General features: G+C 38.0%; 2 protein-coding genes across 6 annotated transcripts; both read left to right on the top strand.

The window, feature by feature from the left end:
• The first annotated feature begins 56,368 nt into the window (after positions 1–56,368).
• IL1RL1 (interleukin 1 receptor like 1) lies at positions 56,369–82,637 on the top strand. 2 transcript variants are annotated; one of them, XM_016120781.2, is made up of 11 exons: positions 56,369–56,744; positions 69,067–69,264; positions 69,827–70,040; positions 71,060–71,234; positions 71,330–71,492; positions 72,824–72,895; positions 74,353–74,494; positions 74,777–74,919; positions 77,688–77,834; positions 78,837–79,004; positions 81,633–82,637. In XM_016120781.2, exons 2-11 carry the CDS (start codon positions 69,213–69,215, stop codon positions 82,070–82,072), a joined length of 1,716 nt encoding a protein of 571 aa, XP_015976267.2. In that variant the 5' UTR covers positions 56,369–56,744; positions 69,067–69,212; the 3' UTR covers positions 82,073–82,637. The 2 variants fall into 2 exon arrangements, with proteins under 2 accessions (XP_015976267.2, XP_015976268.2); XM_016120782.2 differs by lacking the exon at positions 56,369–56,744 and adding an exon at positions 57,903–68,272.
• A 3,100-nt stretch (positions 82,638–85,737) lies between these two features.
• On the top strand, positions 85,738–120,695 carry IL18R1 (interleukin 18 receptor 1). 4 transcript variants are annotated; one of them, XM_016120784.2, is made up of 12 exons: positions 85,746–86,233; positions 91,838–91,922; positions 94,647–94,890; positions 98,070–98,235; positions 100,226–100,376; positions 103,473–103,535; positions 105,962–106,082; positions 108,651–108,790; positions 111,487–111,648; positions 116,072–116,230; positions 118,581–118,668; positions 120,080–120,695. In XM_016120784.2, the coding sequence occupies exons 2-12, from the start codon at positions 91,865–91,867 to the stop codon at positions 120,219–120,221; spliced, it is 1,494 nt and encodes a 497-aa protein (XP_015976270.2). In that variant the 5' UTR covers positions 85,746–86,233; positions 91,838–91,864; the 3' UTR covers positions 120,222–120,695. The 4 variants fall into 4 exon arrangements, with proteins under 4 accessions (XP_036080604.1, XP_015976269.1, XP_015976270.2 ...); XM_016120785.2 differs by having other exon boundaries at positions 120,083–120,695; XM_016120783.2 differs by having other exon boundaries at positions 85,745–86,233; positions 118,581–120,197.
• The last annotated feature ends 1,201 nt before the right edge of the window (positions 120,696–121,896 follow it).

The following is a 121,896-nucleotide window of genomic DNA, read 5'->3' on the forward strand; positions in this document are numbered from 1 at the left end:
AATATGACAAATATAAGCCTCCTCAATATTTCCATCTTTCACTTCAGACTTACTTTCTGGTGCATATCAATCATAGGCAGTGTGAATTTTTCTTCAAAATAATGTTCTAAGTTTCTCCCCTTGGAAAAGAGATAAAAGATAAAAAATATTAGGTTTGGAGCTTCTAAGATAGGAATTATAAAATGACTCGATAGCTTAGAAGCAACTTTTTATGTCTCTATTTGATGTAACCCAGCCCAAATAAATGCTTTCCATGGACTGTACAATAAAATTAAAGTGGAAATAATAATGGAGTGCTTCTTGCCCCTCTCTCCCTATTATCTCTTCACACAAGTCTTAGGAGTAAATGACTGAATGAAGGCTGATCACTGCTTCTGATGTAGCAGCTGGGAGCAGATGGGCCAGTTAGTTATTGGTGGATCTTTCCTGGGATGGATGGGCGGGGGGCAGGGTAGGAGGGTTGGCGTGGCAGTGGGGAATGGGCTGGCAAGTGAAAACATACCCTGGAGAGGAATGGCATATTTGGATTGTAGAAAAATTTAAAAAATTCTTCTGGTAATGTGAACTTGTTTCTTCTGGCCAGGAAGCCCTGATTTGCTTACCACTTTGCCACCATTACCAGGTGTGAATTCACATGTGAAAATGCAAGTTTGTTTATTTCTAAGCGTTCCTCAACAAGAGTTCATTTTTTCCTCAACGAAATAGTTGATTGTTTTTCTTCTCCCTTGGGTGAGCTCACTAATATGGTACCTTCCTTAAAAAAAGGACAGTAGAAAAATAAAACCAAATTGAAAATATTGCAGAGGGAAAAGAATCACGAGCTGCCCATGGGGTGGGGGGAGTTCAAAAGGAAATGGTTGAAGGTCAGAAAGGTCACAAAGAGATTTGGATCATTGATATTGAAGATAGGCAGAACAGGCTAGGTGTTTATTTGAACAATAAACCAAAAAAATTCAGTGAAGGCCACTATAGAAACTCATTCTGCCTTAGAGACTTCAGCAGAGTGCCTACTTATAAAGATATTAAATATCTATGTAGTTTAAGGTTTTTTAATGCCTATTTTCAAACAGGCTATTGAAATATGACTGAAGAACAGAACTATAATCACCCCTCATAACATAACCAATTTGTGTTGAAAAGGTGTTTTGAGTTGGGAGCAATAAACTGGTTTTAAACCTAAGGAGTGAAGGGCAACAGAATATGCCACTCCAAAAATATGCCTCTTTGGCATAAGATTATTTTGAGCTAATCGTTTCTAAGAAGCAGCAAACAGGAGAAGCTCTGAAAATAGAGTTGGAGTTATCCTTTTGTAAGGGATATTTACATTTATAAACAAGTTTCCATTTGTAAGTCTCCCTCTTTGTACCAGGAAGAGAAGGATGAGCTAAATCACAAGAAACTTTCATCAATGGAGAAGGTGCCACCTTAACTCTGCATAAGAACCTTTCCCTTATTTCCTGGCTTTATATATATATATATATATATATATATATATATATATATATATATAGCCTTCCATAATTGACCTCCCCTTACCTTCCAACATCTTTGTTTTTAGCTGGAGATGGTTTTCAAGGTGGTGGATTGGCCCATTTCAGGGAGTTTTACTCAGTTGAAGATACCTGGGTATCTCCCCTGTGTACGTAAGGTATGCATATCATAAAACTTCCATCTTTTCTTACAAGGGGTTCTCCACTACAGAACTTAGGAGAGTTGAGGGAAAATTATTTTTCCTCTTCTTTAGGTTTAAATCATGAGTAAGACATAGATCTTGAAAATAATCTGATTAAGAAATAAAGTAATTTCAGCACGAGATAAAATATATCTCCCTCCGCCAGTGAAATACCATCTTCAATCGAAGTATGTTCTTGTTTCATCAGTCTTCTTCATCAATAACATAATGGTGTAGGTAGAGCCATAAGGACAGTGCACAATAGTTTAGGGAGAACATTCTAGAAAACATGACTTATAAGCAAGCTAGACTTGAATGAAGATGGTAGATGTGGATCAGAGGATGGAGTGAGAGGCAATGGGATGAGGAGAGAAGCACTGAATCATGGGAATTGTTTGGAGCCCCACGAGTCCTTTGGTTTAGCCAGGACATGAAGTCTAGGATGAGGGTATGTAAAGGGTCAAGGAAGAGAAAAGAGGTATGTGTGTATGAGGGGCCCCTGAGTGGGGCACAGCTAAAGACTTGGGATTTTATGTATGTATTGCCTTTTAAAAGGTATTTCTGATTACAAATACTTGAATAAAATTTTGAAAAAGCAAAAAGCAAATGGAAAAAATATTCACAATGCTAGCACACAAACACTGTTAATGTATTTTTATGCTTTACAATATGTTTTAAAAATCTAGAAATGCAAACCATTCCTTATTATTATGCTTTTTTCCAACATTTTCCTGATTTGTCTTGTTTAGTCATTAGTTTTTTGAGTTTCAACAGGTTTCTAAAGATATTTCGATTTGAGTTGCTTTGGATTTATACGTTAATTTACAATATTATACCTCTCAGGAAATATGATATCTCTCAATGTATCTTTTATAATTTAATTTATTTTTTCTATAAATATCTTTGCCTAAACTCCTTAAAGAGTTCCTTCTCATGTATTATTTTGTTTCCGTTGTAATTGCAATTGTTATCAGAATATGTTTTCTTCTCCAATTTCTTCTAACAGTTTTTTGACTGTTTTTTGCATTTTAATTTTATAACTTGCCAATTGCTATTACTTTCAGTATTTTTTAGCAGATTCAATTATTTGCCCATATAGATGATCATAATGTAAAATTTGTCTTTTTCTTCCCACTATTTACGGCATTTATTTCTTTTTCCTCTCTAAAGTTTAGAATGCCTAGAATTTTGTTTAATAATAGGAATGAAAGTGGTTATGTCTCTATGGTTTTACCTTTAGCTATGATGTTGGCTGTTGTGAAAAAAAATTTTAACTATTTTAGGTTTAAATTGTTTCGAATTAAATTATCTTTTAGGTCTAACTTACTAAAATTTGTATGAGAATGTACATTGAATTTCGTCACATGAGTCCTTGGCACTTGCATTTTTAAAAAAGACGACTTACCCTGGTAATCTTGGCTCTTTCTAATATCGCCCCATTGTTCTTTATTTTGTTCAAAATTTTACAGTTTACCATGAGTTCTACTGCTTGTCACAGTGCTAGTAAGAGCGTGGATGACCTGGGTTCACATCCCAACCCGATGACCTTAATACTGCTTAGCTTTTATTTTCTGATCTGGAAAATGCAGTAATGCCTACTGTGGATATGATCTGGGATAAAAAGAAGAGCTTGGGACACTGCAGGCTCTCTCACTGTAGCTGCTGCTGTTAAGATCATTATCAGCCAGCCTGGGCTCCTCGTAGTTCTGCTGACAGCACGCGGCTTCTCCAGTTGGCACCTGTGCACAGGTCCCCATCGCTGATGCCTTCCTTATCTGCCTGTACATCTCTTCTCCAGAGCAGAGCTCAGTCCTCCAACAGTAGTTCTGGAACTCTGCTTTTCAACGTGTGTGTGTGTGTGTGTGTGTGTGTGTGTGTGTGTGAGAGAGAGAGAGAGAGAGAGAGAGAGAGAGAGAGAGAGAGAGAGAGAGAGAGAGAGAGAGAAAGAGAGAGAGAGAGAGAGAGAGAGAGAGAGAGAGAGAGACTGACTGACTATATACCCCAGGGGACTTTTGGCAACATCTGGAGACATTTATCTTGGTCACAGAGGTCAGGGCTACTCCTGAATCCCCTAAAGTATATAGGACCAGCACCCCAGATGCAGAATAACCTGCTGCCGGGGAGAAACCCTGCTCTACCGGAGAGGGCAGTAGACACCATGGAATCACCTGGAGAGTTTCATCCAGGTTTGGCCACCTGGTGACTCTGGTCTGCACTACCGAAATAGGGCAGAACAAACCAGATTTCACATAGCTGTCTTAGAGCAGGGTCAGCTCATGTTCTCATGAAGCTGCTCTGTTTTTTCCAGACACTATCAGCTGCTCTGCCCTTTGGGCGAATTGTTCCCACAAGCAGAATGGCTTTTAGGATTGTCACAATTCTTTGATTGTCTCCCATGTGAAGGTTAAGTGAAGTGAGAATCTCGCCTGGAGTATGAGATGCCCCAAGAAAGTGGCCATGCCTGGTACTTCTCCCAGCAATGCGGGGGCTCATTTACAGAGATGTTCTCCAATTGACAAATAGTAAAGAAATAATTCCTTTTATCTCACCAGTGGGAGTGGTAAGGTGGTTCAGCGACAGGCAATTCAAGCTTTAAAAACCACGGGTGGCATATCTCCTGAGAGCAGCATAACAAAGCAAAAAATCCCTTTTCTTTCTTTTCTGAGAATGTTTCCTTTCTCAGAAAAAAAGGTGCTAGAATCACTTTTTCTTGTAAAGTGGTAACTGGAAGCGACCACTGGTTGCACTTGCTAATTCAGCTGGTCTCTAAAAGACTTTCTCAGCTTCTCTAGTGCTCCTCACAACACACACACACGCATGCACGCACGCACGCACACATAATTCTTTGTGTTTAAGTCTCAGGCGATGACACGTCACACAATTTACAGTTTTTCTTAAACTTGAGTTGAATGTAATCTAAAATAATTACAACATCCAGTTGTGTCCTACAGCCATTGATTAAAGATTCTTAAAGCCACAGTTACAATATTTTGCTGCTGCTGAGAAACATTTTAATTTGCAAGTGCACATTTTTCCCCACAAAGAAACAGTTACTTGATTTATACCATCAGAGATGATTTTTGTTTAAAAATGTATTTTTATATCTTTTACTTATATTTAAATTTGTGTCAAGACAAATTTACTTCTCAAAGTAAATTTTACTTGTTTATAAAAATAAACTCATGCACAGTTCATCCTTCCTTTAAAGATAGACTTAAAAAAAATACAAATTTTAAAATGAACATGTAGTTATGAATTGATTCCCTAAGACTGGTTTCTCCAGTGAATGGAAAGAAAATTAGCATTCTTTCTATTCTGCATTCTTAGTCTGCAGGATGAGATTTCAAATGTAAACACCTAAGGACTAACGGTTCTCTTATCAATAATTAGCTATAATCACTACTTAACTTTCCACCTGAATACATCGTTTTCTTTTTCTTTGTCTTTTGGTTACATTTTCATTTTTGTTCCTTCCATGCGCCAACTTAAACAAGTTACACACCTTCTCTGGTCCTTAGTTTCCACAAACCTAGCAAGTGGGCGTGGCCCACTCATAAATGTGGTTCTCAAACCTGGCTGCACAGAAGAATCACCTAAGGGGCTTAAAAAAATACAAGTGCCTCGCCCCCATTCAAGTCCCAGCTGAATTTAATGGCTGTCAGGTATAGATCCTTGCTGCCAATTATCTCTTAGATTATTTCTGGCTTTAAAATTCTGTGATATGACAACAGCCATTTGGGCGAGAGGTGAAATTGGGGAGTCATTGATCTCAGATGGGTTGGTTAGGTTGGTATGGTTATTCTCAGAACCAGTTTAGTTGTAGATACTTAAAATGTACCTAAAAATCCTTAAAAATGTACCTAATCTTTGACCCAGTAGTTCTATTTCTAGATATTTATTCTTGAGAAAATTGATCTTGTACCAAATATTTAGTTATAAGATGTTCACTTCATTATTAAATAAAATAGAGAAAAATGAAAATCAACCTAATTGGGGAATGTTTAAATAAATTACGGTATAACCATCCAGTGGAATCTTATGCAGATATTAAATCTAATAATTCTGCAGAAAAATATTTTATATCATTGAGAAATGCTCATGATATGATAAGTTAAAAAGTAGGTAATTAATACTTTAATTTTGGGGGTAAATAATATATATAAAAACATTTGTAAGGTTATAGAGCAAAATGATAGCAACGATTAACTCTGGGTGAAGGGATTAGGAGTAATTCTGATTTCTCCTTTTGGTCTTGATTTCTATTTTACGTATCTGTAGTTTACTAATTTACCTATGGCCATTGCCTATTATTGCTTCGATTTAAAAAGCTTTAAAAAATCATTCTCTATTTTGGCTTCTTCGAGATAGGCTTACTCTTTAAACTCTGTTCTAGCCTTTTATTTTCCAGTTGCAACTGGATAGGGCTTAGCCACAAAACCAGCTGTGCCAGGAATACTGAGCTCAAATCAGCAAGCGTTAGTGGGCTCCACTCTGCATCTTGCTGTCAGATCACTCAAAAACAAATGGAGGAGATAGACCCCTAATCCAAAGCACAATCCAGTCTGTAGTGATGCAAGTACCCAACAAACATGTAGCCGGGATATGGGACTAATGAAAGAGGGAGTTACAGCTGGGAAGGATGCACAGCACTTTCTCAGACCAAGGACTGCTGGAGAATGAGGTTTCCCTAGGTGGACTATGCGAGGACCGACGGCTGTAGAGATGAGGGAAACATACATGCTCGGTGTTCCACTATGTGCCATATTAGGGAGATTTAGGAGATTTGGACCTGAATGACAAGTAGAGGGAGGACTATACATGTGTTAGAGAAGAAATCTGGGGAGGTCCTAGTCCTTATTGTACCTTTGGGGAAATTAGGAAAGATGTTTTCTCCTCTGACTAGACTCAGACTCACCTTACACCAGGGAATGCATTTGGTAACTGTGGCATGAGTTGGGTTTTGTGTTCACTTGCTTCATCAAAGGACATACGTGTGCAGTGTGCAACATGAGGAACTGTTCCTACGACAACACAATGAAGGAAGGATACAGCAGATCAAAGTAGGTAAATAATTTCTCCAAAGTCCCACAGGTCATTTGAAGCAGGAATGTGCATCTAGAGTGAAGACTCTTAAGCAACGAATCTGGAGCTTGTTCTGTGGACTATATGAACCATCACTGGGTTTTTGAGGAGGAAACTCAGTTGGGTGCAGTAAGAGTAGGGAAAACATGGATGATAGTTAAAAAGTCACTGGGATAGTCCTGGTGAGATGATGGAGGTCCAAATCAGGACCATGTCAGTGAGTAATGAAAAGTGGATGTACACAGTGTGTATTTTGTAGGTAGCATGAAGGAATTTTCAAGTAGGGTAGAGTGAGGAGGGGCAAGAAGGACCACCTTGGTATGGGCCTTGAGGCCATCAGTATTTGCTGATGTTCAAGTTGTGGGAATCCATGAGGGTCCCTGGAGAGAGAAATAAGGGCAGATTTTTTGAGAATGTCTGCATTTAAGCTGTGGGGCTGGAGAGAGAATCTATCGGCAAAGGAATCATAAAGGAGCACTCAGAATGATAGGTGGAAGACCAAGAAGGTAGTGGGGGATCATGGAGACAAATGGTAGAGTTTCAAAGAAGAAGTGGTCACAGTGTCAAATGGTCCCAGTGGAAAAGAGATAGAAATTGAGAGGATTCAGATGCCAATCAGATCTTTACTTTTCACGAGCAGTTCAAGTAGTAGTGCAGAAATCAGACTGGAAGAGTCTGGGGGGTAGGTGTGTAGTAGGGGCAGTGAAGGCTGGTCCAGAGCCCATTCGTAAGAACTTGGGCAGGAGAAGGAAGAAGTGAGTGAGGGCAGCAGTTTCATAAGAAAGTAAATACAAGGGAGGTCTTTAATTACGGTAGGGGGAGACTAGGACATCTTTGGAGACTAAGGGGAGGACGTCTGTAGAGACAAATGTAAGGACAAGACAAGACAAAATCCTTTAAGAGGTAAGACTGTGTCCAGACTGGGGGTGAAGGGATTGAGAGATCAAATCCAGTGCACAAGTGCCAACCATGGAAAAAGAGGCAACTTTCTTGGGGAGAAAGAATAGGGTGGAGGGAGACTATGGGGAAAGATCCTGGGAAATTTTGAGTTGGTAAAGAGAGGGAGTGCTAGTATGTCAGATGATGTCTATTTTCTCCTTGGCTGGGAAACGAGACCAATGGCTCATAGATTTGATGATGGATGTTTTGAGCCAAAGAGAAGGCCTGAAAAGGTGCTATGAGAAGAGAAGGAAAATAAGCTTTGAATAAAAGGATCAGTCAGCAAGCAGTATGACGGTCTCCTGACTGTAACTGGTTAACATGAATTTGTTAGTTTTGTGAAGAGAGAAACTTTGTTCATCGTGTTGATAAGGAGAAACTTATGTTTATCTTGTCATTTCATTTTCCATGCAATAACACAGTGCCTGGCCAGAGCAGATGCTCAAATATCTGTTTAAGGAATTAATTCTGTAATTGTGCTGATAAGCAAAATTAGGTGAGTGCCACTAGCATTTATTGCTGAGCCAGCTGGCTAAAGTTGATCAGTACCCGAAAGCAGGGGATGAAGCCTAAGAAAAAAGAAGAAGATAGGAAAGCGCTTCGGGAGGGCATACAGTCAATGCTGCAGCCCTGAGTTTATTTAGCACAGCCTTTATATAAGTTTTTGGATACAACAGTAGAGTAGGATAGCAAAGCACAGAGTACAATAGCTAAGTACAGAGTACAATGGCAAAGCACAATGTACATTACCATAGAAATGCTGACATTTACATAAGTTCCTATCTATCCTTCCCTCAGGGTACAAACGTCCTTTTCTGGGCTGTAAAACATTCCACTATCTTAAAAGGATTTCTTTGGGAGGCAAACCTCCCTTCCAGGGTCAGTAACGCTTAACTCCACACCCTGCTTCCTAGAACCATTGTTTAAGCAGTCTCAGCAGCTGCTCCATGGCTCTCAGCTACGTGACTTCTTCAGTGCCTCAAAATGGCTCCCAACAATTTATCTAGTAACCAGTGGAGAAAATAAGATTAGCGAACAGGAAGACACGTGACCAAATGGGAACCCCACCCTGGGTCCACTGCCAAACACAAGGTCTCTTTGCTGTTGTGCCTGTTGGCTTCCCCCTTGTCACTGTCAAATGATTAAAGAGGGAGATATTGTCGCTTGGGTTCACAGAAATTTTCCACTTTCTCCTTTTAATACATTTCTTCTCAGAACCGCCCACCTAGAACAACATAATCTATCCTATGCATAGACGATTCTTATCACTGAGGGTGGTGTGTGACCAGTGCAGATGACCTGTGCTTGGATGGATCAGGGCCACAGGGCCTCCTCTAGCTACCCCGTAGCATGAAGCCACTTATCACCCTCAGATTATTCTTCATTAGAGGCTGCAGATGCCCCCTCTAGACTACTCTTTAAGTTCCCCTTTAATTTCTATTCTCCAAGTTCCAACGAATCTATTCTTTTTGGCCTCGTCACTACTCCCTTCACCCCACTCCCATTTCTCCTCTGGTCTCTGAAACATGATGACCTTTTCCCTGCCTGAGATCTCTGTCTTTTCCCTTCTTTGGTATCTGGTTGAAACATGTGTCCTGTGAAACTGTGACCTCATCAACGTGGCTGCTGTTCCTTTGAGCTCTTCTTACATGAATTTTTATGCGTCTCACTTTTAATAATGGGTATTCTCACTCTTACTCACTTTCCCTGTGTTGGGTTACACATTTCCAAGACCACTTTTGGGGTGTTATCCTCCTAACTGGGTTTCCTGGGAGGCCCCAACTGAAATTCTTCCAGCAGTTGTTCGGTTCTCTCACCCCCTCTCCAAATAAGGTCTCGGATTTACTCCCCGGCTCTCTGAACCCGCACTTTCAGCCTAGCCTCCTCCACCCTTCTGAACACCTCTCAGTCTTTGGCTTCTCTGGCCCATTTGGAGGCTGCATTTTAGCATTTATGATGTCTTAAAATGGAAAAAAAAAAAAGACTTTTTCTATTCATTTTGCTGATAAAATTTGCACATAAATTATGGCAATAGAAAGTGGTATTTTAAACGCAGAATATTGAGAAACAGGAGAATTACTCTGAGATGAGGCCAAAGAATCTTGCTATGTTAGTAACAAGGCCGGTGGCTTTCCTTACAGCAGGTGGAGGCTCATTTAGTAGGCCATGTCACTTGCTCTGTGAGCTCTGTTCTTCTCTTAGTGCCAAAGAGTAGCAGCCTGGAGAATTAGTCACACAGTTGGAGAAGCCATGATATCTCTGTGGTGCAGCTGACCATGAGAATGTGCATAGCTTTGTGAAAATAAGGCGAGCTAGGCCAGTGAGACCAGCTGCAGTCCTGTCTTAATGGAAACTCAAAGCTTTGAAAGGTCATCTGTTGCTGCCCCCCGAACAGACTCAGAAACCACATCCCTCTCTGTATGAAACCACATGACTAGAGGAAATGACGAAGCTATAGTGTTTGGAAAGCCCTTGTCACACAACAAGCATTCAGCCATGATAGCTAACAGCAGTGACGATAGCAAAATAGAACAGTAGTTCAAGAGCATGGTGGCCTGTACTTTTGAGTCATCCATTTCCGGATAGTGTCACAGTGACCTAGCACTTTGCCTGGGCTCAGAGAACTAAGAGGGTTTCTGATCACATCTGGGGCCTCTGTGACTGGGAGACTCCCCAAAAAGTTCCAGGGAGTCATTTTTTCAGCACTCTCAAGAATGAGTCACTTTATCACGTGCTCAATAAAGTCAGGCATTGCTGGGATAATAAGCCAGACTCACATGGAACACTGCTGCCTTGTTCTCAGCTTCTGGCTTTCAGGGATGCTCAGCTGGGTCCTTGCCAGCCCTGTCCTAGCTCTGAGCCTTGCTGGCTTCCTGGCCAGTCTTGAAGCTGGAAGTGCACGGAGACCCTGGCCTCATGCCCAGACAGTGTCCTGCCAGCCCACCTGGGCCTTCTAAGGCACCCTGCCCTCCAGACCTGGGCCCAATGAAGCTCCAAAGCCCTGCCTCTGTGCCCCCTGCCCTGTGGTGGCTACTTCCCAAGGCTTGAACTGCTTCATTGTCCCAGGCCTTGGCTGATTCTGTTATTGTCACCCTATCCACAGGTTTCTTCCTATAAGCTATCCCAGGGTCTAGACATAATTCACCCAATAAAAATATTTATTGGGATATAAAGAAATATAATTGCTCTTAATAAGAATACAACCCAGAGCCTCCACTTGGTACCAGAGGAGTAGTTTCCAAACGTGGGTCTTTTTTATCCTTCCCATGTTCCTGATATTAGGGGTCTGGTGAATCCTGGTCTCCCCCAAACTTAAGGATTATTGTTTCCAAGGAAGAGCTTCCAGGGGAAAGAGGTGGGTTTGCAGAGCCGGGTGGGTTTGCAGAGCCGGGCCATTCTGAGATCCGTAGTCCTGTGGGGTGTCTTGACTGAGGCACCTCTGTGAGAAGTCTGGCTGAGCACTGGCCCCTGACCCTGTGGTCAGGCCTCCAACCTCCCCTTCAGGACACCTTCAGCTTTGAAGAGGCTGCAGCTCCATTCCCGAGCATGCTGTGCCCAGCCCATTAGTTGCGAATTGCTCCAGGAAAACTTCAATTTTCTCCTTTCCACTGGCTGCATCCCTCACTTTATCGATCTCTTTATGCCTCCTGACACTGCTGGGTTCACAGCTTAACTCACATTTTCCTTATTATCTTTTGGGACTGTGTAACCTGGCTGGGACTGCTAATAGCGTCACTGATTTGGGGATATTATAGGAGGCTGTGCTTGGGACTGATCCCCAAATCCCCTGTGGCCCCGAAAGTCCCCAAACACCTTGAAGAGTAGCCGCTGCCGGCCTCCCAGACCCCTGAACTGCCTGGGTCAGGAGTGATGCAATACCTCAAGGTAAAAACACCTTCCCAGGTGTACTGATCTCTGTGGCCAGGGGTGAGGATGGTGCCCCTGTTAGTGGAGCAAGATGGTCTCGCCTCCTGCCTCCATGCTTCCTGTGAGGCCCGACTCCCTCCTTTGCCATGCTCCTATTCTTAAGGTCTCAGCACCATCGTCTCTCTTGGGGTCTGTCAGCCATTGGATTCCACGTATCCCAGATCACCCTCGTCTCTCACGTATGTAACCCATGCTCCTCAAACCTTCATAACCCCTCAATTCTGTTTCTATCTCCCACACCTCCCTAACTCTTGAAAACCTTTCCTGGAACATACCCTCCTTCTTCAGTAGAGAAAAAAAAATAGAACGACTTGTCAAAGAAGTGAGGCAGGCTTTACTCAGGGCCATCGCAGTGGATAACAGGGCTGCTGCAATGGTGTTTTTCAGTGGGAACGGGAATCAGGCTTAACTCTGAATATAGCCTGGGCAAGGGGGCATTTATGGCCAAGAAGAGGGTGGGGGTCAGTGGGTGGAAAGTTACTAAGAAAAACATCAGGGGTGAGGAATTTCTGCCTAAACTAACCTAAGAGTTTCTTGTTGACCAGACATCTCACCTGGGGGCTGGTGGGGAATGAGGCACCTGGTCATATATGAATGGTGATTAGATATTGAGGGTGTGGGTCCTGGATAAATTAACTTAGCTGGGTTTTTGCTAAAACTGAATTTTACAAGGAAATTCAAAGGTGGGCCTAGGAGAAGGTTTGGGAGACTGACTCAAGTTTAGTCAGGCAAAGAACCTTCCTTGTGAAGAAAAGCACCTGGGTCTGAAATTCTTCTGCCTGCGTCCCCTGGTCTGGAGCTTTTCTCCCACAGCCCTCATTTCACTGGGCCTGGGGGTGTGTCTGGAGCCCTCCTCGCTTATCTCGGTCCATTCTGGACCATTCTCTTTCTCCTTCCTGGAGTCTGCAGCTCTGAGCTAATGACATCAGGCGATGCTTCCCTTTCCCCACTCTGCCCCACTGTGGGGTCACTGTCCCTCATCTCAGCAAGGTTCTGCTTCCTGGGTCATGGACACTCCACTTAACACTGGACCTGTCTCATTCATTTCAGGAGCCACACTGATGACCTCCCTCACTCTGGCTTTGCTGTGGCTTTGCTGTGGCTTTGCTGTGGTTCTCATATGTCCTTCCTCAGGGATCTTTCCCTCTAATAACTGCAACTTGTCCCTAATCTCAATTTCAAGTCTCGCTCTCTTTCACCTTGTGCCTTTTTCCTTCCCTGCTCTTTCCTCCAGTACCTTGACTCCAACAGTCAAAATAAAATCCATTGATCTGCACATCTAATCTGTCTCTACCCTCTAGATATCTCCAGCTGAAATTCTACCTTTCCAAATCTCCTTTTGCACACTCCTCACCCCCACCCCAACTCCTTCACTCTTTCCTTGTTTTGCTGCTCACACTTGGCTAGATCTAAGCCTGGTCATGTCCAACACTTGCCTCTGTGTCTACAGCTCCATAGCTGATGCACGCAGAGGAAAACACACACCGAGACGACTGCATTCACACAGACCTCCAGCAGGTCCCTATGATGCCCAACTGTCTTACTCCACTTCCTGAGTCCTTTCTCTTTCCCACTGTCCTGGAGGATAATTTCACTACCACTCTCTCCAAACCACCTCCTGTTAGCCTTAATCAGCCGAAGACTTTCTTCCTATTCCTTTGAGAAAAATGAAGACAGTAGACCTAAGCTTCTGCAGATGCCCACCACCATACACACCCACCCCTAGCATCTGTGCACCCTTGCTCTCCCTTCCTTCTGTTACCATGGATGGACCATCGATGCTGTCTATCGAAGGCGGACTCTTCCTTAAGCATTAGATTGAACGCTGGCTCCCTGGCTCATGGACATTTCTTCAGCAATTCTCTCCTTGCTACTGGAGAATCCGTATGAGTATACACACATATGCCATTTCTTCCATAAAAAACAAACACTTGTCTTCTGTCTCTATTTCCCTTCCAGTTTTTGCTCCACTTCTTTCTTCTTTCTCATGTCAAGATTCCCTGAAATAGTTGTCTATACTCATTGTCATTCATTTCTTCTCTTTCATTCTTCTTTTTTTTTTGCAATCATAAAGTATATTTAAAAATATATACATATATCAAAAATTTAATCCAGATTTTACGTAGTTTAGTCAGTTATGTATTTATTTTTATTTTTATTAAGTTTATTGGGGGTAACGTTGGTTAATACAATTATATTATTTTCAGGTGTACATTATAATTTCACATGTATATATTCTATTGTGTATTTGCCACCTAAAGTCCAGTTTCCTTCAGCTGCCATATATTTGATCTTCTTTATCCACTTTACCCTTCCTCTATCCCCTATATTTGACCTCCTTTACCCCTTCAAATTCCCCCTCTTCCCCCATTCACTACCCTCTGGTAACCACTAGTTCACTGTCCATGTCCATGAGTCTCTGTTTGTTTGTCCTGTTCATTTGGTGCATTTAGGTTTATATCCCACATAGAAGTGATATGTGATTTTCAACTTTTTCTATCTGGCTTATTTTACTTAGTATGATTATTTCAAGATCCATCCTGTTGTCACAAATGGCAGTATTTCATCTCTTCTTATGGCTGAGTAATATTCATTGTACATATGTACCACAGCTTCTTTAGCCAATCATATATTGTAGGACACTTTGGTTGCTTCCATGTCCTGGCCACTGTGAATAATGCTGCTATGAACATCGGTGTGCAAATATCTTTATTGATATGAGTTTTCGAGTCCTTAGGGTAAATACCCAGTAGGAGGATTGCTGGGTTATATGGTAGATCAATTCTTAGTTTTATGAGGAACCTCCATACTGTTTTCCATAGTGGCTGTACTAATTCGGAGTCCCACTAGCAGTGTATGAGGGTTCCTTTTTCTCCACATCCTCTCCAACATTTGTTATTATTTGTTCTGTTGATTGTAGCTATTCTAACAGGTATGAGATGATATCTCATTGTGGTTTTGATTTGTGGCTTTGACCTCCAACATTTTGTTATTACTTGTTCTGTTGATTATAGCCATTCTTACAGGTGCGAGATGGTATCTCATTGTGGTTTTGATTTGCATTTTCTAACAGCTAGCGATGTTGAGCATTGTTTCAAATATTTGTTGGCCATTTGTATGTCCTCTACGGAGCAGTGTCTGTTCAAATCCTCTGCCCATTTTTTGATTAGATCGCTTGTTGCTTGTTGTTATTGAGTCGTATGAGTTCTTTGTATATTTTGGATATTAGGCCCTTATCAGAGGCATTGCTTGCAAATATATTTTCCCATTCGGATGGTTGTCTCTTTACCTTGTTGATGATTTATCTTGCTGAGCAGAAGCTTTTTAGTTTAATGTAGTCCCATTCATTTATTTTAGCTTTTACTTCCCTTTCCTTTGAGGTGAAATTCATAAAATCCTCTTTAAGTCTAAGATCCTCGAGTTTAGTTCCTAAAATTTTCTTCTATGCATTTTACTGTTTCAGGTCTTACATTCAGGTCTTAATCCATTTTGAATTAATTTTGGTGTGTGGTGATAGACAGCAGTCTAATTTCATTCTTTTGCAGGTGGTTTTCCAGTTTTCCCAGTACCATTTATTGAAGAGGCTTTTTTTTCACCACTGTATGCATTTGGTTTTTTTGTCAAAAATTATTTGCCCATATAAATATTGGTTTACTTCTGGACTCTTGATTCTGTTCTACTGGTCTGTGTGTCTGTTTTGCTGCCAATACCATGCTGTTTTGATTACTATCGCTTTGCAGTATAATTTGAAGTCAGACAGAGTGATGCTTCCAGCCTCATTCTTTTTTCTCAGGATGGCTTTGTTAATTTGGGATATTTTTGTGCTTCCATACAAATCTTCTATTTCTTTTTTTTTTTTTTTTTAAAAAGGTGATTGGATATTGATGAGGATTGCATTAAATCTGTATATTACTTTAGGTAACATGGTCATTTTAACTATGTTGATTCTTCCGATCCAATAACATAGAATATCTTTCCATTTCTTTGCATCTTTTTTGATTTATTTTAGTAGGGTCTTGTAGTTTTCATTATATAGGTTCTTCACATTTCATTAAATTTATTCATAGGTATTTTATTCTTTTTGTTGCAATTGTAAAAGTGGAGTTATTTTTTCCAATTCTTTTTCTGACACTTCATTTTTAGAATATAGGAATACTATGGATTTTCGAACGTTGATTTTGTATCCAGAGACTTTACTGTCTTTGCTTATTGTTTCTAGTAGTTTCTTGTGGAGTCTTTAGGGTTTTCTATGTAGAGAATCATGTCATCTGCAAATAGTGACAGTTTGACTTCTTAGTTTCCTGTTTGGATACTTTTATATCTTTCTTTTGTCTGATTGCACTTGCTAGCACCTCCAATGTTATATTGAATAATAGTGGCGATAGTGGACAGCCTTGCCTTGTTCCTGATCTTAGAGGGAAAGTTTTTAGTTTTTCACCATTACATATAATGTTGGCTGAGGGTTTGTCATATATGGCCTTTATTATGTTAAGATACTTTCCTGCTATACCGATTTTGTTGTGTTTTGATCATAAATGGATGCTGTATCTTGTTGAAGGCTTTTTCTGCATCTATTGATATGATCATATGATTCTTATTTTTAAATTTATGTGGTGTATTACATTAATTGATTTGTGTATGTTCAGCCAGCCCTCTGCCCCTCTAATGAAGCCCACATGATCGTGGTGTATAATCTTTTTAATATGTTTTTGTATTCAGTTTGCTAGTATCTTATTTAGGATTTTTGCATCTGTGTTCATGAGAGATATAGGTCTATAGTTTTCTTTTTTTGTATTATCCTTACCAGATTTTGGTATCAGAGTAATATTTGCCTCATAAAATGAGTTTGGCAGTATTGCCTCTTTGATTTTCTGCAAGAGTTTGAGGAGAATAGATATTAAATCTTTGAATGTTAGGTAGAATTCACTGGTGAAGCCATCTGGTCCTGAAGGTTTACTGTTTGGTAGGTTTTTGATGATTGTTTTAATTTCCATACTACTGATTGGTCTATTTATATTTTCCAGATCTTCTTGATTCAGTCTAGGAAGATTGTATTTTTCTAAGTACTGATCTATTTCTTCTAGGTTATTAAATTTGGTATTATACAGTTTTTCATAGTATTCGTGTATGATCCTTTGTATTTCTGTGATGTCAGTCATAATTTCCCCTCTTTCATCCCTAATTTTGTTTATTTGTGTCTTTTCTCTTTTGCTTTAGTGAGTTTAGCCAGGGGTTTGTGAATTTTATTAATCTTCTCAAAGAACCAGCTCTTCATTGCATTTATTTTTTCTATTTTTTGTTCAATTTCATTGATTTCTGCTCTAATTTTGATTATTTCTTTCCTTCTGCTGATTTTACACTTCATTTGTTCTTCCTTTTCTAGTTTTTTAAAGATGAAGCATTAGGTTGTTTATTTGGGCTCATTCTTGTTTTTGGAGATAGGCCTGTAATGATACGAACTTCCTTCTTATGACCACTTTTGCTGTGTCCTGAAAGTTTTGATATGTTGTACTATCATTATCATTGGTTTCTATGTATCTCTTGATATCCTTTTTTATTTCTTCTCTGACCCAGTTATTCTTCAATAGCATGTTATTTAATCTCCATGTATTTGTTTCTTTCTGCTTTATTTTTGTAACTGATCTCTAGTTTCAAAGCATTATGATCAGAGAATATGGCTGGTATGATTTCAACCCTCTTATATTTGTTAAGGCTGTCTCCATGTCCCAGTATGTGGTCGATTCTTGAGAATGTTCCATGTACACTAGAGAAGAATGTATAAGCAGCTGTTTTGGGATGGAAGGCTATGTAAATGTCAATTATGTCCAGTTGATCTAATGTGTCATTTAAGGATGTTATTTCCTTATTGACTTTCTGTTTGAATGATCTGTCCATATCCGACTGTGGGGTATTTAGGTCCCCTACTAGGATAGTGTTTTGGTCTGTTTCTCCCTTTAGTTCTGTTAGTAATTGCTTTACATATTTCGGGGCTCCCTGATTGGGAGCATAGATATTAATAAGTGTTATTTCTTCTTGGTGCATGATTCCCTTTACCATTATGAAATGTCTCTCAGTATTTTTCTTTACCTTTTTTATTTTGAAGTCTGTTTCACCTGATATTAGTACCACTACTCCTGCTTTTTTCTGAATACCCTTTGCTTGAAGTATCATTTTCCATGCTTTCACTTTAAGTCCATATTTGTCTTTGAACCTGAGATGTGTCTCCTGGATGCAGCATATGGTTGGGTTCTGTTTTTTGATCCATTCTGCAACTCTGTGCTTTTTTCTTCGTGAGTTCCGTCCATTTTCATTTAGGGTGATTATTGAAATATGAGGTCTTCTTATAGCCATTTTATCTTTTGCTTTCTGGTAGCTCGGTGTTTCCATTGCTTTCTTGTCCTTGTGTTTCTGTTTCCTTTGTATTGGTTGGCTTTTGTGGGTTTTGCCTCTGGTTCTTTTTGTTTTATGTTACATACTTCAGTTCTGAATCTTCTGTGTGTGGTTACCATTATGAATATGTAAAGGATAGTTATATATATACAGTCGTCCATTTTCTTCTCTGTGTGCGTTATCTCCATTCCACTTCGCAAATTTGGATCTTTGAATCCTCCCCTTTTCAGTTATTGCTATCTTAATTTGTCCCTGTGTATGCTGAATGTTCATTATTATCTTGTTATAACAATTCTCTTCTTATTTAAGCTTATAATACCCTATTCTCAGTAAGGATTGCACTCCTCTGCTTCTATTTGCTTGATAGTCACTTTATGGTTTTTTGTTTGTTTGTTTTTGTTTTTGTTTTGTCATTTTGTTTTAGGTAAGCTGACTCCTTTCAGTATTTCCTAAAGTACAGGTGGTGTAGTCGAGAATTCCCTTATTTTTTGTATGTCTGGAAAGGTCTTAATTTCTCCTTCATATCTAAAGGAGAGCTTAGCTGGATACATTATTCTAGGCTGGTAATTCCTTTCACTTAATAGTTTAAATATTTGATTCTATTCCTTTCTGGCTGGTAAGGTTTGTGCTGAGAAGTCCAATGATAATCTAATGGGTTTTCCTTTATAAGTTACCATTTCCTTCTCCCTTACTGCCCTGAGAATTCTGTCTTCGTTGTTGATTTTTGATAATTTTACTACAATGTGTCTTGGTGAAGGCCTTTTTGGGTTGAGATAATTGGATGTTCTGTTGACTTCTTGAATTCCAAGCTCCAGCTCATTCCTTAGATTTGAGAAATTCTCTTCCACTGTTTGTCTGAAAATGTTTTCTAGTTCCTGGTCCTTTTCCTTGCTTTTGATAATGCCCATTATTCTTATGATCCCTCTCCTGATGGTATCAGCTAGTTCTTGTATTTCTCTTTCATTATTTTTCATTCTTCAGTTTCTTCTTCCTTTTGATTTATTTCTAGATTTCTGTCTGGTATCACTGATCCTTTCCTCCATTTGTCGACTCTATTTCCCAAGCTTGCTATTTCATTTTTCAACTCTTGCAGTGTGGGTTTTTTTTTTTTTTTTTTAATTCTCAGAAGGTCTATTCAGTTCTTTTTGAGGGGTTCGATCCCTTTTCCTTGCTCATCTAGCTGTTTTTTCAATTCCTGAAATTGTTGATATCACTCATTTCGAAACTCACTGAGTTTTTTCAGAAGTACCATCCTGAATTCTTTATCATTTAAGTCACATATTTCTATGTCTGTAAGTTTACTTTCTGGAGATTTTTCTCTTTCTTTCTGAGATGCCTTGTCACCTTGGTTGTTCATGGTATTTAGTGAACTATCTCTCCACCCGGGCATTAATGGAAGTGTATACTGCTGTTTTTCCAGAAAGATTTATTATATAAAGGTCTCTCTTTAGCTTGCTGCAAAGAAGACACTTTTATTTTGTTTTCCAGTAGGTGGTGTCTAAGCCTCTTGGATCCCTGCTTTATATAAAGCCTTAAAAATGTTTTCTTGATTTCTTATTGGTATTTCATCATGTTCCAACCCTCAGTTTCAGTCCCTGTCAGTGTCAGCATTGGTCTTTGCAGAGTATGCTCAGATTCCCCTGGGGCTCCGCAGTGATGGATCTTGGAGGGCATGGGGGGAGGGGCCCTCTGGATTGGGAGTTGGGGGCTGTGGCTCAGCCTCAGTTTTGCAACTGCAGCTGGTAAAAATCAACTGTTGTTTCTCTGTGGTCCCATTCCGCTTCTCTGCTTTCTTCCTTGATGACAAAGCCCTGCTACCGACTGCATGGAAGTCACAGCATTCCCAGGTAGGGCTGTTCAGGGAAGTCACTGCACCTTCTCTCCTCTCCCTTCTCCTACAGGGAGCTCCAGTGGCTGCGAGAGGCAGCTTCTTTATTCATCCCAGTCAAACGCCTGACACCCGGGGTCTAACCTGTGGTGGCTCTTATGCACAGATCCCACACTCAGATGTGCTAGTGTGCAGTTTGGGTGTTTTTTGTTCAGTTTTAGATGTTCGGCTTATTGTTTTTTCAAGGGGGGAGATGTCTGAGGACATCTCTCACTCTGCCATGTTTTTCCAACTCTCCTTTAGCTCTTTATTAAAGCTATAACAACAGGCTTTTATTACTACTGTTCCACCAATATCAGGTTCTTGTGATGTCCATGTTACAACATCCAGCGATTTATTCCTAGTCCGCATCCTATCTGAACTCCCAGCAGCATTGATGTGGTTAATCACTCCTTTGAAAAGTTTCTTACTTGGCTTCCAGACTTTGCTCACTCTTAGTTTCTTTCCTGTCTAACTGGTCTCTCTTTCTCTGTCTTCATTGCTACTTCCTCTTCTACCTAAGTTATCAATAGATAAGGCCTCAGGGTTCATTCTGCCTTTTTCTCTATCTTAGTGGTCTCAGCTTTCTTTTTTCTTCTTTCTTCTTCTCTTTTTTGTGGTAATAATACTTAGCAAGAGATCTACCCTCTTAATAAAATTTTAAGTGCACACTACAGCTTTGTTATTGATAAACACAATGTTATATAGCAATTTCTAGAACTGAATCATCTTGTGTAATAGAAATTTTATACCCATTGAACAGCAACTCCCTATGTCCCCTTCTCTTTAGCCCCTGGCAACCACCATTTTACTTTTTGTTTCCATGACTTTGACTATATTAGATATGTCATATAAGTGGGATCATGCAGTATTTGTCATGTGATTGGTTTATTTCACTTAGTATAATGTCTTCCAGGTCCATCCATGTTATCATATATGGCAGGATTTCCTTCTTTTTTGACACTGAATAATATTCCATTGTATGCATATGCCACAGTTTTTTATCCATTCATTTGTCGATGTAATTTAGATTGTTTCCATATCTTGGCTATTATATGTAATGCTGCGATGAACATAGGATTTCAGCTATCTCTTTGAGATTCTTATTTTAATTCTTTTGGATATATGCCCAGAAGTGGAATTGCTGGATCATATAGTAGACCAGTAGAACTACGTTAAACTAAAAAGCTTCTGCACAGCAAAAAGAATGATCAACAGAGAGAAAAGGCAACTCGTGAAGTGAGAGAAATATATTTGCAACTATATGTATAATAAAGAGTTAACATCCAAAATATAGAAGGAACTCTTACAACTCCATAGCAAAACAAACAAAAAACCTATTTTAAAAAATGGGCAAAGGACTTGAGTAGACATTTCTCCAAAGATATACAAATGGCCAACAAGTATATGAAAATCTCATTAATCATCAGGCAAATGCAAATCAAAACCACACTGAGATATTACCTCACTCTTATTCGGCTGGCAACCATCAAGAACCAAAACAAAAACAAATAATAAGTATTGGCAAAGATGTGGAGAAATTAGAACTTCGTAGGCTGTTGGGGGGAAGGTAAAATGGTGCAGCCACTATGAAATATGGTATGGAAGCTCCTCAAAAAAATTAAAAGTTTTCATGACTTTAAGTAAAATCAGTATGCCGATATAATCCCAGATTTATATCTCTGGCCTAGATCTCTCTCTTGAGTTTCTGACTTAATATCTCAGACTTAAATATCTTGATCTCAGACTTAGTATCTCAGACTTTAAACAGAATTCCTCCCCAAACTCCCCTATCTACTGGCTGTGTTATCTCAGTTAATGTCTGTTCCATCCTATCAGATGACCAGGCTGAACACTTGGGGTCATGCCTTCACACTCAAATTCAGTCCAATGGCAAATTCGGTTGACTTTACTTTCAAATAATATCCAGAAAAAAAATCACTTCTCATGGCCTACCACTACTATTCAGATCCCAATCTGGCATTTAGATGTCCCCAACTGCTCTCCTTGCTTTCATCTTTGATCCCTTCTCCCATGTATAAGCCAGAGGAACCTTTTTGAGGTTCTAGATCACACTCCTTGAGCCTCTTAAAGTTTACTATTTCGATTAGAATAAAGCTGAATAAAGTCCTTAATGATAGCCAACAAGAGGCCTCTCCATTGTGCCGCCATCATTATGGTTTTCCTCTTCCTCCCTCTCTAACTTCTCTGCACCAGTCTTAGTGGATTCCTCTCCGTGACCTGAACATTCCAGGTACTCAGGTGTTAAGGCTTTTGCACTGGCTGTTTCTTCTGTCTGGAGTGCTTGTCCCTTAGCTATTCCCATGGCTCACTCCCTTGTTTTTGGTTCTACTCAAATGTCACCTCAGTGAGACCTTCTCTGGCTCTTTTATCTAAAATATATTGCCCCGGTCCACCCCCCTCCACACACACACACAGGCTCAGCACCCACACACACACACTCCCCTCATCATTTTCTATTGTTAATTGTCCCTCTTAGTGTTCATCGCTGCATCCACATTCCATTACCTTTGCACCAACCCTTGAGGGCAGGGTTTTGTTTTGTATTTTTTTTCTCTTTTGTTCACTATTATGCCTCTAGCTCCTAGAATAGTGTCTGACCTTAATACGTTTTGACGAATGGATAGGTAGAAAGATGGATGGATAAATGCAAAGATGAATGGCCTTTAACTTGCCACCCTTTCATCCAAGTCTGAACATAATCACCCACATTCTGTTTGGACAACTGAACAAAGGCCTACGATACTGCCTGCATCATGATTAGTGAATGTCACTCCTCCTTGGGTACTACTCGGGAAATGTTAAAACAGAAATTTCTCTAGACTGGAATGACAGATAGAGTTTCAAAACTAGTTAACACCTTCATGCCTCTCAGTCACATCCCCCTTCACAAGCTAAACTCCAAGTCCCTTCAAGCCGTCTGCTTTCTCCCACTCATTCATTCTAATACTACCTTATTTTAAGTCTCTACTCGCATATTCTTTTGCTGGTGCCCTCTGGACCAACTCTTTTCACTGTGACCTCTGGAATCTCTGTAGATTGATTGACTCATTCATTCATTTCATAAATTATTTATTGAGCTCTTTTTATGTGGGGATACAATAGCGAACATTGTAAATGCATTTCTTGGTATCTTGGAGCTCAGTTTAGAAGAAAATAGATATTGGACAAATTACATATGTGGAGAATGGCACAACAGGGACAAAATCCTGAGCCATAGGAACATACATAAGGGAAAATACTTTGAGTCTAGAATTCTTGAGAAAATCACTTCAGGTGAATCCTGAGGATCAGAGGAAATAACTAGGCATAGGACACTGGGGAAGTGGGAGAGAAGACAGAAAGGATGGTCACTGTTTTATTATTAATAGATTTACTTTACCTCTAAAGACTTCATAGCTCCTGAACATACCTGAGAGCTGGATTTCCTCTAAGGACCCCATGTTTCCTGTAGGGGCTGCTTCACGTCTCCCTTTTCATGTCTCTGAAGCATGAGAGGAACAGGCAGGGGTCTTCTGCATCCCATTGTCATCTCCAAATGACCATGCTTGTTGAACTTACCTCAGTGTTCTCACTTCTTCTAGTGTATATTTCATTTCAACACCCTGTGTCCTGCCTGAGCCACCCTCAACATCTCTACAAGCACTTTCAGTGAGGTCATGCACTGCTTGCTGATGAAATTTCTCTGTCCTTCCCTACATGACTCTGTGGTAGCATTTATTGTCACCATCACTTCTCTGTCAAAGCTCTTTGCCCTTGGGTTTTGTCAGCACTCTTTCTCCCTTTCCTTCCTACCATACTTGCAATGCTTTTACTTTCCTGTGGGTGCCTCTTGCTTGTCTCCAGAGTGCAAACCTCCAGAGCTCCACTCTTGCCCCTTGCAGCTCTTGCTCTTTTTTCTTCCAGAGTGAGCTCAATCATCCCTGTGACTTGACTACAATTTGTTGCCAACCAAACCCAAATTAGGTCTAGCCCATAACTTGCTGACATGTTTCTAAAAGCTTGATGTCAAAACAGCACCTCCAAATCACTGCATCCAAAGATAAACCCACTATATTTTCCCACTAATTGTTCCTCCTTCAGGATTTAGAATCTCTGTGAATGGTTGCCTGTCATTTTACCTTGCTTGACAGGTGTCCCCTAAACTCCTTCCCATCTTTTTTTTTCAATGCATAATAATTTAATAAATCTAATTAATTCTTACTCTTAAACTTAGAAATACAATTTGTTCTTCCTCCCTTCTCCATTCTAACACATGTTTTCTAAATGTAGCCCTTACTACTTGTTGGCAGGAATACCGCAGGAGCCTCTAAATTGGTGTCCGACCTTCTGGTTGTTTGCCTCTGATCCTCTCTGCTGCTACCATAAAAATTTAGAGCCTAAACTGACTCTTGTCTTTAATTACAATGAAGTTTGGGTTCCATAGAGCTGTGGGATAAAATGAAGCTCATGCTTATTTCTCCTTTCTTTATCTATATTTTTTCTCCCTACATGACTCTTTCTCATGAATCATAATTCCTTGGATCACTATTATTTCTCAGATATTCTTCTAAGTTCTGCCATGAACAAATAAACAACAAACAAACAATGCTACAGATATGCACCCTCTCAAATATATTTAAAATAAAATTTTTAAAAGTTTTAAATTTATATTTTTTTCTTATTTTAGGTAATCTACCTTTAAAAAATGGCGAGCCACCCTGACTATGCTAGGATTTGATATGAAGTATCCTGTCATGCATGAATGCTCAGATTTCTATCTTCCCATTTCTCAACATATTGTTTCCTTTCATGCATATTTTTAGTTTAAATTCCATGGATTCTGTTGCATTCCTTATTTTGCAATTCCACATGTAGTTGTGATATTTTGTTCTTTTAACAAAAATAGAACAATCCATCTAATTAAAAATATTATTATAAAGGAAAGACTATAAATTTATTTTTTAGCTTGTCTTACAGTAATTAATTTATCTGCAGCATCATCTTTGCTTGGTACTAGATCTATTCAGGGCTACCAGGCATTGATTACAAACACGAGGCAAAGCAAGGTGCAGCAATAGCATTTTGTTGCTGTGAACATTACTAATTAGCTTACACCCAACTTCATTCCCCAAAGGCACCCACCAAAAACACTAATGAGAAATGGACAATAAACTCAAAGACTTGGAAGACAGGTCACCATAAGAGCAAGTGTTGGGGCCAACTTGATTGAACCTTAGTTCCTGCCTTTCTCATTTATTATGTGACCGCCGCCTCTCTAAACCTCAATTTCCTATACCATAAGGATGCTAATAATACCTTAATCTCAAAAGTTATTTTTAGCATGAAGTGGGCTAATATATGTAAATAACTTAGCTTAGGTCCTGACATATAGAAATAAATGGTAGCTATCATGATTTGAACCACAGTATTCCCTGCCAAGTATAATACTCTTCTTCCTCTTTCTTTCTTTCTTTTTCTTTTTTTTTTTTTTTTGTAAAAGGTTGTGGAGCTACTTTGTGTTAAACTCATGTGTGGGGGAATATTGAGTGTATTGATTTCAGTAGTTGCTCTGATTGCAGAAGAAATTTAGTTCCTTCCTTGGGGCTCTGCTGAATATTCAGGTGTAGCCTAAGAGACAACATCTTTGGTTCAATAGGAGATGCTCCCAATGATTGTGGGTCTTTTCAGATTTTTACTAAAGGAACATGTCATGGTCATACATGTGCTTGTGTCCAGTATATCAACTGAACACCTGTCCTCATATGACAGGCTTTCTGACCCTAAAGAAAGTAGCAGGAAGCCACTCATACAATTCCCCGGTTCCTAGAAAGACTACTTGCCAGGGTACAATGATTAAAAAATGGACATGAAAGAAATCTACTCTGTTACTTTTCCTCTTTATAAGTTCTCTGTTGAGTTTTAATCAGTTGAAAGACTGATCTACTAATAAGTCTCTGAAATTGATTCATTTTGTTAAAAATGAAGCAACATGTTGAAAATGAGAAATTTGGGAAAGTCTTGTGGTGTGTTTCCTAAGCTTCAGGGATCCTGTAGTGGTTTGTCTGTTGCTTTCAGCCTGAGGGGTCTCTCTGAGGCCTGTGAGAAAGAGTAACTTGGCTCAAGTCAGAGGCCTGTCTGCATACTCCAATATGCAAACTACAGGCCATTGTCAACAATTCTTGCTTCAGTAATCTGACAATAGGTACAAGACTATGACTGCTGAATAAAGATTTGAGAGCATAATGAGCCATTCTGAGAGGGAATTCTTAATGGACTTCCCATTGAATGACCCTACAAAATCAGTATGGGTTTTTGCTTTTGGTCAGAATTAGGTTCTTAAATGACAATATATTTTTCTCCACTAAAAAAAAAAAAGTCTTTTCCAATTACTGCAGATACTACCTGCTTCATCAGTTCAGGGGGATCTGGAGTCTGATGTCACTGTGCTCCTTTACCACATGGTCATTTTTGGGAATGGTCACTGCTGCCAGGATGTACCCATGGGCCTCAGAGGCGCCCTTCTTGATTTGCACTTCCAGGCCCTGGCATTCGTTGTTTTCCATTGGACAAGCACCATGCCTCTCTGTATCCTGGAGTCCCTGGGAATAGTCTCTCTCCTCCTAGAAACACGTAGGTTTCTGTGTGGCAAAGTCCACTCCCCCATAGAGGCAGCTTTGCTAAGCCCATCAAAACATAAGTTTCTATTATATTCTTCTCTGAGGACAGTCATTGCCAACTCACCTACACTGTACATCAAAGAGAGAACACAAAGACCTTACTAAAAAAAAAAAAGTCTGTTCCAAGATTAATCATTTGTCTTCCAAGAGAGGTGATGCTGGAAACTTCTCTGTATTAAAAAAAAAAAAAAAAAAAAGACATTACATATAAAAAAAGGACACTATTTTTGGTAATTTTATTACAGGCCACACACTTTACATACCTTTTTTCATGTATCATTATAACAATATTGGAAGCTGTAACAGTTACCTCCATTTTCAAATAAAAAAACTGAGGTTTATAGACGCCTAATAATTTGCTCAAGGTTACATTGCTGGCAAGCAACGGAGGAGGTTCACACACAGGTAGTTTGGTCTAAAAGGTCCTGTTCTTAATGACTGGCTTGTCTCACTTCTGGGTCCTTATGTAACTGGCCACAGCCGTGAGTTCCTTGAGACATTTCTTGTTAGATTCTGTGGGGGATTTTGTCATTTGAGGTTACTAATGAGCTAGGTCATTAGGTTGCTGAATGTGCAGGGCTTTTTATGTAATATAATTTGCATAGGTGGTGGATAGATTAAAGAGAAAAAGCTGAAAAGGAAAGGAAATTTTTTAAAAAGAGTTCTAAAAGAAGCTTTGATCTGAGTATTTAAAACAGCTACCCTGGCATGTCTTGGTCCTCAAATAATAACGGAATTATGATTTTAAGCCCAATACCTGGTACCACATCTAGTGTCTTGGCCCTTTGAGGTGAGCGGTGGCTCTAGCCCTGCAAGAGGACATATCAGCGATGAGAGGGTCTTTATATCATTCCCATGGTCAGTGACAGTGTAAGTCTCTATTAGAAGTCAACTCAAAGTGCCTTTCCTATAGGGACAGAAAAACTTCTCCTCATAAAAAAAATATACATATATACATATACGCACACATTTAAAATTTATATTAATGTATTTTATTAATTTTTATATTTAAAATATAAATATAAATATAAAAGTATAAGTATAAATATAAATATAAATATAAATATAAATATAAATATAAATATAAATATAAATATAAATATAAATATATAAATATATGTACGATCTCCTAACAGGGTTGAAGTTCTTGTTTTATTTTTGGAGTGCATTCATTATGGAATTCATCTACTTGAAGGAGCTGATAATGTAACTTAAGTAATTCCTGGTTACATTTTCTGCTTCTTTCCATAAATACACATTGTATCAAAATATATCTGCATTCCTGGAGTGAGTTTGTAGTTAGACAGTTTCAGGGACAGCAATGTCATTTGTGTGTTATGCTGGGAACTTTCGCCTATTGCTCCACTTTCATCATTTCCGGGTCCTCCTTTGCAAACTTGGCCCCACAATCCCTTGCCACGTTCCCTCAGGCCACATGCCATGACCGTGTTTTGCATTCTCTGCTTTGGCGAAACCCATCCAAGGGCATTTAAAAGATCCCACCCTGTACCCATACATCTGACTGTTCATAAACCGCCTCATCTATCTCTAAGTGAAGATTTTTCAAATACAGTATGGTCCCCACCTTGAGTTTAAGAAAGAGAGCACCTTCTGGCACTCTTTAACTCTGGGATTCATCAGGGCAGTCGCCCCAGTCACCCTGTCTTCCATTCCTCCCTTTCTTCATTGTCTCTGGGCCAAGAGCCCACCCTTGACCTTCAGAAATGTTAGGTCCAGTGGTCTCTTTCCCTTTTGTGTAGGCCTTTCTCATCCTTCAAGATCACTACCTTTTTCCTAACAAAATGCCTTTCTTTTCCAATCAATATTCATGAGTCTGCTTCATTTCAAAAAACAAAAGTTCTAACACTCTACCAGCCTGATTACAGGACCAGCCCTTGTTTTGTTTTCAATTTATATTTTTAGATGAAAAGCATTTCTTCTTTAGTGTCCACGTCCACAGTATTCTTAGAGACAGCGTAAGTCTTTTGGAATTTCCTTTAAAAAAAAAAATCTTGACCCAAAAAGACCATTCATCCTCTTTGTAAAGATCCTCTGATAACCCTAGCAGTTGGAGTCAATAGGCTAGGGTTTTTGAAATCCACAAACTTTATCAGAAATTATATAATTACTGATGCAGAATTACCATAAAGCTTCAGAGCAAAGAGTAATTCTCTGTGCTTGAGGGCTTGCATGCAGGCCTCCTGGACCTGAGAGTTGGTCCTGCCAATACTAAGTTCCTTCTGTATCTATAAAGAGGAATAGAATGTGGGCAGCCCTGCCCTGCCCTGCCCTGGTAATGACACCAGAACCAAAAGTCTCACGCACTTGTGTCCTGGAGCTTTTACAATTTATACTCCTAGATGAGAAACAGAATGAAGAAAAGAAAAACGAATGGGTTTCTACCTGAAATCTCACACTCTCTAGTGATCCCCAAGTCCTTGCCTTCCAGTGCCTGAGGGACTAGTCTTTAGGGCAGGCAAAGACCCACTCATCTTCATTGGTTTTGAAGACTGTAGATTTCACACTCTGAAATTTAGGAATGAAGCTTACTATACAGGATTCGATTCCAGGCATCTGCTTACCCAGAGCACTAAGCAGAGCTCAGCTGAGTCCTGAAGCCAATAGATGCCACCAAGATAAGTCACAGGGTTTGGTTTCTTCATGTTGGACATCGCCTCTCAGATGTCACTGTTGTAGCCAGCCTGGTGGCACTCTGAATAACAGAGTGTGCATTGCACATTTGGGAATGTTACCCAATAGCCCTTCTCCTAGGTTGGTTGTACGAGATTGATAAAAATTTCCTGAACCCAGAGCCCCCTGAGTCAGAAGGTATTGTATAGAGCAACATTCTTCCCTTCTCCCCACCCCAACCTCAGGACATGGTGAGCACAGCCACAATTACCATTTAGAGGAAAGATTCCATGCAAATGTGAGGGAGTTCAGAGGCCGAGGGCGCTGAGAAGGAGTCAAAAACAAGTGGGCATCACGGAAAGGCTGACAAAATGTTTCCCCTCTTGCTTTGCGTTTCCTTGTCTGTGCTCCTTCTTCCAGGAAAAGTTAGCATCTCCTGTGGTTTTGGAAGGGCAGCATAATGTGGGTCTAGAATGTGCTACATCCGAGCTTCTGGGAACACACAATTTATCCTTTTTATTCACTGATTCCATTTGTGAATTTGCCTACTTGCTAAAATTTATTTGTAAACCCCCAAATCAACAGTCATAGTGCTTTTGCAGTCATTTACAGACATGCACAGAGACTGTTATGCCCCGACTCGTATCTCCACGAACCACCAAGAAGCCGACACTGATGCAAGAGCAAGAGGGAGTTTATTTCAGACTCGAGTCCGGACTGCAGTCTGCACACCAACACAGCAGTGAGTAGGAGGCGGTCCTGAACATGGGGCTTCAGAGGTATTTGAAGGGAAAAATCGTAAGCATGGGGAGCGATGTCTTGGTGTTACAGGATTGGTACAACGAGCTTGTCGCTTAGCAGGATTGGCTGGGTGATGGCGCCAAGGAACAAGGCGGGGAATTTGGAGAGTTACTTTCCATAGTTGCTCTGATTGGCTGAGTCCAGGGTGGGGTGATTGTCTTGCTATCTGCAGCTTTTCCGGGAACTGGCCTGTGCTTAAGATGGAGTCTTATACCTAAGATGGAGTCACTTTGGCTGTTCAAGACACAAAAAATCAGAGTCACCCAATGAGCACCTTCCAAGTTGTCATGAAATGAGGCAATGCTGTCTTCCTATTGTAGTTCTCATATTGTAAACAGGGTCCTTTTCACGGTCTGTTTAGTGCCACATTTTGCATTTTTGTGCTTTTGTTTTTGGTGATTTTGCTGTTTAAATTGGCCCCCAAATTAATGTTGAGGTGCTGTTTAGTATTCCTAAGTGCAGGAAGGCTGTGATGTGCTTTATGGAGAAAATACATGTGTTAGAGAAGCTTTGTTTAGATATGAGATTTTGTGCTGTTGGCTGTAAGTTTGATGTTATCGAGTCAACAATATATATTAAATAAGGTATATTTAAATAGAAACACACATAAAACAAGATATGTATTTATTGGTTCATGAAAATGTCATGATCAGTGGCTCACAGGAGATACATGACCTATATCCCTCCTGGAGCAATGGCTCAGTGTTTGCAAATCAGTGTTGCAGTGACTTTATAGAACAGAACTACTGTGAATGAGAGTCAGCTGTATTTGATTGGAATGAGAGTTGTAAAGGATGGGATTTGTTTTCTAAATTTTATGGGTATCAGTGGGGCTGGTTATGTGATAATGTTATGGGCTTGGGCATTTGAAAAAATAGTATGCATGAAGGATATGATTGTATGAAATAAACTTTGGAGGGGTTTCTAGTAGAAAAGGAACAAACCAGTGTTAAAGGGATCCAGGACTCCTTGGGCAGAGAACCAGAATGAGAAAGTAAAGTAGGAAATGGTTTGGATTTTTGGTTTTTAATTCACAGTGAATTAACCCAAGACTTCAATTTTTCTTTGAGTTTTAATAATGAAGGACAATTTAAATTAGGGACATTTTTGTTGCTGATATTGTCCTTTGGATTTATTGTTCAATTTATGTTGGTCTCTATGGATATTTCATTTGGGCGTAACTTAAGACTAGAGGAAGATTAAGCCATAATTTTCACACTCGGTTGCAGAAATGTATTCCAGGTCTTGTGCTGACCCATTGCAGAGCCAACTGGGGACAAAAGCTGAATTCTTCTCTCCTGGGAACAGAGAAGTTCTAAAGAACAGCCTCAAAGAATGATAGGGCTTTCCCTATCAACCACTAATCGCTTCTCCCAAAGAGGATAGTTACACCCAACTACATCATATCATAGTCTTGAGGGCTAAGTTTAAAGAATAAAGAGAACTAACAGTTGAAGAATGCGAGGAAGTACCTCATTCACCCTTCTTCCTGTTTCCCTGAGGGGGCTTTTGTTACTGATAAAACTGGGTGGGGTCTAACTTTCAAGCAGCACCTTTTTGGGGAGATAGAATCATTGCTCTAAAATTCTGTCAGGGTGGGCCGCTCCTCATCTTCCTGTCCCTTCCCTTTTATCCCTATTCTCCCTCCCCCTTTTTTATATAGTAAACTCAGGCTTACCTTGTTCATATAATCAGGAGGGTAAATCAGGGTCTCATGGTTCCAACAGTATGCTCAAAGAAGGATGTAAATGGTTCCACTTTATTTCCCCCAGTTCAGACTTATTGTTAGTTAATTGTATATCTTGGTCCATAGCATATGTTTTGTATGTATTCATCAAGAGCTGGAACTCAGAGGGGATTAGTGCCCTCGAACCCCCATCAAGAAGGAACACAGGGTTTAGCTGGAGCTAGCATCAGGGGAATGACTGTGAAGGTTGTGGAGGAGTCCAACATCACTAGCCAGAGGAGTGGAGGGAAAACTAAATTCAATCTGCCAGTGATTTAATTCACAAAGCATCTGACTTGCAAAAGGGATAGGAGACTTCAAATTGTCTTCTTGCCACTCTATCTTCTGTAAGTGAGCATCTGGCTTAGTGCTTAATAGATGTCTGAGAACTAGGACCTGACACTGGAGAAGGAGGAAACTCCGATTCCTTGGCCTAATAGGTGGGGTGGAGGGTTCAGTCTGAGGCAGTCAGGAGGCCCTAATTCTGACAGTGTGGTAAAGAATGAAGTCTTGCAGGGTTGCAGCCTGACACATGTGTGCTTGGGGAGCTGCTACCACTGGCAAGTTCACTGTGAATGGTGCAGAGGAGATTTCTAGATCCTCCTTGTTGGAGGAAAGAGGCTTTTCAAAGACCAAAGCCTAACCCTCTCGGTTCCTCTTCAGGGCTGAGACCACAAGGTGACGAACTCCTGTCTCTTAGCAGGGCTGAGTTGGGCAGAGAGACTATAATTTTACAAGCAAGCTCTTCTCAAACATTTGTTAACATGGGGCAGGATGGTAGATAATTTTGATTTCTTCTTTGTATTTTCCATGAACATATATTTGATTTGTTATAGTAGATATTATAGATATCATATATAATAATATGCATTACATATTATATTATGTATTATGAGATTTATGATTTATATTTAATTTTATTATATATCAACTTATATTCAGAAAAAAATGCATTTAATTTTTAACTAAGTAGAAGATAACACCTAGGATCCTGTAAAAGTTAGCGTTTCCATGAAATTCTGAAACATTTCAAGAGCAATAGAAATTTAAAATTAATGAGCTAAAGTTTTCAGAGAGTGATGAATATTTGGTCTCTGCCCAACTCCCCTGAAATCAGACTAGAACTGAGTGAAGTCTTGTTCTCCAGAGTATAGGCATTACTTATTGTCATCACTTGAGTTCACACAGATGAACTCCCTCATTTAACTTTAAGTTGAACCTTGGCTCTCCAAACCAATAACTTTGTCCCTGCAGCTGTAGAACACCCTGAACACCTGTCATTCCCACCCAAATGAAGTTACGAAATTTTAATTTCTATGTAACTGGCTTTCATTGAAATGCTCCCTAGGTATGTATCACACTGGTAACAACAAACATTTCCTTCATATATAAAGTAGTTTCATAACTTTTTCATTCTAGATCACACTGGAACATATCAGAACTTTCTAGGGAAATGGCATCATCAAAAGGACAGAATGAGAGTTTTCTACTGTCCTTTCCTCAAACATTGATTTGACAATCACTCATGGATGAAAGTCCCTTTGTGAAGTCTGAGTTTGCTGGAGAAATTCTAACACACACACACACACACACACACACACACACACAATCTGAGACCGGACACATTTAACAGAGTAAAAGGAACAGCACCACTTTTCCCACATCACCCCTCCCCTAGGGCATCATGGCTCAGTGCCAAGAGAGAATTTTTTGACCCATGATTTCTCCTATGGGAGAAAATCAGAGCTTGCAATTGAGTACCTTGCTTCCCCTGCTATATAGGATGCTGCCCAAGAGTCCTCCTTCTTTACCCTCTTGCACGGATTACTGGGGTGTATGGCATGACAGGGGAGGAGGGAGCAGGAAGAAGCTGGGAGAACAGCAGGCAGGGCTCCCAGAGGGCATCAAAGAGACACAGATCCTACTGACCACTTTGCAGATGCTATCAGGAAGCTCACCCAAGAGCTGCTGGTAACAGCTCACCAACAGATCCCCCCAACTGGTCCATGGGCACCCCTAATGCTCTGTGCACTTCACCTACATACAATCTGCTCCCCACCCCCCGTGCTTCCTGTGCATCTCCTTGAGGGTGATGTGAGTGATCCTGTAATCATGTGCAGATAGCCGGTAAGCACACACAGAAAGCTGATTTGACTCTGCAGGATTGGGAGAAAGCACACAAACTTGATCATTTAGCATCAGCCTAGGAAGAGCAAATGGGAGGCTGCCAGGACCTACTCTGGCTTTGGAGGATGAAGAGAAGGGACACAATCTTAAAAATTCCCCCTGAAGAGGGAACAAGAAGTGGAGCAAGCATATCCATAGAAGGTAAGAGAAAGCCTCAGAATCTCTAAGAGGGCTGGTAGAAGTATTTCTCTTCAGAATTCAGTTGGTAAAGACTGGAAGAGGTGACCACTTCTTCAAATGTGAAGACAACAATGTAAAACTTCAAAAACATGAAAAAAAATCAAGGAAATGTGATGTTATAGAAGGAAAACAATAACTTTTCAGGAACTGACACCAAAGAAATGGAGATCTGCAATTTCCCTGGTAAAGAATTCAAAATTGTTTTAAGGAAGCTCAGTGAGCTACAAGAAGACACAGAAAGACAATTTAACAACATCAGGAAAAAATACATGAACACAGTAAAAAGTTTAACAGAGAGATAGAAATTATGAAAAAGAACCAAACAATTTTGGGAACTGAACAATACAATGAATAATAATAATTTAAAAAAAAATGGTGATAGAGAAAGCATCACAGCTTTAATCCAGCAGAAGAGAAAAATCTGCAAAGCATAAGATAGATCATTTGAAAGTATCCAGTGAGAGATGAAAAAAGAAAAAAAGAATGAAGAAAGCCTATGTGAAGTATAAAATACCATAAGGGGTAAAGAGGGAGAAAGGGAAAGAAAGCTTATTAAAGAAATAATGACTGAGAACTTTGCAAATCTGGGGAGAGATTCGGACGTCCAAGTTCATGAAACTCACAAACTCCCCCTCCCTAATTTTGCCCCCAAAAGATTTTCTCAAGATTCGTTAAAATAACTGTCTAAAGTCACAGACAAAGAGAAAAATTTTAAAGCAGCAACAGAAAATTTCCTCACAAGGATTTCTCAGCAGAAACCTTATAGGCCAGGAGAGAGTAAGATGACATATCCAAATTGATGAGAGGAAAAGAAAACTGCCAGGCAAAAATTTTATACCTGACAAAGGTGTTGTTCAGAAATGAAGGAGAGATAAAGGATTTCCCTGGCAAACAAAAGCTGAGGGAGATTATCACCACTAGACCTGCCTTACAAGAAATGTGAAAGAAATTCTTCAAGCTGAAATGAAAGGATGCTAATTAGTAATATGAAAACAAATGGAAATATAAAATGCACTGGTAAAGGCAAGTACATAGTTAAATTCAGAATATTCTAATATAGTGGTGTGTTGCTCACTTAACTCTAGTATAAAGGTGAAAAGACAAAAGTATTAAAGAGAGCTATGGCTACAACAATTTGTTAATATATACACAATATAAAAAGTATAAATGTGACATCAAAAATATAAAACGTGTATGTAGAGAATTAAAGGGTAGGGCTTTTGTATGTGATCAAATTTAATTTGTTATTGGCTTTAAATAGATTGTTTTATCTATAAGATGATTTGTGTAAGCCTCATGATAACCACAAAGCAAAAATCTATAGTAAATATACAAAAGATAAAGGGATTAAAGCATACCACTGTGGCAAATCATCATTTCACAAAGACAGATGGTGAATTAGGAAGAAAGGAACAAAGGAAATACAAAACAGCTAAAAAACAATAAGTGCTTACCTAGCAATTAATGGAAATGTAAATGGATTAAATTATCCAATCAAAATCCATAGGAACTGAACAATTAAAAAAACAAGACTCAACTATAGGCTACCTACAAGCAACTCATTTGAGTTTTAAGGACACACATAGGTTCAAAGTGAAGGGATAGAAAAAGACATTCCATACGAATGGAAACCAAAGAGAGCGGGGGTAGTTACATGTCTATCAGACAAAACAAACTTTAAGTCAAAAATTGTAATGAGGCAAAGAAGGTTATTATATAATAATAAAAGTGTCAATCATCAAGAGGATATAACAATTGTAAATATATGCACCCAACATTGGGACACCTAAATATATTAATTAAACACTAACAGTTCTGATGGGAGAAATAGAAAATACAATAATAGTAGGGGTCTTCAGTACCCTCACTTTCAACACTGAATAGATCACCAGACAGAAGATTAATAAGGAAACAGTAGACTTGAACTATACTTTAGTTCAAGTGGTCCTAACGTACATATACGGAACATTATATCCAACAGCAGTAGAACATACATTTTTCTTAAATACACATAGAACATTCTTCAAGAAAAGTCATATGTTAGGTCGCAAAACCAGTCTTAGAAAATTTAAAAAGACTGAAATTATATCAAACATTTTCCAATCAAAACAGTATAAAATTAGAAATCAATAACAGGAAGGAAATCCATAAATACATGGAAATTAAACAACACATTTTTGACCAACCAATGGGTCAAAGAAGAAACCCAAAGAGGAAATTTTTAAAAATCTTGAAACAAATGGAAATGGAAACATGCATGCTAAAACTTACAAGATGCCAACTAAAACAGTTCTAAGAAGAAAGTTTATGGCTATAAACGCCCACATTAAGAAAAAAAATGCCTCAAATAAACAACCTAATTTTATGCCTCAAGAAAAAAAAGAGAACAAAGTAAGCCCAAAGTTAGCAGAAGAAAGGAAATAACAAATATTAGAGCAGAAGTAAATGGGATGAGAAAAATAATAGAAAAGATTTGTGAAACTAATCGCTGATTTTTGAAAAAGCAAACAAAATTGACAAACTTTTAGTTAGACTAAGAAAAAAAGAAGACTCAAAAATCAGAAATGAAAGAGAAGACATTACAACTGATAACAGAAATACAAAAGTTCAGAGGAGACCACTCTGAACAATTATACACCAAGAAATTGGATAACCTAGAGGAAATGGATGAATTTCTAAGCACATACAACCAACTGAGACTGAATCATGAGAAAATAGAAAATCTGAGAAGACTAATAAGAGAAAAGAACATTGAACCAGTAAACAAAATTCCTCCCAACAAAAAAGGCTCAGGTTTTATTGGTCTCTGCAAGGATTTTTTGGATATGATACCAATAGCATAAGCAACAAAAGCAAAAATGAACAAGTGATACTACATCAAACTAAAAAGTTCTGCACAGCAAAGTAAACAATCAACAGAATGAAAGCGCAACTTATAGAATGGGGAAAAATATTTGCAAAATATATCTCCAATAAGGGGTTGGTGTGAAATATATATAAGAAGTTCATATAACTCAATAGCTAATATTAATATTAATAATAATAATTTTAAACTAGGCAGAGGACATGAGAGATATTTTTTTAAAGAAGACATATAAATGACCAACAGATACATGGGCAAAAAAAACTCAACATCACTAATCATTAGGAATATGCAAATCGAAGCCACAATGAGATGTCATCTCACACCTGTTAGAATGTCTATCATCAGAGATGTTAGCTCTTATTAATGTGTTTAACCAGGACATTACACCCTTCCTTAAGTCTTCTCTTTAGAGAATAATGGTTGACGAATAACTCCATCTTTAATAAATGGCAAAGCTTTTTTTTTTTTAAGCACTTTTTTTTTTCTATACTTCTGTGTTAGGTACTCGGTATGTTCCAGACTACTTGTGCTTGCTACAGTTCTCATATAACACCTTGAGAAATCTGTTGAAAGTTTGCAAAGATAAATTATTCCAATGAGACTAACGGCCAGTGGGTCAAACCAAGAGGTCACTACATATGGTTAGCAATACTGTATTTTCTTGAAGTAGCCATTGCTCCACTGGCAATAGCAATTGAATTAACTCCTGTACAATGAGAGACTGCACACTAGTATTATTCACCTTGACTATAAATCATCAAAAATCTTTGCGGAATGTTTTCAAAACCAAATTTGGGTCTGTAATATTACTGTGCATTTGCACCCATTATGCATCCACAGCAATACTGCAAATATGATGGTCAGCAGAAACACCTTTGCCAGAATCATCTAACTGTGGTACCCAAATCCTCATCTCTACTGTTTTGCACATGCACATGAGCACCTGAAGAACAGTGTCAGGAGCTGCTGAGAGAGTTCTTGGGTTCCCAAGGACATATTTCCTCAAGGTGGTCCTTCTTTTGGCAGAGCCTGCATTTTCATATTGAATGCATGGGCAAAGCATTAGGGTAATTTGTCACAACCTGAGGAGATATTGTTGGGTCTTAATTGATTGATGAATTAAAATTTTCTGGATCAGGTATTCTTGTAAAGAACTCTAAAAGATATTTCCCTAAAAGATAACTGTAGCTATACAAAGGACACTCATAACTTAAAGGGAGCAAAAGAACATGAATGAACCATATTACCTTTACTAATAGAATTAGCAAAATCATATTTCATAAAATTATTGGAATTTGTATGAACTATTCCAACATTGAGATTAAAATATAGGCTAACTTATAGCCAGTCCAATGTTGTTGTTGTTGTTGTTGTTGTTTTTTTTTTTTTTTTTTTTTTACCAAGGACTGCATTTGAGTCGTAATTTGGGTAGCTAGTTCTGTTGCCTAACATAACAAATAGCACTTATCAATCGTGAAACTCTTGCACCAATTCTGGATTGAGTTTCAGAATCCTTCTAAATGTAGTACATCAGGGAACCACCGCCAAAAGATCAGAGTTGACAATAATTTGGAATCTGTTAGTCATTTTTAATTTTTTTTTAGTCTTCTCCATTCTATTTTTATTAGCTGACCACATTACAGTATAGTAACATGTTAAGATGATGATTTTGAGAAAATATCAGGGAGCCTGATGTGTGACTTTTAGAGCCATATATGTGTAACATTGGATCTGAGTTATTGCGGTGAAGATGAAGATTAATGGCAATCCAAAAGAATGTGGGAGACCGCCCTGGATGTGTGTGCACATGAGAGATGGGAGGGTAAAGATGAGTGCAGGAAGCAGGGAGGGAACAAGAAGTAGGAGATGACATCAGAATTTGAGATATAAGGAAGTAGAAATAGAGAAGAACAATGGCAAGGAGAGTTTATAGGAACAATTTAATTTAACTCTGGATGTGGCAAATTGTTTGCTTCAGCCAGAAACTCATGTGCATTTGACCTTCAAAAGAGCAAAAATAAAATCTTGGGTAGAGGAAGAAACACCTGGGGTGGAGATGTACATCTGGAAGCTATCTACCAGGCAGGCGTGAAAAGGTAAGTGAGGCCACAAGTTGCGACAGCAAGGCTGTGAAGGGGAGAATAAGATGGAGCAAGCAGACAAGGGGCTCTGACTGAGTCAGGACAGGTAAATGGTAGCTAGAAGAAGACAGTAAGCAAAGTGAAACACAGAAGAGCATTTTCTGAGAAATATGACTGCTGAGAAACATAAAATGGAAACAGAGTCACTCTTTTTAGTAAAGAGAGATTATAGAGGCAGACTGACTAAAAGTGTCCATTGCAGCACCATCGGCAGAAGAGGGATCCGACAAATTGCTTCCTGGCTTTTGAGATCGTTGGTGACTGTCGAATGGAAGCCTCAGCTGTCTTTTAAGACAATCTTCTTCCATTTTCCATTATGTACCCATAATAAATCTCATGACAGACAACGATCACTTCCCTGCAGCAGATCCTTAGACCTCTTCTCACATAGCCTCTCATCAGCACTTGACATTGTTGACCTCTTTCCCTTAACTCCTCTCTTTTTTGAAATTTTCATGAGCAAGCCAGTCTTGGTTTTCTATTAATCTGTTGACTCTTCTTTCCCTTCCCCTTCAATTTTTGCTTCCCTCCCCTTTCCGTGGCTGATAAAGTTGCCGAAAGGTTTATGCTCATCTTTTTTCTTCTCACTCTATATTCTCTCTCTGATCTCACCTACATTTATGGTTTAAATGAAGACTTAAATACTAACTCCCAAGTTTATATACCCACCCTTAGTTTCTCCTTTGAGTCCATAGATTCAGTTACCTACATGATTTCACTCCAAGTCTCTCCCAATTCAATATCTCCAATGCCAAATTCAAGTTACCTTTCTCACAAAACAAAACAAGCAAGCCCTGGTCTTCTTCCTCTGTTCCATTGTTTAATACATAGCCTTCTGTTATATTATCTAGAAACCTCTTCTTTTCCCTCACATCAATTGTGTCACCAAGTCCTGGTGATGTTACCTCTTAAATACCATTTCTCTACCTCTGCTAGCACCGCTTTAGTTCAAGTTACCCATAGCTATCACCGTCTCTATCGAAACAACCTTATCACTGATTTTTCTATTTGAAACATTTTCCTTGAGTTCTTTGATGTGTCTTCCATTGAGAAATAAGGTCTGTGTTCTGGCCCCTTCAGTCTGAGTGCACTTGGAACTACACTGCCCAACTGAGCATTATTAAAGTAGTACTATGTAACTTCGAAGCTGGATCATCAAAGACAAGGCAGGTTTATGTTGCTCTCTGGAGCACTCACCCTGGGGCCCTGAGATGCTGAGATCACTATGCTGTTATGGAACCCAGACACTTGGAGACACCATGTACAGGCATTTTTGGTTGGCAGTTCTAGTCTTTGTGTTATCTTAGCAAACACCCAGGCAAGTGAGTGAGCAGTCTTTTAGATGATTCTAGCTTCTGGCTGTCAATTCATCCCCAGTTTTTGAGGCTTCCTAGCTAAGATTCCAGACATTATAGAGAAGCAGCAAAATTATGCCCTTTCTTCTTGTTTTCCAACTCCTTCCACTTCTCTGTCTCCCTGCCCAGGACCAGTCCAAGTTCGAGAAGCACTGAATCAGTCAGGAGGATGAGATGATTGTTCTAAGTTCATAAATTTTGGAAGTAATTTTTTATTCAGTAGTTAGTAATGGAAACACTGAGACATCCCATTTATCTCTGCACATTTTTTTTTTTAGCTTACAACAACACAAATTTAATTTATAATCTCACAGAGTTGGACTTAAGAAGTCCAAAATGGGCCTCAGAGACTAAAGTCAGGTTTTTGGCAGGGTGTTGTTCCTTCTGGAGGATCTGGGAGAGAAACTATGGACATACCTTTTTCAGCTTCTAGAAACCACGCACTTTCCAAGGTTTGTGGCCTCTTATCCTGTCTTCAAAGCCAGCAATAGTGTAATGAGTCCTCCTTATGCTGCCATCTCTCCAGTTCTCTTCTGCCTTCCTCTTTCCTTTTTAAAAACCCTGGTGATTACAATGGTCCCACCTGGATAAGCCAGGTTACTCTCCCTATCATTAAGTCAACTGGTTAGCAACTGTAATTCCACCTGAAACCCTGATCCTTTTTGCCATGGAATATAACATATTCACAGGTTTGGACTATTAGGACATTGGGTTATAACTCACAAAGAATTTGCTAGGTTTTTCCCTGAGCCCTCTTATGGTGGTAGTATTCCATCTACATCATTGAGTTATATGATAATTAAAATTTTAATGAATATAAAGAACTTTTTAGGATAATGCTTGACACATAATAAGCTTTCAAATTGTTAGCTAAGATTAAAATTTTGGTAATTTCTTGGCAGTACTTTAATTTTTTGACAAAGTAATTCAACAAACGTTCTTTCTTATTTTAAATGATTCACATACTTCTCATTTGTTCTTGTTTGTGCATAGTCAGAGTAACCTCAACTTAAAACTCTTCAGTTATATCCTGCTGCTCTTAGGCAAAAGATCAACATTCTTAACATGACCGATGAGGACCCAATAAGGCATCTCCACTGCCATCTTGTGATACGCAGCCTTTACTCTCTCTTTTCCAGCCATGCTGGCCCTCTCTCCATTCTCTGAGGTTTTCATGCTCCTCCCCACCATGGTACTTTACATAGTTCCTTTATCTGCAATGATTTTCCCTTCTTTCTTCACCCTATTGATGGCGATTCAACCTGCAAGTCACAGATCAATTAGTCTTTCTCAGGGAATAAGCAAGAGGTGAGTCCTTTCCATTTCTATTCAATATTATACTAGAGGGCCTAGCCAGTGTAATAAGACATGAGATAAAATACATAAATGTTGGGGGGGAAAGAAAAATTATCTCTTTTTTCCCCAAAAGCAACTAGTGTTTGCAAAAAAATTCACTCAAAGGGAACTAAAACAAAAGTGTTAGAGCTAATAGGTGAAATTACACTAGGATATAAGATCAACATATAGAAATAATTGTTTTTCTATGCACTCGCAGTGAACAATTAGAAAAAATATTTTAAAAATATTACAATATGTGTGAAACCTTTACACTTCAAACTTTAAAACATTGCTAAGAGAATTGTAAGTAAATATAAATGAAGAGATGTGTTCTTGGATTGAGTCTAAACAATTATAAGATGTCAGTTCTCTTCAAATTGATCTACTGATTCAATGCAATTCCAAGTAAAATTCCTAAAGATATTTTTAGCAAGCTGATTCTATAATTTATATACAAATATAAAGAACCTAGAATAGCCAAAATAATTGTGAAGAAGAAAAAGGTTGGAAGACTTATATCACCTGATATTAACATTTACTGTGAAGCTGTGCTAATTAAGACTGTGCACTACCAGCGTAAAGACAGACAAATGAATGAGAGATAAAATAGAGAGCCCAGAAATAGACCCACACTCGTATGGATTTGACTAGGACACTATAGTACTTTGAGAAAAATACTTTTTTTAAGAAATGAGAAGGGCTGAATGTCTATATAGAAAAAAATCAACCTAGATTCATATTTTACATTATATTAAAACTTAAATTTAAAATTAAATTCAGAAATTCAGGAATAATGTGTGGTTTCTCAAAAAAATATAGTTTATGGATTTCTACATTAATATTCAACAAGAGGCACCTGGAGGTGTTCCTGTGAAGATGTGATTTCAAATGGCCTCAGGGGGCAAAACCTTTAGCTGACACAAGGGACACATGAGTAGTGGATACTACTGATTCTCATGCCTGATGCTGTCCTTCGTAATACCAGACTCTTCAGTTCTGTTCTCTGGTTGGCAGGTTGGGTGGTGAGAATGTTTCTAAAAATAAGTACCCAGTGTGATAGTACTATTCTCAAATTGTTAAAATCATAATTATCCTATGAATAGACAGGATCTGTCAAAATTTAATTAAGGAAGGAACCAACAGAATGTTAGGATTCAGTACATAAAGTTATAAGAAACTGGAATTTATGTAAGAAGTGGGGAAGGGAATGTGGAGATAAGATTGCTAATATGATACAAAATCGTATAAACCATTTCCTTGTTTTATCTTATGTATCAGACAAAAACAACTGACTTCACCTATCAGTTTTCTACAATGTCATCTCCAATTTTACAGAATTGCTGTGTTAGCTGATACTCGTCAAAAATACAAGTCCGTTGTGTCTGTAGCACTCAGAGATCCAAGACCCCATAGAATCACCGCTTCTGGGGGACACAGGGAAAAATAACTGTGCTTCCCAGTTAGACAGTTGGGTAGAAAGGCTGAGGGTTTTTGAAAAGAGGAAGTTGGTTTAGCCTCTGAGCTTTCTTACAAATTAGCATTGTAGCTTGAACATCTGAAAACTCTGAGGATCATGACTTCCATTTGTAAATGACAAGATCGTTTTCACCTTAGCAATAAAAGTATGGGACAGGCTTGAGGCAAGGTTGTGAAGCAGAATTTGGCCAGGAGCTCCTTTTTACAAATAATCCTAGGCAACTCTGGTTAATTTGGTCTTGGAACCACTCATTGAGAAATGCTGCTTTAGGATCTCTTTCTGTTAAATCCCCTCTTACCTATATGTTAGGCAGGAAAAGAAAGCTATACTGATTCATACTAAAATGTGAGTGACTAATAGGAAGTACTTCTGTTCAGTCTGCTAGTTACATTTCAGCAGGAATGCATATTTAAAGGGATGACATTTTAATGGTGGTGGTGAGGTGTCTTCCCAGGCTCTCCCAAATCATATCACATGGCAGAGGGATATAAAGAAACTAGCTCTCATGAAAAACAGCATGTGTTCTATAAATATGAATGATCACGTCTTCTCTTGAATGTAGAGTTTATATTGGTAAAAGCTTCTTTGATACAAACATTAATTTTTTTAAAAAACAGCATCCTGTGTAAATTTAGAACTCTTCTGAAGCTCATCTGGGCTAGATAATAGATCAATGAGCTATGACCACACCTTATTACTGTATAACTCTATAGTTTTATAAAGTGCTCTTCCTATAGGTTCTCCCTCTATCCCCCCCCCCCCACAACAACCCTGTAAGTACCATCACTGTCTTTAGTTTCAGAAAGCCTGCTTTCCTCAGGAAAGTAGTAGAGCTAGGACCCAAACCCATGTCTTCTCATTTTAGCGCTGTATCATCCTGCTTCATAGCTGTCTCTGACTTTAGAGTTGACCTTGTAAAGCCTTCTTTGGATCTTTCGTGCTTCATCATAGTGAATGGGCCAGGACTTCTATCCCATCTGGTATCTTCTGCTTCACAAGAAATCATATTTCTAGTGTTTGTCACTACCCAGCTAAATTTGTAGCAGATGTCTGGTTTCATGTTGAAAAAGAACTTTTATTTTTTCTATTGAAAAATATGTATCTTGATTGGGAGTAGTCACAGCACTTTTCATTATTTAGGAAAAGAGAGTAAAATTTGAACTTGAAGCAGCAAAGCTAAGCAGTGCAGTTTGCAGGTGTGGGAGTGGAGAGAGGGGAAACTGAATATGTTAGGAGGGAAGAGAGGAGAAAAAACTCCACGTAGATAGGAATATGAAAAGAGGCCAAAGAGAAAGAACAGGAGCCAAGATGAGTGGTTGCTTTCAGGAAAGAGGATTGGGGTGAGGCTGTGTCACCACCAGGTGGCAGGTGGAGAGTTTCTAAGCTGGATGGCTCTGAACAGCTTAACTGCTTCTTAGGGGAAGTAGTTACATGGGGAGTGTGGTATGGGAGGGTCGTGTGCTGCACATGCCCAGTTGTGATACCATCAGAAGGAGGCTCTTGTGTCAGAAAAGCTTTCAAACCCCTGTTTGTAAGGACTCTTGGGGAACACATTGTCAAAGCATATTGCTGCAGTCTGAACAGAAATCATATCGACTCAGAAATATAGTGCATGCAGACTTTCCCCAAGGTCAAAACATAAGATTCATCAATGGGGGCAGTGGCAATTGCTTTAAAGGAATAGGGGGCATTGCTGAGCTGTCAGGGAAGGCAGAGCAGCCTTCCTGGTAAATATAGGTGAGTTAGGCTTATCTCCAGGTGACAGGAAATAGGGCAATAGGGCAGACAGCCAAACATATGCATGTCCTTTACTGTTCCATCAGATGAGGTTTGTTGTTGTTGTTTTTAAGTAACTTTGAGGGTGGATTTATGGGCAGAAAAGACTATTCATGTGTTTGTTTTGGCTTTAAAACTACTATTCAATTTATCAAGTTAAAAATTCAAAAATCTGGTTTATTATGGATGAAAGTTCAGCTTAAAAATCCTATTATGCCATTTATAAATCTAACACATTTTAATAAACTTTAACACTAGATTATCCCATTTACAAATTTAGTAAACTAAATATCTTCATGTATTATTATACCATATTTATAAATTTAATGTATTTTATTTTCTTTCCTAAGTACTTTGACTATAATCTTTCCCCTAAATGAATAAGTTCTTATATATTTAAATTCTCTTAGAAGTTCCAATGCTACATATAAACTTAAATGCTGTAGGGGAGGAACAAACTTTCTTCTGTTTCCAAGGTTCTTCTTGCTGGTCTAATAATCAAATAAACATGACACAGATTAACAAGAAAAAACAACCAAATTTAATACATATGTGTGTATGGGAACCCCACTTACATGAGAGTCAGAGACCCCACATGCATGAGAGGTTCGGTGGTAGGAAGGGAGCTAGGGATGAGGTAAGGTGCCTTGCGGGGGCTTCAAAAGATCATTGCAGGAGGATAAGAAGAGTAGATATTTAGCAAATAGAAGTTTGCCCTGACCTACACACAGACCAGAGAAATTATCTCTGCTAGTATCTTATTATGGTCAAGGTCCCTAATTCATGTTCTTCTAGGTAGCTAAAAGGAGACAGAAGTTTTTCTTGAGCCTGAAGCTAAAAATGCCTTTCACTCAGAGTAATCTGCATACCACTGAGGCCCATCTTGGGTGGTCTGTTCTGACCACCTGCAGTGCTATATATTGCTTTGTAAGGATTCCACTTAAAATTGCAAATCTAAATCAATCACTCAATTACATCTTTTAAAAGAAAGTTATAGGACTGCCATTCCCATAGGTCAATTTCTTAGGTGTTACAAGTACATAATTTCAAATATGCAGATTCCTTTTCACACACAAGAAGTATACTATGGTCTCAATTCTCATTACAAAGACATGCACACACCTTTCTGCTAGGTCTAAATACCATTGTGTTCAACATGATCGTTAGCATCTCAAAGCTCTCCTGTGTGTGTGTGTGTGTGTGTGTGTGTGTGTGTGTGTGTGTGTGTGTGTGTGTATTACCTGCTGTTGAGTTGGCTCTGACTCCTAACAACCCTGTGAATAAGTGCTGTCCACAGCAGCCCTGCTCAGCCCCTGTAGACTCAGGCCTATGGCTTTTATTGTGAAGTCAGTCCATCTCATCTTTTCCTGCTGCTTCCTATTTTCCCCAGCATTACCATCTTTTCCGAAGATCCCTTTGTTTTCATGATATGCCCAAAAAGGGACGGCTTCAGTTTCAAAACTTTTAATGGCTATTAAAACATAACCCAGTTACTTATGAATATGCCTCACGATGTGCCTTCATGTTTCGTCAAAAATCCAAGGTTATTTTACTGACAAATTGTTTGTATAGCAACATGTAAAACAAATTGCATGTACTTCTCATTTCAGCATGTGTGTTTAGACTTTTAACAAATCCATTTGAATTCTGCATGATATCCTGAGTCCGAGGAGCTCTACCTGCTACATAAAGACACTTAGCATGGTCAGATAGATACTCACATCTTAGAGTCAAGATGCTGGTGCCCAAAGCAAGCAAAATGAGAAAAGCAGCCTCGGGATTACAAACCAAGAAAGCATTCAGATTTTGTGGTGAGGATTAAATGAGAGTATCTGTAAAGTCACCTAGCAGAGATTCCAGTAAATAACAGGTGTTGAGAAAGCTGGTTGGAAAAGGAATAGACTGATGAGCAAGTTAGAGATTTAAAAAGCAGTTTTAACTCCTTGTTGTGATCATGTCCTTTACCTCCATCCTTACCTTTATTCTTGCATGAGTTATTGTGGGAGAGACTACAAACATTCCCCAGGCGAGCCTTACTTTGACACTTTGACTAAGCCTTACTTAGTCACTCTGCATACATGATGCGTTTTGCATTAGTCAGGGTGGGAAATGAGACCAAAATTAGAGTGTCTTAAACAAGACACACATTTATTTCTCTCTCATATAACAGTATGTGGGTAGCCCAGTACCCTGGGGGCAGTAGACAGATCTGCTTCATGAAGTCACTCATAAATCTGGAGTCCTTTCAGCTTGCTTCTTTGTTGTTCTCTGTGGTGTGGTTCTTATTCTCATGCTGGGAACTGGCTCACCACTGATTCTGCATTGTGGCCCGTTTAGAGGATGTTTCTGCCAAACTTGTGATATCAATACTAGTGCTTGTCACACAGAGGTTAGCCAAGTCTATACTTCTTATGTAGACAATAGAACACCTTGCTACAGGAATATTTAGTTTAAAATTTTATTCTGGTACTCTTTAAATATCGGGATGAAGGCTTAGCTTATAGAACCAGGAATTATCCTATATGTAGGTAAATGGTGCTATCCATGTGCCCTATGATTAGAGAGGATACCGAGGATGGATTCTTCCTTAAAATAGCCCCTCTGTATGAATTTTTACCATGAACTATGGTTCTAATCTCCTAATCTTTCTTATTGCTCCTGTGGAAGAAGTACGTATCATTTCTACCTTCATTAGTATAATCTATGCCAAAATGGTTAGTCTACAGTCATTCGAGAATAACATCTTTAGGTCTGGAAAAGAAATCAGCAGTTATAAGGATCCACTATTGCCAGACACTGTCTAGCTTTTTTACATTATTATTTATACCATCTAACAACTTGGTACTATCCCTTTGTTTCAGATGAGGCATCTAACTTATATTAGAATTTAGGTGACTTCTTCCAGCTCAGAAGGGAGAAAAGAAGATAACAAGACCCAAGTCAACTACTGGGAGTAAACAGTTCTGGCTCAGCAGCATTGCTGGGTCTGTCCTTGAATTTGTTATAGATTAATGTGTGGCCTTGGACATAACCTGTAGCATCAGCAGTCTTCATTGTCAAATGAGGGACTCAGGTATAGATAGTCTTTAAATTATCTTTTGTTTAGGATTTCTACTCAGTTTTTGCAAAGTCGACTTTTTCTGAGTATTTTGAGCAATGCTAACTGATGAACTCTATTTTACCAAGAAGGTTATCTGATGGCCCTTTAGCTGAGTTTCTAGATCTGCAGCATTGTCTTTTTGGCAGGTTTTTTGAAAATATTTAAAAATCTCCTGTTTCATTATCAAAGTTGGCCTCTCAGGGTCAAGTGTAAAACCAGTGGTTTTGAGAAACTCAGAAGCTCTCTGAGCTGATGTCACTAGGAGGATGGGGACCTCGATGAATGAAACACAAGGCTTCCTCTCTGATTTGTTCCTCTAATAAACTATGGATCTTAGAAAGTTAACTCCTTTCCTCAGGAGCTGAATGTGAAGTTCTTATGATTTAGACCACTTTGGTAAAACAAAAAACAAAAACCAAAAAAACAAGCAGTAATTGCTCAAAATGCATTTTATCATCTGACGGCTCAAAGCATTTATATGCACTTATGGGTCATTTGCATTTTTCTTTCATAAATTGTCAGATTTGCTGATTTAAAAAAAAACACATTTGTATTACTGTCTGGTAAGGTCTCTTAATGTAATAAATATATTAATTCAGAACCTTGCCAACACCCTCTCACTGAAAGTGTCTTTAAAAAAATGTGTGTGCTGATAATCCCTCTAATCTTTGTTTGGTATTTTTCTCCTTGGCTTCAGATAATTTCCTTACGAGCATGAGTTGATCGGTATTCCAATAAGTGAGGGGACCTCTTGGGTCTCCCCAATGCAGTGGTCTCCTGATTGGAACTCTGGTCACCCTGACTTTTCCAGAACCCCAGCTCTGACTCCTCATCTCAGAATGACCATGAGGCTCCATCTCTTTCCCCTTTCCAGGATCACAGCCTAGAAACTCTCCAGGCAATTAGAGGCGTTGTCTCATTTGCTTCCCATTTCCAAGTTCATTATGCATTGCCTCAACAGTTTTTAGTTGTTTCAAGCAAGAGGTCATTCTGGTCCATGTTACTTCATCTTGGCTGGAAATAGAAACCACAAAACCTAATCTTTAAACACTTCAAGTATGTCAAAAACATTTCCTATTTCTTTAAGTATTGGTGCTATATATAATATTTGATGACTGAGGAGTACTTTATTAATTAATTGATTACTTAATCAATTGTTTAATTTGTATTTAGTTTTTTTCTTCCACTATTATCCATCACATTGTTAATAAGAAGCTGAATATTTTTGAACAACGTGATTTCCTTAAATATATTGACAGAAGAAGAATTACTCGGTTAAAGGAAATTTTGATTCAAATTTCCAAATTACCCTCTAAAAATGTTGTTTCAGCTTATATGTTCAGTATTTCCCTACACTTTTTGCAAGCATTGGATATTATAATTTTGTAAAGCTGTTTACAAATTTAATAAGTAAAAAAGTTACTTTTATTGATTCTAATTTGTATTAATTAATTTGGTGCATTATATTTTTAGTTTATTGACAGCCTCTATACCCTCTCTTTTGAAATGCCTGCACAATTCTTTAGCATATTAAAAAAATTAATTTGTTATTTTTTTCTGTTGTTGATTTATAAAATATATTTGTATTGAAAGTATATATGGGTATATATACATAAATTATGTATAAAAGCTTTATATATGTTATATTTCAAATATTTCCTCAGCTTTTTACTTATTGTGTAGAGTATATTTGGATGTAATAAATTTTATTTGAGCTTGCCATTATGGTTTCTACTTTTATTATTATGCTTAGAAAACCAGTATTAGTCCCACTTCATAACTAACTAAATGTTTTATTCTAGTTGTTTACAGTTTTAATTTTTTATTTTACTTTTAAACCTCTAATCCATTTGGAATTTAATTTTTTTCATTAATTAAACTGTTTTTCAACTGCTTTGATATATTTTATAATGCTTATGTTAAAATTTGTATAGTGTTGAAATACATTTTAAATGCTTTTAACATCATTTATTTAAACCTATTCTTTCCCCCAAATTTGATTTACTGTCTCCTTTATCATCTTGTGATAAATTCTTATGAATGTTTAGATCCATTTCTAGATTTTCTATTCCGTTTTATAGAGCAGTCTGTGTCTTCCTGTGGGTGTTCCATGTTATTTTAATTATTGAAATTTTATTGGACAACAGTAAGTCCAAGAGAGAATATCTGGAAGGATAAATCACCTATTTCCCTGAACTCTTATTATTTTTCATATTTCCTGCCTTGTCTCAAGTATTCTTGGAAAGTCGAGAAGCATGGCAGATTGTGTAATAGTGCAGGCTTCACTTTGATATTTTTGGGGGTTCAAATCTCAGCTCCTCCAAAACCTGCAGGGTAACTCGGTCAGTTTATTCACTTCTCCATGGCTCAGTTTACTTATCTGGAAATTGGGGGTAATAATAGTCCTTGCCTTGAAAATTTATTATAGTGGTGATTATTATTATGATGGATAGAACCAATGCCTGGCACACAGGAGCACTCAAAAAAAGTTAGTTTTGCTATTTTTATATGTTCTTCAATTTAATTTTGGAATTATTTCATCAAAGTCCAAAAAAAAAATTCATTACGATTCTTATTCTTAAGTCTTTTCCTCTAGAAACATAAGTCTCCATCGTTTCTTATGTATTTTTTTATGTCTTTTTGTTGTTTGCATATAATACCTATGTGTGTGTGTGTGTGTGTGTATCTTGCACAATTATATTCACATATACATTCTTAGATATAATGCTGACAGGAAATATGTAGATGTGTTTAAAATCATTAATTCTGAGTATTAGAGATAATCTTTAGACATACTTAAAATTTCTTTAACGAACATTACTTATCTACTCAGGAATGCATGATTTTAAAATGACTAGTGCTCCAATATTCTGACAGTCTATACTTCAGACCTAAGGGCACCATCTGTTAGATATTATGTGCTACATATTACACAAGTATATTGGCAAATAAATTATTGTTATTATTTTTCAAAAATGTGTCCATTAGGGAAGTTATTTTCAAGAGAATTAAACAGGATCTTGAAAAAAAAACCAATTTCAACTGGATGGTTAAAGTGACTTCCTAAAAATGCAAGTTGCGGTTTCTGTGAAATCACTTTTCTTTTTCTTCCCCAATCCTCTTTTCTTCCTAAGTATGAATTTTCTTGAAATGCTTCCAAATACTGAGACTTGATCTCAGAAGATAATCTTTCAAAAACATTTACAGGACTAGAGAATTTTAGCAAATGAAGGTCATATTTAAATTCTTACCAGCCCCAGATAAAAGTGGTCTAGGTTTCTAGGTTTTAGAAAGTGCAGGATCATGAAAGAAAAAGTTGACATTTATTTAAATAAAAAGAAAGAACAAAAACGTGATGCACAGTTCAGCCTTTCCTCTCAAGCTTTTACATCGTTAAAGGGTAGGGATGTGATGGAGACATAAAAGCATGAAGACCACCACAGGGGGAAATATTGACAACATAACCTACAAATCAGATTTTCCTCTTACACTCTCACTGCATTAAAGGGCGAAGTGTCTGAGAGTCCAGCGGGCAAAGGCATCACATGGCAATGGGAGAATTTCTGATCGAGGTAAAGACTTTTTACCCAAAGTGATGCACTCCCTGCCCAAGGTCTAGCCCCAGCTCCCACCCACTGTTCTAGCTAACCTTGCCTCTCTTATTACAACTTCTGCTGCCTGCTTCCTGTGCTCCTGGTAGCCATGTGGAGGTAATCTCATTGTCTATAGAGACCTATCTCATGAGGCTTCTCGGATGATATTTTTGCCAGTACTTATATGGGGCAGATTCTAGATTTTGAGGCAACCTGATGAAATGTTGCTCTCTATGATTAGATGAAGTTGTTTCCTTCTGATATAAGGCAAAGGTCTGTTGAATGTATTGAAAGAACATGTAGAAGAGAAAATACTTTAACTGATTAGGCTAGAGAAAGAGTGCTTTAAAAAACAATCTCTAAGAAAAAAAAGTTTCTTCTGATAACAGAAATCCAAGAGATACAGCAGAAGCAGCTTCCTGACAATGCAGAGAGCAAAAGGCCTACTAAATAGATGTAGAAATTGAATTTTTGACTTACTTTGTAAGGGAAATGCGATGCAAAGAAAGCCGTGGAGATCAAGTCATTTCATACTAGCAAAGACCCTGACTTCTGTCTTCTCCTGGTTGATAGATCAAGAAGGAAAGTAGTTATAGACACATCATCATCAACTATTAGTTATTATTTGCTATATAACAAATTACTCTAATATTTGGCTTAAACAGTGAGTATTTGTTATTTCACACATTTTCTGAGGGTCAGGAATCTGAGCGCCTTAGCCGAGTGGTTCTACTTCAGGGTCTTTCATGAAGCTGTGGTTAAGCTGTTGGCCCAAAAAGACCTGGAAGATTTGCTTCCATGCTTGCCCACGTGGCTGTTAGGAGGAGGCTCGAGACTTCTCTATGTGGAGCAGTGCACTGGGGTGCTCACACTTGGCCTTTCAGCAAGAGAGAGAAGCCTAGATGGTAGTCACATGCCTTGTGAAACCTACTCTTAGAAGTAGTTTATTCCATATTTTATGGATTACCTAGACCTACCTGGTAGAGTTAGAGAGAAGATTGTACAAGTGTGTGATCAACAGGAGGAAGAGATCATTAAGGATCATCTTGGAGGCTCGCTGCCACACCTACTAAAGGTATTTATATTGGACGCTCACAATTTCCAGCTCATTGTTCTGTTTAAACTACTCATGTGCTGTTACTACTTGAACCTTGTTAAAATGTAGAGAGGAAGGAAGGGACATGTGTGTGTGTGTGTGTGTGTGTGTGTGTGTGTGTGTGTGTGTGAGAGAGAGAGAGAGAGAGAGAGAGAGAGAGAGAGAATGTAAAAATCTAAGTTTTCAGATCAAAATTATTTTTTCTCCCAGTTGAACATATGACTTCAGCACAACTCCTATTCCTCAACTCTCAAATCAAGCACTTCTGTTAAATCTGGACAAAACAAAGATCTTTTAAAAACTTTAGAATAGGAGTAAAAAGGAATGAGGAACACACTAGCTTTTGTGCTTGGTTTTAATTTTTAATTTCTCAAAGAGAGAAAGAAAACTGAATCCAAAGTCTATGACCTATATAGATTATATTAGAAAAAGCAGGAGCCAATCAATAGATTAACTGCTTCAGGAAAATCAAGAACAGCCAAGTAAATGCCTAAAATAGAAATATATATATTTTTTACCTATTATGGAATCATAAAAGATCTGAAAGAACTTACTATGGTGTGACTATTAAATAAGATTGAGTTTTTGTTTCCTGTTAAATATAATGGGAACAGGGACCTAGGGTAAAGGGTGAGATTCAGACTTACTAAACTGATCTTATAAGGAAGTGAAGTTTCTGACTATATATTAGATTTGATGACAATATTCTGGGTTAAAACATTTATCTTACTTTTTTAAAAAAAAATTTCTTTGATGCTGAGATTCCTTTGTAAGCCATTCAGACATTTCTATTTATAAGGCTTTTTTTAAGGTTTTTTTTTTTTTTTCCTCAAGAAATTCTTTGCTGTTTGAGGGAGTAAAGCAGTGAGTCTCATTGGTCGACATATTTGATGGGTTGTAGCAACCAGATAAGAGGTGAGAAAGTGCTAGAAGTGGGGAAGGCTGCTCATGGGGAGGTGAAGGTGAACCAAAGGCAGATGTAACACAGAAAAAGAAATTTGCAACCTATAGTCTCAGCTTCTTTCTGAAAGGGATGCAGCCTTTCCCACTGCCTAGCATTTTGTTGGATTTGGGTGTTAGGGACAGGCACTAGGGAAAAGTGAAGGGTCTTGGGCACCTCTAGGAGGGCAAGGGTAGTGATGATCAGGGAAGGGGGAAAGATGGAGAGAGCCCTAGTGATGGTAAGAAGTCATGAGAGCTTCCATGTGATGTATGAATCTTTAGCTAGATGCACCACATTTAGAATTGTTTGGATTTCTTGTGCAAAATGGAGAAGGAACTGAGGTCCAGGCTGATGCTGAATAGAACAGAGATGGGACTCCCAGGCACAGAAGACTGAGACAGTGCGGACCTTGAGATAATGAGCCCCAGGAATTAGTAAACATCATAGTGGGGATTCTGGGTTGTCATGTGGCTGTTGTCTTGGTAATGGGTCTAAACCAATTACTCCTAGTTCTCCAAGGTGCAAAAAAGACTAGTTAACTTCTCGGTTTTGGAAATCCAGTGAGGTTTTTGACATTATCAAAGCTCAGTTTGGTTTGGATGCAGAGCTAAGATGTCCTCTCCATGTGGACAAAACCCACATGGAAACACACAAACAACACTCATATGCATGTGCATGCACACACTCACACACTTGTGCACACACCCTAAATACATTTCTGCTCATCCAGCAACACCAATCTATTGTTTCTATTTCAAAGAAACAAGTTTGGCTAGTTTTCATCTTTCCTTTCATGTCGTCAAATATCACAGATGATATTCTGCTTCCATAAAGAAAAATGACTTTCCGTTGGTTCTGGAGCACTTTTGTTTAGGAAAGTCACCTCCAAGGGGTACAGTTATTTGTATGTGGCCTGTGGGGAAATCACATTTAGGGGGCACTGTCAAAGATCTCCAGGCTCAAGGAGAGATCCTCAAAGGGGCTGGGCCATGGTCCTTCCCAGGTTTGCCCAGCCTGTCCCTGACAGTCGAGTGCATCAGTAAGGTTTCCAGATCCATTTTGCAGAGCCCTTGCAGAGAGAGGGATTATTAAAGAGAAACTTCCCGAAGCAACTCATGACTGGACCCTCTATCTTCCTTCAGATATCACCTTCTTTATTATTAAACCTGGTTGACCTTGAGAGATGTTGGCTTCCATGAACTTCACCAAATGTCCTGAACTTTTGAGAAAAATGTTAAAAATCATCTTGATGAATGTCAAGCAAGAAAGTGCCAATGCTTACAGACTTTGAAAGACAAATCCCACAGCAGGATTGGCCCAAATGCTTACACACTGCTCTCTCAACTCTCATGTGCTGACAAAGGATATCAAGAGATCTAAAGTTAGGGAAGAACCATAGCTCAACCATTCCAGACTTTTGAAATCCCATTCTCAAATAAAGATGACTTTATAGCCTCTCAACAACCTACCCGAATTTAAAAAAAATATTAAGAATGTTCCTAATATCTAATTAAAACTCAAAATTTTCAGAATTTGTGAAATGATATATACCCTTACCCCTCCCTCCCCCCTTTTTTCCATAAAGTTCAAGTTCCTTGAGGTCAGGAATGAGTGTTAGGTTTTGCTTATATATCACACAGTGCCTAAGACAATGTTGGAAATATTAATGAGTGCCATTTGGTTTATTGTTTAAGTGTATTTTTCCAGTTTAAGTGTATCATTCAAGAAGAAATGATAGGCGACTTCATGTAAAAGTATACTTTATAGAAAGATTGTGGCACACATAATTGGATTCTGCTGTAGATTTTCATCTTTTATGTAGGTGATCATAGGTAAGGAGAAGAGGTGATTTGGCTTGCTTGGTCCTGATGCAAATATGAAAAAAAGTAAATTTTGAAGTGTTTGTTGTTGTTTTAAGCATAATTGTGGTTGGGGTAATACTTTGAGTATATAATAGGACAGAAAGCCACCAGTATTCATTAATGTGGCTGACCTCTGACATAGATTTTTTTTTCATTTAATATTGATAACCATACCCTTTGCATCAAAGATTTAGAGAGGTTAGAGAATTTGTCCAAAGTCACATTGCTTATAAGAGGAAACCCAGGTTGTGTCTAAAGGTGAGCATTTACTACTTTATTAGAGAATTATTCGGCAGATGGAATATCCTGATTATTTGAAAGTCATCAACATTTAGGAAGAAAAAAATACATAGACAATTCAAGTTGGTTTATCCAGAATTCTAATATTGCAGCATGTGTCCTCAAATCTGTATCCTAGACAGGTCGTCTGGTGGCACGTGGAAAGAGTCCCATCGTGGAGGCTTTGGGTTTTGGCTTTACCTGGTTCTGGTCATTACCCAGGGAAGGTAGTTAATCAGCCTTTCTGAGCCTCCATTATGCCTCTGACATAATGGGATAACATGGACAAAATCCTTTCACACGAGCCTGGCACACACTTAAACACTCAGCCTGTGTCAGAGTTTTCAAAACATTGACATTGAAGCATCAACAGTTAAAACTTGCTGCAGAAATGTGTACTGTTCCTCTAGAGCTGCAGCTTTCAGGAAATTACAGCTGCTAGCACACTCTCAGGGCACTGAGTGACCTGCCACTTCAATGGAGTAAGGGAGGTTTTGCTGAGAAAGTTACCCACAAAGGAAGTAAAATATAGTTAAGATGAAATGTGACCATCTATGGAGATAATGTCAACATTGGGAGTATAGCTTCATCAGAGATCTTTTGACTAGAGAATGTGGTGAAAACGAAAATTGACTTTTGTGAATAGTACAGTTTATCAGTTTCAGTTTATCAGTAACCTGGTTCCTGTGTCATAACTGATAAGGATAATGGGAGGATTTTAAAGAAGGATGTCTATCTCTTTTTAGCATACAGCTGTTGGAGACACTGGTTTCTAGAGTCAAAAATTCTGTTGGTAGGAAGTTGAGGAAGAAAGAACTCAAGTAGGACTGCTGATGGTAAGTACCTTTGGGGTGTTTTTCAAAAATTTTATCTCAAAGGGCATGGAAATTTAAAATAAAAATTTAAGTTAAAAATAATAATTGCTGTTAATTTTTTGGGTTATGAAAAAATAGTATTACTAATGGGAAAACCAAGTTACAGACTGATAAAGTCCCTCAAAGCCTTGTTTGAATAACGTGGAATTTTGGCTTAAGGTGTGGGGAATATCAGAATTTAACAGTCACTCTAACTAGTAGATACTATAGTTTTCACAGATGAGTGAGAAAAGAGGCTGAGACTATCAGGCCAGAGATGCTTTCTCTTTATATATTTTATATATTTATATATTTTTTTATTTTTTATTTTTTAAAGCAAAATCTCCTTTAATTATACAAATAGGCATTCCACTAATTTTAAGGGCACAATATTTGAAGGTTGGATGATCCAGTCCAGCGTGCAATAGCCTTGGCTTGCAAGATAAAGGAAGAAAGAGAGATGAATGAAGTTAGGCTCATGCCTTTTAAAAACTGTAAACATAAATGGCCAGTTACACAATGATGTCCATTGGTTTGCTGATAAATTTTAGCAACAGGTTCTTTTGGACAAAAAGCCTTTACTAGTAGTAGTTGCCAATTTTTTGTGGTAAAAATATTATGAATATTCCCACCATGTCTGATTTCAAGCTACCAGCTGGACTTCGCTGAGTGCTGGGGAGAGGAATTGAAAAAATTTGCATACAGTAGGCTCTCATGAGAAACTGTAAACCAATCCAAGTCACCTCCAAAGTATTTCTTGGCCTTCTCTTCCACAGGTGTTGAAAAATATCTGCTGGACGATGGGGAAGAATGGGGCCTTGAGGAATATATACAGAGTGCTCATATTTCAGAACCATTCTTTCTGGAATTCACTAAAATCCAGAAGTAGAATCTATCTACTCAGATGGTGGAGGAGAGAAAAGGACTTAGGAAGTAAGGGGTTGGAGGACAAAAAGAGGTGATTGAGAGAGGTCTGTGGTGTGAGGAAGACAGGTCAGAACTATCAGTGAGAAGGAAATAGAGGGTGAAAAATGAGAGTGGTGGATATAAGCAAGCTTGCTGGTGGGAGGGGAGGTGGAGTGGGTAGTGGTGGGTAGTGAGTCAATAAGTGATTTAAATTCACATTTGTCATTGGTGCTTGCTGTGAACTTTGGGTTGATGTCTACATTCTTTTTCTCCCTGAAGACACCTCAGCAAAGTGTGTAGAGTAGGTGATGGCAAAATTGGCTGCCAAAGCCTTACCACTGAACTTCAGTTTTTCCTTATAATTTCCTCCAGGAGCAGAGAAATGGGGGGGGGGGGGATGCTTTCCTCTAGCTGCAGCAGTTCTTTAAGTAGCCTCTTAGGCCAAACTATCCATGTGTAATTGTCCCTGAAATCTCAATATGAGTATTGTTATATTTATGCTATAATATGTAGGATATTTGAAACAAAGTCTGGAGCTAGGCAGAGCAGCAATTAATCCATGCTGCTGTACTTATTTGATGCATAACTCTAGGCAATTCATTCAGCCTCTCTAATTCTAATGTTCCTTACCTATAAAACCAGCATATCACTACTAATACCAAGTTCAGAGGGTGGTTTCGAAAGACTAAATGGATGTAAAGTACTCAGCACAACACCTAGCTGAAAGCAAACAGTAATGTCAGTCCTCATAGTTGCTACTAATTTTTTTCCTCCCCTGCTCTGGGAATTCTTATCTCTGTTGCCTTCAGACTGCATGGCTGCTAATTTGGACTTATCAGGACCACTAGCAGGACATCAGGTTCTCCCTTTTCCAGAACACATTGTTTAGAGAACAAGACTGGTTCCAAAGTATTTTTCTAACTGGATGCCTCTGTAGAGATGTGGAGCAGTGTCTTTGGTTTTCAGATACCTGCTTTTCCAGTAGGAGATCCCTTTATCTAGGTCCTTCAAGGTATTTGTTCTATGATCGTGAAGGTCTGTGTTTCTCTGCCTACTCCCTGACACTTCTCAGTTTTCTGTGAGTGTAGAGGCAAATAAGTGCAAAGGAGAGGCTCTCCTAAATTTTAGGTGGCACTGATATTCAAGGGAAAATGTAGGAGTCTTTGGCAGTGGTGACACTGAGATTGTGTGTGTACCCATATGTGCACATGTGTGCATGAAGAAGGGTCCTAGTTCAGGGTAGAGGGAACGGTCTCTCTGGCCTGGTACAAAATTCTTCACACAACCAAGTCCAGTTCTCAGAAAAAGAGGAACAGAGCTAGGCGAGTTGAGTGGATTCTAAACTGAGGCTTTTGTATTTTTTAAAAAATTATTGTGGTAAATAAACCCCCTTTACATGAGATCTACCATCTTAATAAATCTTTTAAATGTCCAACCCAGAATTGCTAACTATAGGCACAACTTGTAGAGCAGATCTCAGGAAATTATTCATTTCACTTAACTGAAACTTTATGTTGATTATCTGCTCATTTCTCTCCCCACCTTCCAGCTCCTGGAAACCACCATTTTACTCTTCAATTCTATGTATTTGACTATTTTAGATACCTCAGATAAGTGAAATCATGCAGTATTTGTCTTTCTGTGACTGGCTTATTTCACTTAGTGTAAAGTCCTTAAGGTTCAGGCTGAGTAGTGTTCCCATGTCTGTATACTACACTTTCTTTATCTGTTCATTTCTTCCTGGACCTTTAGATTTCCACATTTTGGCTTTTGTGAACAGCACTACAATGAACACAGGGATACAAATATCTCATTGAGATCCTAATTCCAACTCTTTTGGATAAATACCCAGAAGTAGGATCCTGGGTCATGTGGTATTTCTACCTTAACTTTTCCAGAAAACTGTACACTGTTTTCCACTGCAACCGTGCCATCTTGCATTCCCACTAACAGGGCACGAAGGTTCCAATTTCTCTGCATCTTCACCAACACTTGCTATCTTTTGTTTGTTTGCTAGGAGCCATTCTGACAGGAATGAGGTGATATACCATTGTGGGTTTGATTTGCATTTTCCTGATGATTAGTGATGATGAGCACATTTTCAAGTATCTATTGTCCATTCATGTATGTCTTCTTTGGAGAAATATTGATTCAAGCCTTTAGCCTATTATTTTTAATTGGGCTATTATTATTATTGCTCTTGAGTTCTAAGTGTTCCTTATATATTTTGGGACTCAATCCCTGATCAGATACATGGTTAGTAAAAATTTTCTCCCATTACATAGGTCACCTTTCACTCTGTTGACTGTTTCTTTTACTATGGTAAAGATTTTTAGTTTGATGTAATTCTACTTTTTTTTTTCTTTTGCTTTTCATCTATCTGTCTATGCTTTTCGGTGTCATGTCCATGAAATCATTGCCAAGACGTGTCATGAAGCTTTTTCCCCTACATTTTCTTTTAAGATTTTTCTACTGAGGACTAGTTTCAGACAAAGAGGAGAATGGAGGAATGGTGTGATGAAGGGAACATGGGTCAGAGGTGGGGAGGCTCCACCTCAGCCAGGACAAAATTGTCTTTAACACACCTGTACTAACATAACAATAACAACAACAGTTCTTATTTACTGAGAGTCTGCTATGTGTCAGACCGTGAGCCAAGTGCCTTCCATATGCAATATCCTGTTGTTCTTATGATAATTCTGTGAAGTAGAGGTGAAAGTCAGACCTGGCTGACTCAAATCCTGTTCATTCAACTGGTACTCCATGCTAGTGCTGGCGAAAGCTTGGGCTCACGACAGCAGGACTGAATACAGCATGAAACGATTGGGTTGAGTCATTGGCACTGGCTCTGGAGCCATATGTGGCTGGGCCCCAGGTGTAATGGGACAGTGCCCTGATGGAAAAAACACAGAACGAAGACAGTGTACACTAGAATGTAACTGAGATTTAGGTAAGAGTGTATAACTAATTCCCATCCAAGACTGCTACCTTAAACATTATGTAAGTGGATGTTAGGTGCCTGTTTGAGCTCATTCTAAGCTAAGAATCAAGACATCTTTCTCTTAGAAGTCTTGTCAAAACTATGAAGGGACTGTATTGGAGCCTCCACCCTCTTGACCCCTCTGAACCAAAACAAGGCTTCCAGAATGGGGGCTTATTTCTAGAAAAAGAGAATGGGATGATGCTGATGCATTTGAGAGCTGAGATTCTTGGTTGCTCTCCCACTCTCTACTCTCTCTGCCAATTCCCAGGACCTATCATCACTTTCTAAAGTCTTTTTAGCCCTGGGTACTTCGTTGGTCAGAAAATATCAGCCACCCTCTACTGTAAGCTTATCTTACTTTTATAGTTGTAAATTCTTTCATCTTTTTTCTCTTCTTGAGCAGGGCTCTGGTAGATTCCGGTCTGAAATGTTCAAAATTGCTTTATTGTTATTTCAATATTTTTTGACTATTGTTTCCTGGAAATTTAAGTGTCTCTCCACCTCCCACTCCATTATGTCTCTGTTAGACCACTGCTGACATAAATACCAACTTTTCAAAGAAATCTGTAAATTACTTGTTAGAAGAATTTCTTAGTACTCTAGCTTCCATGAAGAATGATTTGTCTTTTGGAAGTGCAATTGCATTAAACTTCATAAAACTAAGAAATTCTTAAGTTATGGTGACCAAACAATAACCTTAGAGTGGGTTTAACTTCTACTATCACTAAGAAGCATTTGAGCAAATTAGAGGTTTAATTCTTTTTCCTTTTTCTTGTCCTTCAGTGTATATGCTCATTGCTACTTGAATTCTCCCCTTTTTGAAATTAGTCAGTGATGGTTTGTGCCTCTGGCCTCTGAGTCAAATCCAGGGATAATTCACTTACTTCCTATTTGTATTTCCACCTTGAAAATGGAAGCATCCTTAAATCTAACTTTTCTGTAAACAAAATGATTCAATTCAGTAAAAACGTATTTGGAGAGGAAATTAATCCCCATGCTTATGCAACAATAGACCATTCATTCCTTTGTTCATTCAAAAGCTATTTATTGAGGACCTCCCCTGGAGATACATAAATGAACAAAACAGGAAAAATATATGTGATGCATAAGTCAAGTATTAAATATGGTAAAAAGCAATAAAAGCCATGGAAAAACTAGAATAGGGTAAGGGGATCTGGGAGTGTAAGCTTAGTTGAGGATAAGTGGAGACCTCATTACACAGGAGGTGACAGAGTGAGCCAGACAGATGCCACACAGATGGAGGAAGAGAATCCCAGATAGAGGAAACGGCTGGTGCAAATGCTCTGAGACAGGGCAAAGCTTGGGGTCTTCAGGGAAGAGGGAGGAGAAGAGTGTGTATGTTGTGGAATGAAGGTGGGGAGTAGAGAAGGACCTGACTAAGAGGTGTGAGGGGTGTGGACCACAAGGGCTTTTTTGTCCATCACAAAGAATTTGACTTTCACTGAGTAAAAAGGAAGTTTGAGAAAAGGAGCGATTAAAAGGGCCATGCTGATTTCTGCTTTGAAAATAGATGACAGGGGACAAAAGAAAGACCAAAAAGACAAATTGCAATAATCCAAGCAAGAGAAGGCGGTGGCCTGGTTTGCCAATGAGACCCATGGCAAGTGGTCACCTGGCTGAGTTCTGAATATATTTGGGAAGAAAGATGGAAAAATCACTCAACTGTTAACAGAGGCTGCTCAGAGCTAAAGGTGAGGTCTAGACTGAGGACCGACATAGATGTCATCAGTGACACCGACAACAGCATAATGCCATTCCAATCTTAACTATTAACGACATTGAGATAGAAAGAAACAAGTAATGCAATATTTCCAAAGTAGGTTCAGATTCTATGAGATTATTTGCAAAACAATCAAGCAAACAAACAAACAAAAACTAGAAAAAGAAACAAGGAAAGAAAGGATTCCAAGTTAAGCACTTATTTTAACTCATACTAAATTCTCAATGCTTCTGCAGTGTTTTAATAGACAGATACAAATTTATCATTTATAGAAAGATGAATACCTCTCCCAAGGGAGTTTTACAGTGAAAACAAAAAGTTGCTCTTTTGTGCCCTCATGGCCTATCTACGTTTACTCTTGGAGATTTTATCTAGTCTTAAGGGTTTAATTTCATCTGTACACTGACACATCCCAAATGTATATCTTTACTTGAATATATCTCCTGAAACTCAGAAGCAAATATCCCACTGATGACGTGACGTCTCCAGTCGTATATCTAATAGATACATCAAGTTGAACATATTACAAACTGGTCTAATCTTACTCCAAAACTTATTCCACCTCCAGCCTCCCTATTTCTGTAAATAGCAACCTCCTTTGTTCAATTGCCTTGGCCAAAATTTGGTGTCATCTTTGACTGCCTTCTCGTTCTCATACCCCATGTCTTATCCATCAAGAAGTCTTGTCAGTAACACCTCAAATATATATCCGAAATCTAGGCTTGTCTAACCACCTACACTTCTATACCCTGGTCCAAGTCACCATCTTTCTCACTTGGACAATTACATAGCATCCTAACTTATTTTCTTCATTCTTTGTCCTGTTTAAAAGTATTTTCAACACTTACATCAGGTCATGCCATTTCTTGCCTCGAAACCCTCCAGTGGTTTCCATCTCATGGAGTAAAAGCCAAGAGCCCAAGACAACACATGAGGCTATACATCATTTAGTCACCAGACGTCTTGACCTGTTCTTACTTCTCCACCATTTCTCATGTTACCCAAGCCACATGGCTCCCTGCTGCTCCTCAAATGGGGAATGCTTGTGCTTTGAGACCTCCGCAGTGCCTGCCCCTCCTCTGTGAGCTGCACTTTGGCTGTGTATCAAATGTCACTTTTCTAGTTGGCCTTCCCGGCCACTCTACATAAAATCCTAGTCCTCCAACTTTCTTTGCTTTCTTCCTCTACTTTCTTTCCCTTTTAAAAGTATCACCATGCTAAATCTTGCATAAAATTTTTTAATATATGTTCTTTATTGTCTTCTTCTCTGCTAGGATGTAAATTCTAGATAGGCAGGTATTTTTGTCTTCGTTGTTCTGTTTGGTGTATTTCTGTATCCCCAATATTTGAAATGGTAATGGATATCTAGAGATCCTCACTAGATGTCTGGGTTCAGTATTTTGCTCTTACGAGGCCATTTCATGCAGAATTTATATGTGCGACCATAGTAGTTGTTAAAACACTGAAATATCTCCTTATCGATGAGTATATAGCTTCCGTGTCAGGCCTTTTCAATACCGTCTACTGCCTTCCCCTCGGACCACCTCACAATCCAGAAACCACAGAGTTAAGCCCAGATATCTTGCAGTGGCCAATGTCCTTGTAGATAGTTGGTGCCTTTGTGGTGTTGCTTTTCTCAAATATTGCAGGTGTCATCGTTGCTGTCACCCAAGAAACTACAAATAAGCCTGGCTGATCACTCTTAATCTTAGATGAAAAAATTGAAATAAATTCAAAGGATAAAGTTATCTAAACATTTTTTTTTGAGAAAAGATGACCATAGAGCTAATTCTGGACAATTTGTCCTTGATATCATCTTCCAAAAAAAAAAAATTGACAGATTATTTATTATGGGAAGTATGATATAAAATATCAGCAAAACCTCCCATGGAAATTTCTTGTGGTATCTTATAAATGAATTTGGTCTCTTGACTTCAGTATAGTGCTATTCTTATTACATATGTGGAAGAATATGACTTTATTTTATTTTAATTATTACTGAGAAATAACTAACATTAAATTGAGAACACAAATCTTAACCATTGAATGAGATTTTATCATTATATTTACTCATGTAATCACCATTCCAAACAACATAGAAACATTTCTTCTTCCCAGAAACCTCCTGGGTGAGAGGGGTAGCCTTTTGGGTAACCAGAACGAGCCATCCACATAGAAGGAAGAGCAAGCACAGAGGATGAATCAGTCTGGTCCATTCAAGGAATGGCAAGAAGGACACAGGATTGGGGGGAGGAGTCGGGGAGGCGATGGTTGGCCTTGGATTCCGAGAGCCCTCATAGCTGCTATAAAGGTGTTGGCTTTTCTTTTGAGTGAGGTGGAAAGATATTGGAGGCCTATATGATAAGACTTGGATTTTAACAGGATATCTGGAGCCTCTGTAGTAGGAATTGTCTGAAGAGGAGTGCTGACAGTAGCAGAGAGAACAATTAGAATCTATTGTTAAAATCCAGTTAAAACATGATAGCGGCTCAGGCAAGAGAGGTGGCAATGTAAGTAGAGATAAGTAGTTGTATGTAGGAGGTACTCTGAAGGTGAAATCAATAGGATGTCTAACAATTGCATGTCAGGTACGTGAGGAAGGGAAGCGTCAATCACATATGGAGAGCTTTGGCTTGAGCAACTGGAAGGGTATGTTGCCATCATTGAGATAAGGAAGCTTATGGGAGAAGCTACTTTTATTAGGGGCGATGGGGGAAAAGGGGAGATCAGGAGTTTAGTTCTGGAGATATAAAGTCTTTGGTAATTCCAGTTTGTCTTTGATTACATACCAGTTTGTTCTAGTTTTTGAAGGATAAAATGGGCAAGGCCAAAAGGAGGATCGAGGAAAAAGGCTAAGCATTGAGTGCCCCTGGAATTTGGAGTGGGCAAAGAAGAATCAGAAAATAAGGGCTTTGCCTAAGGTGACACACAAATTGGAGCTGGGCCCATAGCCTTACCCCGAGACACTGGTCAAACTACCTAATGCCACACATGTGATTTTTCCCTTTCATCATCGCAGGCTCTACAAACATTTCATCAAGACAAAAGGACAGAAATTTGCATCTAAAATGCTCTTCGATGAAATGGGGGGAAAAAACGTCCCCTTATTCTTGTGAGAATTATTGAGTTAGAACCAGATCCAATAAAATTTATGTATCTCTAACATGACAGAGATTTCCTGGGTTTTGACATGGTTTACAAGTAAGACCAGGCTGCAGATGGCCAGCTCTGGAGCGTAACACAAATTTGTTTTCCTTAGCTATGAGCTCAGCCAAGACAAATGAATAAACCTCATACAATGTCTTTGAAGTTACAAAACATTTGGATGCCACATTCCAAATACACACAGCTAGCTTTTTCTCTGGTAATAGAAGTTTCTTTTGCTTATTTCCTTTTTTAGTTTGTTTTGATTTTTAGTGGAAATTTCAGAGAATTAGGTTATAAATAGTGACATGCAAGATTTTAAAACCATAACCCACCAAATTAGAAAAAAATTATGCCCAAATTAGATTAGATTAATATTAAAAACAAAGAATAGTTCTGAGAAGTCTCAAAAAGAGGGTATTTGTCAGAGAAACAAGCAGATACTAGAAGTTTCTGATTAACTTGGCAGAAATTCAGGGCTGCTCAAAATCTCTGCTGTATTTATTTATTAAAAGCCCTTGCCTTTCACATTTTGTCTTGGTAAGTTTCTCTAAACTACTATATTTTTTCATTGAATGGTGTCATAGTAGTTAGAAGCCAAAATGGTTTAGTTCTTTATAAAGAAGAGCATTAAGGAAAATTAGACTAGCTTATTTTGTTAAATAACCCATTTGCAGTTATAAGAAGGAAAGTTTCACTGCTCCAATCTCTCCTGTTTTTAGTTGATATAAGAAAAAACACTTTGGTTTTGAGATTCAACAAGTCTGGTTTGAAACCCAGCCATAACTGGGTGAGCTTGGTCAAATTAACCAGTCTCCTCCTTTGGTTTTTATTTTCACCTGTGAAATTTGAAAGATGTTAATGATAAGTACAACACAGTATTACGCTTTGAATGACAGGACTTACCCGATGAATGGATGACCAAATTGTTTCATAATAATAGTTATACTTTATTAAATGCTTCTGTAAGATTTCATGTTAAAATTCTAATTGAAACCTTGTTTATAACTGAGAAACCAATGTAAATGTGGCTTAGTTTAATGAAGAAATGCCTAAATTTAATAAAATGTTGAAAACTGTTTTATGATACAAAATATGTTTATAATCAAGTCTAAGGTGTTCAAGTTCATATTATTTTCTTTAACAAAATGTTATCTGGAGCTTACAGTGCCCCAGGAACTGTTCTAGACTTGCCTGCTCCTGATTCTATGGTCTCAGAGCCGAATCTTATATGATCTTGATAATAAGAACATTGACAATTAAGTCGGGAAATAGCAACAAGCAGAACTTATTCCTCAAGATTACAACAAACATCTCATGGCGCATCTCCCGGGGGTGACAAGACTGTATCTCTTCTGTCAGAGCACATGGCTGACACACACAAAATCTGATTAAACTCCATGCAGATACAGAGGCCTGCTCAAGAGCAGTGACAGCCACAATCGGAGATAGGGATGGGGGAAGATGTTTTAGTAAACTCCCAAAACTCACCTGGAATTCTTTTTTTGTGGCACCTCCTCTCTTAATCTTCCTTGCCTGGTGGTTTTATGACTCAGGCGGCATTAGGCACCTAACTTTTTGAGCCAGCTTGCTTGAGTTCAAATTCTGACTCTACCTCTTAGAGGTGTGTGCCTTGAATAAGTTACTTAACCTCTCTGTGCCTCAGTGTCCTTATTTGTAAAATGGGGATAATAATCTCACCTGTCTCATTGGGTGGTTATGAGAATGGAGTTGATACATGTTGGTCTCTTGTAGCTGTACCTGGCATAGAGAGTGTTCTAGAGAAAGATTAGCTATTATGATTTTGATTATGATCATCATCATTATTATTATGCTGGTCTACAATTAGTCCCTGAATCTTTCTGAGATGTGAGCTTCAAAATTAGGTTGAATTTACTCATGAGATAGAGTTGTACGAGCTATGCATAGCTAAAACCAAATTTTGCAATAATGTGTTCTACATGGAGCCCAAAGAGTCAAGTGTTCTGGTCTTTCTTGTCACTCTCATTGAGGTGGCCTTCTTACGTACAAGCCTCCGTCTATTTCTCCAAACTCATTAGAAAAACTTTTTTTTTTCCCCATCCAAATGGAGAGTCCAACAGGAACTTAAATCTGAGGAGCTAGAATCTGTTTTTAGATGACACTGTGTCACATTCTGGACTGGAAACAGAACATCTCCAGGATCTCATTAAGTCTCGCTTAATTTGCTTAATTTTCATTTTTCATGCTGACAGTTTGCTTTTGAAACTCTCTGCACCAAACCTGCCAAGACTGGCTGAGCCTGCCCAGCTGGTATCTAACAGATGAAATGTCCAGGAATATAGGACAGGGTGGTCGCAAGGCCTCAAGATTTCAGGATTAATTAGAACCAAACGGGTAACAATATCAGGATGATAAACAAGCATCATTCTTTAGTTTGAGAAATGGATGCTAAAATAGGGGGAGGTACTTTGATTACTTCCTCTAATAGGATTATTCAGTGTTGCTCCTCCGTTTAAATATTTATGTGTCATGGTCAAGAATTCTTGGTACATGATGTACCGGCATTTTGAACAAGTCATGAATTTTGGCCAAAAATAAAATTTCAGGGTGGGTGGAGTGGTGACTTGCAGAATGTTGTGGAGTGTCTCCCATCTTAAATAAAAGAGAGTGCTTGCACCTGAGGAGTCTGCAAGGAAGGAGCCACAGAGCTAGAAACTGTTCTTGGAAGTCATTGAGTTCTGTCCTTCGGTTTGGGTAAGCAGCAATTACTTATCTAAATTTTGTAACAAAAATGTTTCCATACTTGTAATAAGAAAAAACATTAACATTCATGAAATATATTAAGAGTTATTGTGTTTCTTGAAATGTATTAAGGGTTGTTGTGTTTATTCTTGTATTCGGCAATCTCTCTGTTGGTTCCATCCCTCCTGTGACTTTTTAAGAAAAAAAAAAATCTAGTTAAGCGATTCTTTTGCCAACAGAAAAAAGAAAGGTATGTAATTATTTTCCACAGATGTTCAAGTTTTTCTTAGAAAGTCTTTGGTAAATCTTGGGGACAAGCTGAGGTAGGGACAAATTATTGAGAGTTTGTTGTAGTTTTTAGGTGATTATTTGACTAATGGTTTACTCATCACTTTCCTCTTCCTTTGTTGCTTTTGATGGTCATTTGCATGTGTGCCTGACTGTGGCTCACATTTGCGCACATAGCCAGCACCCTGTGTGGATGTCTGTGGTTTATATTAGTATTGATAATATTATATTTTTTAGAGTCTGTTGAAATTCATAATTTTAATTTATTTCAAAATTAGAAACCAGCTTTCCTTCCCTTTAATTCAGCTTCTTTCCATACATTTTTATAACTGAAATAGCATGATCAAGTGTTTAGTGGGGATAAATACAATGATGTATGTCTGAAACCTTGTTATTATAAATATTTATACATAACAAACACCTGTTGATTGATTAATTCACCTGGGTGGTATTAAGTAAGTAAAGTTTATGGCTGTAAATATTTTGCTTGTGATTTTGTATGTTTTATTTTTCAATAGAGACACTGGCGACTCTTTGCAACGATAAATCTTAAGAAACACCATCAGCCCCCTTGGGGCGACCTTCACTGTTATATGTCACCGGTCCAACTTGAATAATCTCAGCAAACACTTACCAAAACTTGCTCTAGACTGCTAAACTGAGAATGAGACTTTGGGTTTTGGCGATTTTAAGCTTTCTCAGCCCTTCCACAGCAGGTACGCGTAGTCAGTATTGCTTTTCAACCATAATTAAAAATTAAAATGTTTTAAATCAAATATTTTCAAGAACTTTTCCCTTATTTTGAACTGCTTGCTTCCATTTGTTCCAGACGAACTGTACCCTGGAAAATTAGTTTATGCTCTGCACTCATTCTCCATCACCAATCTAGCAGGACAAATTTTTCATAACAAATATACCATATTTTGTTTTACATATTCAAATATGTCAAAATTCAACATGATACTTGCACATAGGAGCTATTGTAAGCATTTGTTGATCGACAATGTATTTTTTGTAGATAGTCATTACTTTTTACTGGAGCAGTTTGGAGGATTTAGCTCCAAATTCATTTATGCATCTGTGGTACCCTTCAGAATATTAATCATTTACTTATTCTTTCTCAGTTAAAGTATCACATAGTATGGGCCACCTCTCAATTTTATCTGAGAAGGAAATATCCTAGAACATAGGAATTGTAATCCTTTTATACGGTCATTTCAGAATCATATATATATATATATATATATATGTATATATATAATTTTTTATTATTATTAGGAAACAAATTATCCTGGGGCCTGGAAAATGAGGCTTTAATTATAAGATGTCCTGGACAAAGAAAATCTTCATACTCTGTGGACTGGTATTACTCAGAAACCGACACAAAGATTACCACCCAGAAAGGAAATCGTGTATTTGCCTCGGGGGGACATCTTAAGCTTCTCCCAGCCCAAGTCAACGATTCTGGAATTTATACCTGCGTTACCAGAAGGTAATATCTGGGCAGCCACCATACTCTTTGAGCTTGCTCTCTTTTCTTTCAGAGTTGATAGCCTGAGCTGCCCTCATTTTTCTGGAATAGTTGAATTTACAAAGTGATTTAAGTAAAAAAGTACTTCCAGGAACACCATTGTGTTGGAGTTCAGATGATTATGAACTAACTATTTTGATGTATAACTGCAAGGATTAATTTGTATCCCAGTTAGTAAAGATGCAGCTTTCCTAGTGACCAAGAGAATTGAGACCAATCACTCGATTTTGGCTGGAAGTGAGAATAAACCAGCACACAAAAAAATGGTAACCAAGTGATAGGCATTAAGGAGGCCTATGGTGAGTGCAAAAGGGCAGTTAGCTGTGCCTCACACCTGAGAGGTAAGCTAGAGAGGGTTATGTGAGATTATATGTCTACAAATTACTTACTCTATATACAAATTATTAAACGTTTTGGCTTTGTGCCCATATTTGGTACATACGAAATGTCATTTGGTGCATACAAAATGAACTACATTAAAAGACAGGATGTATATAGTTAGGTGTCTACCTTCTGAGGTCAGACAAATTTCAGTTTTAAATTCATACTCTGTCACTAGTTAATTGGGTGATGCTGGCAAGTTACTTCGTTGTCTCTCAATTTTCTCATCTTTAATATATATATATAATAATACAACCCAGTTCAAAGCTTTATCGTGAGAATAAAATGAGGTAATATTACCATTATGGATGGTACATAGCAAACTCTCAATAAATACTAATTTTTGTATTGGGTTCTTGGCATTACAGCAGATATGGTACATAAAAAACGGCAAGGGAGTCATTTTTAGGGCTGCCATAAGGTTTGGTTTACTTCAAATGTGACCAAAAAGTATTTAAAACCTTATATTTTAATAATTTTTTAAAAGAAAAGAACCACTATATATCATTGTTTTAAGAAGAAAAGCAATAATTAGTAAAAGCTGCCTTTGAAGTTATAATACTAAATTATTTTTTTAATTGTTTGATTTATTTAAATAGCCCTACCTTCAACAAGACTGGATATGTGAATGTCACCATATATAAAAAACAACCAGGTTGCAATATTTCAGATGACTTGATGTATTCAACAACATTTGGGTCAGAAAAAAATTCCAGAATAAATTGTCCTACTATTAGCCTCTACAATTTGACAGCTCCTGTTGAGTGGTTTAAGGTAAAAAGATAGTTTAGAGAAATAGATGAAAATTGCACAATTAAAATAGATGCAAGTACAGTGTTACTGAAAGTGAAATGGCATTTTAATTTCAGAATTGTAAAATTCTTCAAGGACCAAGGTACTACAAACAAGGGACATATTTGCTGATTGACAATGCAACTAGCAAGGACTCGGGTGATTATACATGCAGATTTACGCACAATGAAAATGGAGTCAATTACATTGTGACAGCAACCAGATCATTCACAGTTAAAGGTAAGCTACTGAATTTAACAAAATAGGATATTTGCCAAAAGATTACCTAGGAGGAACGTTGTTGATTTTCCTGTACTTCATCTTCCTTCCTGATACTTCCTCTTGCTTTATCTAATTTGTGTTCTATACTTATGACACAAAAACATTTTCTAAATGCAACATCAAGATTTAAGAAATTTCAAAGGGAGGTTACGCTACTAATCCAAAACCATGTCTGTTCTTTCCTTTTTGACTTAATTTTTAGAAGATAACGTGATCTGGATGTTAACAATTAACTTTCTTGAATGGCAATAAAACTATTTGGAGAGTGAGATTAACTTTCCTTCTTCTAATTTGTCGGAGGCTCTGTAAATAGGAAAAAAAAATTATTTATCTTCTAACATAACTCACTGGATTGGACACTGAGTGAGAAGGTTTTTAAAGATACATAGATACTGAGTGGCTTTCAATCCTGGTTTGCAATGCTTTTGACATCATCAGTGACGAGTAGGTCACTTACTTCTAAAATTTTCTTTCTCGAATATACTTTAAATTCTCTAAAAGCCCATTCAAGGGAAAGACTCTACTATCAAGAGAGTCAAATCTACAAAGAATTGGTTTCCTTAGCCTAGCTTGAGCTATTGATGTGGATGTAATAACACCTATATCTGTGGCAGATTTCTTAGGGCAACACAATGGTAGAGAAAACTTTTTTTTCGAGTATTTCAGAGCCCCACTGCTGTGGAATAAGCATCACCAGAGCAAATTTTTATTAGTGCCTCTCACTGGTTCACATCAAAACTCACAGGGGTTCTTGATTGCACTACCCTGAGATCCAAGGGGTGTGGGAATGCAGTGGTGTTCCAGACACTCCTTTTTCAGGGTCTCTAGGCATCAGGGACATAGGGAATTAGAATTTCCTGCTAGGATGGGCCACGATGGTGGAAAGCTATGAGCAGAAGTATGAACTTATGTGTTTATCATTCTCGTGGGTCTTTTGAACTCTTCTTCCCTGGGGTGTTATGCTCCTTCTGTAGAATTGTGAATTTCTAACAATTGTTCGGTGATGCAATTAATTTAACGGATTGAACTAGTAGTTGTTTAATGAGATTAAAGAAAGTAGAAAATATCAAAGAGCACCATAGGTAGTAAGGGAAAGCATTACTTAGATGTTTTTTTGTTTCATTTGTGTGTGTATATGTGTGTCTGTATTTGTTACCATTGTCATTGTCAGAAAAATTTTAGAAGTATTGCTATGAAATAAGATAGAAATATGAAAATACAAACTTTATATTGATGACCATCCAAATGCTCTTCTAATGTTTATATTCTCTTTTTATTTTTGATTTAAGACAAGAAAGGCTTCTCTTCATTTCCAGTAATTATAGCCCCTCCACAAAATGAAACACAGGATGTAGAAATCGGTAAGAAAACATAAAGAATACTGTAAACGTTGCCTGGAAAATCCTTTCCTCTGACCCCTGGTCTGAATTCCCAAGTGAGGGTCAGGCAATTAGCCTGGTGGATCTTGAGCATTAAATGCAATGTCATTGATGGAAACACTGTCACTGTCTTGGACGCCGGCTAACCTCAGAAATATGTCATCACAGCAATGTGAAGCATTTACATTTGTATTGCACTTTGTAACACATGGCACTTTCACCTGCACCATTGTCACTTCTATCCGGGAGTAGAAATTGTTCCCACTTTACCCTTGGGGACACTTAGGCTCGAATAGGATCAGTGTCATGTCCCAGGTTGTGGATAATCAGTGATGGAAGGATGAGAACACATCTCTGCCTTTCCTGGTTCCCCACTAGAGGTAGGACAGAATTCAAAGTTCTTAGCATTTAGAATCTCCCCTCATAACCCGGCCTTTCCCTGTATCCCGGCCCACCTGCAGCCATTAACTCCACATAGCTTGTGTCCCCACTTCACTGACCACCTCATGAATATCTAGCATCTCCACATTCTTCCCTGCTTTTGCCTATGCTGTTCCTCCCTCTCATTTCTAAACACTAAGCTCAAATGTTACCTCTTCTGTGAAATCTCCTATGTTCCCCTCCTTTCCTGCCAGAGACCATGATCACAGTCTCCTTTTTATGGAATCCAGGGCCACCATTTGGGTGTGCAGTGTGACAGCCCTGCTCTCTGCAGTGATTTCTTCCCCTGTATTCCTATGTCACCTTGTCAATCTTTCCGCTAGAATGTAAGAATACCTTGTGTTCTAATTATTTACTTATACCCTCGTCTCCTTCCGAGAGATGCTGAGGTCCTCCTCAGCCCTCTTCAGATGCCTAATTCTAGACACAGTAATCAAGGACTTTGGAAAGGTTGGCTGAATGCATGTCCCAATGCAGGAAAGCGCTCTTATGCCTACAGTTATGAAAAGAGGGAGTCTCAAATTAAAGGGGTTTGTATGGAGAGAGCTCTTGTTGGACAATTAAATACCAGCTTGTTGCCAGGTCAGGTAAAACACTTGCCCTACCAAGACAGCTAAGAGAGTGGTGAAGAGAATTCAGAAGGAGGAGAAATGTGTACAGAAGAGCCGTTAAAATGAAATTACAATTTATAGTTAAAAGGAATCCTGTTATAATGTTGGTTGGTGAAGCTAGGGTCATTGGTCTCTTTAGTTTTCTCTGGGGGCGAGAGGAGAGTAGGGAGTTGAGCTTCACCCTGAATTGTGAGTGAAATGAAGATCATGGGGGTAGTGGAAAAGGCAAAGGGAGGGCATAGAAAGGCGGTGCTAAAGATGAGAAAGGGAATGAGAAATCAATTCATGGCACATGCTAGGTGATCAACAACTTTTTTTGTGTGTGTTAAATTAAATTAAATGCTATTTGCAGAATTTAATTTTATGGGTGCATCTCTTCTCATCTAGGAAAAACAGCTTACATTACTTGCTCAGCTTGCTTCGGAAAAGGCTCTCAGCTCTTAGCTGCTGTCCGGTGGTGGGTTAACGATAGCAAAGTTGAGAACTTGAGTAATCCAAGAATTCAAGAGGAGCAAGAGCAAAATCAAAGGTATTTTCATACTGAAATTAAAACATCCCCTTTCCCTCCCACACCATTGCAACTGCAAAGTGAGCATTAGAAAGTAACAAGAAAAGGAGAGGTGTCAAATATATGGTGATGGAAGGAGATCTGATTTTGAGTGGTGAACACACAATGCAATATACGGATGACATATTATAGAATTGTACATTCAAAACGTATATAAAAATTAACCAATGTCACCCTGATAAATTTAATAAAAAAGTAAAATTTAAAAAAGGAAAAGAAAAATGTAACGAGTTGCCTTCTTAGTTCTAGCAATGACCTGACTTGTCAAAGCATCGTTTTAAGAATAGCTGATGTAAGAGAAGAGGATTTGTCACTGAAGTATGAATGTCTGGCTCTGAATTCACCTGGCTGGACAAAGCGCAGAGTAACACTAAGGAAAAAGCCAAGTAAGGAGTGTTCCCAAGACCCTGGTCTCACAAGTTGACTGTATCAGCCATAAGCTGAAATCATTTTCTTAGAGAACAAGGTGTTGCAGTGTGGTTCCAGGGGATTCATCAAGATAATGAAAGTGGCCCATCTCATAAAATGGGGTTCTCCTCTTGAGAATACTGACCATCTGCACGGTCTCAGAATATTTCTGTTCAGCTGGTCATCTCCTCATTGCTCTACTTCCTCTTTCTCCCCCTCCTACTCCTCCTGTTGGTTCCCTTTCAACACCCGAATGCTTTCTTGCTCATCCTTCTGCTTTCTTCCTTCATTAGCTCTCTCTGTCTCGCTGCACGTGAAAGAAACCACACTAACTGCAAACTGTGAACATGTTCTTTGTTACCTTTTTATAAGTTTTATAGCATGTTATGCACATGTTCCCTTTTAAAATGTATTTTTTTCTCATAAAATACACATTTTTGTCAATGAGGCTGGCAAAGTAGATGAAAAGGAGATGTGTTTAATTACTGCCCATTCCAGTACAAAAATCTTATCCTTACGTGTTGCTTACATTGCCATTTTAGGACTGTCCTATAGTTATGTCTGGATTAGAATTGTTTTCATGTTATATGTACTTGGTGATTTTGTTCCTTCTAACTTATTTGTATTTGTTATCTTTCACCTGCTTTTCTTCAAATTGACCTGGTTATACTCTGTTTCAATGACTGTGTAAATGAAACGAAAATTGTTGCCACTGTTGTCAAATTGTCACAATGAATTCTTTCATGTTTAACCATAGAATAAAAGAAATTACAGCATTGTCTTGAATTTTAACAAAAACTTGAAGGGTATATATCCCCACATTATTAGATATAATTAAAAAAACATTTGGTGCTCATTACAATAATATTACACATGTATTCATTGTGTCTTGCATACCAGGACCTAATTATTTCCTATTTAATTTCTCATTAAAAAATCAATACTCCAAGAAGAAGAGTTTGTTACTATCATCCAGTTTTATAGACGAGGAAATTAAGGCAAAGGGAGATTGAATAACTTGCAGAGCACTAGAATTACAGAACCAGGATTCAAGCACAGGCAGTGTTTTTCTGTCATAAGCACTCACAGAAAGAGTTTAGAGTTTGGTCATCATGTAAAAGAATTACTTATACACTTATAAAGCCATTGACATTTAGGAAGATGTTAAACCTCAACATCCATTAATGTCTTGGACTAATCTCTTCCCTCCAGTTGAAAGCATCCAGCCACACCCATTGTTACTTCACAAGGCTCTCCACAGGAACGATAGATTCCCTGTGTGCAACTAGACAGGAGTTTTAGAAAAAGTAAACTGGGGAGGAATCCTGTTGAAGTGACTTACTTAGGGAGGATTTAGCATTTAAACTGATTGATAGTGCAGATAGTAAGCTCTCTGCCAATTTTCAGTTTTTCAGTGACCCAGGTTTGAGTCACTTCACCTTGGTCATTTGTGATCTCACAGTGCTGGATTTTCAGGGAGCTGATAACTAACTGGAGGAATATTTGACTATGAGCCAGTGAGAGTCCGTATTGAAACTGCAAGCCCATGCTTTGAGACTTGAGATGAAAATCAAAAGAGAACTACACAACCGATTCTCATTTGAGATTCTCCTTATGTTCACTGTTAGTGGGAATCTGTAAGATATATAGGATAGTTGACAGTTTGAAAGAGGGAAGTAAATGTAAAACAGCCCAAAACACTATTAATGAGCACGGTTCTTACGTTCAATTTGTACATATCTCTTATGAGTCCTCAAAGATGAGAACTATCTCGCAAATGTATTTTGTGAAGTAGTGAGTACAGGATAAAATTCAGTGACTGCTAAATAATGTCCACCATAAGAAAAGTAAGGGGATATGTGTGGAACCTAGGAGCCAGTAGTGTGAATTCTCCATCACATACACTAGAGGCTTAAATACCTCTTGTTTCTTCTCTGCTTCCCTATGCCACTAATCCCAGATACGATAAGTCTCCAAGACCTGTTGATTCTTTCTCCTTAATGCCCTCAACACCACACTTGTTTATTTCTTTCTCATAATTACACAAGTTTGAGCTCTCCTTATCTCTCACCCCGAGTCCATTCTGCACCCAGTCTTCTTCAATGGGAACAAACTCCCACTGCCATCAGATAAATCTCACTTGAAAACCACTTTCATTGTGGACACCCCACTCACCATGCTTTGACAGTGAGATAAAGGATCAGAGCCTCAATTCTGGCCAGAGCCTAGCCTGGACCCACCTTTCTTATCATATCCTCAAAGTGGATTACTCCATTTCCTCAGAAAACACAGTACCATCTCTACCCTTGAACTCACAGAATCTTCTCATGCCAGGAGTAGGACAGTTTCCTTTTTTGCAGTGATCTGAATCTTGCTCTGTCTTCAGGGACCACCTCCTGCAAGAAACCCTCGTTGCACAGTCTAGCATGGAATGAGTGCTCCTTCTAAAAAACCTTTGCCAACTAAAATTGTGCTTGTCTCTCCTATCTTAGTTAAGTTTACATGTGCCTCTATGTCTCATATGCTTTGAGAATGCCCCACAACACCTAGCCCGCTGCCTTGAAGAGCAGGGGCTCAAAAAGGGTCATTTACTGATTCTAAGAGCAGCCATAACAATTCCAAGTGGGTATCTCTTTAATAAATCTCTAGTACCCCCAGCGGAGGCCAATATTCACATATTTGTTTATTGTACTTTGTTTTCATAATCATAATCATCATTTTTGTCCTCCTCCTATCTTTTGACTAGTTGATCATCAAAGCACCTACTACATACTTGCAGGATTTGGCACATTGTTAATGCTAATCAATATTATGATGATAATGCTGAAAGTGTTCTGGATTGAGGTTACTCTATTCTGGAGAGACACTGCTAGACCTTACAAAACCAGAAATGGTAAGCGGCAAGTTTCCAATTGTTCGTCAAAAGAAGAGGTCTCATTATGGCTGTTAGATACTTGTCTATTAATCTTTTAATAGCTATGGTATGAAACCCAGATTCCTTTTGGCTTTCTAGCATATTATCAGTGAAACTTTTTGAGTCCAGTGAGGGGCCATTCTCTATCCCGCCTTGTTGCTCTTCATGGTTCTGAGATTCATTTCATCAGCTCAAACTCCTCCCCAATAGGATTGCTAGTCCAACCAAAGCCCCAATAGTAGACTCTGCCCCAGCCCAGAAAGGTTTACACATTTTGGAAAATGTGTGTTGGTAAGACTTTATGGAGTTCAAAACATTAAAAAAATCATTCCTGCTTTCCAGATGTGTAAAGTTTAGACAATAGACAAGTTCCTCAGAATGCAGGTTATTTCATAAAGTCTTACCTGTGTACTCAAGTATACACATGAGAGAAGACAGTTCTGCCTGCTAAATATGAACATTATTCTTTCATGTAGAGGTAGATAATCCTTTATATTTCCCACATGGTCCACTCGACCAGGGCTAGTTGTTGGATGTATGGGGAATTCAGATCCCTTAAAAAAATTTTTACTTCCTCACCACTGTTAGCCTTCAACATTGCCACTTTCTTCTGGGAAGCATGGGAAAAACAAAAGTTAAGATTGAGATCTGCCTAGCACAGCATACCTTATTCATGACTATAAATAATTATAAATAAATTACTGATGAAACTTGACAATATGGTTTGGACTAAACAGGAAAGGCTCTTGTCTGTTCTCCATCATTCAGCCTGAGATAGTAACAAGGAGGACTTTGGGATTAAAATGGATTTCCTGGTGACATTTTTGTGGCAATAGACACAAAGATTCTAGAATATTTTGAAGAGCAGGACACATTCACTCACAGTCTTATAACTCGGGGAAGAATGTCTACTAAGAATCAAACGAGAATTTTATAGAACTAAGTTATATGATTGTACTTCTTGCTTGCTCTCATTTTCAGATGGGAAGATCTATGATGCATATGTGATCTACCCACGGACCCACAAAGATAATCCAGAGGTAATAAGTTCCGTGGAGTACTTTGTTCACCAGATTCTACCTGATGTTCTTGAAAATAAATGTGGCTATAACTTATGCATTTATGGCCGAGATCTTCTGCCTGGAGAAGGTAATGCTGTCAACACACCTTGGGAACAGAAATTCGCTTCATTGGAAGGCTAAGGGATGGGTGGTCTTATCCCTACATTGGCTAAGGAATTGCAGTCATTATTCCAGGTCTTGAGAGTTCAGCTTTTAAATATTCTCCAGAAGAAGGAGATACTTATACTTTGCTCCTCCTACACTCATTGTCACCTTAATCTTGAGGTCTTCACAGTAGTGTCAGTGAAGCATCCTTGTTATGCAGATTTAGCAGGGCACTGCCTCTATTCACTTCCATGTCATTCACTAGGATCACTCAACATCTCTTAATTCTCTCCAGACGATTTGAAGGAAGACTTTAGCCAAAGAATTTTGTTCTAATTTCCAGAGGCATTGGCTAAATATTTAAAGGGACTCGGTTGTATGATTTTCCTTATATTGTGAAACATTTGCAAATTTATATTCTCACAAGAACAAGCAGAACTGTGTCTTCTGTTTCTTAATATTCTTAGTCCATTTCAAGTACTTTTGAAAGTTGTGTCACCATTCCAGCATTTCAGTAGTCATTCTTCTTTTCCTTTCATATTTATATCACATACCTAAGAACCCTCCCTACCCTTCTCAATTTCTCAGCCATGAGGAAGCATCTGGAATGTGAATGAGGCAAGGTCATCATCAGTGTAAGTCCAATAAAGTCAGTATTTAGCAGACTGTGAATTTTAATTGGCATCCCCACTGAAAAGAGAGATTCACATGACTATAGATTAAAAGATATACATGACAAGCAAATTTGTTTTTCTGGAATGTTTGGTTAATGTTAACAGCCTAGTAATGGCTTGAGAGACCTGTAAAATGTACGATTAAGGAAAATGTATTTCACGTCTTCCCTCCGGCTCTCTTCTTCTTCCAGCTCTTCCCACTGGCTACCCATGAAAGTAGAGCGTAATGAATCACGATGCTTAACCCCCCTTTTCATGTTACACATCCGCTAAAGAAGCTGCAGGCACTCCAGCTGTCTGTGACAGCACACCATGTGGCCGCAGGCTCTTCATCCCTTCTACCTCATGTTCATCAGCCTCGTTTCTAGTTGCCCCTCTCTCCAGTCAAACGTGAATGCTAGCTTGCTGATGCTCAAGCCTGTGTCACCTTTATGGTGCTGTTTTTCATTTGAAAAGATTTCCTGCTTCTCCTCTCTCAAGTATGTTCTTTGACCTTACCTCAACTAAAGTATATAAAATCCAACAAAACCACACCAAATTTCATTCTTCCCTTCGAAAAAGTGTGACTGACCTATGCAGTATATGCAGTGTAACTAGTATTCCATGCTAGTTACCTTGCATTTGTTCTTTCAAATCTACTCTGCAACCCTCTCCATCCAGTGGCCCTGGGTGGCTGATCATTACGAAATCCACCACTCTGCTCCATGCTGTGTTTGGCCAATGCAAGGCACTGGCATATGTTTTTTCTCTTTTCTTTTTTTCTTTTCTTTTCTTTTTTCTTTTCTTTTTTCTTTTCTCTTTTCTTTTCTTTTCTTTTCTTTTCTTTCTTTTTTTTTTTTTTGCAGCTGGGCAGGGGGTGGGGGGAAGGGATTGGTGGGAGGAGGATCATGGGGAGCACGTCCATGCTCCTTTTGGGTGGAGTTGCTGGGGCGCTGGTCTCCTCTCTCCTGCAGCAGAGGGCTCTCCTCAGTTGGCCTTCCTCAAGCTTTTACACTCCTTGGCTTTCATGCTCCTTCCTCCCTGCACACTGGAGAGAGTAACTGCTTGCTGATATTACCATGTGTGGGGGTCTGTATCATCTTGCGTTGATTTCTCTAGGCTCTGCCCACATCTTTCACAAATTGCTCTTTCAATAAACTCTCTTTTGTCATCCTTTTGAGGGTGCCACTTTCTCACTTAGGATCCTGACTAACTCAGGTCTCTATCTGGCACTATTTAACTTTCACTTTTTCATTTCGGACTTCATGACTTGGCAGTCTTTTTGCCACCACTATCTAAGAATATCTTGAGTTGTTTTGTTCATCCCCTCCTTGCCAGAAGAACTGGGTGTTCACATATTCTTTCTAAGTCTACCCAGGAGTTAACTGAAATCACAGGGGAGCTGATGCTTCCTAAACACTGACTTGCTAAGGGTGTCTGTCTTCCTTCACAATTTTCTAGTCTGTATTAAATCAGCTTCTGAAAAAAGAGATAATTGAGGGATGAAGTGGATTCAGGACTTCCTAGTAACTTTAATCAGTTCAGAAGAACAAGCATTTCTGAATTTGCACTCTTTAATGTGAGAGTTTAAATTCTAGCCCCTTTAAAACATGTAAGCTAATATTTTAAAGATAATATGCAGTTAATGAACCTGAATCATCTTCTGCTACATACCTTTATATTATCATTTAACGTGAAGGACTTTGTCTTAGTTAAGACTGGACCTCCTGGGAGAGAAAGGGGCCTTGGTGCCGATCTTCCCACGTGAGAGTGTAAAGACCCACACACCACGCATTTTATCCATGGACATTCTTACTTCTGTGCATAAGCGTCCTGATAGTATCAGCATCTCACATCAGATTATGAGTAACACTTTTTCAAAAGTTTAGAACATTGATGATCAAAACATTAGCCTTAAAAACGCAACAACAGGAGACCTCCATGTCTTTCATTACTAGATGCGGCCACTGAGGTGGAAACCAACATACAGAAGAGTAGGCGGCACATTTTTATCCTGACGCCTCAGATCTTACACAGCAAGGAGTTTGCCTACGAGCAGGAGATCGCCTTGCACAGTGCCCTCATCCATAATGACTCCAAAGCGATTCTGATTGAAATGGAGGCTCTGAGTGAGCCAGGTGGACTGCAGGTGACAGAGATGCAAGATTCCCTCAGGCACCTCATGAAAGTGCAGGGGACCATCAAGTGGAGGGACGACCACGTGGCCAACAAGCGGTCCTTGAATTCCAAATTCTGGAAGCACGTGAGGTACCACATGCCTGTGCCAAACAAACCTCCAAGAAAGCCTTCGCACTTGGCTTCCCTAAGTGCCCAGGGGCCGCCATGCCTGCGTGGACATGTTGACAAGCCAGATTCTGTATATGTGAACACCTCCTAAAGGGATTACACCCCTGCACTAGACACTGGATGCCAAGGCATGAGAACTGGGAAGGGCAAGGGATTTGGGTCTCAGGTTTCATCTAGAAAAGTTACCTCTGTTTTCTGGACTCTGGGTGGAATGACAATGCCTCCCAGTTTTTACCCTCAGTCCCTCTCTCTCCACTCCACATTTCTTTCTCTTCTTTGTGGATCTTTCTTCATTGTGGCTTGTGGTTTTTTCACTGTGCCTTTTTTTTTTCTTTCTCTTTTTTGTTTTCTGCTCCTTATTCACCAATATTCTACATTTTGAACATCAGACTCAGAGGTTTAGTTACATTTTCATGCAAGATGGAAGAAGACTCAGATTCCCTCAAGCAAAACTCAGGTTGTGAATCTTGTTCCCTCATGACACAATTTACTGTATTTTATTTGATCCGACGCTCAGCTTTATCACCTCAATACGAACGGTTTGGTATGATTTTTGTTGCAGTATCTTACCTAATAGTCATTATAAATCAAGTTTTCTTTTAGTTCTAAAATTTCTTTCATATGTTTTTATTCTTTTTAGAAATGTTTTTTTCTTACTATAAAAATGATAGAAAAGCATAAAAGAAGAAAATAACAAATTTATTCATAAATCCATCATCCTAAGATTATGACTTTAAACGTTTTGGTAAATTCGTATTTTTAAAAAAACTTAATTCATACTTAAACATATCATTTATATAGCTGAGATTACATAACGTGTAGTTTTTATATTTTTTCTACTTAACATCATGATTAAAGCATTTGATATATCATTTAAATTTTAATGTTTTAAAATATTCATAGTGTTCTATCTCGTGATTATGCTATAGTTGGCAGGCCTAATTACATATTGTTAGATATTTAAGTTGTGTCCAAATAGCAATTATTATAAATAATTCTGCAATGACCATATCAATATATCTTATATCTCCCAATTGTTCTTTTCTTAATTCATGAAACTTTGTTGTAACGTTTCTGTGAAATTAGGCATGTCGGCAGAAATATGTGGCAAAACTGAGCTAATTTGCACAGTCAAGGCCACGCCCATCAGAACATTTGCAGAGTTCATATGCCCTCAGGGGCCACAGAGCCCTTCAATGGATCCAGAGCTAAAAGAGTGTCCCCTTGGCTGGGACTTCTGTCTGAGATCAGGTTTTGCAAGTGAGTGGAGATTCTACCCTCAGCTGAGTTGCTTAATAAAGTGTATGATTTCATATTTAACTGCAAAAAGAAAAACAAACAAATAAACAAACCCTGCACTCTGGAACCTTGCAGAGAGTGTAATATTGAACTCATTGTCATTTAATACCTCACAGAATATTGCCTGAAAAGAATCATATTTCTAGGAGGTTGGCTAAAGGATCTATAGCCACTTGTCCCTCTATATACCTTATAATCTAAATCTATACTCCCTGGATTAGAGTTGCTGGATAAAGTGGAAGACGTCAGTGAAAGCTGAATTCAGAGAATAAAATTTCATCTGAAATTAATCTGGAATTCAAATTCACCTGGGAAGCTCGTATCTTTATTTGCTAAACCTGCTTACCTTGCTCTGGTAGATTATTTACTCTTAAATGATGACATTTGATTTTTTTTTTTAATTACTAAAAAATTAGCCAATGGAAAGAATGCAGTATAGTTGATTGGTTAACATCGTAGACTTTGGAATCAATAAGTCATCCTCTGCTATCAGCCAGTTGTGGGACTATAAGCTACTTAAACATTTTTAAAATTTAGTTACCTTAGGTGAAATGAGAATAGTCATACAGACTCTTTGTACTTCTGTGCTATCAAACGAAACAGGAAAGTAGTAGTATTTGGACCAGAGTATGAATTCAATAAATAGCAAGAGTTGTGGTGACAGTTCACTATGTTTCTTATAATGTAGATTATAGTCCATGTCCTCTTTCAACGAGAAGGTTCTAAAGAATAAATTCTCTCCAACCTCAGAACAGACATGGCTTTACTCCTGCTTCCCCACTCACCTCGAATGACAGACATGTTATTGATTTATGGACACGAGACATTTGGAACTGATTTTATTTCTCTCTTTACATTAGCTTTTTAAAAACATACAACCAAATTTGGGATTTTCTACAGCAAGTATATAAGATATCATGACAAGGAATTTATAATAATCTCTTCTCTGGCTCCATAATACCTTTATTTTTCAATCTGCCCCATATTTCTTATTTTAAAAATATATTTTAACTTTATATTATAAGCTCCTCTGTGAGAATTCAACAAACATTTACTTTTTTAAACATGTGCTGAGTGATGAGCAGATTTTTAATTTTGATGACATGAAATTTAACAATTTTTTCTACATGGTTACTGCTTTCTGTGTCCCACTGAACTTTTTTTTTCTTTTTGCCTATCCCAAGGTCATGGAGATATTCTCCTATCTATTTTTATAAAATATTTACGGTTCCAGCTTTTATGTTTAGGTCTATGATCCACTGTGAATAAATATTTGTACGTAGAATGAGGTAAGGGTCAAGGTTTACTTCCCCCTCCCACCCATAGAGATACCTAGTTGTTCCAGCAACATTCGTGAAATACTTTTCTTTCCCCATTGAATTGATATGGCGCCTTGGTCAAAAATCAACAGACTATCTATTATTCTACTCTTTATTATGCATTATTTGAGTTTTTGTATATTAATTTTATATTTCATGATCTTGCTAAAAACTATTTATTGTTTCCAGTACTTTTAAAAATAGATTTCAAAGAACGAGCTACATAATAAAGTCATGCCTTCTGTCCAAACCAGTAGTTGTATTTATTCCTTTCCAATCTTTATGCCTACTATTTTTATTTATTTACTTAATACAAAATGATTGTCCTAAGTGAGAGCTGAAAGAGATAATGTTCCCCCTCTTAGGGAAAAGCAAAGTGTTTCACTATTAATTATGATGTCACCTGTAGGATTCTTATACATGTTCTTTATCAGATGAAGCAAGTTCCTTGTAGTCTCAGTTTTCCAAGTGTTATTAATCAAGAAATGACGGTAATTTTGGTCGGATGCTTTTAATGTTGCATTTATTGGATAATTATATGATTTTTCTCTTTATTATACTTATTGTGTACTATGTTAATATAATATGTATTACGTTTATCGTATAAGGAATTATTTTGATTGGATAAAAAGAATGAAAATCACTGTCTCATGAAACCCTTTCCCTGAAGAGTTCATTCTTCATTTTTGTTTGAAAGATCCAACTGCTGACTAGTCTAAACATGTATCCTGAGATCTACCGCACTATGGAAATTTAGAGACACATGTCCTCCTTTGGCATCCTTTTCTTCTAAACAGTTTATAGTCCCCATTCATACCTCTGCGCCCTCCTCCTCGCCTCCATTAACTTTCTGATAACCAACCCCCCACCCCTCGGTTAAGGAGAGGCCTCAGGACAGACCTGAGACTTGAGTGTTTCCGACAGCGAACTCCTCCTCACCTCGGTTCACCTCAGGGACAAAACTGCGTTTCTAGGACGCTTTCTTGACTTCTTTCTTTCCTGTTGCCCCTTCCCGCAAGCGCAGATGCCGCTCTGCCTGGCGCAGGTTGACCCCCTCCTCACCTTACGCTGGCGCACCTCACTCCGCGGCCTGAAGGGCGCGCCATCTCCTCGCCCTGCAGGTCCTTCGGCCACCACCCACCGCAGGAAAGCTTCTGGGACTCGTGGCGAGTCCCCGGGGCAAGGGCGAAGCGCCGGATTTTCCACTGCGACCGCTCCCGAAACTCGCAGTCGGGCGCCCAAGTGGAGGAGCAGATACCCTGACTCGAACACCGCAGGCTCGGAGCGCTCCGACTGGAAGGATCCCCATCCAGGAAGCCCCCCGACACTGGGAGGTCTTCACGACCAGGAGCAACCCAGACCCGAAGCAGAGCCCCACCCGCGCCTCTGCCAGCGGCGGCTACCAAACGTCTTTTCTTCCTTTTTCCTTCCTGTACTTTTTCTTTGCAGCCTTCTCTAGTTGCGCTCTCTTTGATCACACTTGCGGCTCCTCTCTTTCGTTTGATTAGGGAGGCGGCGCATTGCTGTTTCCCACCTGCTTTCTGAACTCCTGCCTCCCCCATCGCGACCAGTGTGAAGGAAGGACAGCCGCCAGCGCCCCACAGCCCCAGCCTCCAGGACTCAGGTCGGTGAAGGTAAGAACAGAGCCGAGGCTGCCATCTGTACCCCTCTTCCCTACTGCCCTCTGCTGCTCGCCCTGGGGCAAGGGGGAGCCCAGCCTCAGGACAGGCATTCCGAAAATAAGATTAATGAAATATTTGTGTGTGTGTGTGTGTGTGTGTGTGCGCGCGCATACAGATATATATATACACAGACACAGATATATATATATATATTTATAGATACACAGATGGACATAATTATATATCCACAGATATATTTAAAATTATATATCCATAATTTTTAAATATTACATATATGTATGTATACACACATTCACACTCACGTGCGCACACACACACAAACACCCATGAATGATTGGTGAGACAGTATCATCAACTTTCCCTGGTAGGATTGTTTTAGAAGTTAAAACATTTTTATTTTTATTTTTTCTGGAAAAGTAAGAATGACTAAAATAAGTGATAGTTTTCATTGATTAAGATTGTATCTGACACTGTAGAAAACATTTAAGTACATTATTTTCACTTGATTTTTCTACAGGCAAAATAAAGTAGGCATTATTATTATGCTTAATAAAAGGAGATGAATCAAGTCACAGAGAGGTTCAGTAATTGATCCAAGGGCAGCCAGCTACTAAGTCATAGATCCCAGATTCACACCTAAGATTTCCTGATTCTAAAACCTTTGTCTTTAATCCATGGCACCTCCAGGAGTTAGAGCCACTGGCAGTATTCATAGCAGATATGAGACAAGTTCATGACTGGGTAATCCTAGTCAGATAGACATCTGGGATAATTGAATTCATTTCACCCTCTTTCCTTGGTCCATTCTTGGGACCTTGGCAAACACTCTCTTGGGACCATTCAGTGCTGTCATCTGGGGCACACTTCTCAATCCAAAGGCCTTGGATAGGCCGGGAGAGTATAAATTTGGGGGAAACTGGCTTTGTGCAGTTGCTGCCACAGTGTGACATTCTCTCCAAGTGCGCGCATACACACACACACACACACACACACACACACACACACACACACACGGGCTACATATAACTCATCTGGGAACACAGAGTGGAAAGGCAGGGTCTCTACCATCAGGGAAGCCGCCGGAGAGTGTGGATGAGTCTTGGAGTAATGGGAACGCATTGTGGTGCAGTTTTGGACAAAGGCTGTTGGACAGTGGCCATTGGAGAGCTTCTTTCAGAAGGCAACTGTTGAGCCAAGCTATAAAGACTGTAGGAACCCAGCAGCTGGGAGAAGGGAATGGCTGGTCCAGTGAGCAGGACTAGCACATGCCTAGGTGGAGGTGACTGAAGCATAAGAATAACAGACATTTGTATGACCAAGATTGTAGGATGGGAATGGTTCTCAAGGTCTTGCAGATAAAAAATCTAATTCAGCATAAATTATTTTCTTTTAAGAAAACTATGGATAGACCTCAGACTGCATTACTTCTGGCGTCTGAGAAAGTGGTCAGCTTGTAGCCAACCCTCGTCCTAGGCAGTTTTTGGAAGAGAACCTTTTACATTTAGAGAAAATTTTATGCCATTGGGTGATTTAGGGAAAGTTTGTGAGTGTCTTTTGTGTGTGTTTGTATGTATGTATGTGCAAATGTGTATGCACATACATGCCTACGCATATACACATACATATATGTACACATACATTTAATATATATAAAATGTTATTGAATATATCTAAAATATTGTTAAGTATATATATACTTAAGATATATTAAGTTTACTTTTACAAATACAAATAAGTCCTCTGTATCATTGTTTCCTTACCTTGGCTGCGTATTAGAATCACCTGGAGGACTTTTACAACTCGGGGTGCCCGGGCTGTAATCCAGATGTCTGAATGAAACCCAGGCATCATTTTTTTTTTTTCCAGCTCCAGGTGACTGTGAGTGCCCTGAACTTAACATTAGTTGTTAGAGCACACTTTTCAAGATGCCATGATTTAAGAAGCATTGCACAGGTTGAAGATTATGCAGATGTAACAATGGATCAGATGCTCACCTAGGACTCCAAAGTGTATATGTTTTATAAGTTTAATGTATTCATTCATTCAGCAAATAATAAACAAGCAAGCAGGCCTAAAATAATAGTGTCAGTTAGTAATAAGTGCTGTAAAGAAGTGCTATAACCAAGCTAGGTGGGAGAGTAGAGAGAGAGGTGTATGTATGTGTGTGCGTACAGGCATGCACAGATACTGGTATGTATTTACACTTGAGCAAATGTGCTATGTTAGATTTTTTTTATAGTGTTCTCAGAATATGCACCTTATAACTGTGTTATCAACAAACTGTAAAAGAAAGACAGGACTATTTAATGACAGAGAAGTAATTAGTAGCTATTTGGGAAAAATAAATTGAATTTGACCCTATCTTCATACCAAACAGGAAAGTTATATGTTAATAGATGAAAAAACTTAAATGAAAAAAAGAAGAGCTAAGCTATAAAAATGAAGAAAATATCGAGAAATATCTATCTGACCACTGAAGGGAGCGGAACATTCCAAATGTTTAAATAGTGAAAAAATCACAAAGCAAAAGAATGATAGGTTTGACTGCATAAATATTAAACCATTCATATGTTAAAACATCAAAAGAGGAATTAAAAGGTGAACTAAATAAGTTGAAAAAAACAGTAAACGTCTAAACACTGGACAAAGGGCATGGAAAAATAGTTTATAAACATGGAAAGAAAATAGCTAAAAAATGCATTATTAATGCTTTGCTTCTTAAATCAATAGAAATGTAAATGTAAAGAACCATGAGATATCATTGTGCTAATTTGAATACTTACACAGATTTCAGGAATAAGAATGCTCAGTGCTTATGTGGGTGTGGTAGGTGGATATTATCTTGCACTGTTGAGGGAGTATGAATTATTACAACATTTCTGGAATGCTGTTTGACACGAGGCATTTATTATGTTTAAAAAGTATTCTTTGACTTATAGATTGTACTGCCATGTAGTAACACCAGGAAAATAAGAAATGTAGATAAATAATAATAACTAAGCTTTAAGTGGTATTTATTATTCACCAGATACTTTGCAATAGTAATTCATGTAACCTTCACACCAGCTCTGAGAGGAAGTAATATTATTTCCTTTCATAGAAAAAGAAATTGAAGAACAGAGAGGGTAAGTGACTTGCCTAGCATTATTCAGCTGGTAAAAAGTAGAGTGACAATTTAAATCTTCCAGTCTGGCACCGAATGCCATGCTCCAAAAATTGATCCATACTGCCTTACACAAGAAGATAGTCATGGGGTTATTTTATAATAAAATACATCTTGTATATTATAATATATCTACATGAGGGAACATGTGGCAATTAAAATGATGTTGACGGAGATTTTTATAACACAAGAGTGCGCTTGTTTATTAAGTGAAGATTGCAGAATATGACATAATTTAAACATCATCCTAATTATTTGGAAATATATAGAAAAAGTAAAAAAAAACATGCTAAGGTATTATGTATGTCGAACTTATTTTCTTCTTTTCAACCTTCATTTATAATTGTCCTGTAATGGACATATATTACTTTAGAAATCAGAAAAAAAATTAAGAAGTAAAGGAAGAAGAAAGAAATTGAGAAATTATGTAAAGGCAAAAAATGATATCAACATTGACCCTAACACTAAAAAAATTCTCAAAATTTCTACATGCAATAAATTTAATATATTTATATCCTCCTACATATATTTTATTACTGACATTTATTCTGACATTTCTCAGAAAAGCTTTTCTTTGGAAATGAGTTCCATATTTAATATCTTAATCTTTTAAATCCACAATAAATTCACTAAAAAGTATATACACACATATATAGAGTGGTGCAAATATCAGCTAAGTGGAAACTGGAATCAGCATGTTTCATATTGAAACTCGGAGTTAACGCATCAGAATGTTGAGTTATCTCATAATAACTTCACCTCTTACTAGACCTTGAAATTTAAAAAAAAAAAAAAAACAACAAAAAAACCCAAACCAAAAAAACTGCAGTGCTCTTTATAAGGTTGTGTCAGCCTTAACCAGAGGAAATAACACTTTTCATTCTACCCTAGATAAGAGAATAGTTATTAATAAAGTGTGTGTGTGTGTGTGTGTGTGTGTGTGTGTGTGTGTGTGTGTGTGGTCGGGGTTGATTTCAAATCATAGAGATATTCTAATTTGGTTATGAACAGTTGGTACTTTCCAAACATACTTATTCCTTTTGTCTTTGCTTCGTTGATTATTATCTCTTGGAAATTACATCAAATGCTTGGTGATGGTTTTAATAAAGATTGATATAAATGGTTTGGCAGCTTAGCCATTAAATTTTGTCCAGAATTTGCACGTTAACAGTCCCTATTATTATTATTTTTTTAGTCTGGGAAGTGAGTGGTAGTTGAGAGAATTATTTGGAACTGAAGGGCTACTGTGTGTCTAGGAAGTCTTTATAAACATTAGCTCATTTAATCACTCAGTAATTTGGGAAACAGGCATTCTTACCATCACCATTTTGGAAATGAGCAAACAGGCTCTGAGACTTTTAAGTAACTTTTCCAAGGTTGCATAGCTTGTCAAGACTCAAGCTGGAATGCCAATCCAGATATGTGTGCTCTGGGAACTGAGCTCTTTCCATAATGCTGTGCTTCCTTCATCCGGTAAAGCTAGGCATCTGGTCTACAAGGAACATGGGATTGTCTATGAAATATTCAGACTTGTTATATGAACCCCAAATCACCCTTCCCCTTCTCCCTGTAAATTTGTAATTATGACAAAGTTGGATTAGAGTGAGATCAAAATTCAACACAGATTTGAGTTCACAGAGTCAATGTCGGGTAGGTGTCTGGAGTATATGTGATTCCCACTGTGTCTCTCCATTTCTTTAAAATGAATACTAATAAGAATGTGAGTACAGAAACATGAGCATACATCCACACATCTATTATCTATTAATAGGCGGTAATGAACACTTACTATGTGCTAAGCATTGTGCTGGACCTCAGTGATGCTGTGGTGAACAAAGTAGGCTTTGTGCCTAACTTTTGTTCCAAAGAAGGAAGTTTGATTCTTAAAAATTCAACCCACAAATAAAGATCTAATTACAAATTGTGATGAGCATTTTGGTGTAGTGAGGGAAAAAAGCAGCTGGTATCCACACACACACACACACACACACACACACACACACTCATTCACACATGCACGCACACGCACAGATGCCTTCATGGGAAGAACTGACATACGTATCTCAGTATATCATAGATTGTCTATGCATAGAACAGTAGATTTTATAGAAGTATTACTGACCTCAACTTTGACTTTGGAGGCAACATTTAGTAGACCAGGCCTAAAATACATCAAGTTGTCTTGTATAGAAAATTACATTATTAGATATTTCTTTTAGATGCCAAAACTCATTGCCTGGAAATTTTATTACTTTATGTGGCTGAAAGTTCTGAGAAGAATTGGTGACTGGATTAGGGGATATGAAAATTTCCTGAACCCTCTTTTTAAAAGCTGGTGTGCCAAAATATATTTTTTTAAAAACCTCCTTTATACAACAGGTAGGCTTTTGTTTGAGAGTATTAGCTGAACCTGTCTTATTATGTTTCTCCAGAAAACTTCTTGAAGCAGAATCCAAAACATGCATTGTAGACAACTACCGTTGACACTTTTGGTACTTATGTTTATAAGCACTTCAGGTAAGTCATAATAGTTATTGACAAACCTACATCATTGGCAGTCTAGAGGGAATATCAAGGTTTTGCTTTTTTATGTGGAGGTGGATACTGAAGATGCAGAATTTATTAAAATTAGTGATTTAAAATTTTACTTTAAAAAGTTGCCAAATCTTTGGCATCTCTGGTATAAAGAATAAAAATTCAAAGGAATGGAATTAAGTAAATAATTATATGAGATTACTGAAAAGGGAAAGATTTGGTCCTCTGCATTTCTGTGGAGAGACCAGGATGTAAAAAACTTGTGTCCAGAAATAAATTACATTTTTCTGAGAAGAACATCTGCTTTATGTTGTTTGAAGACAAATAGATCACAGCTGTCTTTGTCATTCATTGATTTTTAGAAAGTTTGACACACATTATTGCCTTCCAAAAATGAAGGCAAAGATCCATCTTATTATTTAGGAAATGAAGAAAGTGAATGGGAATACCTTACAGATCTTAAAGAAAATATTGACGTTATAGAGACTACAAATGAAAGACACTTCTTAGACTAGAAAAGACAAAGAGGCTTTATATCAGGTGTCGATTACTGATTTTAATTTATTGGCAGTGACCGCTTGACAACTTTTACTGAGAAAAATTATGAGACCTCAACAGGATTTTTTGGAGAAATGTGTCATGAGGAATTAGCAAGATTTTCCTCAGGCTTTGAAAGAGAAAGTAGGGGCCCAAATACTACTTGCCCTGATCTCTTTAAGAGAAGGAAACACATGAACCCATATCCTCTACTTTGAGAATCACTGCTGAAGAGATAGTAGAGTTACGTTATTGATATTTTCAAATACTGTCCAATTGGAGATATATTTACGTAAGTGGATCTATGCACGGTTGAGATCCATACAATGCAGTACTATCAGATGTTAAAAGAAAGAAGTACATCTGTTCTTCTTGATATGGAGTCATTGGTCAGAAACTGCTAAGTGATAAAACAAGGTGCAGGACATTGCATCATGGGTCCCCCACTTTGCAGACAAACACCAATAACCTTGCTCCCAGGTTGCATTGAAAACGGATTTCAGGCTCAAAAACAGTCATAAACCTGTTTTGTTAGGTTGCCAAGGTCCCAGCTCTCTGTCCTTTAGGCATTTGAAGAGCACCTTTCACTCTAGGCAGACATTCTGTGTGTAGTATTCACTTAACCCAATTAAAGTTAGATGATGACATCCCATTATTGTTGAAACAAAAAATAATTTGTATAACAATGAAAGTGCATCTTCTGGGGCTTCCATGTGCCTTGAACTCCACTCATTTCTCCAATCAAAAAACATTTTTAATTAACAAAGGCTGTAATGTTAAACGTAAGGGTTGATATCTGAAGCCATCAGCTGCCAGAGGAGTGTGAAGTTCCAACTGACAACTATCCACCCCTGGAGAGTATGTGTTCCGGGTTAGGTTTCTTAAGATGGTAACTTACTCCAAATAGGAATTCGTGTCTATATATGTCTATCAAAAGCACAGGTGTTTATAGGAGCTTTTTAAAGACTGCCCAAAACTTGGAAATAACCCAAATGTTCAACACTAAAGAATGGATAAATAAATTTCAACTGCCAACACAATTGAATACTCTATAACTATGAAACAAACAAACAAAAAGAACAAAGCACTGCTACATGCGGCCACATGGATGCCTATTCTAGACATAATGATAAACAAAAGAATCCAGAAAAAATAGCACATATTCTATGATTTGTGCACTTTTTATACTTATATACGTATCTCTAAATCAGAAAAATAAATTAAACTGTTCATAGCTTGCCATCCTTTTGAGTGTCAGGGAAAACTAACACCCACATTTACATGTGTATCATACCTTCTGTGTTGAAGTATTGAAATGCAAAATAGAGATTCTGTGACAAGCACCACACACAAGGTCAAGGCTCTTGAGGTTGGCTCTGACTTCCATGTTTTTAAAGAAAGCTTCTACCATTTGAGCCACTTCCTCTTTACACTGTGGTTGGCAACAATGAATTAAAACCAAGCTGTTGCTTTGAAAAACAAACCCCAACTCTAGTATATGTGCTGCTGAAGCGAGCACAATAAACTGTAATTACATAAAAGGCATTTTCTGCACGACCTAAAAGAAATGCTCTGCTTAATTTAGGAATTCTCGTTCTCTAAATGAGGTTAAAGGAGCCACCCAAGGACAGGGTATGGGAAAGGTCCATTCATTTATGCTAACTTCGAAATATCAGAAGTGCAAAAGAAGGGAAGGACAACCTTGTGTAATTGAAAGGATCAGATAAATTTCCAAATGCAGAGTCTCTAGGTTAGTTGACAAAAGGGAGGGAAGGAGGGAGAAACAACGTGAGGGCTCAAAGAGGGGCAGTGACAGATACCTAGATTTGGAGTGATATATTAATCAATCCTTGATAGTCCACATGATAACCTAGAGAGACAAGGGATTTACATGCACTCTAAGCTACAGAGGAGCAACTTTAACCACTCCCACACCTGCCCGGGGAATGGATGACTAAGTAGACTGGTTGAGAGCAAGACAGGTGAGACTTCTAATGATGCCAATGAAAAACTCTGATATCGCAGGTTAAGTTCTTGTACCTTCCTGTTTGGGGAAAGCTGTTGGAAATTTTGTCCTCATTTATGTTCTGAAAGTGTCTTACTGTTGGAAAATTACCTTTGCTGTTCTGTTTTTGATTTTTTTCTTTTACTTTGCTAATTTTTTTGAAGAAACCTGTACCCTACGTAAACGTATTAGTGCAGTTGAAGGGGAACCTTTCTATCTGAAATATTGCCCCTCATCATCTGAGCATGAGAATGAACCAACCACCAGAAAATGGTACAAAAGCAGTGGATCACAGGGGCGTGTTGAGCTAAACTCAAGCAGTTCACCTAGAATTACTTTGCATGATTATGTTTTGGAGTTTTGGCCAGTTGAGTTGGATGACAGTGGATTTTACTTTTTCCAAATGGGGTGAGTAAATCTTCTCTTTGTGTTAGTATATTTCATGGCCCTCCTGGACTTTGTTCAGCAAATCAAATATAGGTAAATGGAGCACAGAGGGACTTTGCACAGCCTTCTCATGACATAACCTGAGCCTGCCACGATGTGCTCAGAACCAGAATCATAAGTTCTATGAAATGAGAACAACCAACTGAATGAAGCAATGATTATTACTGAACTTAGTTCTTTTTATACTCATTTGGTGAGATGGAGAAGGAATAATTGGGAGGAGAAATTTTCTATGTGACGGACTGTTGGTGAGAACACTGATGACACTTTTTATCTGGCACATTTGTGATGCGAATGTACTTATGTGCATGTGTGTGTGTGCGCGTGCATATGTATATATGTATATTTGTGTATGTATGTATGCATGTATTTTTATAGAGGTTTGAGACCGACCTGTAGAAAGTGTTCAGGGTCAGTTAAGTGGTGATGGTGCCAAAGGCAGTAGATTGCTTTCCCGAGCACCTCTGGAGTGAGTCCTGATCATTATCAACACTGCTGTTGAGAACAGAGTGAGATAACACAGTGAAACCTTAATATTATTTCTGTGGTTTTGCACAAAATGAGGTCATTTTGGTTTGTTTTTATACATAGGAGTTCCCAGGAGTCAGAAAAAAATTCAAGAACTCTTTTTTTTTTTTTTTTTTTTTGGATAGTCAATGAATTTTATGCGACCTTTTAGGAGACAATTCCAGAAATGGGTCACAACTGAATCTTCATGGTAAGGTAGAATAAATTCTCACAAGTAGGGCAGAGAAGAAAGAACATCTCCTTAATCATGATTGAATAAAGGCATGATTTAAATGCACAAAGTATTCTAGATGGGACTGAAGGAGCGAAACGAGGGGAAGATTCAGTCATCTACCGATGTCACTTGCAAATAGATAGGGACAAAGGTACTAACCATCTCTAATAGAGACGATGGAGAACACAACCTGGGTTAGGAGAAAAGTGGAATTGTCAGACAGAGGTAGAATGTCAGGCACGTGGAGGGACAGGAAGAGGCTAGGAGAGGACAAGGAGAACAAGGTGGCTCATGGTGGCTGTGATGAGGAATTCTGCAGCGTGTCGGAAGCCGATGAGTAATGAGGGCTGAACTGATGGTGGGAGGAACAGCCTTGACAATGATTTTGAAAATAAATGGTAACCTACACGAGGGCAGGTTGTTTTGGACACCTGGGAGCCTTGGAGAGAGAAACCTCTTCAAATATAGTGCAATTTGTGAACAGTATCCTGTGTTTGCCACAGAGTTCTGTGTGTGTGTGTGTGTGTGTGTATGTATGTGTGTGTGTGTGCATGCGCACACCTGTATGCACAAATTTAGGTGAGTGAGGCTTTGGTTTCATGTGGGATTTGTCAGTGACCAGAATCTACTCCTGGAATAGTCCCTTTAGAACTGTAGTAATCTTTTAATTTGTCAGGAGTCTATTGCTAATAATCAAATGCCTCTGGAGACTAATACTTTAATCCTATATTGAAAATAACTTTGTCAGATCAAATTTTGAGGAAGAAATCCACCAATAGAGGAGGGGATGCAGGAGAGAGTTTTTGATGATGGAGGTGGAAAAAAATGAAGATACAGAGCAAAACACATACAGAAACCCTCTAATTAGTTTCTAGACTGACAAGCAGCGAGGTTGGCTTTGTAAGGTGTCCCAGGAGGGTGGGCTAGATCTTCTTAAACCCCTTCTGCATATGGCCTGAGAGGCTTTTGCAACCTGGATGGGTTGGCCTTGAAGAGGGCAGCAATGGTCACAGCTTTGGGTCTTTGGGCCTCAGCTTCACACCAGCCTTTGAGCTCCTCCTGGCATACAGTGTGTTGCCTTGGGCCTGGAGGTATTCTGCTGGTCAGGATTTGCTGAGTGTTAGGAACTGAGGGTTGCAGAAGCAGAGAACAATAGGGTCTGATGAAATGGGAAAGCACACGCACCTTCCTGTAAACAACTCAACAGAGAGATACAGAAATATATCTCTGTCAAATACAGCAAGCCTGAAGTCAGGGAAACATTACAGAAATGTTTGAGAAGAGGATGCCACCAAAGGGGTCTGAATCCTTTCCAAAAACCAAGGAGCTCTATGATGTCTCATAGCCTCTGACACACTGCCTTTAACCTTTAGGACATCCTGTCACCACCTGTTCTCCCTCGCCTCGCCCCGGCCAATCTTGTATAGATTCATACCCAAGGAGAAGGGCCAGATTCACATTGATTGTGATAACACAGTATTTGCAGAGCACTCCTGGCCATTAGGGCCAAACAGATGTGGGTATGCATCCTGGCCCTCTCTCTCACCAGGTATGTGACTTGAACGAGTTATTTAACTTAACCTGAAGTTTAGCTTTCTCATCTAACATAAGGAAAATACATTAACATAAGGAACTCAGTGAATGCTAAACTTCTCCTCTAGTGTCGACTTAAAGGAGAATTAGAAGAGCCTGTGGTGGGTACAAATTTGTCAGACACACAGGACAACTGAATGACACATGTCTGTTGTGTTTGGCATATGAATATAACATCCTAGTTGCAACATTTTCTTTTTGAAAAGCTACTTTTAAAATCACCATTATATGTTTTTTCTCTTCTGAATTTCTGATTTCTGATCTGAAGGAACAACGATACTATCTATTCAAACTAACTTTTGCTCCATAAGATACCCAAAGTGCTGATAGATTACAATGAGGGCAATCAGGCTAGACTTGAGTTCACTCAACAGTTGGAGAAGAGGATCGGAATGAACTGCCCTGAGCAATATCGACATTCAGAAAACAAGTTCAGGAGTTTGATTATAGACCTTATGAAACCACTGCCAGTCTCCTATCCTGGGTTATAAATCTCTGAATATCATTGAGGTTCTACACATTTCTGTCTTGAAATCTATAATATATGATCTTTAGCAGGTTTTGTGGGATAGGGGACATGGGGAAATACTGCTCAGGTTTTTCTTTTTCACTGCCTCCCATCCCATGGCAGCCATATTTCTTGCTATGCTGAACCAAAAAGAGACAGAAAAAGGTTCAGGCATCAACGTATGAGTTTCTTTATACAAAAATAAGGAAAAAAAATTCATTGGATTGATTACTAAAAGGTGATATTTGCAAAGTTTCTGTACTAATTATAAAATATCTTTAAATGTTTATTTTATAGAAATAGTATTCATAATTGGACATTAAATGTCATCAGAAGAACTAAACACAGTTGTTTTGCTGAAGAACAATTATTTAGTAAAACTGTGGAAGTTAAAAAAACTTTGCAGATAAACTGTACCAATAATTACTATGAAAAACTGGCCATTGGAACATCATTGTATAAGGTAACACTTTTCACTTAAGATGTGGTAGAAAAGACAAAATTCCAAGATGAGGGTCTGGTGGGTGTGGAGCATTTTGTTCTTGTAGCATATAAGCGCTGTGACATCCTCTACCCCAGAGTCCCAATTGGCCTCTCTGAGCTCATACCCTCTAGGTTTGCTGTAATGAGCTCCCACACATAAGGCCTGGAGCACAGGTCCTGTCCAATATTCATGTTCAATCTATGATAATGGCTTCCTCTCCCTTGCCTTTCATTTTTCTTCTTTTTCAATAAGTAAATTTGAGGAATACTAGTTTAAGGATTATTTTCTTCTGCCACATATGCTTAAAATATAAAATTTATCATCTATATCTTTTCCTGAATGTAGGTGTTTTTTTTTTAGAAAATTGAAATATGGGAAAATGAATAATAAACATAGCAGAAATCACTTCTAAGCCCCCTCCCCCAGTCAGAGACTTCTTTTTTTCTGTGTAAACATCTACTTCTAAAAAGTATTTTTTAATGACTTGTATTTTTCCACTTTACTCACTAAAAATTATATTGAGATTATCTCCCTATGTCTTTAAACATTCTTCCAAACGTGGGTTCCATTGTGTATATATACTTGTATCTGACTAACCTTCTGTTACTAGACATCTGTTAGTTTCTACTTTTCACTGTTATTTATAAGGCCAAAATAAATATTATTCCCATAAGTCCTACGGTGTATATATGAGGACTTATCCTCTAAGCGAATCACTAAGAGTAGAATTATTGGACCTGAAGCTATGAGCACAACTTTCGATCCATATTATCAAACTCCTCTCTGGGAAAGCTAGGCCATTTTAAAACCTTCTTTCCTCACATGGCCACCACACTGGGAAAGAATACTCTAGACGTTCAAAAATCTGACATGCAAAATTTCTGTAACACTTAGTAGGATTTTCTCTCCCTGCATGTCCTTACTTACTATTACTAATAAAGTAACCATTATATATATATATATATATATATATATATATATATATATATATACACACACACACGCGCACACACACACATACACATATATACACACACAAATGTATATATACATGTGTATATATATACATATACACATACACACATATATATATATACATATATATATGTGTATATATCCTCGCTTAGAGGATAAGTCCTCATATATACAGTGTAGGACTTATGGGAATGTGTGTATACACACACACACACACACATATAGTTTGCATTTAGTGTTACTTTTTTTGTGAATTGTATACTTTGTCTTTTTTCTTCAGTTGATGTACCTTTTACTTGTTGAGCTGTAAGAGCTTTTTTAGGCAATACTGTAGAGATTATATATACAGATACACACACACACACAATGGAAATTATATTATTTCTGTAGAAGAGCAAACCTAAAAAATGTGGCTCATGGACAATGCTGAAGAGCTGTGAGAGAAGGTGATTTGAACAGATCTTGGACAAGTTGAAGCTCTGATGATTTCCTAGAAACTTTTGTTTGTTCCTTTTGCTTGAACACTGTTTACTTGTGATTTTACAAGGAGAGTTCTCATGTAAAATGTTTTCAAAACATCTGAGTTAGCCCTGAGTTCACTCGACTCCACTTCCTGTTAAACGTGCAAATGTTTTACTGCACATATAAATTTGAGGTTCAGTGTATTGGGTTTTAAGACATTCCAACATGCAGATAGTTAAATTTAGAAAATAGCTGTACTGAAGATGTTTTTAGCTAGACAGTTGACTGCAGGGTTAAGTATTCTCAACCTGTTTACAGATCAGGGTGTACCTGAAGGGAGAAGAGCAAGGAAACTAAATCAGTAAACAATTGTTCCAGTAGAGGCAGTGATGAAATCACTGGACATTTACTAAGAAATTGTTAGTTTTCATTTGTTTTCCATTTTTCTCTAAAGATCTTTTAAGGTTAAAAATTTGAATTAATATGATACTGGTTTTAGTTAAAATGTTTTAACTTGCTTTTTTCAAAACAGAACTGTGAAAAGATAGAGAACAATAAAAGCTCATTTTTACAGAAGAATGCAGAGTTTGAAGATCAAGGATATTACACCTGCATGTTTTTCCTTTATCACAACGGAAAACTATTTAACGTCACCAAAACTTTCAATGTAACAATAGTTGGAGGTAAGTGAAATTTTAGAATCTGGAAGAAACAAATGCACCTTAGTAAAGCAGAACATTTTCTTTCTTCTAAAGTCAGAGGAAACTTGGTTGGAGCTGTGACCACATCACTAGTTCAAAACCATTTGGCATCATCCACCACGCTGAAAGATTTTTTGGGGGTATGTTTGAAAGTTCATAAAGGTGAACAAATATCCCATGAGTCAGCTCACATACTTGGCATTTAAATAAATTGTGGGGTCTTTTGTTGTTAAGCATATACTTTCATTCAACAAAATTTATTGAGGATGTCTCCATGTTTCAGTAAACTACTGGGTATTGGGAGGGAAGGGGAGCAGGAAAATATGAAATTAAATGAGTTATATATTATTCTCAAGGAATTTGATTATAATCAGGAGAGGTGACAAGCCACATAGAGGTGCCATAGTACAGTTGACCCTTGAATGATGCAGAGCCCCCATGCAGTAAAAAATCTGCGTATAACTTTTGACTCCCCCCAAACTTAACTATTAATAGTCTACTTTGACCAGATACCTTACCAATAATGTAGTCAGTTAACACATATTTTAGATATGATATGTATTATATATTGTATTTCTTCAACAAGGTAAGCTAGAGAAAAGAAAAAATTATTAAGAAAATTATGAGGAAGAGAAAATACATTTATAGTATTTTTTTTTTTTAAATCTGCTTACAAGTGAACCTATACAGTTTAAACCTGTGTTGTTCAAGGGTCAGCTGGGTAGGAAACTGGAGTCACCTGTGTGGTGTTAAGGGGTGGATGGAGTCCAGAGGAGGAAGATGCAGGAGGCTCTGTTTGAGTTGAGTCTTCAGGTTGAGTGTGATGGTCAGCAGGAGGACATGCTGGGGACCAGGTGCTCTGAAAAGAGGATATAGGGAGCACAGGTGTGGTGATAGAGAGGGGTGATGGTTATTAGTCTGGTTTATCATGAGCCCAGACTATATATAATGAAAAACTGGAGCCTGAATTTTAGAGTGACGGAGACATTAGGGGTAATTTGATCAAACCTCACCCAGTGAAGCAAACCATATGGTGCAGCCAGTCAGATCATTCAGTCCCTTCTTGGGAACTACCACAGAAATTGCTAATAATATTTGATTGTTAAGAGTCATTTTTCCCATTGAGTCCAAGATGCCTTTGTGTAGTTCTCCTCATCGGTTTCTGTTTGTCTTCAGTAGCTCTGCAGATTGTAAGTCTGGTCCCTTTTAAAAATGATGGCTGCATCAAGTGTTTGAAGATAGCAGCTAATATACCCTCTGCATTCTTTTCTGTCATCCAGGAAAAAAACCCCTGCGATGACTCATCTAACAACATTGTGGGCTCACAGTTACTAGGGCTCATTTGCTTTAGCAGCAAATGGCCACCCTGGCCATTTTCCTTTGGATTTGGTGAAGTTTGCCATCATTCTTCTAAAACATAGAGCTTAGAGTTGAAGTTGATACTCAGGAGGGGTCACAGGCTATGTTAAGGACAGTGCTGTGTCTTTATTACACTTCACCTGTGGTTACGGATGTAGATCTCTCAGCTACCACATGGTAAGCACATAGCCTTGAGTCACAATCCTCTTGATTCCCACCTGGCACTGTGTTTTCTTCATCTCATGCTCTGGCTAGTCTGGTGGTCGCCCCTCCCACTGCTGACAATGTATGTGCTGTTTCGATTTCTGTGATATTAGATTCCTAGGAGTCTAGGCATTCCAGGGGCATACAGTGAGCGGTTTTCTTCCTTCTGTTACCTTAAATAGCACTATACCCTTCACTTTACACCAGTTTTACTGCTCTGGGTGCTCAATGATAGACTTTGAGCTGGTTCCAGAAGAAGATAATCAGTAGCAATTATCCCCACTACACAAAACCAGCTCCTGCTCCTTTGTGCTTGAACCCACTTATATTCCTTCAGACCTGAGAGTCAGTTCTTACCCTGGAGACATTCCAAATCTTCCTGTCTGCCCACGTGAATTCCAGGTTTGCTCAGAGAGTCTGAATCTCAGAGAAACCCAACCTGACTCAACCTGGGGTTTCACTGTCCTAGTTTCATTCTCCAGTTCTTGCCCACACAATCCCCCACTCCCTTCTCTGCTCTTCATGCTGCAACACCTCACCTTCTGAGAGAGCTTTGGTGTGGGTGCTGCGGGAAAGCTCCTGAATCCCCCTTGGTCCTCACACTCAGGCTTTCTGTTTGCCGAGTGCAGTGCCTGGAAGCCCCATGAGAGCTGCTCTGGACATTACTTGTAAATGCCCCAAAACACTGGATGGACTAGCAGGGAGGGTCCAGGTCATGAAGAAAGTTGCCAGTGCTGATAATAGGAGCAACAACAACTTGACTGTGTGGCAACGGTTCCTATCAGTGTTCTGCAGTTATTAGCCACGTTAGGTTGAATCACAGCATTCAGTGGAAGGCTGCTGGGGGGTTATTTACTTTCTAAGTATTACTAGGTGGGGGAAGAGGTGGATAATATTTATGCAGCTCAGGTTGGGGGTCAGAAGTCACCGAGGAATAGAAGTGGAACTGAGCCTGCAGATGTGGACACCCCAGCAGGGCTGGGATGAGGGTAAGGCAAGCAAGGCAAGTGAGGCATCCAGGGCACAAAACTGAAGGAGTACTTTTCTTAGTGTCCTGCAGTGGGCACCTGAGACTAAGTGCTTGCCTGCCCAACCTGAGTCTTTGACCTAGCACTTGGAAGAGTTGAGGAGGGCAGAGAGAAGGAATAAAGGAAGAGCAGGAAGGCACCTACCAGATACCTTGCATCTTCTAAGTCCTGCAAGTGTGATTTTCTCCCTGGATGAGCGTCTTCCTCTGGCTTTTAGTTTCAGTGACCAGAACTACAGATATGAATTAAGGGAAAATCAAATTCAGTGTGCTTTCCCCAGCTACGTGAGCTTTAAAGTTGATGGAAAGTGAACAATAAACAATACTAGCTGCAACCATTGTATACTGAAAATGCAACTAAAGTGAATGTGGAGTGATGACTAATAGAATCTTAGTTACATGGAATAAGCATATTACAAAAAAAGTTTGTCTTAGAGAAGCTCAGTGAACACTAACACATTTTTTTTTCTTTTCTTTTTCACTTTTAGATCACAGTTATGTAATTCCAGTTCTTCTTGGACCACAGCTTAACCATGTTAGAGTGGAATTAGGTATGTTTTGATATAACCATATTCTGCATTTATGAATGTGTGCATAATGGACAATTTCAAGGCTAAGCCTGATTCATTGTTGATCAATACTGTGTGTATAACCTATTCCATATTTAGAGAAAAACATTACAAAGGCAGAACAAGCCTGTCATTGTTTGAATGTTGCTATTTGTAGACTGATCAAAATGTACGTTCTGGTCCAAAAATTATGGAACTGCCTGGAATTTGTAGATTAGGGTTTTAGTCTCCCTGTTTGTGGTCATATTTAAATTTGAAAATTCAGTGAGAATACTCTGAATAAATTATTAAAATTTGTTGTGTGGTTGAATATTTGATTCATGGTTTTACTTTGAATCAATGGACTGAATTGACTGTAGGAATTGTCTAGATAGGTCTTGATGAATCAATATGTCCAATTAATAAATATCTTGTAAAAAAGAAAAGGAAGGAAAAGAGGAAATTCACATGTACTAAGCCAGGTTTCGTGAGGTGATTAAAATGTTACTGAATTAAACTCTCATGAGTATTATTCCCGTTTTATGAATTAGATGACCGAAGCTCATAAATGTTAAGTAACTTTTCTAAGGTTAAAGCGCTGGATAGTGGCAGAGGTGGGATTCAAGTGTCTGTTGATTGTTCCCAAAGCCCACACCTTTTGACCACAGCCAGTCCCAGTTGTTTCTATGATATGTATGCCCAATGTAGTTTGGATACTTTGCCAGTAACATTTCGGGCTTAATTTGTACCTCATTTTCCATTTGTTAACACGGAGAGTTAGAGAATTAATTTCAATTATCCTTTCTTGCAAGTATGTGCATTTTAAGCTCTAAATTTCCTTTTAATTACCACCTAACCATTTCCCACAAGTATTAGTATGCCATATTTTCATTACTATTCAGTTCAAAACATTTTAAAGACTTTCTCTTGTGATTTCTTCTTTCATCTATGGATTATTTGTGTTTCTCATAATGTCCAAATATTTGGAGGATTTTTCAGTCACTTTTCTGTTATCAATGTCCAGGTCAGTTCCATTTTGGTCCAATATTATACACTATGGTATTTCATTGTTTTGAAATGTGTAGCAATTTGCATAAGGGCCAGAATATGGTATATCCTGATGAATGTTCCAAGTGCATTTCAAACACATGTACATGCTGCAGGTTTTGGTTCTCTTACTCTATAAAAGTCAATTAGGTGAAGCTGGTTAACAGTATTGCTCAGATTATCCGTATCTTTACTAATCTTTTGTGCACCTTCTCTCTCTGTTGCTGAGACAGTTGTCAGTATCTCTAATTGTGATAGTAAATTTGTCTATATGTCTTAGTTTTGTCCATTTTTTCTTTTTCTAAGTTGAGGTTATCTATGGGCACACAGAATGTAGTGCCTGTTGAACTGACACTTTGTCACCATGAAATTTCCTTCTTCATCTGTCATATACTTCTTTGCTCAATGCCTGCTCTCTCTGATATTAGGTAGGCACACCAGCTGCTTGGAACGGCGTGTTTTACCTTTTTACATTCTTTGACTTTTAACATTTTTTTTTGTCTTGATACATAAACTGTCTCTGACATAAACTGCATCTCTTTGGATCTTTTTTGAAATCCAATCTGTATACTGTTTAGTCCGTTGGCATTGGATGATTATTGATACAGCTGGTTCGAAGCCTCTTGCCTTGCCACTTGTTTTCTGGTTGTCTCATTTGTTCTTATTATTTCTCCTTTTCTTTTAAATTGATAAAGTATTTTTTAAATTTTATTTAATTTGCCTTGTTTTTCATTTAGCTGTTCCTTCATTAGCAGTTCTAGAGATTGCCATATGTCTTCTTGTCTTAATACAATAAGGCAGATGTACCTACTAGTACATTTATGATTTCACAAACATATGAGGACCTTGTAACAGTTAGTTTCATTTACTTTTTTATCTAATTTTGTGCTATTATTTTATATATTTCCCTCCTGCCTGTGTTATAACATTTACAAGAGATTGGCATTTATTACCATTTTACACACCAAAAATTTTTATATCTACCCAAATATTTCTCCTTTCTAATACTACTTATTTGTTCATGTATTTCCTTGCTTTCATCTGGGATGAATCTGAAAATTGTCCTTTAGTTTTTCTTGAAGTTCAGTTATACTGGCAATAAATTCTTTCAAGTATTATTTACCTGGATTTATCTTCATTTGCCTTCAGTTTTTAAGAAAATTTTTATGGGTAGTTTCAATAATTCTAAGATGACATTTTTTTTTTCTCTCTGCACTTTAAAGATGCCCTTCTCTTGTTTGCTGGTTTCTATAGTTTCTTTTGGAAAAGTAGCCTTCAGTCATTGTTGTTACTTTGGTGTGTCTTTTTCTTCTGGCTGCTTTCAAAACTTTGGGAAACCTGAGTTTCTAAAATCAGAATGTTGGTTGTCAACTTTTGCCTAGGGAAAGATGTACAGCTCAATTGCTCTGCCTTGTTGAATGAAAAGGATGTGCTTTATTGGAACATCTGGGAAAACAATGGAAAAGACCCTAACGTACATGAAGAGGAAGAAAGAAAAATTAGGTATGTAGATGTGATACATGATATATATCATGATATGTAAAAATCATATTATATTGTACATACCTGGTATTAAAAAACTCCAGACTCCTGAATAGCTAGTAGGATATTTGGTATAAGAGTAAATTATAATTTACATATTTTATAATTGCAATTACCATGTTCTAGGTTGATGGGTTATGCAGAGATTCATTGCTGAGATCTAAACTATAGAAAGAAGGTCAACGAGGCATCATCACCTTGCAAAATTAGCTTTTGGTCAATCAGGTTCTGATGGGGTTGGGGATTTTACTCAAGCATCTAGTACAAGAGTGGTAACTTAGGCCACGGTTTTTAGATTTTCAAAATTGTATTAAGTGCTTTATTTTTACTAATATGCTAGAGAAAAGACCAAGTTGGAAGAGCGCAGCATTCATGAATTAATTTGTTTGGGAGGTCGCAGCATTCATGAATTATTTTGTGCCCCTTATATGCAGTGGGTGCCCCTAGCTGTGTTGCCCACGTGTCACTGTGAAACTAGCCAGGAGTCTGGAGGCAAAGTGACTCCATAGTACCTGTGCCTACTGGGACCTGGGTGCAGCCAAGGCCAAAGGCAGGCTGTCTCCTGCTACCTATCCAGATCTACATCCTGCCCTTACACACGTGCCTTTCTTTTAGTTCTGATTGTTAAAAATAATTTAGTATAAGAAACTTGAGAAATACTGAAAATCACAAAGAAGGAATTGTCATTTGGGAACAGTTTCATGTGTGTGTTGGGAATTTAATGGGTGAGAGATCCACGGACATAGATACTGCCCCCTGCTCTTTTGGAGATAGTTTGTAGCTTCCTCTTAGAACATTCACTGCAGCCATTATCTTTCTTAAAGGTGAGCATGAAGAGATTTTTTGAAGTAAGGGAGGGTCTCCAGAGATTGTCAGATGTAAGTTACATCTCCTGAAAATACTAATTAAATCTGCCACTCACCTGCCCCGTGACATTCACTATTTGTGCATGGACATTGACTATTGTAATTATTGCAGCATTTTCCTGTCAGAGTCTATTTATGGAAATTAGAAACACAGTAAGAATAGGTAGGAAAAGCAAACAAAGCAATGGTTAAGGTATAAATATTAAGGAAGTAGTGTTGGTGCAAAAAATTCAAAATGACATGTATATTATTACTTAAATTGCCTATATTCTTCCTTTAGGGAAGGGTCAGACTTATTTTAAAAAAAGATGCTAAGCCTACGATCACTTAAATATTTCCAAATGACTTTGGGTCATTATGTAATTACTGGTGTACTGACAACATTTAAGTTTTAGTGAGTAGTGATCCTAAGATTTCTGTCACCCTAGCTGTACTTTTGAGGTTTTTTTAGTTTTTCACACTTAAAAAAAAGTCCTTCATCATCATGCTAGTGGATATCAGTTCTTGCTGACACTTATCTACTGGCTGCTCACCCAGGAGCAGGCATGCGACTACTGATCAATGAAGCTTGGTTCAACTGAATTGCATATCCATCTGGCCATTGTATCTTATCTGCAGCATCTAGTCCCTCTAGATAGAAGTCTACATTTCTGCATTTTTCCCTTCTAGTGCTTTCTTGTTAACCACTGGAAGGATAGAAGACCAACTTACTGACCTCATTAAAAATGGAACTTAAGCTAAGCTAATTGAGTGGGGAGGTCTTTCTTCACAGTTGGGCATATAAGAGCTTTCCGTGTCATCTGTTTTGGCTCCTCGGTGGCCTTTTGCGATGTTAAGTAGTTGATATTTCTGTATTAGTGACTTCTGTACAGAATTATATTCTAAAATGTATTTGAGACAGTTGGAGGCTACAGTGGGTACCATGTCCCAGGTGCTAGACACACCTGCTGCTAGGGGCGCCAGCTGAGGCACTGTTGGATGACACAGTGCCGTCAGAACCTGTCACTGATGGGGAAGCAGATGTCATAAGTACTTACCTCACATTCAATGACAGGACAACTTAAACTTTCTAAGAAGAGGAAGAGAACTTGCTGCCAACAGTTGTCTCAAGTCATTTTCTGACAGCACCGAATAACTTAATTAGTATTTCTCATGGGTTTGGAGGTGTCTGAAAATAGTGTCATTTTTCAATTTACTTTAAATACTCAACAAGATAAAAGTGATCTTTAGGGACTGCATGGACGAACTTGATACGAATCTGTTTCTGTGCTGGACAGTTCTCAGTCTTATCACAGTAGGTGGTGACCACTGTGGAAAGAACACTGAGTTGTTGAAGAGGAGAAATAGGGAGAAATAATGGAGAGAGAGAATATTTTCTCATAGTTTCAACTTAGCATCATTACCTTCCAGGCGTTTCAATTCTGGGCAGTTCACAGCACTGTCTCCAGATGGTTCAGCAGGGCTTTGTCTGCTGGCCCTAATGCTTCCAGGAAGAGTGGGAGGTTTGTTGTGGCCACACTTTAAGAGTTCCCACCAGAAAGGGAAGATCTGATGAGTCAGCAGAGCTTCTGCCTCTGAGTAGTTGCACATGACGTCCTCTTTCATAGATAATGTTGCTGGCAATGAACAAAGGCTATTGCTAAATTATTTTCCTCTCTTACAGGACTTCGGAAGGCAAATGGCAGGCTTCAAGAATATTGAGGATTGATAATATTAATGAAAACAATCTACATTTTTCATATAATTGCACTGTAGCCGGCAAGGAAGGCATAGACACCAGAAGCTTTATTTTGTTGAAAAAAGGTGTGAGAAACTTTTGTTTTTGGAAGTCTGTAGAAACTTGTAATGTTGCTGCTGAGAAACCCCTCAAAGATCATTTGTCACTTCCTCATTTTACGAATCAAGAACCAAGCTCCTGAGAGGAGAAAGGATTCACCAGTGTCACAGGTGTTCAGTGGTAGAACTGCTGCTCAGCCTATGTAGGAACTCCCTGTGCCCCGATTTCAAGCAGAGAGTGATAAAACAAAGTTATTCTTTTGTCCTCAATCATAGTTTAATTTTATGTAGAAATCAGGGGTTTTAAGCAGGGAGGCAGGAAGAACTTGGGGATGGAGATGATGATGGGGAAGAGTTGTGGGGGAGGTAGTCAGGACAGCTTTACCACACTCAAAACAACTGGAGGAAAGTATGCCACTCAGTGTAGGACGAGGCCTATGATACTGGGAGTAATTGCTGCCCCCAGCCTGTCTTAGCTGGGCACTGGGCACAGGGGACTCTTGGGCGTGGTCATTCAGTAAAGATTAACTGAGGTCTCCCTTCCTTGGGCCAGGCCCTGAGCTTGGCAAGCAGACAGTTTATGCCTCTAATCAGTGGACTTGACATTTTTCAGTGCCCACCTGATGGAGCATTCCAGAGTCATCCATCTCTATCCTCCAACAAACAATACAATCCAGAGCCATTGGCCCAGTAGCTGCTTAGAAATGGCTGTGTCTGGGGCCAAAAAGCTATGCTTTCTGTTGTTACTACTTTTTCACTACTCGTTCCCAAGCTGGGCTATCAACTCCTGGATATGTAAGATAAGGTTAAGATGGAAGGTAGGAGGGGGGTGCGGGGGGGGGGAGGGGCAGAGAGAGAGAGAGAGAGAGAGAGAGAATGCATAAGCATGTTTGTTGTTTTGTTTTTAGTGAAAAACAGAAGGAGTTGAGGGGAGAGGACCTAAGGCCAGAAGCCCCCCCGTCTGGATATTCTGGTCACCATTTGCAACTCACTTAGAACTTCTGTTCTAAGGCTATCATCTACTGCATGCATTAATAATAACAGCTAACATTCTTTACATGTTTGTTATGTGATAGGCTCTGTGCTAAGCTCTTACCATTATTTAACCTGATCTTTACAACAAGCTTTTATAGGAGAACAAAGTCACCCCATGTCACACAACAAGTAAAAATGACAAAACTCAAGCTTGATTAAGTCTGAAATTAATTTACTTTGTGATTTTACTTTCTACAGGAATTATTACAGATGTCCCCTCACCTCGCGTGAACCTACATGCATCAGTCCATGCATTTGCAAGGGAGAGGCTTTCGAATCTGTTATTTTGGCTTCATCCATTACCTTGCTTAAATTTTGATTACTGCTGACCATCAGCCACCTCTTAGATCAGTGTGTGACTGTCCTGTCCCTGCCATAGAAGTTGGTACCCTAATCATTTCTCCTTCTTCTGTGCTCATAATGTCATCTGGGTTTCCTTCACCATTATCTCTGGAGGAGTGTGCATGGCAGTGTGGGAGCATGTATTTGTGTATTTGTGTGGCACAGGCATGGATAGGCAGATCTTTCAAAGATGCAGGAACCCTGGGATGTGGCTTTATTCAGATTTCACTTATTAAGCAACTATGGTTGTGTACTTATTGCCTAATGGTTAATTTTACTGAAAAGATCATAACTGAAAATTGTGCTAAGATGGTAAGAGCTTTATGCATGTTTATGGTTTTTGACCTAGAAATCCCATACCATTAGAATATACTCTAAGAAAATAATCAGAAATAATAATAAAGGTTTATGGATATGTTCATTGCAGCACTATGTATATTTATGAAAAATCGCAATCTAAATATTAGGGTATTATGAATTATAATTTAAAAACCTAGTGAAACACTCGTAATGTAGTGTTAAGTGATAAAGAGTGATTACCATATGATCCCAATTAAGTCAGTACTTTTAGCGAAAGAGGAAATCCCAAAAAGAAATATACTAGCAGACCAGCAGTGGCCATTACCACATTGTGGAATGGTTGTTAGAAATTATTTTACCCTTTTTATTCATCTATATTATTTCATCTTCTCCATAATGAGTGGAAACTGAATCAATCTAAAAATGAAATGTTTTCCCAAATAGCACATATATATATATATATATATATATATATATATATATATATATAAACTAAAATTCTCAGAGCTGTATGCCAGACGCTATGTTAACTACTTATGTACACACTATCTCATTTAATCTCCCTCCCCCCCGCAAAAAGCAACCCTATAAATGAAACAGCAATTATTTGCTTCATATTACAGATTAAGATACTAAGAGTTAAGGGTATCAACAACATTTCCTAGGACTCAAAATAAGTAATAGAGACAGGCTGAGACTCCACAGTATCTCAGTTCTTTGCTGGTTTTCTCGAAACTACGCAGCTCCATTTATGTTCATGACCCACTAGCTGAGATTTATGCTTAGGTCCCTCTATATCTCACCCTCACATTTTATAATCCTAGAGCCATGACTTCCATAGGTAGGAATAAACTACATTACAATGCTTTTGGTTCAGGTCTCTGAATATCCTTGTGCACATTATCATTCTTTAAAAATGGGAGTGGAATGGTTGGGTAGACAGCTAGGTTAGCGTTAATGATAAAAACTGACAATCATAACATGATGGTGGAAGACGCTGGTAAAATTTCTTTGATTAATTATTCCAATTTTCTTTTTCTTTGTAGAAGATCCAGTTGATATCCCAGGCCACATCTTCACTAGAGGAATGATCATAGCTGTTTTGATCTCGGTGGTAGTTGTGTGCCTAGTGATTGTGGGTATTATTTATAGAGTGGACTTGGCTCTATTTTATAGACATTTCATGGGAAGAGATGAAACATTAACAGGTAACAAATATCATAATCCTGGAATTTCTTATCCTATGGTTTTATTAAGAAATGTAATAAAGAAACATTAATCTTTATCTTATTTTGATTGTTTTTGACTTCATGTGTAGTAGGTTTTCCATAGGAAAAATTGCTCTGACCATACCATCCATTATGACTGTTTTTTGTGCCATCTTTTCTTGTGCTTACTCATATGTTGCCAAAAATTGTTCTCTAAGTGTTTTGTGCGTGTATGCCATATCCTTCTAAATATCCCATAAGCTCAAGGATTGTACATCACAGTGTCATTGTTCACACATCATCTGTGCACCTTATACAATGTGTAACACTCAATAAAGGTCATTTGAATTGAATCAAATTGTATTATTATTTATTATTTTGACAAAAGAGATTGTATGATGTTTCTGAAGGAACCTTGAACTAGAAGCCAAATGACTTGGGTTCCCGCTCCCCAGATCTGCTAGTTTTTACTTACTGCTTTTTCTATCCTGGTGACACTATGTCTCAGTTCTCCTATTTTTTCGAAAAGTGACTAGAAGTCCTCAAGTTTCAATATAATTACTGAACTATATAATCAGTTTAATCCATTGTACTTGCTTTTGTTTATGTGTACGTGCATATATGTGTATGTGTGCATGTGTGCGGGACAAACATCATTCAAAATACAAAAAGTCTAAGAATCAAAACCTAGAGAATCTAAGAAATTATACAATAGAAAGTATCCTTGCCAGCCTGTCCCGTGTCTGTTTCCCACCTCATCCATCATTGATAGTACATCCAAACAAATATGAATGTAGAATTTTATTCTACTTCTATTTAAAAAACAAATCCGGGTATATTATGCACACTATTTTGATGCTTTGGATATCCCTCCATATTAGTTTCTAAAGTTTCTCACTTTTTAGGGTTCTATTTCTATGGTAAAACCCTAATGTATTTTATTTCTGTGAATGTAGCATTGTTTCTTGTGTTACCTTTTGATGGACATTTGTGTTGTTTACAACTTTTTGTTATTACAGAAATGATGTGACGTATAGGTTTGTACAGTCATTATTTCATGCATATGCAGTATAATTGAAGGAAAAAAATGCTTCAAAGTGGAATTGCTGGAAATAAGAAACATAGAGTTATTGTTTCAATAGATATTGCCAATTTGCCCTTCATACTACTCTACTACCTATCACTTTCAAAGGACAGAATTAACTCTTTTTCCATTGCCTTACCCACAACCTCTTGGATATTTGCCAATCTGATAGGTAAAAAGTTCTATCTCAGTGTAGTTTCATTTGCATTTCACTTTCTATGCAAAAGAATGAATGACCTTACACTTGTTAAAGACTCATTTGTATTTCCTTTCTCAAAGTACCCATCCACTTCCATTTCCTTTGCCTATTTTTCTATTGGGTTGTTGGCATGGGTTTCTTGTTTATTTCTAGAGACAATTTACACTGAAGGAGGTTAGCCTATTGCCCATCATATGCAAATACAATAGACAATATATTTCTATATTTTAAATGCAGATATTGTTTCCAGTTTGTAATTTGTCTTTTGACTTTGTTTCTAGTGATGGAAATTCTGTAATGTATTCAAATTTATCCTTTCTTTTATGGTTTCTGGATTTGTGGTCATAAGGAAAAAGGCCTTTCTAATCTCAAGTTATAAAGTAGTTCTCACATTTTTCCTTTGAGATTTTTATAGAGTCATTATTCACATTTATAACTTAATTTACTAATACACAGTTAGCAAAATCAATTAATTTTCCTTTGAACCTGCATGTGTGGCAGGAAATGCAGTAACAAACTGGGGAGGGGGGTCCTCCTCCTGACATTTTCATGAACAAGTCTCTACTTGCATAGACCAGTATGTATTTCAGAATGGGCATTTGCTAATATCTTTCTTTCTGATTTTCCACTAAGATTTTTTTTTGTACTCTCCAGTTGTGTTTGACCTGATTCACAGATAATTTTTTCAATTCACACTTCTTAGCTCTCACTGTGGCAGTGCACAGAGACATTTAGAGATGTGCTCTAAGTTAGCTCTGTTTAAAGTGTGGCCTGTGGACAGCGATCAGTGAGAAAGTCAGAAATGGAGATACAAGTACAAAAATTCAGACTTTTATAGTAATTTAATATTGCTGCAATATCCCTGAATGTGTTCAGTATTGATTGGTTTATGATGGATTGGGAAGAGAAAACAAAACAAAAAACTAAAATTAACTTAAAACATGGTCATTCAGCACACCAGTCTGACTCCTTGTCGTCCCAAATATCCAATCACATGATGGTTTCATTTACACAGAACCAAAAAAACAATTGTTACTTTCAAATTCCTTATTTTGAGCACTTCACTTTGTCAACTATTGAAACCACCAAACCTTTCTTTACATGAGTTTAAAATAAATTATAATATAAATTAGCAGATTTGCTAAACCAAGAAGAATTGCTAAATAATAATAATAATAATAATAATAATAATAATAATAATTTGAAAACTTCTCAATAGTCAATCCAACTTTTGTGGGTAAGAGTAAAACTAGGTTATGTGTATATCACACTATAAATCTGCCTTATCTTTCCAATTTGTTGTAATTATTTACATCCTGATTATAAGAAAAATATACCTTTTAGAAGAGTGTACTTATTTCTTTTTTTACATCTTAGTTTTAATCACTGACCTAATAGCTATACTAGTGGAAGCACTAGCTCTTACTTATCAATAGCTGGATTAACAGAAATCTAATAGAATTATCTATGGGAATAACTTTTTGATTACACTAAGAACTAGCTCTATTTTTGCCAACTTTTCCCATCTTTAATATGTATGTTAATTCTGCCCCTTTAACATAATGCCCTATCTTTATATGCATGCAGTTCCACAAAGCAATTGTTTTAAATCAACACAAGTTCTGATTGATAAACTTGAATGCTGTAGGTAGAACTGAAGAAGATTTTGCCAAAAACAGAAAATGTTGTTTTGTGAGCCTGGATGATGTTGAAGATACTGGGCTTGGCTGTTGAGTATAAATGATATGGCACCGCAAAGGACATGGACCTAGAATGGTTTCATCCTATTCAATTTTAATAAAGATTTCAATAATATTTAGCTTTCAACTCAGTAGCAAATTTATTAAGCCTAATAATATACCCAAGCTTAAACCTAACTCCCCCATCCTGTAACCAATTGTCATGGGAAAAAGGTAGAACATTCTGTTGTCAATTCCCCTTCTTCCTTCCAATTAGCATCTGTTACATTATTCATGATCTGAGTCAAAATTTCCTTTTTTCATAAAGCATGTACACCAAGATCACTCCTTATTCTCTGACCAGATTATTTCCTTTGTTAATTTTGTTTGTATCACACAGTCTTGTGTCTGCTAATGTGTGTTTGTAAACTTTGCACCTGGTTGCCTCTGACTGCTTTATCTTCTCAACGAGATTGGATGAAGGTAGAAGAGTGAAATGTATCTAATTTTTTAGTTACTTGGTTAGTAGAATGATTTTTGTTGTTTAGATAACACATTCCTTCTGAATTTGTCCCTTTGGTCATCTGAATCGAGAGTAAAATAGGAGCAGACCTTATCATCAATAAAAACCTTTCTCGATAGACTGGAAATTTTCACACTGGTGTCTAGTATCATATAATATTTTTATATATCATAGCATGTGTTCCCATAGCGTATTGTTTCAATAGCCTCTGTTGTTTTCCCCTAGTCTCCAGAGTTAGCATTCAGCATTGTTTTAATCATCTCTTTCCCAGGGGTTGTTTTGAGGGTAGACATTGGGATGGTAGTAGAAGTAAATTGTATAAGTCAAATAAGCCAAAGAGAGACTTGCTTTCCAATGCTAGAATGAGGACATATCTGGGCTCCTTGACCCTCCGCTATCTTTAAATTCCTTTAGTTCCCTGATCTATAATGTACATTTCTCCCTATCACTCTGTAGTGTCGAACGGTGGGAGTTTTAATGTACATGCTTAAAAAAAACCAAACATTTGGGAATTGATTGCTTGATTAGCGTACTAGATTTGAAGTTGCTATTTTTGTGTTATTAATAAATGAATTTATTCCTTGTTTTTAACAACTTAAAAAACCAGAGATAAGCAATAACGTGTAAAAAAGAATCATAGAACCAAAGAATATTTGAGAGTCTTAAGAATCATCTAGTTTAAATATTCTTGTTTTATTTTTCAATTTGTTTTCTATCAAAAATATTTTTCTGTATTTTTTAACAACTTTGTGAGGTCTAATTGATAATGAACTATATGTGTTTAATGTGTACAATTTGATGAGTGTGGACATGAGGATGCTATATTTAACTTCTCTTTTTCAGTGATGCCATTCCTGTTTTTCAAAACTGTCACTCAAATCTGAGCTTAAATAAACTTTATTTACATACAAGTTAAAAGAATGAATCTTATCTCCTAGATGGAAAAACATACGATGCTTTTGTGTCTTACCTAAAAGAATGCCAACCCGAGAATGGAGAGGAGCGTACCTTTGCTGTGGAGACTTTGCCCAGGGTGTTGGAGAAACATTTTGGGTATAAGTTATGCATATTTGAAAGAGATATTATGCCTGGAGGAGGTAAGAAAGGGAATGCCAGATAGAAAATGAGTAGAGATACTTTCTTTTCTTTTTTTAAAAAATTTATTTATTATAATTAGTTTCAAGTATACACTACATTGGTTAGACATCTATATAGTTCATAAAATGATCCCCTCAATTGCTCCCTCCCTTGATCCTCCACCTAGCCAACGTATTAACACTCACTGCATTCCCTACACCCTGCTCCTCATCCCCGTGACCATCCATCAGCTATGAGTTTGTATTTCTTTAACCTTTCACCTCATTCTCCCAGCCTCCCAACCCCTTCTCCCCTCTGTCCATCATCAATTGTCCACTATATTTGTGAGTCTGTTTTTGAGTAGTTTGTTCTTTTTATTCCTTATATTCTGCATATAAGTGAAATCATATAGTGTTTATCTTTCTCTGTCTGACTTAAATACCTTCTAGGTCCATCAAAGCACCATCTTTTTCTATCCCCTTCCTTTTAGTCTGTGTGTCTTTTAAGCTGAAGTGAGTCTCTTGTAGGCAATGCTTTCTTTTAAAAAGATGAATTAGTTTAGTGTCTCTGAAAGCTGTCCTGTTTTTCTTAAAAACGAACAAATTAACATGGTCCTCTAACCGGAAATAACCAGCTAAATCAATATTACCAATAGTGAGAAAATAAGATAACTGTGCTGATTTTAGTAATGGGCTCTCTAGGACCCTGTTGGTTCACTTTGCTTCACAGTTCCCTGAATTTGGGGAAAGGGAGAAAACGTTACATTTTCAAAACCAGGTCAGGAATTGGCATTATCATGAGACATTTATTCAGAATGTTTCATAGTAATTCAGAATGCCTCTTTTGATAATATTTTGCACAGCAAAACCATCTCCTAATTTAATACATGGTCCTTTGGACTATAAACATAAATTAAATTTTATCAGAAAATGCTTGTTTTCTAATTCATTGACATTGGTGAGAAAATTAAAGTAAAAAATAGGAGAGCTGAGAAAGGACAAGTAAAAAGAGATGAGTGGTTCACATCATAGCTTAGTTATGAATTCAAATTTTAATTTAATATATGAATACGAATACCATAACACATATCTCAAAGCTTAGTAGAGTTAGAATCAAAGAAATTTAGTAACATTTCCATGTTTTCTCTGAAGTCTTCCAGAGCAAACATTTGAAATCTGAGGTCAAAAAATGTTTTGGGTGCGAATGCATTATGAATGCAACACAAATGTATTCGTTATCATCATCGTCCATTCATTCACCCAGCATTTACAGAGTGCCATACTCGTGCCAAATTCTGAGCTGGGCATTGAAGATATGGTAGTAAATAAGAAATGGTTGTGCTTTTCCCCTTCTATATTACTAATTAGAAAGAGAAAATATATTATTGCTTAATTATAAATAACTTCTCAGAGAAATCATATGCCAAATTGTTGAATGCATACAACACTGTGATATTTTTGTGTCAGTCCTTTGTGTAAGAACCTAGAAGGCATTGCCTACTGCTTGCCTTTACGTCAACATTATTATTTTACCATTATTTTCCAGGACTTACTTTGAAAATAGATTTATTCTTATTCCTAAAATAAAAATAAAGAATATTTGTATCCAATTATAATTACTCTTAGTTCAAATCTCTATTTAAAAAAGACTAGAGGTCTAGGACAGAGGTTGACAATCTATCACCCATGGGTTACTATAAACTTGTCACCCTTATTGAAACACAGCCACAAGCACTTGCTCCGTATTGTCTGTGGCTGCTTTTTAAACTATAATAGCAGAGAGTAGTCATTGTGACAAAGATGGTTACAATCTGCAAAGCCAAAACTTATACTATTGGGCCCTTTACAGAAAATGTTTGTCAATTTCTGGTCTAGAATAATGGCAGTTTTTTTTGGTTTGTTTTCAAATTCTGATTTTAGCATGCTCCTACATGCATGTAGAGAGGGAAGATAGTGGATTAGAAATAAGTACTCCAGACCCAGACCACCTGGGTTCAGATTCTGGTTTTGTCATTTACTAGCTATGTGACTCTGGGCAAGTTACTTAACCCTTCTGTGTTTTGGTTTTCTCCTATAAAATGAGGTTGATAACAGTATTTCAGAAGGTCGGTAAGATGTTTAGATGAGTTAATATACATAAAACATTGAGGAGGGTATGGCATGGAGTAAGTGCTAAGTAAGTAATCATTATTATTGTTACCTAATTGCCTTCAATAGGCATATAGAATTAAGAATAAATGGTTTCTCCTAAAGAAAAAGTCATTAGTGATGTTAAGATTTGAATAATGCAAAATTAGGCTGTGCAAAATAATTTTTTCTCATGCTCACTCTTTCAATTCTTAAATTAATATTCCACATCTTACATTTTCAGCTGTTGTTGATGAAATCCATTCGTTGATTAAGAAAAGCCGAAGACTAATCATTGTGCTAAGTAAAAGTTACATGTCTAATGAAGTCAGGTATGAACTCGAAAGTGGACTCCATGAAGCACTGGTAGAGAGGAAAATTAAAATAATCTTAATTGCATTTACACCAGTTGGTGACTTCACATTCTTGCCCCAATCACTAACGCTTTTGAAATCTCACAGAGTTCTGAAGTGGAAGGCTGATAAATCTCTGTCTTATAACTCAAGGTTCTGGAAAAATCTTCTTTATCTGATGCCTGCAAAAACAGTCAGGCCATGCAGAGATGAATTAGAAGTCTTGCCTTGTGTTCCCAGTCCTGATCTTCAGAGCAGCTGAATATAAGAAAGAACTCATGACATTCTGGGGATTGAGCGGAGAAGCCTATTTCTAACAAAGGGCATGACTCAAAATATTAGGCTCAACTCTATAAAAATATCACTCACAGTTTGAAGATGGAACTTGTCATCAGATTGCCAGGGATAAGACTAACCTTGGGCTGTCATTGTGGGCTCCCAAAGACCCAATTCAAAAGAAATAGATTCCCTGTTTCCTCCTCTCCCATAAATGGAGACTGGGGCTGTGAATAATGCAAAATAACCTCCTCTTTACAAAATGGGCACATCTTTTAAGAGTTTTTAACGTTAACTATTGCACTAAAGAATTTTAAATTTATGAAGTGGCATTTTCTATGAGCCAGTAGGTGACGTAGAAATTGGAATGGTGCTTTCACGCCCCCACAATAGCTGCCTACCCCTGAACTCCTTATGGAGTGCCTGGGGATGGGGAGGAGAGCTGGCAGGGCTGCGTGCAGATCAGGGGAGTGAGATGTGAACCCCCTGTGACAGGGCGCAGACCTGAGGATGTCTAATGTGTACAGGTCCAGTGGAAGGTCCATGGTTCTAGGAACCCCATGAAGGCACTATATCGGCACTTGTTTAATTGGGTCTATTTGTAGAAACTTCTTGCAAGGAACCCAAGGCAACTTTTTATCTGTCCTGAGAGACAAAAAGTTTAATTCAAAAATTCTCTGGCTCTTTCAAAAGTGGTTGAAAACATTTGTTGATTTTACATAAATGTTTATATACAGGATAGGTGCCAGACCATATTAGCCATTATGCAACAAAAAATGATGGCTACTTGCATAATTTTCTAAAATTAGAAATTTAAAATGCCTTCAGGGTGGAGGAAGCACATGGTGTAGCTGTTTAGTATATGAGCTACACAAACAAGATGCTTGAGCTCAAATCCTGGGTTTCTGACTCTTACAACCTCTGGAACCTTTCCTGATTGATTTGTGCCTCAGTTCCCTGATCTGTAAAATTAGAATTTATAATAATTATTCCTACTTTACAAGGGGACTAAATGAGTAAATAAATTGCTTATGACAGTTCTTGGGATGGACTTAGAATTTTGTGTCGCTATTACTATTATTGTTACTGTTATTTAGATCATTTTTCTTTCCAGCAGTGGACTAAAACAGAAGCCAGAAAGCAGAAAAGGACAAATCTGGAAAGGAAAGCAGACTGACTTGAGGACATTTGTGTATAGAGAGAAGCATATCAGTAAGGCAAAAGATATTTCTTCATTGGACATGTATAACTTTTGATGCTGAAAGGCATACATTTATTCGTCTCCCTAAAATGAGCCCAGCATGCTGGGCTGTCTTGTTGGCCTCAGCAGTAATGGTTGTCCAGAATAATCACTAAATGAGTGACAAACAGCCTTAAAAGAAAGGAAGGGGGCGAGTAAGTCTGGAAGGCTGCTTAGAACATATGTGTGCAGCATGAATGTTTAAAACAACTGCAGTAGATATTGCTGAAAATTAAAGAATAATAATATTTCATTAGATTTTCAGTGTAAAAAAGTAATTTAATATTAGTAGAGCTTACAATTTGGTGTGCTAGTTAGGTGGGTAAAAAATGCAAAAATTGAATTATCAACATGTTTTATATGTGAAAGGTATGATCAGGAGAAATTTTATTACCATCATCATGGTCTCTAATACAGAGAATGATTATGTTTGTCTCTTTTATTGTATATGCTCTAAAATATATTAAGTATATTTTAAATTAAATGTAAATATGTACATTAAATATATACTTTAAATTATATTAATGAATCATTCGTCTAGTGTCTTTATTTTTGAAATGTCTTGACCTCTGTTTAATTTTAAGATTCCAATCCTCATTCTCAATGTAGATCCCACCTGTTTTAATAAGATATGGGTCATTCCAAAGGAGCTCCTATATTTATCTTTTTTTTTAAAGGTCAAATAATTTTGTGTCTATCTTCTTTATCTCCCATCTAGAAGCAAAAGAATTCTCTTTCCTTTCTCACAAGACCACTCAATACTCAGCACGAGTATTAGGTCTTCAAATGATGGTTAATTAATGTTGTAACCATGCAAATCATTACTTCTTTAAAATGACTTTTTCTCTTCTCTTTCTCCTTGATTTAAACTGGTCTTGGACTCCCTTGTGTCTTTTCTTTCCTATCTATCTTTCTGTGTGCTGCAGGATGCTCCCTTAATCATTATGCCTTTAGGTCAGCATCAAACAGTCTTAGGAACAAAGCCTCAGGTCTGTTCACCACAAAAACAGAGTTAAGGCCAAACTAAAGATAACATCTTGCAGCTCCATACCCATGAAGGCGGATGACCCTACCAGCTTCCCGTTGAAACCCTACAAAATGGGGCCATGACTGACATCGGAACCTGATGCAGTGACCAACTGTCTCCTACTCTAGCCTCCGCAAATCAGTAGAGCCCGTGACCCCAACTCCCTTAGATACTAATGAATTTTCTCCTATATAACCTATCCCCTAGGGGCCATCAGGGAGCCAGGTCTTTGAGTGCTGGCTCACCTATAGGCTTGGTGCTATTTCTTTAAATAAACTTCTACTTTCTTTACTGTAAACTGTCTGTGTCTTTTTTGGCCATTGACATGTGCAGGCAAAATGAACGCCTTGAGTTTGGTAACAACATGTGTATTTTTTAATTTAAGTGCAAACATTTTCAACTAGGACCGATAAATAATTTTTATTGATAGAATGACATTGTTCTCTTCTATGATTTCACATGTTCTTAAATTGTGGCATCCATTTTGGAGAATCAGTGAATAACCAACTCTCCAGGATGTATAAAGAAATATCTCGTAAGTCTATTATGTACGGGAAGCATTTATTATTTATTAGAGTTAGATTCTCATGAAGCAGAGAGAGACCTTATAGCCTACATATTCCAAATCCAGGAACCTGAGATTTGGTTAACCCAGGGGACTTGA

The sequence above is a fragment of the Rousettus aegyptiacus genome, unplaced genomic scaffold (assembly GCF_014176215.1).
Source record: "Rousettus aegyptiacus isolate mRouAeg1 unplaced genomic scaffold, mRouAeg1.p scaffold_m13_p_7, whole genome shotgun sequence".
NCBI lineage: Eukaryota > Metazoa > Chordata > Mammalia > Chiroptera > Pteropodidae > Rousettus > Rousettus aegyptiacus.

Excerpts from the sequence above, each read along its gene's own strand:
- IL1RL1 (XM_016120781.2), top strand. The coding sequence starts at position 69,213 with ATGAGACTTTGGGTTTTGGCGATTTTAAGCTTTCTCAGCCCTTCCACA. Across the intron at positions 70,041-71,059 it reads TATACCTGCGTTACCAGAAG|CCCTACCTTCAACAAGACTG; the intron begins GTAATATCTGGG and ends TTATTTAAATAG. Across the intron at positions 77,835-78,836 it reads ACCTTACAAAACCAGAAATG|ATGGGAAGATCTATGATGCA; the intron begins GTAAGCGGCAAG and ends TCTCATTTTCAG.
- IL18R1 (XM_016120783.2), top strand. The coding sequence starts at position 91,865 with ATGCATTGTAGACAACTACCGTTGACACTTTTGGTACTTATGTTTATA. Across the intron at positions 98,236-100,225 it reads TTGGAACATCATTGTATAAG|AACTGTGAAAAGATAGAGAA; the intron begins GTAACACTTTTC and ends TTTTCAAAACAG. Across the intron at positions 103,536-105,961 it reads CCATGTTAGAGTGGAATTAG|GGAAAGATGTACAGCTCAAT; the intron begins GTATGTTTTGAT and ends ACTTTTGCCTAG.